Raw genomic sequence first — 144,179 nt, 5'->3', positions numbered from 1 at the left:
AAATTTCAGATTTCGGTCTAGACCGAAACTGAAATTTGGAATTTTGCGAAATACCAAATTTCGAAATTTAATGTATTTAAAAAAAATAAAAAAAAAACTGTTACAAAATTTCAGCCTAAATTTTGGAATTTCGGAAATTAATTAAATAATATTTTTTAATTATTACCGAATTTCGGCACTAAATTTCGGATTTCGGTGGGGTCCGAAATGGGTACCGAAACCGAAATTTAAAACCTTAATTCGGTGCTATCCTTGTCAAAATGAAAAGAAAAAGGAAAAAAGTTACCTAAATTTCTATAACAGGCATACCCTGCAAATAACAACAAATACAATGAACTCGTGGCACAAGACTTCTGAATATTTGAGCCGTTTTACAAAGTATGCAGGTGCTTCATAAATATAATCTTCACAGATACCAAAAAAAATAGTCTCTACCACACATTTCTCATGCATTCTTACAGCTGCATGCAGAGCAATTGTAACGTAATACAAAACCATGCCATATTCATGACCATTGGTGAAAAAACCGAGGCAAAAGATACAGCAGAACCCAATTCCTTCTCTCGATCCTCTCCCTATATATAGCCAATTCACTGTACAAAGGAGCCAAAAGTAGGAAGAAGAAGAAGAGAAAAGTATGGCAATTATGAGCATTCGTAGCTTGGTTGTGGCCTTTTTTGTGGGTTCCATTGTTGTTTCACATGGAAATGGAGTTTGGGGGCAAGGATGCGATATAAAGGGAATGATAGCACAGTGCTACCAGTTCGTTCAAATGCCTGGCCCATTCACCGCTCCTTCTCCACAGTGTTGTGCCCTAGTTCAGAAGGCCAACTTGCCATGCGCTTGCACGTACATTACTAAAGACATTGAGAAGGTCATTAGCATGCCCAAACTTGTCAATGTCGCCAAATCTTGTGGCCGCCCACTTGGCTCCGGTACCAAATGCGGAAGTAAGAAACTAAACCCTAACCAACTCTAAGGGCACGTTTGGCTGCCAAGAATTTGTACGTTTTCATGATAGATCGGGCATCTTCGAGTGGAGATGAGGGTGAAGTCCCTGAAAATCACAAAACAAGATCCCGAAAATGGCTGTCCTTGTGATAAGAAGTTGCTAAAAATCTAGAAAATGTTGATCCAGTTTTGAGCAGAGTTTTTTGTTTCCGATTTTTATCAACTTCTCATCACCATTTTCGGGACTTTGTTTCCTTTTCAGGGACTTCATCGTCATCTCCACTTGAAGATGCCTTATTTATCGTGACAACAAATTCCTGGCAGCCAAACGTGCCCTAATTAACACCAACTCTAACAACTTAAGTTGAAGTAGGTGGTGCTATTTCTTGGTGTCCCATAGAAATTAATGAACTTTATCATTTAAAACGTTATTACATTTAGGTGATGAGTTCCAATTTCTTGGTCACGAATATAAAATGTTTTTTAGCAATTTTGTTGCCATCAAATTTATATTTAATACTTAATTGAAAAATAATTTTTTATAATGATGATATCTCATATCTCCTTGAGTGTTTAGATTTTTTTTATATTTTTTATTTCTTGATGTGTATTTTCAGGTTATATTGTTCCTCGAATGGTATGATTTTGGGCGAGAGAGGGGAATAAAGGCAGCGGGTACGAATAAAGATGGATGATTTACAAATAAGAACTTGTTTTTTTTGTATTTGAGCTATTTGAATAGCATAATATGGTGTATGGCTCCAACTGGTGCCTATTATATATCTATCTATAATATATCCTTGACTTGTTTCTTTCCTTTGTCATTCGTTTTTTTTCCCAAAGAAAATTTTATTGAAAAACATTTTCTATAGAAAATTTCTACCATGGAATTTTCCTATGGTGGAATTTTTCTACACCTCAGCTTGATTAGTCCTTCCGTGATGAATTGTTGGCACCAGTCTCACATTTGTCTTTGTGGACCCAGGAGAAAGGGGACTTCGTGGGAAGAGTATTGTCCCATGAGTGAAGCAAGGAGGTCAATCGATCTAGGTCTAGTTAAATAAATGTTTGCTAATTGGCAATTTAAAATACTCTTCAAGTAATTAAATGTTATTTAATGGATGAAAATGGGAGAATTTATAATCCGTAGCTGGCACACATTCCTTTCCACAAAAGATCAATACACCGAGCACTACAGTTAGACCGATTTGATTTGTTGATGCATCTGGAGCCCACCATTAAAATCTCACGTTTTGAAGTGGTAAGGCCTACTACATACGGTGAGGCCCATCATTTGCACCCATGAGTACGCCCACCATCCCTATCCAAATCCTTGCATAAGGTGGGTCCCAGCCAACTCCACTGAAACCCATGCAACGGATGGGACTTTACCATTTTGCCACATATTTTGATTGGGTGGGTCCTACAATCTCCACCCAAGCGCATGAAGAGTTTGGGGCCACCATTTTACACCTTGAACAATGCAGCCCTCACATATACTTACAAATTCTTAGCGGGGCCCAACAATTAATGGTTTGAAGAAGGTGGACACCATAAAAAGTATCAAATAAGTGTTTTTTGGGGACCGTAAAAATCCTTTTACAGCTCTTTAAATATAAAAGACAAGAAACATGAGCGTCATGTATCAAATATGTTTGTGGTGAAATCATTTCTCATCTTTTAAAGGGGATGATATCTTTGCCCGCTTTTCTTCCCCTGGGCACCCCTTGTAGTGTTAAAAATAGAAGTCATAAATGCACAATAGAAGGGTGTACCGGGCTAATATTTCACTTCCCAAGGGTATGAAAGTGGAGTAGTCATCCGGTGTAAACCTGTATAGTCCAATATTTTTTAAAAAGTAAGATACAGCCCACGCCACAGCATGATTCAAACTATCTATCTGATGGGCCACAACGTAAATAACTTGTGCCCGAAAAATCATTTCCATAGGATGATCCTAGCCCTCCAATTTATAAAGGAACAGCATATCATGGATGATCCAAACCGTCCATTTGATAGGCACAACCTATTTACATTGTGGCCCATCAAATGGACGGTTTGGATCATTGAGATTTTATATGGTTTGGGCCATATAGTCTAGTGTTTTCCACAAAGTACTGTATGGCCCACTCCATAGGATGATCCCCGCAAAGTAAGTAGGTAATTGTGCCCTAGAAATCATTTCCATAGGATGATCCTAAACCTACAATCTAAAAAGGTTTCGACAATGTGCAGTCCCTCTCTATAGATCAGGCGATTATTTTCATCAAAGGGTTATAATAATCCCATGGAAACGATTTCTTGGGGAAAAACTGTTTACATTTTGGATCAACAAATGGACGGTTTGGATTATCCCATGTAGTGGGCCGTACAGTGCTTTCTGAAAAATATTGGACTATACGCCCAGGCCCTACAAGATCTCCAAATCATCCTATCGTGTGGCCGTACATTACTTCTTAAAACACTAGTCAATAGAGAATTTATATGATGGGTGGCCGTGAAAACACGTGAAGTCTAAAAGAGTAGGTATGGCCCGCTTTTTTTTATGATCCAAACCATTCAGCTGTTTGGGCACAATGTAAATAGGTTGTGCCCCAAAAATCATTTCCATAGGATGATTCTAACCCTCTGATCTGAATATGTAGTGCCCCAAAAATCATTTATGGAATCTTCTACAAATCGGAGGGTTAGGATCATCCTATGGAAATGATTTTTGGGGTACAACCTATTTACGTTGTGCCCAAACAGATGAACGGTTTGGATCATAAAAAAAAAGTGGGTCGTACCTACTTTTTTTAGACTTCACGTGTTTTCACGGCCACCCATCATATAAATTCTCAATAACTCAATATATCCAGAGTATATGGCCCATCATATGGACGGTTTGGCCTTATTTTTAAAAAAGCAGGACAACACCATAGGATGATCCAAACTGTGATGGCCATAACGTAAATACCTTCATTTCCATATGATGATTCTAGCCCTCTCTATAAAGGTTTCTGTAATATGCAGTTCATCTATAAATCTGAGGGTTGGGATCATCCTACATAAATGATTTTTTTGGGCACAACCTATTTACGTTATGGCCCATCATATGGGCGGTTTGGATCATCCTATGGTGTGGTCCGTACGTACTTTTTTAAAAGTGAAGGACTATAAGGGCTTACACCCTGTAAAATCTCATATATCCATACACCATATAATTTCTCCCATATAAATATTCGTGAAAGTGATAACGAGATAAGGGATCTCTCTCTCTCTCTCTCTGTTCTAATGGCTGCTTCTCCAACAGCTCCCAGCTCAAATTCTCTTACTCGTATCCAATCTTGCATTTTCCCTTCCTTCAAACGACACTCTCTTCTCTCTTCTTCGCGGCCCAAGCGCTCTTACAGTCGCTTGGAAATTCAAGCGCGTGTCCTTCGTCCCATGGCTACTTCCACTCTCGAATCAACCAACGGTTCCGTAATCGCTCCCGAGAAACCCGATAGTTCTAGCTACGGCCGGCGGTATTTTCCCCTAGCTGCTGTAGTTGGGCAGGTGACATGTTTTCCCCCTTGTCCCCCTTTTTAAAAATGTTATATTTTGTTTCTATTTTGGTGCTAGGTGAGTTTGAATTTTGAGTTTTTGATTCAATGTTCTGATGCCCTTGTTTTCTATTGAAATGTGTAGTTCGAATTTTCATGTTTTTTTTTTTTTTTTTTGCGTTTCTTTTCCCCCCCCTTTATTTGGGTATCTTTCAGGAAGGCTAGTCTCTGCATTTTCTTAGAAGTGTTACTTTATGGTCAATTTGGGTGTGCAGACCAACTGCATTATGGGTGCAAATTTTTTTTCTTAAGAGTGTTGCATTATGGTCAATTTGGGTGTACAAACCAACTGCATTTTGGGTGCAATTTTTTGTAAACTGCAACCCAAAAAGTGATATGTGCATATAATTATGGTGTTTATGGGGTAGTTGTTTTTTTTAACCCGGAATTTATCTAGGAACCTGGGCTAGCACCTTACATTTTATTGATGAATGAAAAAAAAATACATGAGTGGGACATAGCACCTTACCTCAAACCCAACAAAAAGAAACAAAAACTACATAATTCGAATGCTAGGAATACCTAGAAAATCTTACCTCATAGCGCCCCTAGCCAATCTAGGGAGGTCTCCATTGATAGAACGTGCTATTTCCTTTATTGTCACAAGCGAAATTCGCAAGGAAGTAGGCTACCTGGTCAGCCTCTCTATATTGATGAGATATCCTTGGCTTAATATCTAGAAGAAGATCTTGAAGTTCTAGACCATGGTGGATCCTTCTTGGTATTAATCACATCTATTAGCACTTTACTATCTGATTCAAAGCAAACTTCAGAAACCCTAAGAGCCTTGCAATACCTAAGTCTGTCAACCATACTTCTCGCTTCCGCTTGTAGGCTACTGCCGACATCATAATATGTGAAAAGGCAAAGATCATCTTACCCATATAATTTCTAATAACTCCTCCACCATCATAATTTCCGGGATTCCCTTTATATGCTCCATCAATATTTAGCTTTACCTCTCCTTGCGCCTCGCTTTAACCCACACCACTTTCATCATCTTATGGAAATTTACCATTTTAGGAATAATCCCTATAGCACTTAACGCCGAACATTCCCAATGAGAACACTCTTGGGACGGCGTGAAGGATTTAGATAACATCTTACACCATATCAATATTTCGCCGATGATTACATTAATAGGCTTGGCAATTCCCTCCATACGTCGTTTACATCGCTCCCTCCAAATCTCCCAAGTTATTAGAGATGGGATGACTTTTAAGGTAAAACCATAATATGAATTTCTTTTCCTCTTTGATATTTCAAACCCTTACAGAATCATGGCGCATATAGGCTGGTTGAGTATAATTGGAACCTGTAGAATGTTGGCAAAATGAACCCATAGAAAATTTTCCAAATCACTCTCAACAAAAACATGATCCAGCTCTTCTTCCTCAGGCACATCGCAAAATGTGCACATAGATGGGGTGGGAATGAATATGTCCTTGAGCCTGCCATCCACGGGGACAGCTTTCACAAAAACTTTCCATATAAAACAGCTGATTTTAAGAGGAAGATCTTTCCAAATATAATTTGGCCATCTTTTCTTTGGAATACAATTGTGTCTGACTTTTCTTAACTGAGGCATGAAATAATTTTGTGTTTCTATCCCCTTTTGCCAATCATTTTTCCTTCGATTTTTTTCTCATGAATATCTCCTCCTTAAGAAGAGCTTGGTGAAGATTTTGTCTAGCAATGGCTAACTGCTCACCATTTGAGACGGATGGATTCTCATCATGAGCATTCTCAGCCACAACCACCAAATCTTCAGCCTCTCTAATGTTTTGAAAAACATCCCCAAAGACGTCCTTATTCCAGCGTCTAAGTTTACCTTTCAACATTTTCAATTTGGCTGTCTGAGCATAAAAATTATTCCCAAAGATCGGAACCTGCCAATCCTCTCTTACTACTGCCATAAATCTTTCACCAATAGTCCACATTTGTTGAAACCGAAAGGGTCTTCTAATAACCATACTCAAATTAATGAAAGAAACTAGAAGAGGTGCATGATCAGAGCAAGTTCTAGCCAAGTGGATGGACTAACTTTAATCTGGATATTCTACTCATTCCAGACACTATTAGAGAGGACTCTATCCAGTCTTTCTTTCACCCTGCTTCCTGCCTCCTGGTTATTACATCTAGTGAACTTGTTACCCTCATAGCCAGTATCAACTGGGCCAGCACCATCTATTGCATCTTAGAAATCATGAATTGATCTCAATGAAGGAATTCTACCACCAACTTTCTCATCAGCTCTCAGGATTGCATTAAAATCCCGTCCAACCATCCACTTTTCATTTATATTACTGCTACGTTCAACTAGATATTCCCAAAGTTGCCTTCTCTCCATGATAGAACAACTATCATAAACAAAAGTTAGGACAACAGACAACATAGCTCCATTATAAATTGCTTCAACAGTGACAGCTTGGCTCATAGAGCTTTTGATCGATAATGAAATGCCATTCCTCCACTTCTCGGGCAAGCATCGTTGACCATTGAATGGTCCATGCTAATTTCCCTAGCAATGTCAATTATATCTGACTTATCTGTCATTGGTTCAGAAATAACAACAAAGAGAGCACTATGTTCTCTCCTACCTATGTTCATGAATGAACTGATCTCTCTTTTTAATGGCGCGAGGATTTCCATTTAATATGCGGAGGTTCCGCAATCCATGGGATGGAGATGGCGTGGCTGCTATGCCATTGTTGGCATTGGTGCCCGTGGCGGTGTTGCAGGGGGTCCAAGCATCGCATGTAGAAGCAGGTCATGATTGCTTTGATGTTAGGGGTGCTGCATGGAGATTGTATGATTGTTTCTGATGTTTCACTATCCCAAGAGCTTTAGGGCGATGGCAGATTGGGTGGTGGAGTGGCGTGTGGCTACTGGATGCAGTGTGGGCTGGTGGTTCCATGCTGGTCAAGGATTTGGGTAGTTGTCAAGGATCCGCTTTCTTTGTGCTACGTGACGGTTTCTTGCCAAGGGCGTCCGGGTTCTTAAGCCGTGTGTCAGTACGCGGCCGGTGCTCGATTTTACCCCCAACACAATGCCCCTAGTTCCTTGGGCCAGAACAGGTTGAGGAACTGATCTGGGTTTCACGTGCCGGACTGTGGTGGTTGAGAGAAAGCTTGCCTCTAAAGAGGTCGAAATCAAGGTGATAGACAAGATCGATCGTCTAAAATTCGACGTTGGTAACTTTTAGAAGAAGATTTTTTTTTTTTTAGAAGAAGGTTGACGAAGAGAGGGTGTCTCAAGAGGTGATTGAGAGAGTGCTTGTAATGACCCGGTCCTACCAAGGGCCTATAAAGATACAAATCCTAATTAAATCTAGATCGTAGATCTTTCGATCGAAGATTAATGGCTAGATCTTCGATTTGAGTTTTCAGACCGTAGGATATGTAAATTAAATGTTGGATCGATCCCCAATCTGTAGGATTCTTGTGTCTTTCCTATCTTGCATTATATTAAACGATCTTAAAAATCAACGGTCATAAAGTATTTTCATTACTTTTAGTATACCCTATTTTGGGGGCATCAAATCTTGTCTGTTCGACATGATTTTGGTCCCGGTAGATGGGTATTTCGAAACGGGTCTAAGTTTTAGTGATTCGGACATGGTTTGAGCATGACCCTTTTTTGTTATGGTTAGGCATAGTTATGAGTTTTGTCTTATTAGGCAACTTTTAAGTTGTTTTATTTAAAAAAAAGATAAATATAAAAGTAACATAATATAACCTAAATACTAATAGTATATTAGAATAAGTTAGGAAACCAAATATTGATCTTTCCACCCTCTTAAGTTAGTATTAGATTATAATTAGAAATTTAATAATTAGAATCCTTCTTAAAATAAAGCTCTAGGCTAAGTTTATAAACAAACCCATCTAGGGTTATTTTTAATCACCTAAAAATTGAAGGAAAATGAAAGAGAAGAGAAGAAAGGATAAAGGAAGAAGAAAAGCTATGGTTTTGCATCGATTGGTTTTTCGTCTTCGAGTAAGTGCCCGGAAACTATGTTTTTTCGTAATTCCTTGTTTAAATTCAAAGTTTTTATTTTTGTTGGTCTTATTTCAACCTAATTAGAATTTCTAACAATGTTGTATTGATTTCTTTACTTTCTTTTGAATCGAGAAACTTATTTTAAATTTTCTTTTTAAAAATTTTATGCCTTAAAAATATATGTATTGTATTTTATTTAGGAAAAATTCCAATTGGAGTAATCTAGAGTGTAGTAGGAATTATTTTTAGATGCCTAAACTTATACGTGTGATTTTCTAGGGGATTTGTTACTGTTTTCCTTAAAAATCAGCACTTAAAAGTTATTGTTTGTCTGAGATTTCTTGAGTACTTCCCATATAAATTACGTAAAATATTTTTCATGAAAAATATGATACCTAGGTGTGTTATATATGATTTTTATGGTAGCTTTGAAAAATATGATACCTAGGTGTGTTATATATGATTTTTATGGTAGCTTTCAAACCAATCAGCACAAAAACAATGGGTTTAAGATCTGTTCTGTGAAGATTTTATCGTATATAAATTATATAACTCATGTAAGTGTTTTATGTAATGTATGTGAGATATAAATAATGTATCTAAGCCTTATGATGCTGATTTTCAAGAAAATTAACATGTATTGGTGTTTAAATGGGTTGTTTTGTATAAACATCTTCGATAAAATTATTATAGAATATACCTATATGGTTTTGCATGAAAGAGATGGTATATGTGTATACATAAGCCTTAAAGGGCTGATTTTGATTAAAATCAGCACCTAAAAAGGGGTTAAATAATTATTTTATTTTGGTTTTCAAAAGAAATCAGATTTATAAATAATGATACAATATGATATAACAATTGGTTTACGAAGAAATCAACAGTTAAGTTTAAGTTGAAGCTTCTTCGAGTTTTAGTAATAAATTTAGTATAAATACGAACAAGTTTAGTAGAAAAGAATTGAACACTTGAACTAATGGTAACGCGCTTGATATGTGAACTAAACAGGGTTGCTTCTCGATTGATACTTAGAGCCTTCCATCTCCTTACACAGTCAAACACTAAGGCAAGTGATAGTGAACCCTCACAATAATGGTTACTTTAATGGTTTTGATATTATAGTTCTGTTCCCTATGTTCATGCATCATATTACTGTACCTTGAAATTTCAAAGAAAAAAAAAGAGTTTTGAAAGGATTTTATTTGAAAAAAAAAAACGTATGATCTTATGCATATACTCCTTGTCGCCGTATGGTAACATTATTAATCTATATACATGCGTGGCATATATATAAAGACCTTGCTTCCACCCGCTTCGGCCAGGTGACGATGACTTGGGATATATAATATGACGATTCAGATTTGACACCGTATACTTTGGTATACGATGTGACTTTTTATAGTACCTATCTATGTTTTTCCTCCAATACGAGGTTTTGATTCTTGCATTATTTATCTCTACTATGATCCATTGATATCCTCTTTCTTTGTTCTCATGTCTTTTGACTATCGTACTCATACTCTTATTTCGATTTCCATATCTCTATTCAAATTGTTGCCTATTCTGTTCATTGACATAAGGATCATTGTTATAACACAATTTCATTACTGTGTGCTTTTATTATGTGAGCCCACTAAGGGATCTTGTTCAGCTCGTTCTGACTCAGTTACTACATTTCTTGTAGGTTGACATGATGACTTGAACACAAAATAGGGGAGCTAAAGGGATCGAGAAAATAGTGTTTGGCCATGTGGCCTTGTCAGGCAAAGTACCTTTACTTTGTGAGTCATATTGGGTTTTTTTTTTAGTCCACTTGTTTCCTTTTTGGGGTAGTGTCACGTCCCAAACCCCACCCTGGGCGTAGGACGTGGCAGCGTCGTACATTTGCAAGACGAATCCCACAAATGTACAAGGCTACAAAGCAATAACAAAATAACCTGGCAATTCATAAGTGAAATATCAAAGTTCAATTAATGCGGACCCATCAGAGTCAAATCAAATCTCATCTCTCTCCAAAGAGTCAAAGCGGAAATAAATAATATGGTCTTTACATCTTATTCAAAGTACTCACGTCCTAATGATCTGAAAACAAATAAGCTAATCTCTGAATCAAAATCAAAATTCCAAAACTAAGCGTCCTGTTCCTCGTTAACCTCATGAGGGTCAAAACCTGAAAATATTTTATAACCACAGTCAGCTGAAAAGCTCAGTACATAATAAAATACTACTCTAAGTACAGTCTAAGCATGCTAAGGTTTAATATGGTTCGGATATTAGAGTGAAAGCAGAAGACTGAGTTCACAGCTGAATAATAGGCACAAGGTAAATATGTGTGCATGTCAAATATGGTTCTGAATTAAAGTGCAATAAGCAATTCAATGTCTAAGTTCTGATCAAAATCAAAGGTTTTCAGAATTCAAATGCTATGGTCAAAGTCATATGGTGTTCAGAGTTCAAATACACTTCAGAATCATCGGCATGACCAGAAGACATGTTATTGTTTATCCACCGACAGTCCACGGTGTTAGAAGACATGTTATTGCTTATCCACCAACAGTCCACGGTGTCAGAAGACATGTTATTGCTTGTCCACCGACAGTCCACGGTGTCAGAACTAGTTCTTCAAATTTAGATACAAGTTGACAGGGCCAGTGTTTTATCCCACTGACGGGCCAGAAGTTCCAGTGTACTACCTCCACGGTGGGTCCAGAGTTGCCAAATGTTTTACCCCCATATGGCAGGGTTCAGAAATCATCCAAGCCTCCACATAAGTGTTCAGAAGGTATCAAAGGTTCATGTTCAGATAATTTTAATTATTCAAATGGTTCCAATGATTCAAAGTTCTAAACAGTAGTTTCGAAGGTTCAAAATTCAGAACATATATTCATAATGGTTATTTCAAAGATTCAGGGTTGAGAACAGTTATTTCAAAGGTTCAGAGTTCAGAACAGTTATTTCAGAAATTCAGAGGTCAGAACAGTTATTTCAAAAGGTTCAGAGTTCAGAACAGTTATTTCAGAGGTTCAGAGGTCAGAACAGTTATTCAAAAGGTTCAGATACTTCTAAATATTCGAATAGTTCTAAAGATTCAAAATTCAAAATGATGGCTCAAAATGTCTAAAGTCCAGACAGATATTCATACAGTTGTTTCAAAGGTTCTAAAGTAGCAGTGGGTGAAACAAAACGGCATGCTAGACTTAAAGCAAATCCTGAGGTTCAAAGGCATCAATATAGGTTTCCAAAGTCAATACTGATTCAAATGAGAAGGGTTTATAATACCCAAAGTAGTACGTTATTACGTACCTCAAAGATGTCCTTTCTTAATTCGGATTACGATTCAATATCCTGAACAAAGCATAAGTAACAAATAAGGGCCCTTAAAAAGTAACCCATTCTATGGCTGTTTTTAGTATTTTGATGATATCATCATTATAAAGTTTTCAAAACTTATTGAAACTATTTTTAACAGAAAGATGACGTTTTCGGCATACTCGTAGAGTGTAAGAACGTCGAAAACGGACAAGAAACGAATAAGTTATGAATTTTTGAAGTTTTGGAAAAATTGTCGCGCCGGCCGTCCGAAAATGACGGACGTCCGGGATTACGGGCGTCCGAGAATTGCGGACGTCCGAGGATCTACTGTCGCCAAACGTGGTAATCACGGACGTCCGCCATATTCCAGATGTCCGCCCCACGCGCGAACCCAGATTTCTCCAGAACGTGATTTTTCACCATTTTTGCACTAAAACGGCCATAACTCCTTCGTTTGACATCCAATTCGCTCGTGGTTGGATCCGTTGGACTCCTATCGACGAGAGGAATCCATCTAATCCAATTTCACGCTCGAAAATTCTCAAATAACAAGGTTTCTATGGATACAAACAAATTGATCTTGAGTTTTTTGGGGGGGTTCAACACGAAACGAATCCCAAGGAATCCAAGATCTACCATGGAGTTTGCCATAGACTAAAACCAAGGCTCTAATCACACATCTTTTCACATCAAACCCCAGTTTAGGGTTCTTTTCATTCGTTCAACCATTAAAGATTAATAATCTTACCTTGGTTTGCAATATCTTTTCTTGAATCATGCTCCTCATCTTTTTCTCCACGAAGATCTCTTCTTAGGGCTGCAAAGATGGTTTAGGGTTTCTTAATCTCTCATAAGATGTATTTATAGGCTTTATTAGGAAGCCCTAATCTGAGTTAACATGAATAGACAAAAACGTCCCTCTTTTAAAGAGGAGGATGAAAATTTAAGTGAGGGGTATTTTTGGGTATTTACGGTAGCGATTCAGATTTTGGGATTTTTGAAGAAAAAAAATTCATGTTTAAAAATTTGCCCCAAATCCGGGTCGTTACAGTGTTGGACGTGGTGCAGAGTAGTTTGGCCCGAGGATTGAGGATGAGAGGTTGACGCGGTGAAGGAGTACGGGGTTTCGGTCGTGTTCAAGGCAGAAGTTTACGATCCCAATATGCTCACCTGGGAGAAGGCGTTCAACCGGTGCCTGAAGCAGGTGCTCGACTAGATGTCGGGCTTTGACGTTGGTAGGGTTGGCCGACGACATGCCGATTCTTATCATAGAACATGGTTTAGAGGTCAAGCAAGCAGAGGCGGACATGGCCGAGACTGAGCGCTCTGCAGTCGAGAGGATCCACGTTGTCGAAGGCAAGGCTGGCGCGACCGAGGCTGATCGGTCTGAGGATGTCCAGTTTGAGGACTCGGCAGTCGAAGTAGCCTTGGTTCTTCCATCTGAGCGGACCGAGAGATCGGAAATGACTGAAGTCGGCACGACTGAGGCTGAGCAAAAGGAGCCTGAGGGGGTCTCGATTTAGGATCCGATTGCTGAGAAGACGCCAACCTCTACCTCCGAGAAAATTGAAAGTGTTGTGGCCTGATGGGCCTGTCTTTGCTTGGTTTTTCTTTTCTTTTTCGGTGTTTTAGCCGAGGGGCCCATGTGTCTGCGAAGATTTCTTCTCTCTCCTCTCATTTTTTTGTTTATGATGGGCCAAGGTCATCCGGTGCTGGAGATTCTTGATGGGGGTGTATGAGACATTGACTTTCCTTTTATACTTGTTTATCTTTTTCTGTTCTGCATGCCTTTTCTGCGAGCTTTGTTAATTAGTACATGCATGCTCCTCCGACCTCCCACATGGAGGCATGGACATTTGAGGATAGAATCATATGCTGGCGGTGATTGGGATGGTTGTAATGATGATATGAGGTCAACATAAGGATATTGCACTCTTGTTTAGGGTCTGTTCAGTTGCGCGCAGGAAACGGAAAGGAAAAGGAAATGACGTGGCAGAAAGAAATGGAAAGGAAAAGAAACTGCTAAGAAAGCAGTAGGAGTGCGCATTCAGTTGTCAGGAAACGGAAAAGAAACAATAAAGAAACAGCAGGAATGTGCATTCAGTTGCCAGGAAACGGAAAAGAAACAGCACATAAACCATCATAATCTAAATAAAACCAAACCAAATAGTCCACTAACACAAGATTATGTCACGCCCTGGCCCTACACCGTGCAGATATTGTCCGGTTCTGGGTCGCAACCCGCCCCGATTTTGTTTTTCCCACAGAAAAACATGCCTTTTAAAACCTCAATGTGCCGACCATAATCTTAGATAACCATATTTAAAATTTCAGGAAAAAATTGATTCTGAATTGGCAATAAAAGCAACTCGAATAGTTCTATATTAGCCTCAAATAGGACGAAACATGGAGTGTTTTTATCAAAAGCTAATGATATGGAGACCTATTTGAGACCAAGAGTGGAACTGAACAAATAGCCACTTCACACGTTGAAATGGCAAAAACTACCCTTCTCATGCCACGTGCCATGTGGGGATTTGTCGGTTCCATTCTCGGTTCCACACTCGGTCCCCCTAGCAGCACGCTTTGCTCAAACATGGGCTTCTATCAAAGCAAATATCAATGTTTTAAAGAACCTGATATAGCATGCATGCATCTTTACACACGTCACTTAAAGCAAAATCAAGTTTCGTTTGCAAAATTAAGTTGCTTTTGCTTGATCACATGTCACTTTAAGGTATTGGGTGGAAATATCATATTAAAAGAATGTTTTGCAAAACACCCAACAAAGAAAGACACGCTTGACGTTTTCGACGGAGGTCTAGGAGAATAACACAAATCCGACTATTTTAGTCGGATATTTTACGCAGAAACGGGCTTCCATGTCGGATTTCTCGGATTCCACGTGAAATTCGCGCTTTCCGTATCCTGTCAACAGAACGACCATTTAAGCTATTTTCCACGGAAAAAAGGCCCATTTTCCATTTCTTTTCCAAATCCACGGCGCAACTGAACAGACCCTTATGGTAACCTAGTAACATGGAAGTTAGAAAAGTACTTAGTTGTTGCTCGATCAAGTGTAAAGCCAGAGTTTAGGGCTATGCTCCTCATTCAGTAGCTAGGGTTTGAACATCATGGTCGAATGAGGCTATATTGTGACAACAAAGCAGCCATCAACATTGCCCATAATCTTGTCCAAATGACAGGACAAAGCATTTGAGGTGATAGGCATTTCATCAAGTAGGGGCTGACTTTTGGCCATATTTGCACTCCTTTTGTGAAGACATGAGGTCAACTTGCAGTCATCTTTACAAAGAGTCTATTGGATTTCTCTTTCTCTCATACATTTCCTTCTTCTCTCTTCTCCTATCTCGTTCTTCTTGTATCAAACCCTAAACTTCCTTACCAACTTTTCCTTGAAATAGGAATCACTTTTGGAAAGTTTTTATTAGCCTTGCTAGCTTAAATAGGAGAGGGAAATACAAGAGCTGCTCATCTTCTATTGTGATTTGATTGTTAGGTTTTCGGTTTTAAGAGAACACCTTGATATAAAAGATTCCATTGTAAAACCGTGAAACAACACGAGGAAAAACCAATGTTCGTGAGAATTGGGGAAAGGAGTTTCATATTTTGGTTTCAGTATGTGTCTCGGTCATGGTGGAAATGGAAACAGATCAGTTTCCAATGGAAATTTCAGTGCAAATCCTGTAAAATTACAGAAACGTATAGAAGCATATGCTAACGATGGACATTTAAGATGTAAGTTCAGGAATTGCTATAATGAGAACAAATACACACTAAAAAACGATCACATAACCAAAAGCACCCATAATGGTTTAACAACATCGAACACCTAGTGACATACTTTCGTGCATGCTTCGTAATTCACTACATACCACATTTCACAAGTAATTCATATAAATATTTATACATAATACATATATCACATTTCACATATAATTCATATAAATATGATAATGCGACAGATACTGCTATAGGATACCACTAATACACTTATTGCTTTGGTTTCTCTTTGCGTTTCGGTTTCGGTATGCATTTCAGTGAGGATGGAAATGAAAATTTCCAGTTTTGTTTCGGTATTGGTGGAAATTTAGAACTATGGACTTACTTTCTTGTACACCATGACGAAAGAGAGCAGTTGGAGAAAGGGGCTTCTAGGGTGAGAATAAGGAGGGGGTTACGTGCTTGCACGATTGGGTGAATCTTTGTAACTTATATTTTTCTCTATTGTGGAAATCAATTATCGCCTCTTGCAAAGTCATCTTTGCCGAACCACGTAAATCTTGTGCGTGATTGTGTGTTTGTATCTTCCCATTGCTTTGTGCGAGATCAGATCTGTTTTGGCTCGTCAATTTCCTACAGGAGGGTAGTAAAAAAAATTTAACCCAATGGGGTGCCCATAATCCCTCCACTACCACAACGAGCCACAAGCCTACTATGCATACTCCCAAACAAGAAGTTATTGATGGGCTCTTTCAATTTACGACTGGCGCTGTCACAATTGGCAATGATGAGGCTAAAAGTTGAAGATACATCAATCTATAGGATCTGACATGTAGGCTGGGCGTAAATTTTAGGAACAATCATTTAGTGTTATCAGTTTGATTATCCAGATTACGTATGAGACTATGTAGCTATACATTTACGCCGTCTTTATTATCATACACTATATTGAGAACTCATGGGAAAGGGATTTTCCTAGCTCCAAGGATTTTAAAACATGGGAACCCCGAACCTGTGCTACCTAAAGATCTATATGGGAATTTCTAATTTGTTAGTGCAGGTAAGGAAAAATAATATGATATATATGGGTATGATTGGGTGCCATCATTTGTAACGACCCGGATTTTTACTGCATGGATCGCTACGGGCAACAAAACATATTTATTCCTGTAATTACGTAGCGGAAGGTTAAAGTACATCCTGAATTTACAAAAATCCCAAGTATGACATATTTAAAACCTTTTTACATCTGAGGAGATTGACTAGGTTCATCATTTCCGTATTTCCTCTAGTGGCATTCACACTTCTCATAACTAAGGTTCCTCATCGACAAATACTCCCGCATCCAAATTTTCAAATCCTGGTGGAAAAAAGTGGGTTAGGAGAATAGGTATATAAAAGCTTCAACAAGTAGCTAAAATCAATAATAAGAGACAGTTCTATAAAAATATGCAGTATTTTGTATACAATATATTGTGAATTTAAAACTAATACTAATAGGTTTTTTTTTATAGAAAACAATTTAACCAGATAGTAAAACAAACCATTTAAAGCCCAATAGTTTCCAACTGTTTCTACTTCTGAAGTTTCCTGTAACGATCCGTCTTACCTCGTATTGTCCGCTTTGGACTTGGCCCGCTTCCGCTTTTGGGTAAGTCGACGGCTCAGAGGTGCAAACACGTCACACGAGAGAGACTATCACACATTTACCTCTTCCATTTCTCATTTTTGTTGAAACTTTTCGTGGATATGAAATCCAACATTTCATTTCATTTTCCAGAATGAAATACATTTCATCATTTTGAAACAAATATGATTTGATATTTTCCAAATGTAAACAATGGATATTTGAAGTAAAACGGATAAGAAATATCTGAATAAAACAACATATAATCATATCCCTATCACTTTCATTGAGAAAAGATACCAGTCGAGTCTAGCTACCATCTGCCTTATCAAACCTGAGAAGTGGGAATTTGAAGATGCTTGACCTTGAAGATTACAACGATCAGGGAGAAGTGATTCTCCTAGCCTTTTCCTTTTTCTCCCTCTCTTCCTCCCTTTTCTTTCTGTTTCTTCCTTTTCTCTTCCTGGCTGCTCTATTTATAGGAAAAATTGATGGGAATAGTAACATGTGAATAGTTTTTATCCATAATAACTGTTATTTTTACCGGGTATTACATCATTATTCACAAAAAGCTAAGGGTTAAGGGTTAGCATTAGCTCCTGTGGGTATGTCTCAAAAATTTGTATCAAAGGTCATTCGATAAAACAACAATCCCTTCCCCCCATTGGTAGATAAAATGATATGATGGTGGTGAGATGATTTGGTCTTTCTCTTGCCCCATTGGAGTAGCCGACGCTAGCGAGACGGAAGTGAGGACGGCTCATCAAGGTTTAAAGCTTTTATATAAGGAAAGCATAGAAAAGGTGGTGGTGGAAGGAGGCTCTCTAAACGTCATTAAATGGCTTCAAGGCTCAAAACCATGTCCTTGGAGATTCTCTCATCTTTTGGACGAGGTTCAATATATATCGGGATCTTCTTTGATATCGTTCCATCATGTGAGGAGGTCCGCTAATGGGATAGCCGACCTTCTTGCTAGGGAGGGAGCCCTCAAGGAAAGCTTGGGAGTTTTTTATTTTCTTCCTCCTTGAGTCTGGTGTTCCATTTTGTTTTGCTCTCTGTTTGTGTTGTTCTGTTTTTGGTTTTTGTATTTTCTTTGTATCTTCTTGTTTTGGTCCGATCATCTTGGTCGAGCTCTCTAATAAAATCTTCACCATTTTAAAAATAAAATAAAATAAAATGATATGATATTGTTAAAACTTTACATAACGGAACTCAATTTTGTGTAGTGTTTAGTGAAATTTCAGATTAGTTACCATCGGCCATGAGCGGGATTTGTTTTCTTAAATCACAATTGTTGAATTTCATTGTTGGCTTAGCTCCTTGTGACATGTTAATAAGGGGAAACCTCTAGATCTTGAATTTTTTCGACACCATTCATGGGCCTGAGTTGACTATGTGCAAAAGAAAAAGCTCCAAGTCTTGGAAAGATCGGTGGAGGCTCTAGGCTGCATATTGAGTTTTGTATGTTCATTTTGTTACTTCGCAATCTATCAACGAAAGTATTTTCTGTAGTGACAATTTAGTTAGCGCATCCTGCGTGTTCAAATATTCTGCTGATCTTGGTGTATTAGATTCTCATTGTGGAGATTATTAGAGTTCCATTTCCATGTTAAATAGAAATTATCTCTAAAGTGAAACTCTTGTAAGTTAACAGATTTTATTCTGAAATCAGATGTATTAAAGAATTTCTATTGCCATTACAATTTTTATGTCTGTTTTATTGGCTTTTCCAAAGTTTGATCAAAAGTGTTGGTTTGTAATTCAGGATGCTATTAAAACTGCTTTGTTACTTGGGGCTGTTGATCGTGAGATTGGAGGGATTGCCATCTCTGGTAAGCGGGGAACAGCCAAGACAGTGATGGCACGTGGATTACATGCTATGCTCCCTCCAATCGAAGTAGTTGTAGGTTCAACATCAAATGCTGATCCAACATGCCCTGAAGAGTAAGGGTTTCCATGCTTTCAAGTTCCAACATGAAAATGAAATTAGCGTTTCTTATTTCTAACTTCTTGTTTCCATGAAATTTTGATACCGTGAAACACTTTCCAAAAAAGCTGAAATCATTTTCATCTATGATTGCAAGCAAATCGATTAGTAGATAGTAGGAATTGTATGCTACAGTTTGCCAAAACTGCAAAGCTACTTTGCAGAACCTTATAACTGAATGATTTGATTTTTTTTCTTCTCTTTATTCTTGCAATGAAGGTCATAATGTACAAATGTCCTTTTTATGTCAAACCCTTAGTTATAGAATGACTACTACATTATAAGCTCATAGACATCAAATAATAGAAGTCTTAAGTCCAACTGGACCCTTTGGTGTGCCATGGCCTCAGACATGCATCATTCTCCCGGTTGGAGAAGAACTTGGCCTTAATTTAACACTTTGGCTCACTCATCTTTCTTTCAACTTGTATAAATCTGAACATTGAAGGTATTATATGTCTCCATATCCTCTGGCAATTCAATAACATAAGCATGAAGCTCAGTCTTCTTTAACACGGTGGATAGTCCAGCCTTTGTATATTCTCTATCTTTCTTTAGTAAAATTTAATTGTTTGGGGAGCAACAAGTGAAAACTGAAAAGGTTATGAGTTACTTTACAGGTCCATATTAAAAAAGGAATCTTTGGGACCGCTTTTAATTTTATCCTTCAAATACTGATGCTACTAGGGAAGAAATAATTGTTCAGAAAATGCCTTTTTATTATTCCTTGATATTTGGTAATTAAATTTATTGGGAGATATAATAAGCTTTCCACAGACTTTCAGTTTGGGTATCTGGAGTGGTAATAAAATCATAGCATTGATTGCTGATTTTCCAAAATGATCTCAAATGTTTATGGTTTGGGTTTTTGTTGCTTTAAGGTGGGAAGATGGACTTGCTGATGGAGTGGAGTATGATGCTGCTGGTAATTGTAAGACTGAGATTGTCAAGTCTCCATTTGTCCAGGTATTGGTCATGATAGTGACGTACATTGAACAGATAAGTAGACAAGGTTTAAAATTTCAGTTTTGGTATTTCGGCCAAAATTTGAAATTCCGAAAAAAAAAAATCCAAAGTACATTTGGCCGATATTTTGGCTGAAATTACTGAAATTTTGGAGGCCAAAATCTTGAACCGGCACTGATTCAAGTAACTTTCTCTGTCAGTCCCGGCCGAAATCTGAAATTTGAGCCGAAATTTTGGTATTTCGGCCGGAATTTCAAACCATGTAAGTAGATAACTTTCCCTATTTTTACTTGGTTCTATTATATTGTCCCAATTCCATCTATGTTACAGATTCCACTCGGAGTCACGGAAGATAGACTTCTTGGATCTGTTGATGTAGAGGAATCCGTTAAGTCAGGAACGACGGTGTTCCAGCCCGGACTTCTTGCTGAAGCTCACAGAGGTGTCTTATATGTTGATGAGATAAACCTTTTGGATGACAGCATAAGCAATTTGCTTTTGAATGTTCTGACTGAGGGAGTTAATACCGTGGAAAGAGAGGGTATCAGCTTTCGTCATCCATGCAAGCCACTTCTCATTGCTACCTACAACCCAGAAGAAGGTTCTGTACGTGAGCACTTACTGGATCGTATTGCAATCAATTTAAGGTACTTAAGCCTTCTCGTAAGCATTTATTGCGCTTTCTGAACTTTTGAATGCAAGTTTGCGGAACTAATCTTTAGTATAATACAATCCTATGTCACAAATATTGGCGAGAAATTGAATTTCTTGTGAGAAAATTATGAGATTTTGATTAAACGATTAAAATACAATTTTATCGTGAGAAAATTCAATTTCTCGTGGCTTTATCGTGAATTTGTCGTGAATTGCCGTGATAAATTGGGGATTTGACTTTAAAAATATCTTGATCTTCTCATTCACTCTAGAAATCTCCTAAAATCTTAAAACCTTCAACCTAACCCTAATTCTAAGTTAAAAAAGTGTATATATTTGATATTTGATATTTTAAATTATTTTATTTCTACTGTTTTTTCCCTATATAAACCTGAAAAAAGAATTAAATATCCCGAGATTTTCCCTTGCCAAGAAATTCCCGAGAGCGATATTTGCGACATAGATACAATCAAATTAAAGTTTGAAACCTTCTATTAAGCCTTAATAGCCACCTTCTTGTGGTAGTAATAGGCAGAGGTGATTTAGAATATTTTTAATCCTCTGAATGGAATACAAGCTTAGAGGCCGGAGAGAGGACTCGATTTCACATAGAAGTGTCTTGGATATTTGCCTTTTCTTACTCTTACTTCTAAGGACACTCCTGCAGTGCAGATGTTGCAATGAGTTTTGATGATCGTGTTGCAGCTGTTGGCATTGCCACACAATTTCAGGAATGTAGCAAGGAAGTCTATAAAATGGTCGAGGAAGAAACAGATTTTGCAAAGACTCAGGTGGTAATATTGCTTTAAGTTTTTATATTAGAATTCTTGCAATTTAATGTTTGATGTCAGTATGATCATTTGTGCGATGCTTATCCCATATAGTCCTCCCTGTCATTGATTATGGATAATCTGAATTTAGGCCACATATTATGACCCATATCAAACTGTTTGAGGCTCAAAACCATTCTGTACGAGGCTCGAAATGCATTGTCTGCTCTCCCAGATGGATGTTTAAAAATAAACTTTGATGGGTTCAACATGGTGGTCTCTGTTCAAGATGAAGATGCTTTGATGTGCTGAGCATGTCCCCGCTGCAATATGATGTGAGGCTATTCCTCCTGGAACAAAAGGATCAAAACCTTCTACGCCCCAGGCTGGATTTGCAGATTGTACTTTTCCAGTTAGAGTATAATGGGGGCGCCTTTCTTTCCCCCTTCTATTTGGCCCTTCCTTATTCATGGGGTTAGGTGGGCGCTGGTATTAGTGATCTCGAGTCGCTTCTAGTTGCAAGCTTCTAATAATTTATGTCTCCCTTCCCTTCAAGGTTGCTAGTTTCGGGTATTAATATTTCTAATGCCTTAGGTGTCTCAGCCTCCGTCAACATCTTTCAAATTTTCGATGAGCATCAGGAGTCGCTGCATTTTTTCATTCGGCTATGGGGTAGAGTCGATTTTGCGTTTGTTCAATTGGAGATAGGACAATGTTTCAACTGTGGCGTCTTCAGAATCGCCTTCAAAACAAGTAGACCTTTCGAGGGCTTCGACATTTTGTGATTTTCTGTCTAGGTCAGACGAGGGAGAATCTGCACACCTCTCAATCTCCTCTGCCTTCTCATATTTCTCTTGATCTTCTTCTTCGTTGTATTCTTCCTCAGAATCTGTGGGATGGGGATCAGGAGAAAGCTTGTCGTTTTCTTACATCCCTTTTTCTATCTATTTCCACCTTCTACAAAAGAAATGGAAAAGCATGTATTTTTTCACTATATAAATGATGCTAAGGAATTTCACGTAGGCATTTCACGGCTGATTTTTGTATGAGAGAGCAGTCACAGTCACATAGGCTCTCTCTTTAGTTTGTCTTTTTTTTTTTTGAATGGTAATTTCTTTTTTCTCTTTAGTTTGTCTTATTCGTTTAATTCATATGAGGTGGTTGCTCTCTCATGCAAAAGTCAACTGCAAAATAAAATAAAATGATATTGACTATGGGAAGTAATCACCATGGTTTAAAATTTCGGTTTCGGTAACTGTTTCGGACATTCAGAAAACCGAAATTTCGAAATTTGGTACTCCCGTTCGAAATTTCGGACCGAAATTCTGAAATTTTGGCCGAAATTTTGTAACGTTTTTTTTTTAAAAAATAAAAATTGCATTTTCTCGAAAGTTCGGACCGAAATTACCGAAATTTCTGACTGAAATTCCGAAATTTGGTAATTGGCGAAATATTTAATTTCGCCAAATGCCGGTTTCGGTCCCCACCGAAATCCGAAATTTGGGTCCGAAATTTCGGATTTAGGTCGAAATTTAAAACCATGGTAATCACAATGACCACCCAAATCTGATAATCATCACAGTTAGACTCAAGGAAGCACGGGTACTCTCCGGATGCCCACGCATCAGTATCGGGTGTGTATTGGGTGCAGGTACGCCCTGGGTGCATACCCGGTTCGTATTTGGGAGGGTGTTGAAAAATACATAAAAAGGGGTTGTCCCGAGTAAAATAAGGGGGGTGTTGAAAAAACAAATAAAGGTACTTTTTACAGTTTTCTCATTCTCTCTCTCTCTACGACTCTCTCTACTTTCTCACGGCGATGACGGGTATGCACCTAAACATAAACCAAAAAAAAAAACTTGTGTGGGCTCGGGTGCACTTGGGGTGCGCACCCGGTTCGTATTTGGGAGGGTGTTGAAAAAATACAGAAAAAGGGGTTGTCCCGAGTAAAAAAGGGGGGTGTTGAAGAAACAAATAAAAGTAGTCGACTTTTTACAGTTTTCTCATTCCCTCTCTCTCTCTCTACGACTCTCTCTCCCTTCTTTCTCACGGCGACAACGACTCTCACTCTCTCTCTGACCATCTCTGTCTCTCTCCGACCCTCTCTCTCTCTCTCTCTCTACGACTCTCTCTCACATTTGAGATTGTGACAACTGATTGAGAGCCCAAAACTGATTATTGGAGTTAAAATTATGTTTAATTATGAGTTTGGGCCTTTGGGGTTCACATTTGGGCTCAAAATTACATTTAGGCTCTATTCATGAGATTGTGACAACCGATTGAGAGCCCAAAACTGATTATTGGGGTCAAAATTATGTTTAATTTTGAGTCCAATAATCTCTTTGGGGCTTCCATTTGGGCTCAAAATTACATCTAGAGGCCCTGTTCATTTGAGATTGTGACAACCGATTGGGAGCCCAAAACTAATTATTGGAGTCAAAATTATGTTTAATTTTGAGTCCAATAATTTGTTTGGGGCTCACATTTGGGCTCAAAATTACATTTAGGCCCTATTCATTTGAGACTGATTATTGGAGTCGAAATTATGTTTAATTTTGAGTCCAATAATCTGTTTGGGGCTCAAATTCGGTTGGGAGTTGGGACTTCGGACAATCCCAAACGAACAGGGCCTTAAATTGAAGTCCAATAATAGGTTTAGGGTCAACTAATTGCATTGCCTTACCTTTTGACTTGTAATTGTCATTGTTGGGTTTGCTTACTAAAATTGTTGTGGATCTTTTAATAGATTTCATTTAAGAATATCTTTAACCAGTGCTAGTGCCATTGTCGCACATACACCTTCTAGTGATGAAGATGTATCGAAGCCTTTATGGAAGCATGTGACTAGATATGATAGAAATCCTAAGGGTGGTGGAAATGTCAGGTGGCAATGCAATTATCGTCACAAGACTTTTAGCAGCTCATACACAAGGGTTAGAGCTCACTTGTCAAAGATACCTGGACAAGGAATCGGAGCATGTCCTATAGTCAAAATGAGTGAGCTCGTTGCAATGCAAAAGTTGGAGGAAGAAGCCAAGGAGATTATGAAGCAAAATGCTCCCAAGAAAGTGCCATTTCCGCCATCATCTGGTAGTGGCTCATTGGGTTGTACAAATTTGTTTATCCCTCCAAGTTATGATTTGAGGAAGGGAAATACAAATGCTAGTGGAAGTTTGAGTGCAATTGAAAAGGCATTCAACATTGCGGCCCATGAATTACATGCCGAGATTGCTAGGATGTTTTATTCGTGGCTTGCCATTTCACCTAGCAAGAAACCCATACTATGCAAGCTCATACACTTTTGTTGCCCATAATGCAATTTCGGGTTATTTGCCTCCGGAATACAACCTGTTAAGGACAACTCTTTTACAAAGAGAGAGGGCTAATATTGATCAGTTGTTGCAACCTATTAGAGATACATGGAAGGAGAAAGGCATGGGCATTGTTAGTGATGGATGGAGCGACTGTTTGGAACAATTTTAAAAGTAAAGTTATAAGGGATGATGATTGCCTCAGCTCTGGTCCTTCTCTCGGACATGGCAAAAATCAAGCCTTTCGTCCATATTTGAATTCAGGATATCAATTTTTGAATCGATATTGAATCTCGGGTTCCGAAGAACACTCATTTGGTATTACCGACGAGAGTTCCCCCACCTCCTTCGGTTCCTCTGGACTTACCACTCTTGGTTAAACCTCAAGAGCCATTGACCTCGGGTGAGCGAAATTGTCCCGGGGCAGATGAACCAAAGACAGATGATCGTAGTGAGGGTGGTGGTGGGAAGAATCGGGGACCGGTTCTAACTCAGTTGAGCCAACTCGAAGTCTCTCAATCGGGTGATTCTAGCGATCTCCCTTCGAAATTCAAATTTCAAAATGATTTGTCGAACCGTAGTGGATACGCCATGTTCAAGGGTCATAACACGAAAGGTACTTCCAATTGCCAGCAAAAAGATCGTCAAGTCACAAAAGGAGCTCGTAAGTCAAACCGCAAAATCTATAAATTGTTGGGGGATCATTTGCGTAATCTCTTGGGCCACGTTCCCCTTCAATCCCCTAGGTCTGGCCTGCCTCGCTTGCATCATGTTTTGGAGCATTTAATGGGTAGTCAGGCCGGGAGAAAATTCCAGGTGTAGATTTCGGGTCAAGGAATAAATCCTAGGAAATGAAATGTTTTTTAAGATCGACAGATAGGCAAAAGTTGGTTTCTCAAAAAGAAGGTTCGAGGCAAGGAATAAGTATTACCTCGACTCGTGTTCCAAAAATCTTTTCTCTGCCGTAAATGCCTTTAAGTCTGAAGTTAAGGTTTTTGATGTGTCTCTTGGATGGTTCGTCTTCTTCTCTTTATAAGCAGTTCTTGCTATGGCATATTTGAATCTATTCGGTTCTAGGTTATTTGTGTGGTAAAATGGACTCTGTCGTCTCGGAAGCCTGAACAATATGCCAAAGAAGATCGGAGACAGTTGATTGCTCGGAGTGGATTCATACTTTAGGGAAGGTTAGAGATCTAAGGTATGACAGATCCAGAGCTTCTGTTGAAATACCTACCCCTAGTGAGCTTGCTAAGTGGGAAGTGAAGAGTGAATGGAAACAGTTGAAGGAGGATGCTCAGCGGAATGTTGAGGAATTGTTTTCCTTAACAGGCTCACGAAATATTGAGAATATTTGTGTGCCGTTTATAAGCTTCAGATCTTTAAGAATAAGATGCATTACCAAGACCTCGTGCGCCGTTTGGAATGGGAGGCAGATCTGTCTCTCTGCCTCAGTAAGTTAGAAGAATTAATAGCTACCCTTGAGGATCCCATGGTGGAGATCCCTCCTCCAGGTTTTGAGATTGTGTTCTTCTCTAAGGAAAAAAGGCTGAAGCAAAGCGTGGAATTTCTTCTGGGAAGGGTAGGAAGTGCGCTTTAGTGACTGGCCGATTCTGGGAGGCAAGTATTGGTATATCTTAGTTTTGGTTTTTGAAGAATACAGTTTTTTTGGGATTTTGTGGACAGTGGTGGAATCGTGGTATATATAAGTAGTGTTCTAGGTTTGAATATAGATTCTAAAGAGGTATTGTAGATATTCGGGAGTTAAGAATGAAGATCGGGGCCATATTACTTTAATTTCAGATGTGCTGGTAGAAAGATATAGCTCCTCCTAAGCTTGAGAGACCACGGTCTTTCGCTTTTAGAGGCATGGTTGTCTGAAAATTTCAGGGGAGTTGGTTGATTATCTGGGTGTTTTTGGGATGTAGTTATGTTGGTAAACTCAAAGAATATGTATTGGTAATGGAATGTCTAGGTCTTTAAGGCCTATTTGGCTCTTTTTGGTATTTTTGGGTATGCAGCGAAATGCCTGGTCCGATACTATGTAATGACAATTAGGACTCCTGGTCCCTAATGTATTCTTCATGGTATTAATGAATATAAGTCAATTTTAAAAAAAAATGGATGGAGCAACTCATAAAGGAGGCATCTCATTAATTTCATGGAGGTAACGGAAGGTGGGCCTATGTTTCTTAGATTGTTTGGGAGAAATAAAGGACAAATATTTCATTGCTAACTTGTTGAAGGAGGTAATTAATGAGGTTGGGCATGATAATGTCGTCCAAGTAATTACCGGTAATGTTCCAAATTGGAAGGTGGCCGTACAACTTGTTGAAGCTCAATTTCCTTCCATTTTTTAGACTCCGTGTGTGGTGCACACACTCAACCTTGCTTTGAAGAATATTTGTACGGCGAATAATGTGAAAAATAATCTACTTGTCTATGAAGAATGTGGTTGGATCTCGGATATTGCGGGAGATGCCATGGTAATCAAGAATTTCATCATGAATCATTCAATGAGATTGGCCATGTACAATGAGTTTAATAGTTCGAAGTTGCTTTTCATTGCGGAGACATGCTTTGCAAGTGTGATTGTGATGCTTAAGAGATTTAAACTCTTAAAGCAAGGTCTTCAATCCACGGTGATTAGTGACAAATGGTCTTATTATTGGAGGATAATGTGTGAAAAGCAAGGTTTGTGAAAGAGGTGTTAGATGATATTTGGTGGGATTCTATCGAGTTCATACTTTCATTTACATCTCCTATGTATGACATGCTTAAAGCGTGTGACACAGATAAGCCTTGTCTTCACTTGGTTTTTGATATGTGGGACATAATGATTGAGAAAATGAAGACGGCTATATATAGGCTTGAAGGAAAGAGGAAAGAAGAGTCGTCTAACTTTTATGAAGTGGTGTCTCAAATTCTTGTTGATCGTTGGAACAAGAGCAACTCTCCACTTCATTGCTTGGCACATTCATTGAATCCAATGTGAGTTTAATATTTATTTGGATTAGTAGCCTAATATATTATGAACCTAAAACGTATCCAAGATAGACCAGAATCATGAAAATTGGAGTGTTGATGTGTTCCAGGGCGAAGGCTTGATGAAATAGGAGAAGAGAATGAGGGCTCATTTAAATAACAAGTTATATCTTTTCTTTTGTTGGTGGAGTTATTACTGACAATTTAGAGTTAAAACTAAGAAATAAGGTTCATAATATGTTAGGCTACTAATCTAAATAAATATTAAAGTCACCTTGGATTCAATTAATGTGCCAAGTAATGAAGTGGGGTGTTGCTCTTGTTCCAACGATCAACAAGAATTTGATGCACCACTTTATAAAAGTTAGACGACTGTTCTTTCCTCTTTCCTTCATGCCTATATATTGCCTTCTTCACCTTTTTAATCATTGTGCCCTACATATCATAAACCAAGAGACAAGGCTTATCTGTGTCACACTCTTTAAGCATGTCATACATAAGAGATGTAAATGAAAGTATGAACTCGATAGAATCCCACCAAATATCATCTAACACCTTCTCTTCACAAACCTTGTTGTTCCCACATCATCTTCCCAATAGCAAGACCATTTGTCACTAATCACCATAAATTGAAGACCTTGCTTTGAGAGTTTAAATCTCTTAAGAATTATAATCACACTTGCAAAGCGTGTCTACGCAACGGAAAGCAACTTCAAACTATTAAACTCATTGTATATGGATAATCTCATTGAATGATTCATGATGAAATTCTTGATTACCATGACATCTCCCGCAATATCCGAGTACTAACCACATTCTTCATAGTCAAGTTGATTATTTTCTACATTCTTTGTTGCACAAATAATTTTCAAAGCAAGGTTGAGCTTGTGCACCACACACGGGGTCCAAAAAATGGAAGGAAATTGAGCTTCAACAGTTGTCCGGTCGCCTTGCAATTCGGAGCATTATCGGTAATTACTTGAATAACATTATCATGCCCAACCTCATTAATTACCTCCTCCAACAAATTAGCAATGAAATATTTGTCATTTTTTTTTCGAACAATATATCGCCTTTAACAAATTAGCAATTAAGAAAAATAGGCACACCTTCCGTTACCTCCATGAAATTAATGAGAGGCCTCTTTGTGAGTCGTTTCATCCATCACTAACAATGCTCACTCCTTTGTCCGTCCATGTATCTCTAATAGGTTGCAACAACCTATCAATATTAGCCAACTCTCTTTGTAAAAGAATTGTCCTTAACAAGTTGTATCCCGGAGGCAAATAACCCGAAATTGCATTATTGGCGGCAAAAGTGTATGAACTTGCATAGTATGAGTTCCTTGCTAGGTGAAATGGCAAGCCACCGGAATAAAACATCCCAGCAATTTCGGCATGTAATTAATCATGGGCTGCAATGTTGAATACCTTTTAAATTGCACTCAAACTTCCACTTGCATTTGTCTTTCTCTTCTTCAAATCATAACTTGGAGGGACAAACAAACTTGTACAACCCAATGTGCTACCACTAGATGATGCAATGGCACATTTTTTGGAGCATTTTGCTTCATAATCTCTTTGGCTTCTTCCTCCAACTTTTACATTGCAACGAGCTCACTCGTTTAGACTTCAGGACATGCTCTGATTCCTATTCCAATCATCTTTAACAAGTGAGACCTAACCCTTGTGTATGAGCTACTAAAAGCCTTGTGATAATAATTGCATTGCCACCTTACATTTCCACCACTCTTAGGATTTCTATCATATCTAGTCACTTTCTTCCATAAAGGCTTAGATATATTTTCGTCACTAGAAGGTGTATGTGCGGCATTGGCACTAGCGTCAGTTGAAGACATTCTTAAATGAAATCTATTAAAAGAACCAAAATAATTTTAGTAAGCAAACCCAACAATTGCAATTACAAGTCAAAATGCAAGGCAATGCAATTAGTTAACCCTAAACCTATTATTGAGCTTCAATTTAAGGTCCTGTTCATTTGGGATTGTCCAAAATCCCAATTCCCAACCGAATGTGAGCCTCAAACATATTATTGGACTCAAAATTAAACATAATTTCGACTCCAATAATCAGTTTTTGGCTCTCAATCAGTTGTCACAATCTCAAATGAACAGGGCCTAAATGTAATTTTGAGCCCTAAACAGATTATTGGACTCAAAATTAAACATAGTTTTGACTCCAATAATCAGTTTTTGGCTCTCAATCAGATGTCACAATCTCAAATGAACAGTGCCTAACTATAATTTTGAGCCCAAATGTAAGCCCCAAACAGATTATTAAAATCAAAGTTAACCATAGTTTTGACTCCAATAATCAGTTTTGGGCTCTCAATCGGTTCTCACAATCTCAAATGAGAGAGAGAGAGAGAGTAGAGAGAGACAGAGGGAGAGTCATAGAAAGAGAGAGAGTCGAAGAGAGGGAGAGAGACGGTCGGAGAGAGACAGAGTCATAGAGAGAGAGGGGGTCAGAGAGAGACAGAGAGAGGGAGTTAGTTGCTGTGAGAAAGGAGAGAGAGGGCGAACGAGAAAATCCTAAAAAGTCGACTAGTCGACTTATTAGTGTTTTATTTTCTGTTTTTTCAACACCCCCCCCTTTTACTCGGGACAATCCCCTTTTTCTGTAATTTTCCAACCCCCTCCTCCCAATACAAATCGGGTGCACACCCCAAGCGCGCCCGCAAATTTTTTTATTATTTATGTTTGGGTGCATACCCGCCCGATACACGTATCCGGGCGTACCCGCCCGATACTGGTGCGTGGGCTTCCTGAGAGTACCCGTGGAATTGGGGGTAGGGCGATTGATCCATGGCGGGTGGTCGATCCGTGAAAGGGAGGACAACGCCTCTAACGAATCCGACTATGGTAGCCTAGATTCCCTTCCCTCATCTTCATTTCAATAGCCCTCTGCCAGCCTAGGCTAATTATCTTTCAACAAGGGATGGGTATCGCCCCGATACCACCTCAAACACAAAAAGAAGTGTAAGCCCAATGGTTCCCACCTTGGCGATATGTTTTGATGATTCCAAACACAAGTTGATTTGTGTTGTATTTTTAATATGTTTGATGTTGAAGTGTGTGTATTGGAGATTCAAGTAATCAAACACAAAAGTCAAGGACATTACATGGATCGTAACATGAACCAAATGGAGAAGATCATTTGAAGCCAAAGGTCAATGAAGACTTGAAGAGATGAATACATTGAAGAAATCAAGTGTTTGTCAAATCTTAGAATGTAAAAGCCCAATCCTTAGCAAGTACCTATGAGAGGACCAAGGAGCACTTAGCAAAGGTTTATAATGAACTTGAAAATGTATTTGAAATTGTAGGACTAAAGCCCATAGACCATGGCCCAAGACCCTTGAATTTTATATGTTAAAAAGGATTTTTAAACAGGGTTGGTCGACTGGGGTGTCCCGGGCAACTGCGGAAGGAGTACTAGAAATCTAGCACTTGGCTTTCAATAGCGGGTCGGTCGACCGGAGTGATCCGGGCGACCGCGGAATGGCTTCTGTTGAAACAGAAACATTCCCTCATGGTTTGGGGCGGGCGACCACCAAGGGCCTGTTGACCTCGGATAGGTTTTTGAGCTTAAATTTTGAGCGGACAGGTAGCCCTCGCCGGGCGACCCCCATGGGTCCGGTCGACCGTGACGGTAAGAAATTTGAAAATAAAAAAGGGCGTCCAATAGGGGCGGACGACCGCGGTGGCTCGGTCGACCACGCCGGTTTGGCAAACTAGCCGTAGGGGCTTGCGCAGGTTGACTTTTTCAACCCAGTTTTTTACAGTTTTACCCTCAAACGGTCATATTTTCAAATAGGCTATATATATGAGTTTCCTAACCCTCCAAACCAGATTTTCACACACCAAAACTTCATTGGGACATATCTAAAGTGTGAGGAAACCTCCTTGAGCCTCTTGTGAGCTATTTGTTAAGGATTGAGCATAGGACTTAACTTTGTACATCTTTGAAGAGAGAAAATTTGTGTGAGCTTAAGAGCTTCATCCACCCTTGAAGAGGGTTTTATATTTCCATTTTCTTTGATCATAAATTGTATTCGGCGAATGCGAAGGGACGCATAGCCTTCTGAAGAGCAAGTGTTGGAGACGCGGAGCTTTCTCCGGTTCGTGGCGAGTCTTGCAAGGCGGAGCCGAACCAAGTTGTAATTGGGTTGATTCCCGCCATTAAGGGAATCCATAGTGAAGCCATCAACGGATTGTGTTGGTGGAGTGGAGTAGGTTCGGGGTTGGGACCGAACCACTTAAAAATCTCGGTGCAATCTCTCTTTACCCTTGCTCTTTATTTTGTGTGCATTTTGATTTTATTTCTTGTGTGCTTAAGTGCTTTTGCCATTTAATTTAGCTTCTGCATTTGTGTGTTTGGCAAAAAATTTATTTACCCAATTCACCCCCCCCCCCCACCCCACCTCTTGGGCTGCCACCCTGGGATTTCAAGAAGGAAACCCCCCAATATTCTTTTCTGGTTCTTCCTTGATGTAGATCGATAGTGCAGATTATCATAAGATTTTTGCTCTTGTAGAACAATGCTTTTCTTCATGGCGATCTTTCATAAGACATATGTTGGCTCTTCCACTAGGCTTCTGTCCTCAAAGGGAAAAAGGAAAGGAGTGTCGACTTAGAAATGGGATTTTGGCTTGGAAACAATCACCACAAGCATGATATGATATTTTAAGTGGTTCTCCTCTCAAGATTGGCTTCAGGCGGAGTGTGTAGGGTCATTATGTGTTTGTGTCGATGTCAGAGGCTCACATTATTACTTTGTTCATATACGTGGATGATATTGTTCTCACGGGAGATTGTCCTGAAGAAAGTCACAAGGTAAAGAAGTATCTTGGCACTATTTTTAATATTAATGATCTTAGTCTTCTCATATATTTTTTGGGTATTGATATGGCTAAATCAAGGAAAGGCATAATCATTTCTCAGTGGAAATATATATTTGATCTTCTTACATACATTGACCTTCTTGGAACAAAACCTGAATCTGCCTCAATCTTCTCAAATATCTTTTTCCATTCTAAATCAAGGAATAAACTGAATATCTGTTGATGGTTCATGCCTTAGAAGCACAAAGCAGGTGCGGGGGCGGGGAAGCGTGGGGTCTAGAAGATTCTAAGTTTGGGAGCGCGATGGGAGCGTGTAATGTAATATTTTCTTTATATATCTTTCAAAATTCAGTAATAAAAAAATAATAGTTTCTAACCATTTTATATGTATCTTTCAAAAGTTAAGTACATAAAAAACTAGTAATTTCTAACCATCTTTGAAGAGTAATTTCTAACCATCTAAGTTTGGGAGCGCAATGGGAGCGCCTCGTTCCTTGTGCCTTCTGAAGATGCACAAGCCTTTCTGCTTACTCCAATGAAGTAATTTGAAGAGTTGGAGGAGTTTGATGCAAGGAAGTTGGTGATGGTGGGACTTATGGAGTAATAGAAGTAGGCTGGGAGCGTCATGGGAGTATTTCCCGCTCTTTGGGGTCGCGCTCCCTAGAAGCTCCTTAAGGAGCGCTGAATCGAGGTTCTGAGGTGGGAGCGGCACCATGAGAGAAGATTTCTGCTTCTAAGGTTCATGCTACTTTTGAGCTCATGTGGCTCCGATCTTTCTCATAGATATGGATGTTGAAATTTCTACTCCTGTGAAGCACATTGTGATAATTAGGCCACCATACATATTGCCTCTGATCCAGTCTTTCATGACAGCAATAAGCACAGAGAGGTGGACTGTCACTTTGTCCCATCTCTACTCAATTTGTTCCATCTGTGCCTCAGTTAATTGATATATTTATTGAGGCAAAGGTTTTAAATTTCAGTTTCGGTGTCGGTTTCGACCACCACTGAAACCGAAATATTTTGGTTTCGGCCGAAATCATGTAAAAATTATGATAATGATTTTGTGTTTTTAAATTTAGACCAAAATGTCTAAAATTTCTGTGTGATTTCAACTATTTTGGTGGATATTTTTAAAATTTTGGTGGACATAAAAATGGCTAAAAACGAAATTTCAGCCGGAATTTCTGCTTTATTTCGGCAGAATTTCGCAATTTCAATGAGATTTTGCCGAAATCTTGTAATGAAATGACTTCATGTAAATTTCGTTCCGGTTTTCGTTTTGTTTCGGCTGAAATTTAAAACCGTGATTGAGACTACAGTTCGGGATTGTCTTCATTATATTATTGACAAGCTAGGCAAATATGATATCTATGTTCCAGTCTTCATGATATTATTGGCAAGCTGGGCGTGTATGATATCTATGTTCCAGTTTGAGGTAGTGAAGAAGAATAAAGAATAGATGCTATGGGGCCCATCATTTGGATTGTCGCCAGGTAGCAAGGGGGCTTTATTATTGTCGTGAGTTTTGTTTTAGAGGGTTTTTTTTGTTTAATAAAGGGTTAGTTTATTATTGTTGTCTTTTCCCTGTAAACATAAGACATTTAAGTGTACGACTTGTTTGTGTGGGCCCTATTTGGGTTTTCTCAAATTGCACAGCTAATAAAAGATCATGGGCTGTGTTTTCCAATCACACATACACCTTATCTTTCTGTTTCTCATCTTCTCTTTCTTCCTGCTTCCTTGTCTTGTTCATCTCTCTATCTTATCGCGTCTTCTCTATGTATGATTCATTCTTTCTTCACCTCTTCTTTTAACCTTAATTTATAACAGTGCCCTCCATGGAGATTAAAGCCTTATTTCAACGAAATGAAACATATTTTATCAAGTTTTGAGTATTCATTCACCCATATTCACCATGGAGGAAAGACTGGAAATGCAATAAATCCTTGTACATATTCTGTGATTTGGTCATAGATGTCAGATGTAATTTTGTTATTTTATTTTTCTGCGTTTTGCTGGATTTTAGCTTGCTCCTTGTGTACTCATTTTCTGCTTTTAATGAATTACCTGTTAAACAAATATGCATCTGGACCAGATAGTTACAAGAAAATGTGAATCCATGTATTTATGCTGGTTATTTGATGAGTATGTGATGAGCCTATGATCTTGTTTTTTTTCTCTACCTTATGGTCTAAGTGAACATAGAGCAAACTTCATCTAGTGCATATCTGTATACGAGAGTTGACGGAGAATTATTTCATTTCTTGAATAACTTGGAATGAAAGCTTCTGATCTCATGCAAATCCAGAAAAGGAAAAGGTATTCCCAATTTTTGATGATTTAGTAATTTGCATTCACCGTTTTATGGAGTGACAAACTAGATCAGTATGTTTAATTGCATGAATACTCTTGGAGCTTCAGAATATGCCATGACATTGATTTTTTTTTTCATTTATAATGTTTAAGAAAATGATGTCTATTTCCTTGCTAACAAGGTTCATAAAAAGACAAGATTAGTTGGGATTTTTGGATTTTCGAAGTTGCTATTCACTTAGTTTATTGTGGGTCAGATCATTCTGGCAAGGGAGTATTTGAAGGATGTCAGTATCAGCAGGGAGCAATTGAAATACCTGGTCATGGAAGCATTACGAGGTGGTTGCCAGGTTCATATTATGAAACTCTTAATTAAATTCTTTTTGCATTTTGGTCAGTATTCAACTATTTCATTTTATAGACATTGTTTTACTCAAAAATTTTATTTGTGAAGCTATTTGAATAATTTTCTTTGATGTATTTCTCAGGAAAAGTTTTTGTTCGTTACCTGCTTAATATGAAGTTGCACAATCAAACTTATTTGTTGTTAGAAATGTGTCTCATTTTATAGATTGTCTTTTTGATTGCATGTATGCTGTCCCCTCCGTGTTGACAGTTGCAGGGAAATGATTGTGTAGTGGAAATATGTAGTTGAAAGGAATGAAAGGTAATAGGAAGTGGATTGTTTTAGCTGAGAAAACAGAAGACTGGGAGGAAAACTTATGCGAAAAGAAGAAAATTAAAATCATACAGGAAAAATAGTTCCGTGCATTTCAATTTTTTTTTCTTTTTCAACTTGATCCCTTGTCTCCTTCTGATATTTGGTAGTTTAGCATCAATACTTGCACTTATCTTCACCGTGATAATGGTTTCTATTGATGTCCTATGCTTGTATTGTGTTTTCCTTTTGTAAGAAATTAAAATTTTAGCTTTTTGATAGTTATTTACATGTGCAAAGGTACCTTTGACATAAATGTCAGAGTTACTATTTGACATTTATGGATCTCATTGCCAGCACCAACAAAAGGGTTGTAGATGCCCCTCCCCTTAGGCGAGTCATATTAGCTTTTTTTGAACGAAATTAATCATATTAGCTTTTCTTATCTTTATATGCTTAAACATGATTAACGAATTCAGCATTGTCATCTTTCGATCGATGTTTTTTACATAATTTTAAGTTATTTTAGTTGCAACCTAAGACCAATGATGTATAGTTTGTTTTAATTATTCATTATTTTGGTAATTAGAAAAGGAGAATAATAGAGAAGAGTTTCTACAATCGGTGAAAGAGAGGGAGAGGGAGTTGGAAGGATGAGAATCTAACTACTATATATAAAGGCAAAATGGTGGGTTATTTTCTTAGGATGAGAATCTAACTACTATATATAAAGGCAAAATGGTGGGTTATTTTCTTCCACCCTTTGCCTCTATTTCCAGTTGCGTCCCACAGCCTTAATTCCCCTTGTGTCCCACAGCCCAGAGAATTTTTGTCATTTGTATTTGCAAGAGAGAAAACGTAAGAAAATTTCCTTTTTCACTGCTATGCTTTTTCTACCACCAATAAGATCTCTCCACTTGCCCACAAGTCAACATCAACAATCGACGCTTACAAAGTCTTCTTCCAGGCGCTGATATCCCCCCCCCCCCTTGAGGCTATTTCCCCACCCCCCTGACGGCCCACTAACTATAAAGCACGTTTCCTATCTACTTTTTACCGGCTAAGCATTAACTCCCTTTTTCTCTCCCCTTCTACGATAAAACCACCCTCCTCTACTCTACAGCCGTACAACACTACATCAAGCAAGATAGGCCCCATCATAGGATGATCCAAACCATCCATTCGATGGCCCACAACGTAAATAGGTTGCACCCCAAAATAATATGGAAACCTTATAGATCGGAGGGTTGTGATCATCCTGTGGAAATGATTTTGGGGGCACAACCTATTTACGTTGTAGCCCATCAAATGGACGGCTTGGTCCATCATATTGTGTGGACCATACACTTCATTTTGAAAAATATAAGTGGGGCCTACAATTGGGCCTTAACGCGACTGTACGACATGAACCATAGGATGATCCAAGCCGTCCATTTGATGGAACACAATGTAAATAGGTTTTGCCCCAAAAATCATTTCCATGGGATGATCGCAACCCTCCAATCTATAGAGGTTTCTATAACTTGCAGTTTGTCTTTAGATCAGAGGGCTAGGATCATCCTTTGGAAATGATATTTTGGGGTGCAATCTATTTACGTTGTGGGCCATCGAATGGATGGTTTGGATCATCCTATGGTGGGGCCTACCTTGCTCACAGATTAAAACAAATTAATTGTTGGGCCCACCAACAGTTCATGCATGTTAGAGAGAGACTGGATTGGAGTAGCGTTGTTCCGGTAAAAAGTAGATAGGAAACGGGCTTTATGGGTTACGTGACTTACGTCTCACTTTTCCCGTTAGTGGGCCGTAGCGGGGGGGGGGGGGGGGGGGGGGGGGAGGGAATAGCCTCCAACGGGGGGAGGTTAAAAACCCTCTTCACATGCTTAAAAAAACTCTCTTGTACCGATCTCGTGGGAGCTCAAACGCCATATCAATGGACATTGCATCACTGTTCATCTACCAGAGGAATTCCACCTCAGGGTGGGAGAGAAGGAGCTTTCGGATCAATGGAAGCTTGGCCCAAAATCCCGCCATTTCAGCATCATCCCACCATTTCAGCATCAACAAGGGCCATGTTATAGAAGATCTCAATCCCGTGAAGCCGACAGTAATCGATCTTGTTCTTGATAGATTTCAAAAGATAGTGATCGCTTACAGGGTTTTCGCATGCCTTGGGAGAGGATTCAGTGACGAGGAGTATGCGGGCTTACCGGGGCCAATGAAATTGGCGAAATTAGGGTTTTGATTGAGCCATTTGGAACGTCGTTCGTCTCAATCGGTGATTTTCAGGCCCAAGCTGTAGGGTTTGTTGGGATCTTGAGGGGTTTCATCATCTTCTTATTCTTCATTTGGTTTTAGTGGTTGGTTGTTATGTTGGTCTCGGTTTCTTCGAGGACTATGTGGGGTTTGGATCATTTGCGAAAGGCGAGATGGTGTCGGATCTCGTTTAAGTAGTGACTTCTTAACATTAGTAATGTTAAGAAAATGGAATTTACTAATGTTAAGAAGTTTGCCAGCTCAATATCAACACAGCTTTGTCAAGAGTGTCAAGAAACAGTACCAATCTAATTCAGACCTTGAGATCAAGGCCAATTCATCTTGGAAGCAGTTCTTAAATCGATTATCCTCAAAGAATGATACTCTCACACCATCCAATTTGATTCGTGTGTGATTTATGCAGTAGAGCTCTCTAGTATTCAATTAAGGAATTTCGCATATTTACAGAAAAACCAATGTGCTTTTTGGTATTGGTTTGGGGACAAAGGCATTGAAAGTACTGAAATCTGCATAAGCTCCAATCATCCTATGGTTCATGTCGTACAGTAACGTTAAGGCCCAATTGTAGGCCCCACTTATATTTTTTCAAAATGAAGTGTACGGTCCACACAATATGATGGTCCAAGCCGTCCATTTGATGGGCCGCAACGTAAATAGGTTGTGCCCCCAAAATCATTTCCACAGGATGATCACAACCCTCCGATCTATAAGGTTTTCCATATTATTTTGGCGTGCAACCTATTTACGTTGTGGGCCATCGAATGGATGGTTTGGATCATCCTATGGTGGGGCCTACCTTGCTTGATGTAGTGTTGTACGGCTGTGTAGAGTAGAGGGGGTGGTTTTATCGTAGAAGGGGAGAGAAAAAGGGAGTTAATGCTTAGCCGGTAAAAAGTAGATAGGAAACGTGCTTTATAGTTGGTGGGCCGTCGAGGGGGAGAAATATCAGGGCCCGAAAGAAGACTTTGTAAGCGTTGATTGTTTATGTTGACTTGTGGGCAAGTGGAGAGATCTTATTGGTGGTAGGAAAGCATAGCAGTGAAAAAGAAAATTTTCTTACGTTTTCTCTCTTGCAAATGCAAATGACAAAAATGCCTTGGGCTGTGGGACACAAGGGGAATTAAGGCTGTGGGATACAACTGGAAATAAAGGAATAGGGTGGAAGAAAATAACCCACCATTTTGCCTTTATATATATATATAGTAGTTAGATTAGTGAGGTACGTCTCAAGAATGGTAGTTTGGGAAAAAGTATAGAGACATCGATGAGGTGCGTTTCAAATTTTTACAAGGATAAATTCTTAGATGTCGCAATGAAGTTCGTTTCTGGTTGGACATGTGGCTGTGTGGGGAACTTTTATGCAATGCTTTTCCACAATTATTCCGGATTGCTGTTAACCGAGGGGCATCAATTGTGGAATATTTAGATCGCTCAAATGGAAATGGGAGGCATTTTGGGATATCAAATTTCGCAAGCTTTTAAAGTTTGATGAGATTATACTTTTGACTAATTTGCTACATCTACTGAATCAATCTTATTGCTCCCTGTTCGAACACGATAAATGGATTTGGGTACCCGACTCAAAAGGCGGATTCTCTGTGCGATCTTTCTTCCGGCGTATGTGCAACGGAGAAGGTTCATCATCTAGACGAGCTCGAGTATTGCGCTCTTTCATTCCTCCTCGCATTGCGGCTTTCTCGTGGACGGTTACGTATCGTTGCATAAACACATGTGACCGTCTCAAAAGAAGGTGCTTGCAGATGGCTAGTTGGTGTGTTTTATGCCGAAACGTGGAAGAGACTCTCTACCATCTTCTTTTATTATGTCCGTTCTCTTATGCGGTATGGATGTCTGTCATATGCCTATTTGGAGTATCTTCTGTTTTGCCGAATTGTATATCAAAGCTTCTCATGAATTGGGAGGGGGCTTACCATGGGCGCAATGGTTATTCATTATGGTCATCCATTCCCTACGCTGTTATATGGCTGCTGTACAATGAGAGGAATAATAGAATTTTTCATAATAAACAAAAGACATGGCAGCATATCGATTTGGATTCTAAACTCGCGATGATCTCTTGGTACAAGGCTAAAAGCGAAGAGCCCGTATTCAGCTGGGGATATGCTTAGGAATTGGAATATGATCATCTCGGAACGCCCACTGAGGAAGATCATTTCACCAAGATGGACGGCTCCTCCCGCTGGATGGTTTAAATTGAATTTTGATGGGAGTTCATTTGGAAATCCTCGACCGGCGGGTATTGGCGGAGTCCTTCGTAATGAGTTGAGGGACAAGATTATGTCCTTTTCAGGTCCAATCGGAGTTAGCGATGCAAATTCTGCGGAGGCCAGAGCACTATTGTTTGGACTTAAATGGTATGCGGCTAACAATATGGGACCTCCCATTGTGGAGGGTGACTCGTCTAATGCTTTGGCCTGGGCTGCAAATAAGGCTTCTGGACCATGGCGTATTTCTTGTGTCCTTGATGAGATTCGTGATCTTGTTCGCATCATCCGACCAAAACTACGCCATCAACACCGTTCGGCCAATTCAAGAGCCGATGAACTGGCAAAGGTAGGGACTAGCTTGTCAGATACCATTATCTCATATGTTGACATGGATGGAAATTTGGGAGATTAAATGATCATATCTTGCTTTGGCTTATTATTGATCAGCATCTCTTGTAATCCTTGTAATTTGTTACAGGGACCTCTTGTCCCCGTCTTTGTAATTACTGGATTATTGGAATAAATCTTTGTTATCTTGCAAAAAAGAAAAAAAAATTCTTAGATGTGAAAATTCAATTATTTTTCTCATGTAAATGGACTGCACGTGCATTTTTACTAGTTAGATTGTAAAAGCAAATGTAGAGCTCCTAGCAATGTAATACATAAAGAATAAAGAAACTACTAGTTTTGGTCACTTGGTCAAATGAACCTAGTGACTTGATGGTTCAACTAGTTGTCTTGTGTATATGATATAACATGATATAATATGTGTGTGTGTGTATAGAAAGAGAAGGGGTATTTTATCCCTGTTTTTCGTTAATTAGAACTAAAGGCAGTTGATGCAAAAATTAATTTTGCCTTTAAAAAAAAACAGCCAGTTGATGTAAGCAATCAGAAAAAACATGAGGGAAAATTGATAAATATTGAGTCGTAGAAATTTGATACATCAAGGTAGAAGATGATTAGAATCCTTTTAATCTATATTACAGATTTGAAGCTCCAAAACCATGGAGGTCTGAACAGAAGCTAATAAAGTCCTACCAATATGTGTGTGCGTGTGCGCACACTCGCCTGTCTTTCTGTCTGTCATCTGTCGTCCATTATTCTATAAAAATCCTAATTAATCTCAGACGTCACTCTAATACCTAACCTGATTTCGAAACACATCTTCCAAAGCCTCAAACACAAGTAAAACCCAACTTGCACACCCAACGTTTGTGAAATTTATGGGCTCTGGAAATCCACTAAAATGGCTTTATATAATGACAAATACTTTAAAACTTAAAAAATATTATACCCCTAAAAATTAAAGAGTGCCACCAAAACTCACATAAAAGATGACTTTGTGACTCCTAACAAGAAAATAAGGTTCCTAACATCAATTGGAGAAGATTACAACTGTAAACCCCTAAATCCTGGTCATACAAACACCATTTGTACCGATGCCAACCATTTCCCTTTGATTGTACAACAATGGAGAAGTACACTAGTCGACATTATCCACACAGCCCGTGACATCAGCACAGGACCTTTTCTCCCTTTATGCTACCCTCTGCTTGAAACCCCTGATGAGGAAATTGTAGAACTGGGGTTTAAACTCCATAGTCAGTGAGAAATAAGAGTAGATCTATGTTTTTAGGCAACTAATACCATCTACAACATATGAGAAGAGAAAGGAGAAGGATTTTTCATGGAATAAAACATATTGGCTTGTACATTCAATATTCCGTTTTTATTATTAATCCATTTACATAAAAATTATATGTATGTTATACTCCGTAAAAGGACTATGATACCCTTGGATATACTAAACAGTGTGGTCGTTAAAAAAAATTAGAGATTCTTCACAAGTATATCAATTTGTGCTTTTCAAGTTAATTTCTACATTCAGTGATGTGAATTTCAAAAGCATATCTAGAATCATGTTTATTGCAAATAATACCTCAAAATACATATGGTGATTCTAGAGAATAAGTGCATATAGAGTATTACTAATGTAAATCGTTTATGGTCAATTACAGGGACATAGAGCTGAGTTGTATGCTGCACGAGTTGCAAAATGCTTGGCTGCTCTGGACGGTCGAGAAAAAGTCAATGTGGACGACCTCAAGAGAGCTGTAAGTATTTTTCTTCTGCATGATGCTCACTAAAGTAAGACCTTTGTATCGTCACAGAATTTATTGGGGAAACATACCCATTCCATGTTCCTATCAACCATATATATTGAATGCTCACTAAATTAAAACCTTTTTTTTTTCTTTTCGATAAACCTTTGCACCGTCACAGGATTTCCGTGGAAACATACTCATATGCCATTTTCCAATCAACCATGAATGTTGAATAGATTAAATTCATGGCAAGGTAAAAATTTGTTATGAGTAATGTCTTTACATATACAACTACACCCCCATCCCCTACACACGCTGACGACAGGGATTCACAGCTATGATACCAAGATACTTGTTGCGGCCCCATGCAATGGGTCCGGCACAACATGATACTGATACCCGTATTGGATACTTAATGGATATTTTTGTTGGTTAAAATCATAACCACATCGTAAACATGTCACTCTCTTTGACTTAACTATTGTGCTTTATACTTCTTAGCGTTAAATATTTTTCATTATAATTTTGAGGTCTTATAGATCATATTTCAGATTTATTATTAAGTCCATCGTCTAAATTAAATCTATTTTCTTTTTATGCTGTTTTATTAATAGATGCCTTGTGTTTTATCACATGGCATGGGATACCTGCATCTTTATCCGTGTCCTACATTTTTAAAACTGCCAAGTTGTATCTTCGTTCCTGTGACCGTGTTTATATCTGTATCTGCTTTTGAGTATCATACATTAGCAGGTGAAATGCTCATGCCAAAAGTTAGAGGTATTTTTGCATTAAAAAATTAGGTATTTCCCAATTTGGCTAGAGGAAGGACAACATGGCTTTCATTGTAACTTATCTGTCTAAGCACACGTCAAAACCCTGCAATCTTCTTTCTATAAACATTGTTAAAGTATAAAAGATAAATAACACCTTTCTCTAACAGCTTAAGCTTTTGGAGAAGTTGATAAGTTAACATGGTATCAGAGCCAAGGTCTCGAGTTCAAACCTCCCGGATAGCAAAAATCCACATGCGATGGTCAGCCCAAAGTTGGGACCACATGTGCCATGTGTTTGCCAAGTGGGCCACACGTGCGGGGGAGTGTTAAAGTATAAAACCACATGTGCCATGTGTTTGCCAAGTGGGCCACACGTGCGGGGGAGTGTTAAAGTATAAAAGATAAATAATGCCTTTCTCCAACAGCTTAAGCTTTTGGAGAAGTTGGTAAGTTAAAATAGCTTTATTTTTAAAGTCAAAAATGTAATTGTTGTGTTTTCCTCCCACTTTTGTTGTTTTTTCCATTTTGAACACACGCATTGTCTTCTAGTAGAATCTGTTGTTGTTGCATGCAAGGTGCTTATGTGAGCATATATATTGTTATCTTTTGTATATGCGCTTTACCTCTACCAAAATTATCAATTCAGAACAAATTTATTTGTGCTCATAAATGGGTTGGTTTGTAACATAAGCAACATGTCATGTCTGACTTTGCAGGCAGAGTTGGTCATTCTTCCTCGCTCGATCATCAACGAGAACCCACAAGAACAACAAAACCAGCCGCCACCACCTCCTCCACCTCCACCGCCACAAAATCAAGATTCAGCTGAGGACCAAAGTGAAGAGGACGATCAAGAGGTATGTTTCCTTTTTTGGAACTCCAATTTCTTTAGTTCATTACTTCTGTCTGTTTCTCGTGTTCATTTTAGAAATAGCTGATTATTGTTTACTTCTTACACTTCTTATCTGCGAGTGGTGAAAATTTGCCTGGTTTAAAATGTGAAGGATATCTCTGTGACCAGGAGGATAATGACCAAGAGAACGAACAACAAGAGGAACAAGTACCTGAAGAGTTTATCTTTGATGCTGAGGGGGGTATAGTAGATGAAAAGCTTCTCTTCTTTGCACAACAAGCACAAAGAAGGCGAGGCAAAGCTGGGCGAGCCAAGAATGTTATTTTTTCAGAGGATAGAGGGAGATATATAAAGCCTATGCTCCCAAAGGTTTGTCTCACAATGCTTTGCTAATCAAATTGTGACAGGTTTATGACTTAGGAACTTGCACTAAGAAACCTTAATGAAATTTGCATAACCAAAGCATCATAGTGTAATTAAATTTGAGCTCGATTCTTATGTGGTGTACTAAATGATGGTGGAAGCTTTTTGTAGTCTGAATGCTTCAAAAAAAAAGTTCTGTAGTCTGAATGTGCATAAAAAACACATTGCCTGAAGAATTTCTGAAACGTCTGCAATTTCTAGTTAGTTAAAATCACAGCTTTGTGAAAAACCAGTTATTTTAAACATAATTTTTATTTTTTATTTTTTTTCATGTTATGTTGACTTCTTTTTATTGGTTTCCACATCATCAATAAACCTAAGCAGGGCCCTGTAAAGAGACTAGCTGTTGACGCAACCCTCAGAGCAGCTGCACCGTATCAAAAGTTGCGGAGGGAGAAGGACATTCAAAAGATTAAGAAAGTGTTTGTAGAGAAGACTGATATGAGAGCAAAAAGAATGGCGCGAAAAGCAGGAGCCTTGGTAATTTTGATATTCTCTGATTAAAATCACATGCGAAATATATCAATTTATAGTGTCTTATTATTGTAAGCTCATCACCTGACACTTGCATTGATTAAGTAGTGAAATCAGTTAGTCAAATTCAATGTTGCCCTTTAAATTGTGATGAAAACTTCGAATATGGATGCACAACCTTCCGCCAGTTTTTTCACTTTTTTTTTTGGATAGTACATCTATGATGCAGTTTTACTTCCTAAAAGTCTAAGGCTACAAATATTCGAACTCAAAATGGGACAAAAGGAAAGAAATGTGGAATCTTCAATCTTTTTCAACTGTAGTTCTGCAAATTGCAACTATAAATTCCTCGGGTGTGGCATTTCCAAATCTAATGTGTAGTTCATGGCAGGTAATATTTGTCGTTGATGCTAGTGGGAGCATGGCATTGAACCGCATGCAGAATGCGAAAGGTGCAGCATTGCAGTTACTTGCTGAGAGTTATACAAGCAGAGACCAGGTTAGATTAAAGTCTTAGCAACTTGCCCCATGAAAAAGGAAATTTTGTTACTTGACTGAATGATAATTCATATCAATCTAGTTTTATTTTTTCTTTCCAATAGTAGTAATCATAGAAGCAGGAATCTTCCTCTTGGGTGCCGCTCCCAAGTTAGAACTGTGATTCAGCTCTCCAAAGGAAGGAAATCGCTCCTATAATGCTCCCGAAGAGACGGAAACCACTCTCATGACGCTCCCAACCTGCTCCAGCAGTCCCACCATCACTAACTTCCTTACATCAAACTCCTCCAACTCTTCAAATTACTTCATTGGAGCAAGCACAAATGCGTCTTCATAAGGCAGGAGGAAAGAGTGCACGAAAATGAAGATGATTAGAAATTATTCAATTACTAATTTTTTAATGTACTTAAATTTTGAAAGTTATATAAGAGAAGATGGTTAGAAATTACTATTTCTTGATGTACTTGAATTTTGAATAACATATAAAGAAAAAATTAGATAAATGCTCCCATGGTGCTCGCAACCATACTCTTCTAGACCCCCACGCTTCCCCAACCCTTCGCTTGCCTCCGCCCCGCACCCGCTTCGTGCTTCTAAGGTCTTAATCTTTAACACGTGGTTTCTTCTACAATTTTGATTCATTTGGCCTTCAATTCTACTCAGACTGCATTCCTTCTTCCTGCAATAACTCATTTTGTCTCGAGGAAAAATGGGTGTGTACTGTAATGCTTCTTGGTATCATTCCCCAACATACCCGTGAAAACATGTCCATAACTTTGTTATACAGAGCAAACCAGAAATGAAAGAAGTAACTATCTTACCATGCCAAAAAAAAAAAAAAAACTATTTCTGGTAGAAGTACCCTTTTCATTCCTTCTCAAGCCCTTTTATATGAAAGGACTCATGTATCTTGTTTCGTGCATATTTCAAGAAAATATAAATGTAACCTTTCTTGAAACTTTTTCATGGATCCGTGCATTTGTATCATACAGGTAGGGGTGTTCGTTTGGTTATAACCGAACCGAATAAACTGAAATTTGATTACCGAAATAATTTCAGTTATCAAATTTTGATAACCGAAACCGAACCGAAATTTCTAAAAATCGAACCAAAACCGAACCGATTAAAAATTCGGTTATTCGGTTAGTGGGAGAAAAAGAGGGAAAAAGCAAAATCTCTGTTTGGATCGGAGGGCTAGGATCATCCTATCAAAATAATTTTTTGAGCAGAACCTAATTAACTTGTGATCAATCAAATGGACGGTTTTGATCATCCAACGGAGTGCCCATATAGCACTTTTTTTTGAAAAAATAATGGTTTTTATCATAATTTCGGTTATTCGGTTAACCGAATTTTTTTTTGAGATAACCGAATTTCCAAAAAAGAAGAACCGAAAAGGGAAAAAACCGAACCGAACCGACGGGTCGGTTCGGTTATTTGGTTATAACCGAATAATGAACACCCCTACATACAAGTAAAGTTTCTCTGACTGATAATAATTTTGTGCAGGTTTCTATCATTCCTTTCCGTGGAGATTCTGCAGAAGTTCTTCTACCTCCTTCAAGGTCAATTGCAATGGCAAGAAAGCGCCTTGAGAGACTCCCGTGTGGTGGAGGTTCACCCTTAGCTCACGGTCTTAGTACGGTATCAGATCAAAAACCCCAAACTGTATTGTGTATTCTGTTCTAGAACCACATTTTTTTTGTTCGTTCGTTCTCATAACAGTTTCTTTTTAAACTTTCTAGGCTGTTAGAGTTGGATTAAATGCAGAGAAGAGCGGTGACGTTGGACGTATTATGATTGTGGCAATAACCGATGGAAGGGCCAACATATCATTAAAAAGATCTACTGACCCTGAAGCCAGTGCTTCCGCCGATACTCCTAGACCTTCTTCAAAAGAATTAAAGGTAATCACTGCATGTAAGACCAAATTTTATAAGTTAAAATTTATGAGTTTTTCAGGAAATGTATAATGTAGCAAGATTTTATGAGCAGGCTAAAGTCTCCTTTTCGTGTAACATTCACAAAATAAATAATGAATTCTGTGCAACAAAATCTAGTTTTTCCAAATGGTTTAATTGATCTCGTGAATATTTTTCCTACTATATGTTTATTTTCCCCAAATAAAATGAAGAAGCTAAGAAGCACTTGCACTAAGAGTTCACTTAATCCTGGATTTTACAAGCTAAAACCTGGATTTTATAAGCTAAAACCTGTTTTTTATAAGCTAAAATCAGGGATTGTAAAATCCAAGTTTTAGCTTATAAAATCCAGGTTTTAGCTTGTAAAATCCAGGATTTTTCAATCTTGGATTATAAAATCCATGTATCCAAACTGCCCCCAACGCTAACAGGGTGCTTAGATAATTTTCAGTAAATCAACTATTTCTAGGTTTTCCTTCTTGAATTTCATGGATATATGTTTATACTGATATCCTTTCAAATTTCACCAGTCCTACATTAAATTATAAACTTTAGTTAATCTAAAGAAGATGCCTATTTGAAATGTTCTGCTCGTTTAAATTCTCATATTTCATTTCTTCATGCAGTAATAAACTTTAATTTACTTATTTGGAATTCTTTTTCTTCCTCTCCAAGGATGAGATTCTAGATGTAGCTGGAAAAATCTACAAAGCAGGGATGTCTCTTCTAGTTATCGATACAGAAAACAAGTTTGTATCAACTGGATTCGCAAAGGAAATTGCTAGAGTTGCCCAAGGTACGTAATTTAAGTAATTAAATTCCAACCACTAAGAAAATTCTCATATAATTCAAATCTCCTTGATTTTGTATGGCAGGGAAATATTACTACTTGCCAAATGCTTCTGATGCTGTTATCTCTGCTACAACAAGGGAGGCTTTGTCAGCCTTAAAAAGCTCCTGATTTGAGTAAGCAAGAGGATCACCAGTTTTGTAATGGTATCTTGTACTCATATGAAGTGTAAAATGTATTTCACTATCTACTTGGATGTTCTATATAGATATTTATGCAATATTTGTTCTTTTACTTCTTTAGAGTGAACTTTTGATCCAGGAGGGTCCATGACAGACCAGAAAATCTGAGTGAAATATTTGGTGATGGATGATAAGAATGCTGTATGGATAAAGATATGGGTATCCCTTAAACACTGCTTAAGAACTCTCTGAGTCGCTCGTCGAATCACCCAAGTCGACCCAGTTTCGGCCGAGTTTCTGTCTGAGTACAAGTTTTGCCCTGCCAAGCCAATTAAAAACTCCTTGACTCGTCGTAGTTAATAAAAATTGACCATGTCAATCATTGGCTCACCCTAGTGTAATTCCTTTTATCTGAGTTTGACATCTCTTTCAGGATTTTAAGTTATGATATCATTTGAAATGGATGGTATATGTTCTTATTATAATACTGCTATGTTTGATGGATTTGAGCGTCGGATTCCGATACTTTACAATTTATTGGGACAATTCTAAATCTCTTTTATATATTTGGTTCAAGGACTACTACAGGCTACAACCCATTTATAATTATCACATGTTTTCAGTTTTACCTATTCTAATAGTAAGTTTTTTTACATGAAAGTAAAAGATTATATTACTTGTTATAATTTTCAAAATATTACTTGTTATAATCAAGGTTTTAAATTTCACTGAAATTTCGGGTTTCGGTTGAGACCGGGTAATATACTCGAAATGTTAATTTATTTCGGAAATTTTGAAATTTTGTTTTTGCTGAAATTTAGGCCAGAATTCACCTAAAAAACTCGATTTTTTATAATTATTTAATATTATCCTGAAATTATCGAAATTTCAGTAATTTCTGCCAGAATTTAGGTAATTTCAGTCGAAATTATTTAGGAGAAAAAATAGCCGTTCATTTTATTTCGGTCGAAATTTCGGTTTCGGTGAGGACGGGAACGCATTCCGAATCAAAATTTAAAACCTTGGTTATATAATTATATTATCATGTAAAGGAATCAAATTAAGAACTAATTGAAATGTATTGGCGAGTCCACGAATCCTTTTTCTACGGTTAGTTGAAACCGACACTAGGACCCATACTCATGCAACCTGGCATCACGTGATTTTGGCCATTCTGTACGGCAGAATATGCAGAATGAGCAAGGACTAAAATAACTGTGGGAGAAGATATTCGAAATCCGTTGTTTTGATAAAAGCAGCCCATCAACAGCCCACAACAAAAATCTTTAAAATATTGATTGGTACCTACCTTTGCAGAGGAGCCTGGAGCCCACCCATGTGAGGGCAGCTGTTTGGGCAGGACGTGGAGGTTCAAAGCTGCAAGGCACTTCACATGCCCGGGTTTTTGAATCATATCTCTCCATATCATTCCTCTGTGTAGATAAAGAGGCCCTCTTCATTCTGGGCAGGGAGGACAATCAGGATTCCAGTCATTTCCATTAGTGGGGTCAGTGGGACCTATGATCATACAATTTTATTTTTAATTTTTTGAAATGGGAGGATTCATTAAAAAGCACACAACCGAGAGAGTGAGGCAGCCACCAGTACAGAGGAAGGAAAGAAAGAGGATAACCAATAGTACAAAACTCAAGGTGGAAGGACCCTGCGTGCAAAGCCGATCTGCCTCTCCATTTGCTAATCTCCTAACATGGAGGAATTGGACTGGATGACCTTCCACACGATCGAGGATCTCATCAATAAACTTCGAAAATCTCCATGGATGAGGGATCTTCCGTCTAACCATGTGACAACATTAAGGGAGTCACCCTCCACTATGAGGTTGTCCAAATCTATGTCCGCCACCAATCTAATACCCTGAAGAGCCGCCTTGACTTATCATAATTGGTTGTCACAATCTCAAACGAACAGGACCTTAGCATATTTATGATTTAGATTATGTTATGGGATTACACAATTTGTCAAGGAAATGAACCTAATAGTTTTCATTGATTAACAAAAGAAAATTAGTTTATTTCACATGTAATGGACAGCTTTGCATTAGGAGTTATGTCCTTTTTCTCTTTTCCAATTTAAGCCTCTTCCTAAAAATATAAGAGCAAGGACGTGTAGAGTTTAACCTTGAGATATTTTGAATAGAAAACATTCGAAGCTTACAATGTTGATTTGAAGCAGAAGACTTTGCGGGTTCCTCTTCTAACTCCTCATATTTTGGATAGGCTACTCCTACCGATATTGTCATTACCTGGTTTTGATAATTGCACTAATGTTAGAATATGTGAGATCCCACCATTGGATTTGGTGCAGATCTCACCGTTAGATCTTCTTGGTGGAAATTAAGCAAGAAGATTAAATGAGGTAACCTCGACATATTAGGTAATTAGATAAATTAGGCAACTAAACTATATGTGGTAATTGAGTCAAATTAGGGCATTGCAACCGCGAGAGCACAGCGGATTAGAGACTTGATGGTAAGAGAAGGAAAAGAAGAGTCTGAATTGAGACTTGAGACAGATGAATGACAAAATATTGAAAATAGAAATCGCTTGAAAAATATATATGGCTTATTCTTACTAAATTAATCTTGAAATAATACTTAATGTTAATATGATAATATCGGATTTCGGACTGTACCGCAGGCTTTTATTAGTTGTCCGGATCCGATCAGCAATTTTTTTGGATCCTATGATCAGGATTCAAAATATGTCCATGGATCCTAGTATTGTGTCTAGGTTCAGTCCATTAAACTTTGGATTCAGATAGTCCGTCGCACTGTCTTGAACCATGGACACCCCTGTGTAAGTGCTCTTTATAAGCTTGTAATCATTCAAGTTTAGTGAAATCTTCTCTAATTTTGGCAACTACCTTATCTTGTCTTCTATTATTTAAATAGCTGTCAAAGGTATTACGGTTCCCAAAAAGCCCATAGTAGCTAATTAGAAAAGAAAAGACAAGATGGGTTTGTGCAATTATCAAAACATATATTAGTAGCCTTTGTATAATATTATGAGAAACGACACATTCACTCTTTTTAGGGCCAATCCCTTTTAGTGTAAAAAGGTAGTCATAATTCATAAATACCCTTGAGGTGGCCTACTGATATTGGATTTTTATAATTGCACTAACCCACCTTTTCTTTTGCCAATATCAGTAGCCTGTGTATAGTATCAAAGGAAATGATACATTCACCCCTTTCATAAATACACTAGAAGGAAGGGGCTGGGCCCGTGAAAGAATAGGGGGCCAATATATTACTTAATAGAGGAAACTGTTGGTGAGCTTAAGCGCACCAAAAGTTTGGTGCGCTTAAGCTCCCCAATCACATGGGGCCCACTTTTCTGTGGTGATCCAAACCATTCATTTGCAAGGCCTTATGATAGATAGGGGGTGTACCAAAAATCAGCTCTATAGGATCATCCTAACCCCTCCATTTGTGGAGGACAAAAAATGGGCAGATTTGTGTCTGTCCATTTTTGTCCTTCACATTTGGAGGGGTTAGGATGATCCTATGGAGCTGATTTTTGGTACACCTCCCATCTATGTAAGGGACTTTCAAATGAATGCTTTGGATCATCCTAACAAAGTGGGCCCCATGTGATTGGGTGCGTTTGGTGAGCTCGCACCAACAGTTTCCTCTACTTAATATTAATTATTAATCCGCCACTAATATTGGGTTTGCCATGTTTTGATGATTGCACCAACTCACTTATCCTTTTTTTTCTTTCTTTTATAGAGATTTTTGGGAATCGTGAACGAGGGAGGGTTCGAAGAAGAATAATAATAGGGACGCGTTCAAGACCGTAGGGTCCTCGTTACTGTATCTTCCGAGCCTGAGGCTCGGACGCAGGGAAGCCTCAGGTTAGGTGGGCCCAACCCGAAAATGACATCTAAGTGGCCAAATGCTTTTTCGCTTGTCAACAAAGGAGACTAGGCTCTTTCTCCCTCCTATGGAGTCTTGACCCTCTTAACACGTTAAGATGTTTTGTGGGCCCTACTACCATGAATTACGAAATCAATTGGCAGTGATATTTTCGCCCCATTTTTTGGGGCAGCCCCTTCCCAGTGTATTTATGACTATTTTACAAGGGGTGCAACTCGGTCTGGGTTGGATCGAGTTGAGGGCAACCTTAGTCCCACCCGAGATAGGGTTCCCTCAAACCCAACTCCAGCATCGGGTCAAGGATGGTCAACCTAACCCAACCCTCCTCTAAACCTCTCAACCCTAACCCGACCCATCTAACCTGCTTTTTCCAAATGGGATCAGGTTGCACAAGGCCTCAACCCTAAGCCAATCTGAAATTAAATTTGGTTACCTTTTTCTAACCCTAACCCAACCCAACCCAACCTAAGGAAATGCGAACTCAACCCAAGGTTGGGATCATCTTATGTAAATGATCCACGGTGTACCACTTATTTATGTTGTGGGGCAACAAATGAATGATTTGGACAATCCTTTGAAGTGGGCCCCACTATACCCTTTGAAGAATAATGGACTTCTTCACGACACACAGCATATGATTTCTCATTAAATGGAGACTACGTTGATTATATATGTGTACCCGAATGGGTTTAATGCGGTCTAATGCTTGTTCATATCTTGGGTTTGATGCCCAGCGTATTTCTAAGAACCTGTTTGTTTTGGATTTTGAGAATGGATTGGGAGACCAAAATAGATTGTCGGACTCAAATTTATGTTTAATTTTGACTCCAATAATCAGTTTTGGACTCGATCTCGGGTCTCAAACTCCAAAACAAGCTAGGCCTAAATTCAACTTGGAATGAGTTTGGGTCTTGGGCGTGCAAAATGTTGGGTATACCTATATTCAATTAAGCCCTGCCTAATTTTCATCCCTACAACCATTGAGAGAAGTAAATAAAGAAGAAAGTACCACACACTTCTCATGTGTGCCTTCGCTCGCTAAAGAAAGGAAAGCATCTACAAGAATTTAATAAGGTGAATTGCTTCTTGTTAGGGGCTCGATTGTGCAACCTTTTGATACTAAACTTGAAAACTCTCATGAAAACACTCTCTTATGAAGATTAAGTATAATGCCTTACTTTATTGATTTTGTGTATCAACCAACATATAAGAATGTTGTAACTGCCAATCCCTCAAAGGAAGGAATAGAAAGAGAAAGTAATCAATCTACATCCGTGAAATAGATTACATGTTCTGTACAAAGCAATTTATTAAATTTGAAATTTGAATGTAGCCCATTATGGCATGTAGATGAATGTGCCATGTAGAATATTGCATGCAGCTGTAGGGTTGAATATGGCAAGTGAAACATATGAGAAACGTAACAAAACTTACCACAGATAAATGATTAAATCTTTTTTTGAAAAAAAAAAAAAATTTATATCAAGTCATTCTTGTATCAAGTGTTAGGATAATACTTAACCTATATTGGTGGCCTTGGCAAGATCAAAGCCATAGATCCGAGGTCGGTCAGGTCCAATTGATCGCTCCTTGATGAGATAAACACAAGGTGTTTAACCTTTTAGGAAACGCAGAGATAGGGGATTCGTGAGAAGCGAGAGAGAAGTAATGTGAGCCTCTTCTGATCTCTCATGGCTCTTTAGATAGGTACCATTTTGGTTGCACAAAAGCCGGGCTAGCTAGCGTGGGGGTTTTATTTGTTTTTTGGTTGCCAATGCATCAGTACCTTTTGTTTGGTTGTCAAGATAGAATTGAAATGCAAGAAGACTACCAGAGATGTCTCTTACACGCCTCATGCTTCTCTGAGAAGATTAACATGTCATCAAAACCATTTGTTCGGTTGCCATTATAGCATTAAAAGGTTGTTTTTTGCTTGAATTTTCTTGGAAATGAACGTTGTTTGATGGTTCCTCTCACTGGCATGGCGGCCAAGCACAGGAGAAGAACATGGGAATCCAGTGATGATGATGTATTTTTTACCGTTGTTGTGTAACACTGATAATTAAACAACAATTTTTTTTTAAAAGTTACTCCCGCAAAATTGGGTTTCTAGTGACCAAGAAGGCAAGAACATTAACCTCAAGGTCATTTTAAATAGGGCGATGATAAATTTGCACCTCCTTTCGGATGATTCACACCCTTTAACGTGCGTCAAAAAACAATAAAGTCTGACACTTTTTAACGCTTTTTATGCTTTTTTTACATCGAATCATGCTAAAGGGGTGCGAATCATCCTACATGGGGTGCTAATTTATCATCTCCCTTTAAATATTTCTTCTATTTCTAATGTTGTCACATGCACAACAAGATAGAGATACAGTTGGCATTTTGTCAAAAATGATATTTTCCAAAAAAAAGAACAAAAAAAAAAGGTTAATAATGTGAAAAGAAGATTCATGACGCGGGCATGTCTTCCTAACAGTTGACAATAATTGTTTACTTTTGAAATTGTAGTATGAGAATTGATATCCACACTCGTTTTAATTTCTCCATTACAATCATTAAAAGCTATAAAGTGAGGAATACCCTTATCAAAATAGGGGAGTATAAATATAATTATTTTTACTTTACGAATAGTTTAAATTTTGTCATGGGACAACGCTAATGGGCTTGATTAATTATTGTTAGTCTATCACTAGGAAGGGTGGTGTGAGGTGGGCCAGTCCTTTTCATTAAAAAATGACAACATAATTGTGTATGTCTTACAAACCTCTTGAAAAACAAAAATAAACCGGAAGGGTGTTGCTCTTTGGCGTAAAGTCATGGGTTTCCTCCCCCAGTGACGAGCGTTCGAATCCCCCTTGCTTACCCGATGCGCGCGGTTTCCGGGTGATTGCGTGGATCCGTAGGGAAATAGTCCTACCCCCGATTCCCCGAAGGAGGTGGGGACACTCTTCGTTACCAAAAAAAAAAAAAAAAAACCTCTTAAAAAAAGAAAAAAGAAATAGAACAAATTTTTCAGTCAAGAAAACTATGGAAAACATATTTTCACTGAAAAATGTTCCAAAAAATTGGCCATTTGGATACATGGATTTTATAATCCAGGATTGTAAAATCATGACTTTATAAGCTAAAACTTGTATCTTCTAAGCCAAAACCTGGATTTTACAATAGTGAAAATGTACAATCCAGGATTTAGCTAATAAAATCCAAATCTTAGCTTATAAAATCTAGGTTTTAAATTGTAAAGATTATAAATTGTAAAGTGGCTGAAAAATAAGAAAAAAAAAAACGTTTTTCCCTTTATCACGGCCAATTCCCATCCTCTCCTCACTCAAGCACTCCCGATTCTCTCCCTCTCTCACCCCCCTACCAATGGAGATAAACTAATATTTCCATAGAAAATAAATTCATGCCTGCCATTTCTTTCGATGTAAAATGGGCGTAAAACAAAATTTATGCTCATTTGCCCCTTAAAAATGAGTATAAAATATATGTTATGCCTGTTTTTCGTAAGAAACAGAGCGTAATGGAAAAAACAAAAAAAAAGAGTTTACAAAACACAAGAAAATTCATTAATCATGGAAAATTCTGAAAAAAAATTCCCTATATACAAACCGATGTTATTGAATTTTCATTGAAATTTTATTTTCTAAAGAAAAATGAACTTCTGAGACCAATTTTGTTTCAACAAAATAGAAATATATCATCAATTTTTGGTTACCAAAATTTAAAGGTATTTTGCTAAGGAATTTCGTAGAAAGGCATTCGCGGTTGGCTGTTGCATGAGAGAGCAGCCACCTGAATTAAATGAATAAGAGAAAATCTGCTCAAAAGTGTGCGAAATGCTTTTATGTGAAAGTCCCTAGCAAATCCCAATTTTGAATGTTTGATACGGAGACCTAGAGGTGAACCGAACAAATGGCCTCCTCACACGTTAGTAATCTTGGGTCCTGATTTTTTGGCTTTTTTCCTTTAAACGAAGAAGACCAACTCTCATGCCATGTGGCATGTACGTATTTGTACGGTTGTTCCACTCTCCGTCTGCTTAGCAGAATCCTGCAGAAAAAGAGGGAGTGATCTCCCCCCCACCCCACTGTAAGATAATGCGCCCCCTTGTAACGTGAATTGAGGGCAGACTTCTAAGATTTTTTGACGATAAAAATCAAAATCACTTTAAAATGGGGCGCATCATCTTAAAGGGGGCGAAAAAATCATCTCCCAAAAATAAAATGGCAGCAAGCACTGAAAATAACGTGAATTGTGGGCAGACTTTTTAAGGCCATTTGACGTCAAAATCATGTGAAAGAGGGGGGTGAATCATCTTAAAGAGGGCGAAAAAATCATCGCCCAAAAATAAAATAGCATAGCAAACACGCAAGAAAATGAAATCCATTTCAAGGTTAACTTACTAGGATTTTTAATAATTTGATCGATCCACCATAAGGCCCACTAAATCAACGGTTCAGATCCGATCCCAAACAGTGGGGTCGCATCGGATAACCCATAGCAATACTTACCGCCTTTGGAAGAAGATAAATTCGCACCCCCTGTAGGATAATTCGCACCCTTATAACGTGAATCGGCAGACTTTAACGCTTTTTTAAGCCAAATCACGTTATCAGGGGTGCGAATTAAGAATTATCTTACAGGGGGAGCGAATTTATCAGCATATACTCGGTTTGACGACCGGCTTACTCTCTCAACCTGACTCCGAGCCAACAGCTTCGGTACTCCGAACCTGTAGGCTCGGTATCCGAACCAGTAGGTTCCGCGAACCCGGCATCTCAGCCTATAAATAAAGGCATATCCCCGCGTCTTAAGCAAACGCGCATTTGACGGGGAGGATTTTTTCTTCGTATAGATTTGAGGAGATTTTTCGATCTCGTAAAGGTAAAACGAAACAGAAAACTTTATTTGCTTGCAGATCTGTTGGAAATTTCTGATTCTGGACGTGTTTAATCTGTTCGGATGATTTTTTGTTCTTTTTCTATTGAATTCTGATTTGGAGAGATTGGATTTCATAGATCTATATTCGGTTTTTCGGATTTGAAGGTCAGATCTATGTTATTGTTTTCATTTGAAGCTCTGATCTTGAAGATTTGAAGCTCTTCCGAATTATAAAAGGTAAAAAAAAAAGGATTAAATTTGTAATCTCTAGGTTTTTGTTCCGATTCGGATGATTTTTTTCCTTTTTCTATTAGGAAAGATTAGATCTCGTAGATCTATATTTGATCTTTCGGATTTGAAGGCCATATCTATGTTAATGTGTTCATTCGAAGCTCTGATCTTGAAGATTTGAAGCTCTTCTGAATAATCAAAAGGAAGATCGTTAAGCTTCTAAAGATTAGAAAAAACGAGTTTTGCTTTTTAGATCCTTGTATTTTATAACTCTTTTGTCTTTATTTGATGGAAAACCCTCCGATCCGTATCTTTTTGGTTTCAATTGGTTATATAGAATTTTTTTTTTTCCGGATCTAGGGTTTGGACGGTGGTATTATCTATGTAAGCATAGAGTACTTTGGGATCTTCATTTCTTAGTAAAGAGAAAGGTCAGAGCCCTAGATCGCAGAAGTATGTTTAGATCTATCGGGGATTAGGGCTACTTTTTGAAAGTTTAGGTAAGTGGATGGATGGATAGTCTGGAATTGTGGATTGATTAGCACGAGCGCCGAACCCGATTCCTGAGACTGGGGTTTCAATGTTAACGCACAAGATTGTTCCCATAAAATTAACCTTGGGTTTATTTCGTTATTAAAAGACTTAATGAATGAAAAAATATGGAGATTGATATGAAAATTACATGAGCTCTAAATATCTTTAAAAAAAGTGTTCACCTAAAATATTAGGAGCTAAGTTTTAAAACCCCCTGTGTCATTGTGGACTCCTTTTTTTTTATCTTGGCTGCATTCTTGTCCGCTTTCATGTTTTACTCTATAAAATCATTCGATACTCCTTTGACTTTCCTGCATTATGACCGCGTCAACCGAGCACTCAGTCACATCAACTGAGTACTTGACTGTGTCGTGCCGAGTAGACTAGGGTTTGATTTGGCCGCATTTTTACACGCATCCGCATTTTAAATCACTTTTTAGGAGTCTACCCTTCAGGTTGTGATGATGTATTGAACATTTTAAATCACTTGTTAGGAGTCTACCCACAGGTTGTGACGATGTATTGAACATGCAGCTGAGTATTTTTATAACAATAATTATTTCTTCTCGGCATCTTGAACTTTCTAAATGGGTTTGTTGATTGAAAGTACTACGTATATTATCTATTGTAAGTGATAAGCTAGGCTATCGCACAGATTCTATCATCTTTTATTCCGTAAGTTGTATTTTTGTTGAGAATTGTTGGCACCTGCGATAACGCATCAGATTATTTCTTATAATGATTGTCATATATTGGCTTATATCTTTTTATTTTGGTTGATTAACTACCCGCCTCCATATAGCTGGAAACCAAGAGTAGAATTCAATATAACAAGAAATATAACTATGTCAACCAAACTGTGGAATTAGAATTCAATATAGCAAGAAATATAACTATGTCAACCAAACTGTGGAAGTAGAATTTTATGAAAATGGTGTGGAAGTTAAATTTGACTATTTGCAAATAATGCTTATAATGTTTAAAAAAAAACTGATATAGTTTCGGGCTTCTAAAGAGGCCTTAATGTACCATTTGCAAGTGACATTAAATTAAATAATCTTATTTGCAAAGGGCCAATTTTGGTGGTATCCAAAAAATGCTTTAAAGAACATTATATAAAGCCATAATGTGGCATATAATTCTACATAACATTTATACTTTGTTTAAAGAACAATCGAGAACTTACTATACTAACTAGGGCACCTATTTTTATTTTCTATTTTTTGAATGGTACTAATAATTTATGAAGCATAGGTGCGGGTACGACACGACACGGGTACGTGGGTACGTGATTTGCTAAAAAAACCGGGTGCGGGTACGTTTGGGTACTCCGAATATAATAATATATTTATTATATATTTATAAAAATTTTAAAAAAAAATTGGAAAGCAATCAAATAACAATAACATCACCAAAATGAAAAATTCTAATATTAATCTTTATTTCATAAGTGATTAAGTTCCATATTTCACAACATGAGGTATCAATACATCATGTTTTGACAAAATGAATAGTTTTAGAGACCAAATTATGAGATTTTTTATACCGGACTTTTGGGATTTAATAATGTTTTGATATGATAGATTTTATGAATTTTTAAAATTTGAAAAATACCCCACCGCTTGGAAGTTAAGAAAGTTAAAATTTTGACCCGACCTTTTTCTTCGAATTTTGTACTAGAACATGAGAGTTGACTTTTTTTTCCTTTTAGATTTGGGTCTTGAAACTATTTTTAATAAATCCAAATGGGGGATATTTGGTTATTTACATGTAAATCTTAAGTAAATAGACAATAAATGGTTTACATGTAAATACTGAGTACAAGAGAGGAAAGAGAAGCATCAGGAAGAAGCAGGACATGTCGGGTACGCGTGAGTGCACACCCTAAACGCACCTAACAACCAAAATTGGTTTTTTTTTTCTTTTTAAGATGGGGTACGTACGCAAGACGTACCTGGAGTGTACCAGGACGTACTCGCACCCCATACGTGTCGGGTATGGGTGCGGGAGCCCCGGGAGAGTACCCGTGCTTCCTAACTAATAATGGCATTTATGGGGGACCATATTTTCTAGATTCTCTTAATTAAGACTACCCACAAAAGTCAGGAGCATAAGAGTAACTCAACGAGGCAAAATTTGGAGAGTTTGGAAAAAAATTGGAAAAACATGTTTTTTGTACCAAGAACACAAACTAGAAATAAAACCCATAGGATGACGACATTATCATTCCCAAAATTTGATCGCTCATTCCCATCCTATGGTGGTTTTATGATTGCTCGTTTATAAACGCTCCATTGTTATCAACACCTGTGGATAGTATCAGAGTCGGTATAAACTGAGTAAATTCATTTAGCTGACTCAATAATATGAATGCATTAATGAATTTATATTATAAAAGAGATACATAATCAATACCAAGAATGTACGCAAAAATAAGCTGGTACACAAATGTATCAAAAGAATGATAGGAATAACGGCTAAATATGTGAGCATGGTAAGAGAAAGGTTCATGTTGTGAGTCAATAATGGAGGTCATCTAAAAACGAATCTAAAGCATAGAAAAAATATTAATATCACTATTATTAAAGAGTCAACTATCATTTGCCTTGCTAGTGAAAAATCTTTTAATTTTGGAGATCCGAAGGTGGGTGGAACAACCATTCTCTTCTCTCTCTCTCCTTCTACTTCTTTTTTCTCTCTCATCCTATCACTTTCTCTCTTCCCTTCTTTTTTCTCTTTATTCTTCATTTTCTCTTCATGGCAGCTCTATTTATAGGTGTGCATAGTAACTTATGTATAATACCCGCATAGTAATGCATACTGTTTGAATATATATTTTTAGTAAGAGTCGTAATAAATTCATTGGTGATTTCTTAAAGTAGTTGTCAGTGATTTATTTAAGTAGTTGAGAGTGGTTGATGATGGTGAATAAATGAATAGTAAAGGCACTAAAATAAATGAATAGTAAAGACTTATAAATAGTACAAGAACGATTAATATTATCTTATATTATTTTTATTATTATTTTATTTGAACGAATTTTGTCGATTGTTATTTTAATATTAAAAAGTTAGGTGATTTATTACGATCAAACGTTTTCGTCGGTGATTTATTACAGCAATATTTAAATCCAATGGTTTTAGTCGGTGACAAATGAAAATTTTATGGTGGTGGTTGTAGGGTGGGACCCGTTGGCGGTGGGACCCGCTTGTGGGCCCTGCCTGTGAATAATACGTGGTGGGTACCACTGTGTAGTAAATATAAATAATAAATTTGAATAGTATTTGATAATAGTAAATGTAAATAGTAAATAGCATATGTGAATAGTAGATTTGAATATTTTTATTATTATTTTATTTGAACGAATTTTGTCGGTTGTCATTTTAATATTAAAAAGTTTTCGTCGGTGATTTATTACAACCATATTTAAATCCAATGGTTTTAGTCAGTGACAGATGAAAATTTTATTGTGGTGGTTGTAGGGTGAGACACGTTGTCGGTGAGACCCGCTTGTGGGCCCTGCCTGTGAATAATACATGATGGGTCCTATTGTGTAGTAAATATGAATAATAAATTTGAATAGTATATGATAATAGTAAATGTAAATAGTAAATAACATATGTGAATAGTAGATTTGAATAATATTTTTGCATAGTAATTGTGAATAGTGTTATTGCATAGTAATCTTGAACCCTTGCTGGTACATCGCACTGCGGGATGAAGGTGGTGATACCAACTTTAACGACCCCAAGGGGAGTGGATGGTAAGATCCCACATTGGAATGGGAGTTAATGCTTTTTAAGAAAACTAGTTCATTGTATGGATATGTCATAAGATAGGGTAGATAGGTTGTACTTAACTCAATATATACCACATATAAAATCCTTCATAAAACATTTAAAGGAATTTAGGGAGTCGAATTTCGAGGACAAAATTCCTTTTAAGGGAGATAGAATGTAATATCCGGTCCCACCAAAGGTAAAAATTGCAACAAATAGAGTAGAGTAGGGTAAAAAGATGACAGTTATTCAAAAACACTATTCAAGATTACTACACAATAACACTATTCACGATTAGTATGTAAAAATACTATTCAAATGTACTATTCACACATATTATTTACTATTTACATTTACCATTGTCAGATACTATTCAAATTTTACTATTCATATTCACTATTTACAGTGGGACACACCAAGTATTATTCATAGGTAGGGCCCACAAGCGGGTCTCACCGCAACGGGTCTCACTAGAAGCAGGTTCCATTGCCAGCGGGACTTACCCCACAACCTCAATCATAAATTTTCATCTGTCACCGACTAAAATCATTGAATTTAAATATGATTGTTATAAATTACCGACGAAACCGTTTGATAGTAATAAATCACCCACTTCGGTTTTTAATATTACAATAACAATAGACAAAATTCGTTCGAATAAAATAATAATAAAAATAATATAAAATAATATTAATCGTTGTTGTATTATTCATAAGCCTTTACTATTTGATTTATTTTAGTGTTTTTACTATTCATTTATTAACCACCATCAACCACTCTCAACTACTTTAATAAATCACCAACAAATTTGTTATGACTTTTAATAAAAAAATATATTATAATTTTATGCAATACTATGCATTACTATGCTCGTACTAGTCATGGGTTACTACTATGCACACTTATAAATAGAGCTGTTATGAAGAGAAAATGAAGAAGAAAGGAAAACAGAAGGCAGAGAGAAAGAGGGAGAGAAAAAGAAAGAGAAGAGAGGGAGAAGAAGGGAAAGGAGAACGGTCGTGCCACCCACCTTCGGATACTAAAAAAATAAAACGTTTTTCACTAGCAAGGCAAGTGATAGTACTCTTTAATAGTGATATTAATAATAATACTCTTTAATAATAGAGATATTAATGTTCTTAGTATTATGAATCGTTCTACTTCTACGTATCAACTTCTTGATGAATTTTTGAAATCATGTTGCTCGTCTTTATTAAATCCGCAAAATATATTTCTAAAAGTTGAATAAGATGTTATGTTCTGAAGTACGAAAAAGCTTGAAAGATAGCCAATGTACAGAAAGAAGGACGATATGTGATCAAAGAGTCAATACACGAAAAAGCTTGAAAGATAGCTAAAGTGTAAAAGGTGGGAAAGATAATTTGAAAATCCAAGAAACTGAACCGACTCTGCCCATTCTGTCGTTTTCTATGTTTTAGATTCATTTTTAGATGACCTTCATTATTGATTCCACACCATGAACCTTTTTCTTACTATGCTCACAAATTTAGCCTTTATTCCTATCATTTTTTGATACATTAATTTACCGGTTTGTTTTTGCGTGCCTTCTTGGTATTCTTATGTAATTTTTTTATAATATAAATTCATTAATGCATTCTTATTATTGAGTCAGCTAAATGAATTTTGCTCAGTTTATACTGACCCCGATACTATCCACGAGTGTTGATAATGAAAATTAGAACAATGGAGCGTTCATAAACGAGCTAACATAAAACCACCATAGGATGTGAATGAGCGATTGGATTTTGATAATGACAATGTCGTCATCCTATGAGTTTTATTTCTAGTTTGTGTTTGTCGGAAATGGTCCCTAGCAAGGTTATTTTGAGGAGATATCATAAACTTTAATACTATGTAATAGGATTTGCTTTAGTTTTTTTTTTAGTTTTTTCATAGCGACCCTATGTGTAATTGGAAATCTCTATAGGATTTAAACGCGGGAATTGAGGTCATTAAAGTGTGTGTGTGTGTGTGTGTGTGTGTGTGTAATGGGAATTCGAGTTAAAAAATTGATTTTTTTGTGAGATTTACAAATAATTAAAGAGAAATTGATGAATTATTTGCCAAATTTGTGTTTTTATAATAATTGGGATTTTTAAAATTTAAAACAAGGATAACAAATTCGTGATTTTTTTGAAGAATTTTCAATTATGCAGAGGATTGAGTGTTTATTGATGATGTCTGAAACACCAACAGCCAATGATGATATTGCGAGAGATTCACACACCCTACTAATCAAAATGCATACAATTGAGTTTGTGGAAAATGAGAGTTTTGGATTGAATCATATCAAATAAATCCATTGATCATGTGATTCAGAATTGAGATACAGACGATGTAAGGGATACCTACCTAAATTCTGACCATTTAAGGGAAGGGATTCAGACATAAAAGGCGTGTTTGGTAGGGTGATAGCTAAATTTTAGGGAAGGGATCCATACATAAAAGACGTGTTTGGTAGGGAGATACCTACATTTTAAGGAGGAATTGAGACCTAAAAGGCGTGTTCGGTAGGGAGATACCTATTCCTGGAGGGATGGAGGATCACTGTATCATCCACCCCTCGCTCTCACTCCTTCAAACAAAATTAGAAGGTTGTAATGGGAACCTCCCTCCAAATATGGCAACCACCGGTTTTCCTTTTTCTCTTGCCATATTGATGTCTCACCTTAACGACTGAGATTTCACAATCCTTTCTTATTTCCTCTCCGCCCTCCTCCTTCCCTTCCCTTGTCCTGCCAACAAACCAGAGAATAGGGGATCGCTACATCTGAAAGAAATACTCTAGCTGAACACGCCCAAAAAGACCAATTAAGTTGAAGCCACAAACATTGAGGAGAAATTTAATTACATTGAATGTGCATCCAAATAATTCTACTACGATATGCATTTCTTATGACTTAGAACTTCTACCCATACTCGCTGTCTTCTGGCAGATCATAAAGAGGCCAATAAAGTCAATTGGAATCACTAACATCAAGAAGAAATTTGTATATATTGAACACCCAGCATGTGATTTTACGACAATGCCCAGTTTCCCGGCCATTTTTGTGGTAGCATTCGGATAAGGAAGTCTTTGTTAAAGAATACTTCAAATGGATGGATGATAGAATCTGGTGGAAGATAAATTGTAGACAACTTTTTTTTATAGAGAAGTGGCTAATCGGTAAAATCACTAGAGAGATGGGATTCCTACCACATAAAAAAGACTAGCAAGGACAAAAGGGTTTGGATCCGGTGCTCTTTCGGGATTTTTTTTCCCAGTCAAATCAATTTACTATCGGATCACACCTTGTCTTGTGATCTCGCAACCGGCCAGAGTATGGGACATTCCTGCTCCTCCGTGGGTTTTATGCATTCTGTTGGACAACATTTCTAGATAAGATCCTGACTATGGGCGACTTATGCAACCGTCATATGCTTATCACCGACCAGTGTTCTCTATATGTTGAGGCCGACGAGTATGTGGATCAGATGTTTCTTCATTGGAAGTCAGCCAGAGAAGTATAGACCCAGAGTCTTAAGAGATTCGGCCTTGCATGTGTCTTTCCTGCTCGAATGGGCGAACTATGGGAGTTTTGGTTTCATGTTCCTTGGCAGAAAAAGGGAAGATCCTTTGTAACATCGTTTTGTTGGCCACTATTTGGACTCTATGGAAAGAAAGGAATGCTCGGGTTTTTAACGGTTCGGTAAAGAGCTCACAGTTTAATTTTACAAAGGCGTTCGCTCCTAACCATTTCATGCATCACGATCCTCCCTTCTTTTAGGTTGGTCTCATCTTACAATCTGTGGCACGGTTGGAGAGAGATATGTATGAGCATCGACCCTGACGATTCTCCCTCCCTCGGGTGGATCCCTCCTAGGACAGGATACTTGAAGCTTACCTTTGATGAGTCTAGCTTGGGCAACTCAAGGCCATCAAGAGTTGGTGGCATCCTTAGAGACGAGAGTGGCTCAACCAGGTGGGTCTTCTTGGGTTTGATTGGATTTGCAGATTCAAATGAAGGGGAAATGACTCCGGGTATAAAGATTACTGATAACAGAGACCTGAGCAAGGTAATTATGTAGGGAGACTCCATCAATGCCGTTCGTTCTCTTGATGAGAGCTGCCCCCATCCGTGGAGATCTGATCACATGCTTGACGAGTTTCAAGATCAAATAGAGGGCTCTTCTGTTATCTTTCAACATGTTAGGAGATTGGCAAATAGTGATGTTGATAGATTAGCTAGGTCGGAAGCCATTAGAGATACATCTTTGACTTCCTCCCCTCTTGAGGTTTTTGTTGATTCGTAGTAATACATGTGTATTGACCATCTCGGTAGTAATACATGTGTATTGACCATCTTCGTCATGGTGGTTTCCCCCTTCTGTTCTCTATTAGTAAAAATTTTCATCATTTGAAATAAGTACCTGTATATTATCTGAGAAATTATATGGTGCTCGACCTTGAAGTCCCTTGTGAGCAGTACTTCAAAAGTACTGCCATTGATATTTGATCCAACAGCAGACTCTGAAAAAGTGGTCTGCTGTTGGATCAACTATCAAGGGTGGTACTGCTAGCAAGGTACTTGACTGTCGGGCACCATATAAGAACTCATATTTTCTAGCTTTTAGTGATTGAGAGTTTTTTATTTTTTTGGAATGGTAAAAAGTAACTGAGAGTATTATACATTATATCGAGTGAGTGGTAATCTACAATCCCTCTAGTTGTATTCTTTTTCTTCCCATAAGTTGTGTTGTTGTTAACTTGTTAGGAATTGTTGGCACCTGTTATGAGTTTAAATTTTTTAATATAATGGTATTTCTCATATTGCGTTAACTTATTTTATGTTGGTTGAGTAGAAAGCACCATTCCCCCTTCTTTCCCAATGGTGTGATTGTATTATTATCATGGTCTCTGCAGCAACTCCTGATCTTAAATTTTTATCATATTCTGCTCAAAAAAAAATTTAAAACCTTCATTCTCCTGATTTAGCTTAGCGCCCGATATCAAAAATTTACACACTCTTTTCTTCTTTACAGTTACATTGTCTCTTTATTGCTCGCTAACTGCCCTCTAATTGTGTCTGATGTAAAAGTAGAAGACCTACCTACCCAATTTTCTTGTTGTTCTCTGTTTTTCACACTTGGCATTTAATTTGTAATATCAGGTTAAGTACTAATAATAGATCGGGAGATTGAAAAAGTGCCATGGCAGTAGTTTCGGGAAGAAGATCTACGCTGAATCCAGATGCCCCTCTCTTTATTCCACAAGCTTTCCGGCAAGTAGAGGATTTCTCACCAGAATGGTGGGAGCTTGTGAAGACTTCAACATGGTTCCGTGACTACTGGGTCCATGAGAACCAGGAACAAGAAAATTTCGAAGGCAACGAGGATGTTGAAGATGACATTGCAAATTTGCTGCCTGAGTCGTTCGATCTTGGCATTGATGAAGAATTCCAAAATCAGTTTGAGTTTACCACTGAACCTGCAAAAAATGAAGAATCGAAAGAGAAACCACGATCAGGTATGCAAGTGGGATATAACTCCCCTATTTTCAGTTCTGAAAAATTAGCTTTGAAATTAGCCGTGAACAGCTCTGAAAAATTATCTGTTACTGACGTTAGCAATGACAAATCGGCATATATTTTACAGATTAGGGATATGTAGGTACAACTCCCTATTTTCGGTTAAGGGTGGTTGAATTTTATAGTTCTCTAGATTTAGATGAAAAATTATCAAATGCCAGCAACTCTGGCATGCGTGCGCTGGTCCTAAATTATCTGATCATTCCATATTTTAGGTTCCTCTTGAGATATTTTGTATAAGGAACTCTGGTATGCCTGCGCTGGGCCTTTGGTTACCATGCCGCGTGAAGTAGAGCGAGTTTATTATCACATGGAACTTTTTATCATAGATCATTAAAAACAATTTCATAATCAAAGGTCATTAATTAAGTGTGAAATTCATGATTATTTATTTTGTTTGATAGCAGGATTGGAAATAGAGGCAGAGACACTCATTAAGAACCTGAGCTTAAAATCCCCTAAGGGTGGCGTGAAATCTCCGGTGGAAGGTGCAAAGTACAGGGAGAAGGCTGTTCAATGCGTGAGCCCCAAGTTCAGCCCCCGCCGCATCATCCAACAGCCCCGCTAGAAAACTATAGTTGCTTCTACTCAATCCAGATGTAGTGCTCTCTACTCTCTATCTACCCGTTGAAGAAAGTTGTAGAAAAACAATGTAAAAATATGCTGCAAGGAAAAACCAAATTCATGTGCTTTAGTAAAACATATTCCAACTTCCTTTTGTCCACCCTCACTTACCTCCAGTTCTCACTACACTCTCTGTTTTAGGCCTTTGCCATGCATCAAAATCCGTTCCTATCCAATGATTCTAGCCCGGCGTTCTGTATTCTCAACTGCAAATTGAAGGGTTAGGATCATCCAATAACCCTAGATTCTGATATACGGCTCATTAATACCAAAGCCTAATAAAGTAAAATGGCTTGATCCTCAAATAAGTGGCCCAGTAGGCAGGAGGTAATGTTTTCTTGGAGAATATGCAAATCCATGATACAAGAGCCCTTCTTATTATAATGCATGTTCTTGTGGATTCTCTCTTCGTTTTACGCTAAGAAACAATAGAGGGGCCCTAACATGAATGAGCTTATGACCGCATCGGATAGAGATTTCCTTGTCAAGGCTTAGGAAATCTCTCAACAGTGAGTTGTGGATGAAGAAAAAATAAAAGGGGAAAAAAAAGGTTCACCTCTTTATTTATTTCTTTCAAAGATACTGGAGAAGATAGCCCATAAATTTTCAGGCAGGTCTGTGTTTAATATCAAATTTTAGGCACGGTAGAGCTTGTTTATAGACCTTCAATGCTCCCTCATCTAGTTTGATCGTCGAGGCCTTCTTTCTATTCTATTCTTATTGTGTGCACCTAACTCAATTTTGCTGCCAAACCATTCTCTAACTAGAATCTTAGTTGAATTAGGAGAGAAAAATGAAAAACAAGGCAACTCCCAATAATCTTCACATTAGCTTGTTTCTTAGTTATCTTAAGATTTTGCACGGCTATCTACCTAGGGCTGCAACTCGGGTTGGGCGGGTCGGGTTTTGGAGAACCCAACCCTACCCGAGAAATATCTCGGGTCGCGTCGGGTTTTTTTTCGGAAAACCCACGATTCCCAAACCCAGCCCTACCCATGATAAATCTCGGGTCTGGTCGGGTCGGGTTTTTTCACGTTGATGCAAATTTTTAAAGAAAATTCTTGTTTGGCAAGGCAACTCAACTCATAGAAGTAGAAATTACACTCACAGTACACTTGAATCAAACAATGATGTAATTACACTCACATTACACTTGAATCAAACAATGCTGTAATCAAACAATGTTGTAATTACAATCAAACAATGCTGAATCAAACACTTGAATCAACTCAACTCATAGAAGCGGAAATTACACTCAAATACAATAACAGTGGGTGCGTGGGTTTTTACTTTTAACTTTTAACTAACAATAGAAAAAAATGTACATACTATAACTTATATAACTCGGGTCAGGCCCCTTCAAACCCGGCTCGACCCGAGATTCATGCGGGCTTTTGAATGCTCAACCCGGCTCGACCCGAAACCCATGAAACCTGAACCCAACCTAGGCTATTTTCGGGTCGGGTCGGGTAAAACCCGGCTCGAGTTGCAGCCCTATATCTACCGGTCCGGTGTCGACAATGTAGACACCCATGTTGACATCTTAATGAATTTATCAAAGACGATGACTAAAATATCTCATATTCAGGTCAAGTAGGAAAACGTCATTAGGCCATGTAGAATGTAGAATTTGATGAACAGTGGTGACATCCTAGCTGAGAAAACCTCTCAAAAGGGAGGCTAAAGAGAAGGCAAGGGAGAGAAAAAACTTGAGTTGAAGCATTATATTGGGGGAGATTGAATCGAACCATCAAATTTACAGAGCATGTGTTTAATATCAAATTTTACCAGCAGCGGGGAGCTTGTTTGATCGTTGAGGCCTGCCTGGGTTTGATCGCTATCAAAGGTTGTGCTATAGACGTTTTAGTCATTATCTTTTGATGATCATGCCCCATCACAGAGGGAGGGGTAGTTTTGCCATATTGAGAAAGAAGAAAAAAAGGAGGAAAGAGGGGTAGTTTTTTCATTTTGAGAAAAAAAAAAAACAAAAAAAACTGGAGGAAGTTGTTGTTAACATGCGAAGAAGCTATTTGTTCGGTTCCATTCTCGATTACCATATTATTTTATATATATATATATATATATATATATATATATATATATATATATATATATATATATATAGGAAAATGATTGTGAGCTTGAAGCTCATATAGCTTATATGAGTTTGAGGGCCCAAACACATGTGAGCCCACATTGTTAGGATGATCCAAAACATTCATTTGAAAGGCCCTTATATAGATAGGGTGTGTACAAAAAATCAGCTCCATAGGATCATCCTAACCCATCCAAAAGTGGAGGGCAAAATGGACAGACACCGTTTGCCACAAATCTGCCCATTTTTGCCCTTCGCTTTTGGAGTTGTTAGGATGATCCAATGGAGCTGATTTTTGGTACACACCCTATCTATGATGGGGCCTTGTAAATGAATGGTTTGGATCACCACAAAAAATGTGGGACCCATGTGTTTGGGCCCTCAAGCTCATATAAGTTATATGAGCTTCAAGCTCACAATCATTTTCCTCATATATATATATATATATAGTATGTTTTGTTAGGGATTTTCAAAATGTTATTGGAAATTAAAAATGATTTTCACAAGTTATATTTTAAATATAAAAACAAATTTCAGCCAGGGCCAGTCGACCGGGGGTTCTCGGGCGACCGCAGATTGGTTTCTGGAAACATAGACAATTTCCAGATAGGTATGGGCGGGTGACCGTGGGTAGCCCGGTTGACCGCGGTTCTTTGGATCGAGAAAAAAAAGAAAAGAACAGAAGCATTTCAGCGGGCGCCGGGCGACCGCGAATGTTCGAAAAACTATCCGTTGGGATAAAATAGACATGACTTTTCACTTCCGTTTTTCAACATTTCTTCATGTCTTTTGCTTCCCAACAGTCATGGATGTTTTTGAAACACAAGGGACACTTTGTGGATGATCCAAAACAATTAAATCACAAAAAGATGTGATCAAATGGTCATTATTCAAACAAATCCAAGAAATGTCTTGAAGGGTTGTGTTCCTTAATGAATAGACATCTAATGCTCTATAAAAATAACAAAAATCTGTCTTTTCAATATGAGTTTTTCAAGATAGAAGACAATTATTGCTGCACTTTCTCTTTCTCTATAGCAATCTCTCACTCTCTTGTTTTCAAGTTAATTTGTTCATAAAACAGTGCACTAAAGACTGTTTTATGCAGAAACATTTTTAGTGATTTTCTCTAAGGCTTGAAGTTCTTGAAAGGTGTTTTGGGTTTGATTCCGCTTGTGCAAAGCGTCATCAAACATTTGTAGGATATTCCTAGAAGGCTTCATTGTATCTTGGAGGCAATTCGCGGATCCCCTTTGCACACAACTGGTGGGGGCAAAAATTGTCTTAAGGAAAGAGACATCACGCCTTGAAGCATCTATTTTCTTCTCAAATTTTCCCATCTCCACAACAGTATTTCCAACATGTTTCCACTGTAAAAAAAAAAAGAAAAAGAAAGAGAGCTATATATTAATCACCTTAATTTTCATTGGTGATCGGGACCATCGCCACTTGTATTCAGTAGGATAAATGGTCTTGATTGTATATATGTCTGTATGGGGTCTTATAATTGATTGTTAGAATAATAGAATTGATAGTGAAAATTACTTTTTGCCCAGTCACTCAATAGCAAAGGAAAATTTTCCAATGGGGGACATCAAAATACGAGAATTGCCAATCGGGGACATACTTTTGAAAAATTGCTAGAGAGGGACGAAATGGGGGTTATCAAGTCTATAAAAGGGGGTTCAACCCTCTAAATGGGGTTATCAAATTCTCAAAAGGGGGTTATCAACCCTCTTTAACAATTTTTCAAAAGTGTGTCCCCGTTGGCAATTCTCGTATTTTGATGTCCCCCATTGGCAATTTTTCCAATAACAAATACCTGACATCTTCCTAAAAGAAATTTAATTAAATTAAAGACAACTGCTAGCAAAATGAGAATCTGCTTTGTTAAAAGGGTCAATTACCAATGGGGGACAAAGTTCGGTGGAATTATCAATAGGACCCACGCTTTTCAGAAATTATCAACGAGGGACAAAAGAAGTCTTGTCATTAAAAGCTGGACGAAAATGCCCTTTTCTTAAACAACATGTTTTGCTTTTCCACTTTTCCCTCTTCTCTCTTCTTTCCCTCTTTTTTTTTTACTTTTTCATTTTCAACTTTGTTTTTTTACCTTACCAATCATCTTCTTCATCATTTAGCCACCATTGGAGGAGGGAAAACTCGAAAATTTGAAACGTGAGGTCATTCTCATCTATCTCTCAATATCTAGGTTTTGTTTTTCACTTGTTTTAGTGTTTTGCATTTCTCCTTCTCCCTTTCAATGGAGGATGAGGAAGATGAATCGTAGGCTAGAAAGAAAAAAATGTGAAAATGAACGAGTGAAAAAAAACAGGAAGTAAAAACGTGTTCGTAAGGGACTTGTTAAGCCCATTCGGAATTTGGTAACCCCATTTTGATACTGGATAACCCCAACCCCAGAGACTTGAAAACCCCTTCCAAAACTCCAGTACCCTTGGGCAATTTTAAGGGACTTAATAAGCCCATTTGTAAATTGGTAACCCCCTTCCAAAATTCTAGTACCGTCCACCAATTTTTAGGGACTTGATAAGCCCATTCGGAAATTGGTAACCCAATTTTGATACTTGATAACCCCAATCCCAGAGACTTGAAAACCCCCTTCCAAAACTCCAGTACCCTCGGACTTGATAAGCCCATTCAGAAATTGGTAACCTCATTTTTGATACTAGATAACCCCAATCCCAGAGACTTGAAAACCCCCTTCCAAAACTCTAGTATCCTTGGCCAATTTTCAGGGACTTGATCACCCCATTCGAAAATTGGCAACCCCATTTTTTATACTAGATAACCCCAATCATAGAGACTTGAAAACCCCCTTCCAAAACTCCAGTACCCTCGGCCAATTTTCAAGCACTTGATCAGCCCATTCTAAAATTGATAACCCTACTTTTGAGAGTTACTAACCCCCTTCCAGAGAGTTGATAGACCACTTCTGCTACAAAACCCCCTGCCTATAGCAACTCTTCTAATGGCATTACAATTCTGCTCATGATAGAAATAACAAAAGAAATTGAATTTGTTTTCATTAAATGTGCTTCATGTATTACATCCCAATTTGTGTATTACAAAAAAAAATTTAAGTAAATAAAAAAATGTGTAGCCATCCATTCATGTGTTACATCAACTTTTTCTTATACAACCACTTGTCTTCCAAAAAAGTGAGTGAAGCCATCCATGCATTATCTCCAGAACTCACCCTAAAACACAAATCGCTTAAACCCTAAACAAGATAAATCAGAAATAGAGGAATGAAAAATAGTGCAAAATCCTAAAAAAAAGAAATACAAAACCTAAATACAAAGAGATAGATGGTAAGAACTCAACATTCAAGTTTTCAAGATTTGCCAACAACAATGGTGGTTGAACAGGGAGGAAGATGACTAGTAGGGTAAAAAATAAAAAAGGTGATAATGGAAAAGTAAAAGAAGAGGGAAAAAGAAAAAAAACAAGGTCAAAACGTGTTCTAAATGCCAAAGGGCATTTTCTTCTAGCTTTTACTACTGACAAGACCTCTATTGTCCCTCGTTGATAATTTTTGAAAAGCATGGGTCTGTTGATAATTTTGCCTAATGTTTGTCCCCCATTGGTAATTGTTCCTTGTTAAAAAAAGGATTCTTATTTCTTGACATGTGTACAGACAGGATGCACCAAACGCCAAGCAAAATTTGGGCTCAATCGAAAATTTGAAATGACTAAAACACTCTTATTTCAGGCTAAATTTTTGAAGTGCAACCAAGTGACCACGAGCCAGCCGGTGATTGGTTTAGGTGAAGTGCGATTTTTTTTAAATTTAACAACCCCTACCTGAGAAAAAAAAAGTAGGGTCCACATTGTTTGGGTGATCCAAACCATTCATTTGATGGGCCTTGACATAGATAGGGTATGCCCAAAAAATCTTTTCCATAGATCATCCTAACCCTCTGATTTGCCACGGCATAAAATGGACCGCACAATATATAAACCTTGATTAATCGGAGGGTTAGGATGATCTTATGGAGAAATTTTTTTAAGCACACCATCTATGTCAAGAGGTCCATCAAATAAATGGTTTGGATCACTCAAACGAAGTGGACCCCCCTGTATTTTGGGCCTTCGCATGCATGCACGCCCGGCCACTAATAACTCTTCTTTTGTGGAACAAAAAGACAAAAATCTAACAATTCAAAAGGCATCTCATTATTATAAGCCTCAACTAGCCGTTATGGAATTCAAAATCAAGCTACACCGTGCAATCCAACGTTCAAATATTTCAAACCGTTGATAAATCGATCCGTTGCTTTATCTTATTTCTAAAAGTCATTTAAAACAAACCCTCACACCCCCACAATTTTCCATTCTCTTTCTCTCCTCCTCTCTTTCCGTCCTTCTTGCGCCCCATTCTCTTTTTCTCTCTCTCTCTCTCTCTCTCTCTCTCTGGTTCTATCCTTCTTATAAGATCTTCTTCTAAGAGATCTTTTGTGTTCTAAATTCTCAGAGATCCTTTATTTTCAGATATCTCTCTATCTGAATCATAAGAAAAATATGGAAACCAACACCCAAAACAACACAACTGTGATGGCTGCTACTCCAGCCTCAACCACCAAACAGCCTCTCCCTGTGGCAAAGAGCGTCGAAAGTCAAGCTGTTCTCAAAAGGTATGTATTCTTTTCTTATGTTTTTGCCTTTGTTCTCTGATTTTATGATCTGGGTATTCTTCTTTTCTGGGTTTTTCTTCTTAGGTTGTTTCTTTGAAATGGGTTTTTTTGTTTTCTTCTTTAGATAGGTTCTTTGTATAGCCTTTTTGGTGATTGAAGCCTAGAAGGGGTATCTAGAGAGGGTTTCTTTTCTTCTTTTATTTTGGATCCCTGAATGGAGCTCTTTGTTTTGGATGTTGATCTTGTTAATTGCTTTTCTATTTCTTTTCTTTTAGGTTCTTTTGCATATTTGAATCTGTGAATTGAGAGCTCTTTGTTTTTTTGGATGTTGATCTTGTTAATTGCTTTTCTTTCATTTCTTTTGGGTTCTTTAGCGTTAGATTTCTGTCCTTTTCTTTTTTTTGTTCAATCCGTGCATTCATGCTCTCTTTCAATGGGTTCGTTATATGGGTTTCTCTTTCTTTTTAGTTAAGAATATGGTTCTTTAGGGATTTTGGTCCTTCTCGTTATTTGGGCTTTTCTCCATCGGATTCTGTTTCTTTTTAATTAGAATATGTTAGGGATTTTGGTTCTTCTCATTATTTGGGCTTTTTCCATCTGATTTTCTTTAGGGTTTTTTTCAACAAAGATCCCTCTATTTCATTTTATTGTGCTTCTACGAATTGAAATATCAAATTAGGGTTTCAAGTGAGGTTGGTATTTCCATTTTTCCAATGGGGTGGATGTTTTAGGGTTTTCTACTTTCCAAATTCGCACATTGATTTGACTTTTTCATATTTCAGTTTATTTTGTTCAATTATTCTTATTTCTGATGGACTTTTCTTTTCTGTTCATCTAATCTATGATGGAAACAGGCTACAATCAGAACTAATGGGCTTAATGGTAAGAATCATGCCTAAATTTCTTGTCAAAACCCTTTATAATCCTCTATTCTGAGATAAATCTTTATTTAGTTATAAAATTTTCTTTCATGTTATTTTTTCAGATGTCAGGGGATCCTGGAGTGTCTGCTTTTCCTGAAGGAGATAACATCTTTTGTTGGAAAGGGACAATCAATGGAAGCAATGATACAGCTTATGAAGGAATGGTCTACAAGCTCTCCCTTTCATTTCCCATTGATTATCCATTCAAGCCTCCAAAGGTGAAATTCGAGACCATGTGCTTCCATCCCAATGTTGATCTCTATGGCAACATTTGCTTGGATATTCTTCAGGTAAAAATACCCATCTCTTTCTCACTTCTTATTTACTTGTTTTCTTTTCCTCTACAAACATGGTTTTTGCTTTGGTCATCTACAAAACAACACATATGTTTATCTTTTCTTTCTTTTTATAGATCAAGTTTGAAAAGAGAAACACCATCTTTTGTTTTTGAAATTTCAGGATAAATGGTCATCTGCTTATGATGTGAGAAGTGTGCTGCTTTCCATTCAGAGTCTCTTGGGAGGTAATACAATAAAAAAGAAAAAAAAAATTCCTTTTTTTTATGTATATAGAAACTAACAAACTTTTGCTAATATGTTCAATTTCTTTGTTCATTTTTGGTGTTCATTTCAGAACCAAACAATGCCTCTCCTTTAAACCCTCAAGCAGCAGCTCTTTGGAGCAATCAAGAAGGTATGTTATAGTGATAGAATGTAAAATATCAAAACAGCAGTCAATTTACATTACCATTACCTATCTCCATTGTCTGTGATTGAAAATGTATTTCCCTTTTGTGCAGAATACCGGAAGATGGTTCAAAAGCTTTACAAGCCTGTTGCCTAGTCTTGGAAAATTGTAGTGGGGGTTGGGTGGGGAGGGATTGTTATGTTGTGGGGTTCTTTTGTTCTTGCCAAATTAGTGGATTTTTTCTTTTTAGTTTTTGGGCACAAGTTAGTTGATTAAACAAACAAAAACAAATTCATGAATATGATTACAGTGCAGTTTATCAGTTTAACTCTCAGTGTGCTTTTGTTGGTTAGAGACTGCTGCGGGGTGGTCTCCGTAGAAGCACTCTAAAAAAATCAATCAAGACAAATTGGACATGGTGACAAAGGGACCTGATATTTCCACTCCTTAAATTGGGCAATTCCACCATCAAGTTTCTGTCCTTGAATTAAAAAAAGAGTGATGCTAGGGAAACTGAGAGTGAGTAGGACCTAAAAGGGGACCAGACAAATTGTTTCACGCCACAACATCACTTGTGACGTGAGCAATCCCTTAAATTTTGGGAAATCATCAAAAAGTAAATTTTTTTTAACACATGGCATATTCTCATTGCAGGTCCCGTTTTAGGTCCTACTCTAGGTCTCCATATCATTTTCCTTAAAAAAAAAAACATTTTAGAAAGAGATATGACGCGCAGGGGGGTGGGCAATTCACGCAAAATGGTGAAGTGCATTTAAAATGGTAAATGGAGGTGTCTCCTTTCAGCCCATTTTTGCAAGGGTTAAGAAAATTCCCATAAAGGGGTGCTGCCCTAGCCCATATTAGGCCTTTTTCGGAGAGAAGAATAACTTGTAGCAAATTTTGTGTTATTCATTTAATTCATATGATGGCTGCTCTCACATGATGCAAAGAAGTACCATCTCTCTCTCTCTTAATTCATCTCAGGTGGCGTTCTCTCTTGCAAAATTGTATACCAAATCCCAATAAAAATAGTACAATAAAAGATCTCTCTCTCCATCATTTTTTTTATATATGGTGCCGGAGCATGAAGTTACCACCCAGACTCTTGAAAACTGGGCTGGGCCGGATCAAATATCAAGGGCAGTACTGCCAACAACACTGGACTTCATGCTCGGGCCATATCAACAGAAGTACTATCCCCAGCCTCTTGGAAACTGGGCTGGGCCAACAAAAAAAACTGGGCTGGGCCAACAACACTGGACTTTTCATGCTCGGGCACCATATAATTTCTTTCTTTTGTCTGCACCCTGTTCTTCGTGTTTTTCTCCTCCTCTCAAATTTTCATCCCTTTTTATCTGTTTTTATCTCATTGCCCCGACTTCCCCTTCCCTTCTTCTCTTTCACTCAGCTTCTTTCTCTTCCCCCCTTTTGTTCTTCCAGCATAGTGTGCTTCTGGCATAGCAAAGGGTGAAAAAAATGACCCTCGGTCCCTTTGAAAAACCAAATTAAAAAGACAAAAACAAAACAAACATAAAGGGATGGAATGTCAAACAAGGTGCTGATATCAATCACCCTCCTTCCCTAAATTATGTCCAAAAAACTCGATGCGAGGCCGAAATTATAGTCCTTGACAATCAACTCATCAGACAATGCATGATCATTTGAAAACGCTTTAAATAGACTTTTGCCAAACTCGGGCTTAAGAGCCTCCTTTGGATACCTCTAAACATTAATCAGATAAAAATCTTTGTTTGGAATAATACTTTTATTTTTCCTGTTTTCCATCTCGTCATATTCTCTCTTCCCACGGCTCACATCTATCTCTCTCACACTACTAGGTAAGTCAGGATTGGGATTGAGCATCTACCTCCAATTGGTCAGTTCTTCAACCATGTGGTCAGAAGTTCAATCCCAGCTTACCTACTAAAAAAAATGTAAATTAGGATTCCATGTTTTTTTTTTCAATGCTTGCCACTCAATGTTTCATCTACAAATAAAGCTAAACTAAACTAAGGGCACATTTGGATAGCCTATATATTTGGATTTGGATGTGGATTTGTTATTAAAAAATCCATGGATTTGAAATCCAAAATTTTAAAATTCACAGATTTATAATTAGCATTGTGATGATTCGAAAAAAAAAAGAGAAGGAATTGGGAGTGGTTGAAGAAGGAAGAGTAAAAAGCAGAAAATAATCTATTTTAGAATCCAAAATGCCAAGGAATCAGAATCACAAGCTTTGATGCGAGAGGAGTGCCCTGAGTAGAATTTAGTTTTTAGTAGTCACAAAAGAGAGCCATAATTTTGTCGAGAAGATTTCTAAGAAAAATCAATCCAAAAATGCTCTTCTCTGGTGTCTGGCTAAGCACTTACTTTTCTCAACATCCAAATATTTAATTAGAGATGCCAATTACCCCAGCCACCCTCCTCGGAACAAAAAAAAAGGCCCGGGTTGACATACCTGTTTTCAGAACACGAAGCATGAAGGTTAGCTCGAAGCTAGATGACCATTACGGATGTTTTCAGAAGCTGCCGAATTCTCTCTGGTTTCCCGCCGGATTCCCTCACTTGCACTTGCAGTCTTAGTCTTGACCGTTTAGCGGGGCATTTCTTAAATTTTATTGAATCCGGTTAACATGCGTTGGAAGTGTTTGAATCCCTGGGGATTTTCAATATTTGTTGCCGGTGGTCTTTAAGCTTGTTTGGGCAAGAAGACAATCTTGTCAGACCCCAATGGGTTCCCCCCAGATCCCACTTTGGATCTTTGGGGAGCATTGATGATAGGTATACTAGAGTGAGAAGATTGGAATTTGGGGCCAGAAAAGTCCTGGCCGTAGAGCTTTTGAGTTTAATCGACGTGTGCCATCGAATGACAGCAATTGGATGTGCTCGAAGTGCCATTATAAAATTTTTGGCTCACGCAATGTCTTTAGGAAATCCTCAGGACCTAAGAGTAAGCTAGCTCCATCTCTGGTTTGAAGACCAAAAGATGGTCCCCCTCAAATTTCTGTTCATGACGATCTCCCGGCTCTTGAGAGCACAGTTAGCCTGGTGGAGGAAAGGAAAAAGAATCTCAAGAGTTGCCTCGTTGGGAGCTTGAAGTCTGGATCCTGGCTATTGAAAGATGTTTGGGAGTGGGCTAGAGGATGTTGGGGTCTCCCTGACCTGCAAAAACCTTTTTCCATCAACTTAGTGGACATCTTATTTTGCTTTGAATCGGAATCCCAGGCCACTTCTATTCTCAGATGTGGAGGTGATGCCCTAGGGGGCTACCTCTCTTCTCCTCAGCCTTGGTTCCCAGCATATAACACGGGTGCTAGAACAATAAAGATCAGATTCTATGATATCTCCCTTCATGCATGGTCCACGTCAACTATGGAGATCCTTGGCGTTGGACTAGGTGATCCAGACCCACCTTTATGGCAACCATAACCACTGCATGGCTTTTGCCTCGGCTCTGGTCATGACACCCCCTTTGGAAAACTATCCCCCCCTTTATCAACTTAAGACTAGATTCCATCATTTATTCAGTAGGAGTTAAGGTGATCTCTAAGGATAGTATTAACAACCTGTCGTTGGTAGTGGGGGAATTAAGTAGTAAAGATAACTCGGCTTTTGAATCAGTTTGGTTTAACCAAACCGAAACCGAATTTTTAGTTCGGTTTCAGTTTGGTTTCGGCCAATTTCGCCACCCCTTACTCATATTCATTGGAAATCGGGGGCACCAGTTTGGTTTGGTTCGGTTTGAGCCCCAAACCGAACTGAACCAAAATTTGAATCGGTTTGGTTTTACCAAATCGAAACCGAATTTTCGGTTCAGTTCAGCCAATTTTGCCACCCCTATATGCAGGCTTCCGACAAGGCGTCGTCGGTGATAGTCGTCCCACCGGAAAAGGTGGCAGATGTTAATCCCGAGGGTAATGATAGTGACAAGGAGCCGTTTGTGCGTCCCTCTTTGAATTTTGAATTGTCCAGCTCCTCGCCTGTTTCAATAGACAACAATCCGCCTAGATTGTCAAAGAGCAGAATTGTTGCTGTAAGTGGGAAGTGGAGTCAGCCTGGAAAAGGGGCGATGCTAAAATCATTAAATGTAGCAGCAAGTGGCGAGAAGGGTGAGACTCTTCGAAAAGACCTTGCTGACAGTTGTACACTGAAGTCGGCAAAAAAGAAGAAAGCTATAAAAATAAAAAGCAGATTTTATAAGGAGAGTAAAAATATCAAGGAGAAGCGTGTCTACATATTGGTCAAGGTAATATACCGTGTAGAGGTACTAATCCGGAGGCACGGTTGCAAGCTACTAGAGGCGGCCTTTCTGTTTTTAATAGAAGACTCAGAGGCATCTTTAGGAAAGAGGATTATAGGAAGAAAAAACTCGTATTCGATTCACAACAGTTTCTTCGAGACTTCGATAACTTTCTAGATCCAGCTATGTTAGGGGAGGAAGTGAACCAGATTAGTAACACAAGGAATGTTCAGGATTTTACATTCGAAGCTAAAGATTTAGACCTCCTGAAAGACCTGAGTTATAATGAAAAACTGGCGAGGAAGGAATTACCCACTCCATGTGAGGTTTCTTTGATCCCGCTAAAAACGTGATGGGCTCAGTTAAGGAATGACTCCAGAGGCAGTGCGGGTAACTGCCATAGTCCATCTGAGAAGACAAATGATAAGGAATTGCATGTGCCCCTCCTCGAACTCCCCATCTGTAGTTAAATTTTAGATAAGGAAAGGTGATCCCGTAGACGTCGCTGGGAGGAGGAAAAGAGGTGTAATCAGGGGCCAGGAGCAGGCCGACCCGGTTGATGAGCCCATTGTTTTTCAGGACTCGTTAGGGTTCAGGGGCGGAGGCACATATAGCATGAGAGGGGCCATGGCCCCCCAATGACTTGGAAAATCCCTTTTATAATGTATGGATGTACATGCATGCTAAAATAGTTTAGTGGCCATGCCCAACTCCCCCCCCCCCCCCCGCGAAAAAAAAAAAAAAAAAATTGACCATTGCAAGTAAGTGTAAATTAGTCCAGCCCCCCCAAGTGTAAATTCCTAGCTCCGCCCCTGCTAGGGTTGGAAGTAAGTTAGCTAGTTGGGGAGCGTTTGGGGCCTATCGTGGACACTAAAGGTAAGGGTAAAATGGTGGTAGATACTTTAGGGAAATCCGAGGATCGAGGGTCGTTCTCGGAAGAGTTTGATGATTTGTTATCAATGGGGGGCGTCTTTGGGATTGGATATAAGGAGGATTTGGGGGTGACTAAAGAAATGTTCTTGGCTATGAAGGCAAGAGATTTGGAAGAAAAAAAGGAAAGAGAGAAAGAGGCTGAAAAGAAGACTGGGGAAGGGGTTCTTGACAAGTAATGAGTTCCCTTTCCAAATTAGGTCTTTCACAATAGCTTGGTATGAGTTCAGGAATTTAGAATTTTTGTCATTTAGGGGAGACTGCCTCAGTGTCATGGCATAGTTGGTTGAGAAGAGTTTTTTCAAAGTTACCCAGTAGATTTGTTAGATGTGTAAGTACGGGGGAGATTTGGGGAGAATGGTTATAGTTTTTTTTATTATAGAGGGATGAGGGTCATGGTTTACATAGCAAAGAGAATGTATTCGATCTATATCCAGAGGAACTGCAGATCCAAAGGTTTTGGCTTGAGAGACTATGTCTTTCGCTTCAACTAGACTTAATCTAGATACTCCTAATTTGCTACTTTATTTCCTGGGGTGTGGTGATAACTTTAGAGCTTCAAAATCTGGGTTGTTATGTTATCTGACTTAATAGGGACTGCGTTAAAGAGAGGTTTCAGGAAGCAGAAGGTCGTATTTGGAGTTTTAAAAGATAGGTTGTCACTGGCAGGAAGAAGGGAAGGAAAATACATGTAACTATATGTAACTGCTTATTTCGATGTTTTGTTACAGGTTTTGGGTATGCCCGGTCTGGTTCTTAATCATATCTTGTAATTCAGGAAGCGACTCCTTGTCCCAACTGCTATTTTAATATCAATAAAATGTGTCATCTTTCAAAAAAAAAAAAAAAAATTTGCGTTGTGATGACAGTAAAGATTTGGGTTTCGAATCTAAATTTCAAAATATCTTGTTTGGATGCTCTTTGGATTTGGTTTTGAAACCTTAAAAATTCAAAATGCCCTGTCTTATGAAAAATTACTAAAATATGCAGTGTTTCTTTATGCAAAACTTACTTTTTCTGTGCATCCTTGGCAGTTTTTAGCCTGTGGTCAACATTACAGAGTATGCAATGACACAGGCATGGGACATGTTTTAGAAACTCAAATGCTGATTGGAAAGGAATATCTGCACTCCATGTTTTGAAAATGGCAATCCTCTTTTCCCTTTTAATTAGTTGTCTTACACTCCCATAACATAAGAAACTAACAACAAGCAATTAGAAGTGTTTAATAGAAAAGAGGGTCCCATTCTCAAAATAAAGAAATCATTTCTCTCCAAATAACTTACTGGTTATTCACCATTCATATATCATTTTACAAACATATAACAAGAAGGTGTTAGCTTTTAATACACAAGGTCTTCCTTTAAAATACACAAGCAGCTCTCAAAATAACACAACGAGTAGAATGACAATCCAGACTCTTGATTCCAGGAAGCAAAACAGGGCCATGTGACAAACTATGGCAAGCCTCCTTTCAGTTCAACACCACAAATTGAAACAAGAAATTAACACGGACAAAAGGAAACATAGCAACAGAATTATCACAATTTCAAGGACAACTGGTCTTCCAGAATGCTCTAAGAGTCTTCTAATTTCTTCAGTCAACCATACTTAAGAGTCTACAAAACAAACCACAGAACTAGAAACATCAGCAGCCACAAAGACAAATCACAACTCTCACCAAGAAAAGCAGAGCAAAAGAAAAGATGAAAATAAGGGATGAAGAGGCAAATCATAAGAGCATGAAGAAATAAACAATTCAAAACTCAGAAACACCCATTTAGAGGAGGATATAATGGCATTGCTTCTTGTAGTTCACCTTTCCTTCCTTTACAAATCAACACGAATATAAAGAACTATATACGCTAGCAAGCAATTCAAAGAGGAGAACTATATTATACTAGGCAACTATCAGCTTGCTAACAAATCCACAAACTACTGATTCGGCAAATATTTTCTAAATAACTAAGGGGCCGTTTGGATATGCGGATTTTAGAATCTTGGATTTTGAGGAATCTTGGATGGGAGACAAGAGAAGGAGACCGTCCGTTTCACTTCTCTTTAGAATCTTGGATTTTAAGTAAGAAATCTAAGTTTTAGAAATCTCCCCCCAATCCTGAGATTTCTAGAACCTGGAAACATGGAATGATCTCCTACTCTCTTGCTAAGGGAAAGAAGGGCGAGAAATAAGAAAACGCAGGCTTGTATCATTCTCTCGTCTCCCATCTACAATTTTGAGTAAATCCACGATTCTAAAATCCGCATATCCAAACGGCCCCTAAATGTCTACGCAAGGAGGTGAGAAAAACAGCTCGAACACATGCATAACCACTAAGCCAAGATAATCACCAAACTATTATCAACATTTACTAGTCATTAAAATAACCAAATATTACAAGACGTCAAATTATATTGGGGCAAAATGGATGCAATCACAAAATGGAGGACATTTCAAGGACGGATTCACATTCATAAAATTAAACCAAGAGGCACAACAACGAAGGAATGTAAGTTGACATTGTATCTATCATAAACAAGTCAATGTTCAAAACTCAAACTAACATTCCTAAGAAATAACGATAGAAACACATTTGTTAATAGAAACACATTTTTCTAAACAATATTTTTTCTCCTTTTTAGACAAAAACATTGCCAGTTTTTATATCATAGTGTTCAAGTTGGGAGATCCTCAACAGAGCCCCTGTTGTCGTTATACGGATTCGAGGTGGAGAATGGCCAATCACCATTTAATCAAATTTAAGCATGAGGCAAACAAGAAAAAGTTTTATCCGCCAAAAGGCAAATGGTTAAAATGGAAGAAGTAGCATGACGAGGAACAGATCAAACACTGGAATAATTTTTTAAAGAGAAATCAATGATTAAAGGAAAATTGGTGTAAGAAAAGATAAAAAAGAGCAAGAACCTATGGAATAAAATAAGAACATACATCTTGAAAGATTTAGGGGCCGTTTGGATACGTGGCATTTAGAATCCGGGATTTCTTCGAAGTTGTAGAAGGGAGACAAGAGAAGAAGAACAGCCATCGTTTTCTGATTTCTCGCCCTTCTTTCCATCAGCAAGAGAGTAGGAGATCATCCCATGTTTCCAGGTTTTAAAAATCTCAGGATAGGGGAGAGATTTCTAAAACCTGGATTGCTTGCTTAAAATCTAAGATTCAAACGAGAAGCGTAATGGCTGCTCTCCTTCTTCTCGTCTTCCAACTACAATTTTGAAGAAATCCCGGATTCTAAAATCCGCGTATCCAAACAGCCCCTTAGTGATCTACCAAGAAAGACACTTAAAGAAGAAACCATTAAAAAAAGACACATAAATAAAAAGAGCAAAAAGGCCATTTCAAAATCAGCTCCATAGGATCATCCTAACCCTTCGAACCGTGGAGGCAAAAAATGGACAGATTTGTGAAGGTTTATACACGTCCATTTTACCTCCACAAATCGTAGGGTTGGGATGATCCTATGGAGCTGATTTTTTATGGACACCCTATCTATGTGAGGGCCAATCAAATGAATGGTTTGGATCACCCGAACAATATGCCCTCCATTGTATTTTAAGCTAGTGTGTAGATAACTTATCTACACATGTGTGTAGATACCGTTTTCTCTTTCAACAAGTCTCTACATAAAGAAATCAAGGATTGGAAAGAAAGATGAGCTAATACAACATTAGAGCAAGAACATATAAATTAAGCAATCACAAATCTTATCCATTGAGTAGAGATATTTAGGAAAAAAGAAGCATTACTAATGCTCTGTTTCTTTCGACGTAAAACAAATTTTATTCTCATTAAAAATTGTTTTTACACCCATTTTATGTCGAAAGAAACGGAGCCTAAAGGAAATGGAAGGGAAATCATGTTGCAACTAATCTTATCTGAAAAGGAAAATAGAAAACTATAATTAACACGACTAACAACGAAAATAAAAGCACACAAAAACAACATAGAATTTCACTCAGACAAAAGAGGAGTTGGACATTTTACATACTACATAAGAAATGCAGTCTATATAAATAAAAGATGAAACAGGATTGTGACAATTGTTAGTGATTCTAATCCCAAAAAAGGAAAAGGCCAAAGATCAAATAGCATGTCCAAAGGTCAACTGATAAATGCATGCGTTTGGGTATTGAATTGCAAGAGGTGCCATATCACAAATAGAGCCCAATGTTTTGGTCATTATTCAAATAGAATACCTTTTTTTTAACAGTATTCAAATAGAAAACCTTCTATGAATTATTAAAGAATATGGGACTGAACTTTCCAGAGATCAACTAGGTTGTGATAATCTCAAGGAAAAAAATAGTCTGCACATGACATTGCACTTTGCATCTGGTCATTTATTGGGTCCCACAATGGATATGGAACCTCTACGATCCAAAAATTCAACAAAACCACCCAATCCTAACTGTCCAATCAGTGTCCTCAAAATGGAATAGTAAAATAAAAATGACCTATTTGTCACTTAACAAGCAAAGAACATTGTCCAATGGCTATGATTTTTTAGCATTGTCCCCATCAATATGGGCCCCATAGATGATATATTGGAATAAGAATTCTATATGTATGGCAGAGATTGAAGTGTTCTGAAGAGAGGGAAGAGATGAAGACCCACCCAAATCCTCAAATCTATGCATCATCAACCACATGAACTATATTGCTCATTGATATGCACCAGTAAGAGATCCCATGACATTTAAAAGAAATTACCCTCCTAGAGATCCCGTCATGGCTACTTTGATTCACCAGGATCCAAAGGGCATGGTAAGTTTGTTGAGTAAAAAATCCATTGAGTGAAGCTTTGGATGCTCTTACGTCCGCTCTGTACTTCTTTCAAACTCTAGAAATGATGACCATGTGAAATCTAGGTACTTAGACCATGTGAACTCTAGCCCACAAGATTTTTCTTTTACAAAAGCAGTTCCAAAGGTAACAAGTGAATCAACAAAGTGTGGAATGACATTTTTAAGACACCTTGAAGAGCACATATAACATAAGAGTCTATAAAAGTGACTTCAAACTCCTAACAAGCATCCAGCCACTCGAGCAAAGATGTTGACAAAGAAAAGTAATAAAATGGCGAAGAATGTTTCTAGTATAGTAACACCAATCAAGACTTCAAAGACTAATATGTTGCAATATAAGCCTCCAATTGAAATATTATGTCATTATTCCTAGTCAAGATTGTCCAGAGAATACTGAAAAAAAAAATTATAGAGAAAGCATACACTAATAGACTGACACATGCATTGCTTGATAAGCTCTAAGGAACAGCATATGCAACTCCCAACATGAGATACACTGAAGATACTACTCAGATAGTGAGATAGTAAACAGTTCCGCAATTGAGTACGTCAGATAAAGAATATATTTCATGGGAGTTGAGCAACATTCCACCTATGACAATGGAATGGATAAAAAAGGCTGGAGAGACTACTACTGTATCTGTATATGCATCTATAGAAACATGCAGACATAATTATATATAGATATATGTACATTATATGATAACTTAAGATAAGAATAGAAAGAGAATCTAATTAAAACAAAAATCAAGATAAGGATTTCTTGCTACCAAGTAGCAGAGGATCAGAGCCATAGTAGCAGGCCTAGGAATAGGTGCAGAATTAGGATCGATCTATGTAACAGTAGATGTGTATGAATAATTAATTTATTTCAAATAAGGATTGATTCATCTAGCTAGTTACTCAGTAAAATTTCCTGAGTTTCGGAAGTAGGAAATGATGGATAAAAAGAACAGATAGGTGCCCAAAGATTCACGTTTACTCACATAGTTCAAAAAGAACTATTCTCCACATATACTGCATTGTTGAAAGCCTTTTACACAGCAGTTTCCGCTCAAATTGCTACCCAGTGTCTCTCATACGCTATATCACTGAATCCTTAAGGCCATGTTCGGTTGCTGCACTTCATAATGGATTCCACTGGAAAGTAACGCTTTTAGGCAACCAATCTCCTTCAAGACTGGTACACAGGGATTGAATAAAGCTCTTCCAAAAGTAACGCTTTTAGGCTAAAAGACAGAAATACGGACGTTTGGTTGCTGGACTTTAGTGGAGTGAGAAAATGACGTGGAGGGAAAGTTGGCAGAAACCTGCTGTGAGGAGAGTATTTGGGGCTTGGGAAAAGGAAAACAACTTTTTGGGCTTGGGGGAAAACAACTTCTTGGGCTTAGACTTGGATTCCTTCCTTTTCTTGACAACCGAATGACCGGATTTTGTTCATTTTCCATTGGCAACAAATTTTTGGGGCTTGGATTCGTTTCTCTTTCTTCACAACCGCACGACCAGATTTTTCTCATTTTCCATTTCCATTTTCTTTTCTTTTCTTTTTTGCCACTTCATTTTCCTTTCATTTCCCATTCCCAACAAGCAACTGAGTGGAGCCTAAGATGACTGTGCAAATTGGCAAGAGGAATGTGTTCAATGTTAGAGCTGATCTTCAGAGGGAATTGGCATCGGCATTTCGTCGAATACCAGTTTAACCATGAAATTTACAATTCCTATGAAAATATTCTGCCACTTCTTTAAATCGGTAGCTATTTGAGATGCATTATCTTTGCTCGAAAGTCCCATAATTTTTCTTACACTTCAAAGTTGAGATTTGAAATTGAGTTTCTTCTGAACATTTTGTCAGAGTACCTTGTATCCGTCAATTGGTGCCACACTCCATTGAATACCAGGTGATCTCCACTGAACCAGATTTCTCTATTTAAAATCTCCATACAACCACGTAACATCGAAGCCTTATAAAGCAGATTTCATCTCTATTCGAAGATGTTGGGGACAATCGATTCCCTTCACCTATTTTTTACCCTTGATGCCATGAGCAAAACTTCCCTGCCAAATTGGCCCACATACTAACTTCATACAAAACCTAAAGTATATGCGAAAAAGCATGTTACATAGTGTAGTTTACTTGCTACGATTTGAGAGCCAGTCATCAGCTGAACAATCCTCTTTCCTTCACGGAACATCATCCAGTACCCTGAATCATAAACATTGGAACGAGATTGGAAGCGAAGGAAAAACACACGAAAATTTCATCAGAAACATCAGATCTGAAAATTGAAATCAGAAAAGGTGAATGTAGATTGGAAGCTAATGAAAAACAACATTGAAATTTCATCGGAAACATTAGTTTTGAAACAAAATCAGAAAAGGCAGAACAAGATCGGAAGCAAATGAAACATGGCACCGAAATTTCATCAGAAACTTTTGAGACGCATTATCAAGGGAACTGCATGATTGTTTTATACGCTTTGTAGATTCAGAGGATTTAAAAGGGAAAAGAAGGGGGGAGAGAGAGAGAGAGAGAGAGAGAGAGAGAGAGAGAGAGAGAGGTATATCACCTTCTGATACATGGAACAGGGGATGATGAAAGGGGACTCACAGTTGAGGGAGACGTTAGCAGGGTTGGGTTGGAGAAAATAGAGAAGAAAGAGACGTTAGAAGGAGACTCGCAGTTGGAACCAAACACCGGATTTGGATTTAGAAACCCAAATCCAAGCCAGAACCCAAAATCAAGGCCTATCAAAACGAGCTCTAATCTTATTTACAACAGATTTGCTTGGGAATTTCACATAGAGCCATTTCGCGGCTCACTTTTAAAGGAGAGAACAGCCACACATGCTCACTTTTTAGTGGATTTTGGGTTATCAATTTAATTCGTCTGAGGTGGCTGTTCTCTACTGCAAAAGTGAGCCGCGAAAAGGTTTTCCGTTAAACTGCCTAGCAAATCCCTATTTACAAATATGGGTGAATTTTAGTGGCATCCATTAGTCATAGTTACACGGAAAAAGGGAAAAATCAAATAAAGAGATACCATAGTCTTTGGTTGAATGTAAATATCCACAAACTGGCATAAGTATATACACACTAGCTGCTATTGATGCACAGTGCTGCCCAGGCAAGGCACAAGTCAGTGCAGATGAGCCAAAAGAATTTTTAAAGGAAATTTAACTAGTAAAACATACAAAATATGTGCAGTTTTTTTGTAGTATGTACTCTTTCAACCAAGAAAAGATATATACGGAGCATCTATATACAGACTATGTTCTCTTTCTATATGTACAGAGCATCTATACATAATATTTGGTTACATACCATGCCTGAGTAGAAACATCTTCCTCCTCGCAAAATGGAAGTAATGTACTGAACGATCGCTGCAACATTTCTGATATAATTCCCTACTACAGTTAGAGACAGCATTGAATGGTGCGGCACTGCTGCTAGAGGACCGAAAGCAAAGAACTTTAAGCATCCCAAGAACCATCAGATGGCTTGAGATTTGATCTGTGCCTTATTTTCTTCGGACAATCGGAAAATATGCACACACATTTTGAGCTTACCCACAAGCTCAAATATGCAGAAATCTCCTTCTTCAAGATTGTTACCGCGTGAAAAGCCACTCCACCCACTAGATATAGTGTATGCACTCCTGTAAATATTAATTTTCACTTCCCATGTCTTCCCCTTCGGAACTTGGAGAATAATCTTGACTCTTTTATTAGGAAGATGTGCCCTCGCAAAACAAGCTGGTATGTGCTGCATTGGTAATAGCTAATCAGTAGAAAACAGTTACAATAGCTTGCAAGTCTGTCATGATCTAAATGTACTAACTACTGCATTGATTATTACACGAGGAATGCTAATTTTATCTTCTTCCTTTTTTCACAATTTCTAAAACGACCAGTCCAAGCAAGGGGAAGGGGGATGTTGGATCAGTAAAGGAATGGGAAGAAGAAGGCGGACTGGGTAGCCAGGATAAGGTCCAACAGGGAAGACTGAACCATGGGTCACACACGATAGAAACAGAGGTAAAGAGGTAGAATACAAAGAAGGTTTAAGAGATTAGCAACACGGAAGAATTACAAAGGCATTAGCCCAAAATTCTTAGGGGATTTTTTTTTTTGAAAAAGGTAGTCAACAATATTAAGAAACAAGGAGGACTGAGGTGGTCAGTACAGCGATGACGATGAGAAAATACAATACGAAAACCAAAAAACCAAAAAATACAATAAATCTAATCAAGGGGGTAGAGAATCAAAGAGTGCTAAGGCTTCCTCAGTGACTCCCATTTTAGCAAGATGATCCGCTAACTCATCTTAGTGGATTTTTTTTATATAAATTAATTTTGGTTTGGTACCTTTGCACATATGGTGTGTTTTCATTGTAAGGATAAAATAGAGATTATGAAACAATCATTATTAGTCACATTCTTGTATGATGAAGTCTTATAAATGAATGAACGCCATATTGGAGTAAAGAGTATTAAATTCAACCAGCCTCAAGAGTTCTCCTCTCCTCTTCCTACCCTTTTCTTTTATTTCAACACACAACCTTGGCTTCTCTTGAAAGCTTGATGCACAATGTAGTCCCTATGAGTGCTCTCCACAATAGGTTGCAAATGCTTGTAAAGGTGGCTAGGGCATCCTACTTTAATACCCTAAGGAGTAGCGCTTAGAACTCGGCGGAGAAGGAGAGTTATTGTAAAGGTGTCAAGGGCATCCTTATTTAATACCCCTTGGGAGTGTAATCGTCTCGGAGCCGAGCATCGTGGAGGTCTCACATAGTGGAAATCCTTAAGCCCAAGCTCCCTTATAAAACTTGAAATCAATCCCCTGAAATACCTCGATCATCAAAGTTACCTATACAATGAATAAAGAAAAGAGGAGACGCACATGCACAGGCAATCATGCAGAGAGAGAGAGAGAGAGAGAGAGAGAGAGAGAGAGAGAGAGAGAGCAATCATATGGTAGTTCTTACAAAGTACAATGAAAGAGACTCATTTTTACAATGTGATATTGTGGTGCCCGTCCCCCGGACGCCACGTTGCTCCGCCGCTGCGCGGTTCTAGTGTGTGAGAGTGTTAGTGTGTGTCTGCGTTTTCTGTGAACTTGGGATCGGGATCCGAATTTCTCATAAAAGAAAATCTCAGAGTTGTCATCTATGTTAGGGCCTAGAACCCGTAATTTTTAGGTATGGTCTTGACAAAGATCTGAGTAGGGGATATGGTTACATTCGGGAAAGGTGTTAGGCACCCCTCATGCCCGGGTAAACCCGGTCTCTTGACTTGACTTGGCGTTTTAAAGAACTTTAGCAAAATCTTAACTTTCTTACAATTAGACTTGTCCCTATATTTTTTTCAAAGGAAAAAAATGTAGTAATGTGGGAAATCGGTTAATATTATCCGAATAAGGGTGTTTACTGCATGGTTTGGGTCCTCAAGGGATTACTCCCGAATCATATTTTTTTCAAAGGAAAAAAATGTAGTAATGTGGGAAATCAGTTAATATTATCCGAAATAAGGGTGTTTACTGCATGGTTTGGGTCCTCAAGGGATTACTCCCGAATCATGTAGCGACCGCCTCAATCTGGATAGTACGATACTTATACCAAAAAGTGGATTTTAGTTCCCTCCATTTGTCCAACACCGTCAGAGTACTAGGCTCTCACCTCTATCTCTTTTGTCTATGGGAGGGCCGGAGACAGACTGGTGGGATAAGGAGAGGGAACTTAACCCTATTTATAAAAAAGAAGTAAGGATTTATGCTATAGAGTTCAGGGCAAAATGATCCCCAAACCTTACAGCTACCTACTACTAAGTTTTATAATTCAAATACAGAAAGCTGGAAAATTAATGTAAATATACCTAGCAGGTGGGTATTGTAGCTTCCAAAAATTCGGCGGAACAATGGCACCAGTAGGATTTTGTCGCTCTTAGTCCTCAGAAATTCGGTAGAATGCCGATGCCTAGAGATGGCAAGCTCCTTGAGTATTTCTTCCTGTACTCCCTCTCTTTGGTTGTAAAAGAAACTAAAGTATATTGGAAAATATTTTCTTGGAAAGTCGAAAACTAGGAAAATCCAAAGGTTTTTTGTTGGTTTTAGATTCTGGTTGATTTCTGATGTATTTCTGATTTTCCAATCTGATTATGAACTTCTGATCTGGTTTTTACTTCTCCCTATTTATAGGAAATTTGCGATTTTGGAATTGCAATTTGCGACCAAAATCACAAATTTGCCACTGACAGAAAAGTCAGGTTGACAATTTGCAATTTGGAGTCTCAAATTGTGATTTTGCTACTAACAAAAATGTCAATTTAGCAACCAAATCTCGATTTGCGATTTTTACTCCAAGTAAAAATCACAAACTGCGATTTTGGGGAATCGCAGGAGGGTATTTTTGTCTAAAACCTGGTTTTCGGGGGTTTTTGAAACTTTGACAAACCATAATTCCTTCGTTTGGACTCCAAATAGTGCACGGTTGCTGAAAGGAACAAACCTAGTTTCGTGCTTTGAATTGGTGTGGGTAATTTTTGTACATTTTTTACTCAAAGTTAACTTTTGGTTAAATGCCGTGTAAAAATGCGCTTTTTGGTTGTGCCTTAGAAGGTGGGTGCCGTGTAAAAATGGGCTTTTGGTTTTAACTTTGGGACAAATTCGGTTTTGTGAAATCTTTTCTATTTTGTAAACCAGAGAGAGGTCGAGAGAATGATCAGAGGTGCCTTGGGCTCGTCATAGGAGTCATCCTCGCGACAACCTATCATTAGTACCACCTTGACAAAATTAAGTGTCTCCAGATATTAACAATCATTTTCCCAAATGTAGCAATTTGGACCCATACCCATGCCTCCTTGAGATCTTCACCATAAGAAAATTCCTCACCAAGCACCAATATGTAGCACCTTAAGCCCCAAACCATAAGAACACTTTCTTAATGATATTTATTCATAAAAAAGATAAGCCCTTATAGACCTCACCACCAGCAGCCTAGATCAGCTTTATAGAAAAACATACTGACTGATGAGAACCAAGAAACTCCCAACTATGTTCCTCTTATTGTCATATTTATTACTCTTGTACTTCCTCAAACCCCCCATCACCAAGTTGAGGGGCAAGAGGGTGGATTTTTTGCTCAAAAGATGCTTAGCTCCAAGTTAAGGGAATCCACAAAATTTAGCCTATAACACATTTGTATGAGGTATTATGTGGTAAATATATTTACATGGTGAAAGATAATACAATATATTCACTATCACAACACTTATGTCACATATCAGTTTGAGGGAGATTAAAGGGCAAAATTAATGAACTGAATGGCATAGAAATTGGCAAAATAGACTCACCAAAATGAATCCCCTTTTCACCTGAGATGCAGTCAAAATTGTCTTAAAAAATGGAAAATCAGAAGTAAAGGAGTTAACTCTTTCCTGGGCTTTTCCTTTTCCTTCTGGCAGCACATGCTGCCTTCTTCGCAAATAATGAACTCTTCCAGCAACGCTGGAGCGTGAATCAAGATCCTCTGTTTCAATCCTTACAACCCCCTCAGGTTTAGGCGATGGCTTATATTTGCCTACATCATACAAACAATGGTTAGCTGAATCTTACGGTAGAATTAGTCATTTAGAAATTAGAAATGGAAGCAGCTAACAGAAGCATTAAATGTATGCCATTTATAAAAAAAATAGAAGGCCATGTGATTGCCTTACAATAATGAATAAAGAATGTATGCGGTGGCATGTCGAGATTTTCAGCCACTTTTGGCCTTGTCCTTACTCCCTCTCGAGAGAATTGAGAGAGCTGAAAAGTAGGAAAAAAACATTTTGAGTAGAGTTCTAAAAAAAAAAAAAAAATTTGAGTAGAGTTTGTTTTTTTTTGTTTTTCAGCCACTTATCGCCTCTTCTTGCTCTCTCTCCTTATGCCATCTCAATTCTCTCCCTCTCACACCCACCCCCTGCCTCTTTCCTACCACCAGATAAACTAAATTCCAGGGAAAAAAATTTCATGGCTGCGGAAATCGGCTAAAGTGGTCTGCTGGATTTTATTGGTCTGATCTGTGACTTAATTGAACCCAAAAGGTACAACTTGAAGCGAAAAACTGTTACTTGAAATAAGAACCTTTTTATGTTGGAAATCAGAAATCTAAATAAACTAGTACTTATCTCTTTTGTAGAAAACGTTTCTGGAAAAACAGATTAAGAAGAAGAAGGCTGAGTCATGCCACTGGTCACTCTCCTTAAGAATCGTATCCACCCCTACCAGTGCAACCGGGATCCATGAACCGATGCTCCAAGATAAAACAACCAAAGTTGGCTCCAGTCCATGTGCACTCGCTGACTAGTCCACCCAGAACCACCTTGGAATAATGCTCAGACACAGAAAGATCGGAGGAAGAAGATGATAAAAACAGAACAAAAGTTTCCTTTGAAAATTAGAATTCGTGTACATAGATCTGTATCCCAAACGGTGTTGTTCTCTCCTTTTTATAGATGATGATGAAATGATCGTTGGAAGAGATTAATCACCACCTAGTGTCTTAAACGTTTCTCTCCCAACAGTCACAAATATGACTGTTGGATATGAAACGATTTGCACACTTATTAGGGGTGTCAATACCAAAAGGTGAGGAGATTAAAAAACCAATTTAAATTTAATGGGAAAAATTAAATACTATTTGGGCACTAAAAAGATACTTTAATTGTACTCAAACCCAAACCCGAACCTCGGACCACGGCCAGGCCCGGTGAGGCGACGCACGCGCGCATGTGTTATCTACACATTGGCTTGTGCTCTTCTAAAAGCTCAAGACCCAGCAAATTCTAAAGCCCCTTGAAGGTCCAAGCCTTTCTCCAACTCTCCATCTTATATGGATGAGAATAAATTTCTTCCAAAGCAATGTGGGACTATTAATTTGCCTTTGGTTTAGAGAGCACAATATGCATACACACACTCCAAGGTTTTGGGTACAAGTCCCCATTCGATCAAAAGACATTTGCTTTCAAAATAAGAGGGGAAACTTTAATTTGAATCTTCCCTCCAAATTTTAAACCCAAAGGTAAAGGCATTTTGACTTTTCAACTTAATTTTTCTTTTAAAATTTCTAACAAGGTCATTATACCAAGGGATTTGCTAGGCAATTTCGTAGAAAACCATTTCGCGGCTGGCTTTTGTAAGTGAGAACAGCCACAGGTTGACTTTTTGATAGATTTTGTCTTATTCATTTAATTCACACAGGTTGACTTTTTGACAGGTTTTGACTTATTCATTTATTCATATGAGGTAGTTGTTCACACATGCAAAAGCCAGCCGCGAAATAGCTTTATGTGAAATTGCATAACAAATCCCTTATACCAAAGAATCATGAAGTTCAATGTGAAATTCTAGTCACTTTTTTTCTATTTTTGAAGTATAAAATCTAATTAATGATAATCACATGTCCAGGGTTTCACATGCATCTACAATCTATTTTCGGGGTCTTTCATGAAGCAATTAAGTATTATTATATATAAATGAATACTTATTTGGATGAGCAAAGGAAGAACATCAAGAGAACATAAAAGATACATAATACCTGTAGCCTATGTGAAGAAATTTGGAAAAGCTCATCAAAAGAAAAGGCAGGATTTGTGGGCTCTACAATTGATATCTCAGCTTGACAACAATTCTTCATATGGATTAGAAATTCAAGATGCATGGAATAGAAGTTTACGAGCGTGAAATTTTTCATAAACAGAATTGAATCAGAAGTAGTTTCTTCTCAATACCTCGAAATGAATGTTTTGTTGTGGATAAGTTGTTGCTAACATGGTTTTCCATGTTTTCGCAAGCAGATATACTGTTGCTATAATGGTTTTCCGAGTCAATTTCGCAAGCTTTCTGCCGAGAGACGACAGGACAAAAATCCAAAGATTTCTTCGGCGACCTACTTCGTTTTTTTGGTCCATGGAAGAAAGTGGGCTCTTGAAAACCATCACTGGTAAAAATGTCTTCTCTCCCACACGCAGTTTTATCGAAAATTCGTACACTGAAACGCATATTTCCTTCATATCTAAAAACTAGAAATTCAGAAACCCTTAAGGAGTGGGCTTTGGCAAATTCCTGCCAACCATCCTGAAGATATGTACCATTGGTTTTTTCGCTCAATTCCACATTCCAAACCCTACTGCTAGGACCCTCTAGAATGGCTGTTCTTTTAGATGATGCTTCCTTTGAAATATGCTTCATAAACGCTGGTGGAATCCGCTACAAATTTAAAAACAGTTACAGTTTCAGCACACCGTTTGGGAGTCAGAATAATGGGTTACTGTCCATTCCTGGATAAAGGGAAAATAACAAAAATAAAGAAGTAAAAAATAGTACTAACCAGGAATAAACAACAAAGAACAGAACAGACCCATAAAGTAACTAGATGCTAACACCAATTTCATAGTAAAAATTGGTTTATTCTTAATCAAATACGTTGCAATAACCAAGGAAAGATCCCATCCAAAGAAAGCAAAACCTAAGATTTTCATCTGGAAATCGAGAGAAACAAAAATGAAAAAGAAAAGAAAAATACCAGACTGTGGGAGAAGTCTCCCAAGAGAACTTTGAAGAAATGAGGCTTCCTTTCCATGCTGTTTCTACGTGGTATCGCCATAACGGTAATAATGCACTACTCAGAAATCCCTCCTTATAGGAACAGAGAGAGAGAAAGAGAGAGAGAGAGAGTACTATTCAGCTCAAAGCACAAGAAAAACATTTTGAGACAGAGAGTACGATTCAGCTCAAAGCACAAGAAAAACATTTTTGATGAAAATTGTTCTCAGAAAATGGAGAGAGTACTATTCAGCTCAAAGCACAAGAAAAACATTTTTGATGGAAATTGTTTTCTCAGAAAAGGAAGAGTACTATTCAGCTCAAAGCACAAGAAAAACATTTTGAGACAGAGAGTACGATTCAGCTCAAAGCACAAGAAAAACATTTTTGATGAAAATTATTCTCAGAAAATTGAGAGATTACTATTCAGCTCAAAGCACAAGAAAAACATTTTTGATGGAAATTGTTTTCTCAGAAAATTCCTTTTCTTTCCGGAATTGAAAGGGAAATAATATTAATATGATTGTGTTTAGAAGAATGACAGTAATTTTATGTGCCATCCTAAATGCCTATTGACCAATAGAGGAGCCCTTTCACCCCTTTTTTGGGTGGGCGCCTTTGATTCTAGCATTCCTCTAGTGTTTAATAAATAGGGGAATGATAAAATGAAGGACCCCCTTGAAAAAAACCATCTACAAGAGCGCCCGAACTGGTCCTTCTTAACAAAGTGTATCTGCGTTATAGATTCACTTTGTTGGGACGGTCCAATGGGTAGGGGTGCAACTTCGGTTGAGTCGGATCGAGCTTTTGCTAAAAAAATGAATTGGAATCAACCCGAACCGGAATTTTAGGGTAAAAGCTCAACCCGAATTCCAAAAAATTGACCCGAGTTGCACCCCTACGAGGCACCAAAGTGTTTTTTTATGTGTAAAGAAGGTGGGAAATTTTAGAAATAATTTTCCTTTCCAGACATTTCGACAGAATTCCTTTAAAACCAAACATGGCCGTTATGAAAAGTTTGGAAATAAAAGCTTTTTCAATTGCTTGATTACACATGAAAAAATAGTAATTTAAATCAGTGTAGTTCAATTTTTATCAAAAGAGACCTTCAATTTATAGAGTTTTTATACAGTGTCCCACCGTTTTTATACCTTCAAAGAGCCATGTGAGCAGTACCGCCCTTGATATTTGATCCCAGCCCAATTTTTAGGAGGCTGCTGTTGGATCAAATATTAAGGATGGTACTTCCATCTACTAGGGACTTGACGGTCGGACACCATATAATTTCCACAATTTATAGTAGGATAACTGATGAAGAAAACGCATTATGTTTCTAAAATGAGATGTGAATGGCATTTTATTTGATTTTACACGAGGTATGATGAAAATGACCAAAATGCCTTTTTCTTTTTTCTCTATTTTTGTTTTGTATGTTTTCATCTCCACCAAACCATCAAAGACCATCGCTGCAACTCAGAAGAGGGGGAAGAGGAGAGGGAAATGGAAGAGGAAGATGGAAAATTGAGCCATGTATGCAAAAATCTCTCTCTCACTCATCTCTCCCTTGATTTCTTTTAATTCTCTTGAAAAATTGAGCCATTTATGCAAAATAAAAGGGGTGGAATTTCAAATAAAAGTGCTGATATCATCCTCCCCTAAATTATGTAAACATAATTCAATGCGAGGCTGAAATTATAGTCCTTGACAATAAACAAGGTCAATCAGCTCATTGGAAAAATACGTGTTCAACAGGAAAATGCTCTAAATAGACTTTGCCAAACTCAGGATAAAGAGCCTCTTTGGATACCTCTAAACATTATTTGCATATAATCATATATGCAAATGGTTTTGAAGTTTTGATTATTTGCAAATAATGGTTATAAGAGTCTTTGAAATGATATATTTGGTGGCTTCCAAAGATAGGCCTTAGGGCATATTTGGCAACCATTAAAAACTCTCCATGGAATATTTGTTTAACCGTGTAAGAAAGGGGCATGAGTAAGGAGAGCGTTGAGATGAGACAGAGCTAAAAAACTGTAACGACCCGATTTCCGTCGTGTCGCTACGAGCAAAAGAAAGTAAAAATCATGGAAATATTTTTTTTTTTTTTATACAAGCATCAACGACGATCCCGATAGAATCTTATTACAACTTAAAAATGATACATGACGTAAGACGTCAAAATGCAAGGACTCTAGGAACGAACTCTCTGATCACACAGTCCCTTATCCCATGGTTCCTTCATTTGCAAATGCTCCGCCATCTAATGCCTCAACCCCTGTGGTGGAGGAATCAACGTCAAAGCAGGGTCATCCAAAGACCGAGCAAAGTAAAAGAGACAATAATAACAGTGCATACAATATAATCCACATCCTCAATAATGTCTAGAAACAATATAATAAAGATTACAATGCCCATGGCAATATAAATAAAAGGAATGACAATAATTTCAATGTATGCTATGCATGCAATAATTATGAGACAGCACATTCCCCAGGTACATCCGGCTTTTCCCCCAATTATTTTTCTGTCAGTTCTTTTCTGACTTTTTCATTTTATTTTATTTTTTTCTGCCGGTGTCCTTGCCGCACGGCTAACCACTACCCCTGTCTGAAGGTAGTGACGTTATGGACTTGGATTACGGTCTCGCATTTTGCCGAGCCGGGGATACTATCCCTCGGGGATACTTTCCCTTTTTGGTTGGTTTGCCAACGAAAGGCAGTACACGCTTCTCGCGTTGGCCTTTGGACCTTAGGTCCCAGGATGATTCCACCACACCCTTAAGTTCCCCTTCACTTTCCCCCATGTATGCAACATGTATGCAATTACTTACCTTTGCCTTTCTTCCTGCATTCATTTCAATTCATTTGATTCCAGCATTCATTTCAATTCATTTGATTCCAGGCAAGCGAGTATAAATTCACTAAGCAGGTATTTATCAGGCAATTTATAAGCAGAGCTACATTGCATAGACAATTATATTGAACACCATTACAAGACAAGGTCTAGCTGTCACCTGCCTTTTCTTATAGTCGCAGTAGGACGAGATGGCTCCTGTAGGCAAATAAGTGAAATAGGTCAACTTATTTTAGTCTAGGTCCTTTTAATATCACACAGACAACACTTGTCCTTTCTGTGTCCATTTATGTCCTAAAATAAGGTTCCCTGTGTTCACTATTCATGTGGGCCCCATCATGTCACTATTTATGTGGGCCCTGCATGTCACTATTTATGTGGGCCCCATCATGTCACTATTTATGTGGGCCCCATCATGTCACTATTTATGTGGGCCCCATCATGTCACTATTTATGTGGGCCCCATCATGTCACTATTCATTTCACCATAAGTTGATAAAGTTTACTTTACGGTTACTATGCTAGTATTTCACCGTTAAGTATATAGGTGGTAGAACCAACCATTACTTTATCCATATAGGTGGTAAAACCAACCATTACTTCAAATAAAATATAGGTAGGTGGTAGAACCAACCATGAAAGAGATCATTAAATAATTTAGGTGGTAGAACCAACCATTGAAAGAGATCATTGCTTTCAAATAAATTTAGGTGGTAGAACCAACCATGAAAGAGAGACTATTATAAAAGACTTACTTGGTAGTGGATTTTCTTTTTCCTTCTTCTCTCTCTCTTCCTCTTTCTCTTTCTTCTCTTCTCTTCCTCTCTCTCTCTCTCTCTCTCTTCTCTTCTCTTCTCTTCTCTTCTCTTCTCTTCTCTTCTCCTTTTCTTCTCCTCCTCCTCAATTTATAGACATTTTTTTTGCATAGTACTTTTTGCATAGTAAAGACTATTTACTATTTTAAATTATTATTTCTGTCGGTCAATAGTATTTTTGCATAGTACTTTTGCATAGTAAAAACTATTTACTATTTTAAATTATTATTTTCGTCGGTTAACAGTATTTTGCATAGTTAATAATATTTTTTTATTATTAATTTTGTCGGTCAATAGTATTTTTGCATTTTTTTATTATTATTTTCGTCGGTGCGATGATATTTTCGTTTCCACTAGGGATGGGTCCCGCTGGTGGTAGGACCCGCTGGTCGTGGGGCCCGCTTGTGTGGGACCTACTTGTGTGAGACCTACTTGTGTGGGGCCCGCTGATGTGGGACCTACTGATGGTGGGACTCGTTTGTAAATAGTACTCGGTGGGTCCTACTGTGAATAATACTTTTAAATAGTGTATCTCAATAGTGAACTTGCATAGTATTTCTGCATAGTAATCTCGCATAGTGACTATTGTGAATAGTGACTATTGGAAATTTTTAACATATATATATATCTATTCCGTTTTTGTTGACATCTGGGGCGGTGGCTTAGTGGTAGGAAGCCGTTCAATCTTAGCTTAGACTTGGGTTCGAATCGTGTACGCCCCATTATGCCAGATGTCCTCATGCCCGATTAACTTGGGGAAAATGAGTAATGGCCGATGATTACCCACCTATGAGGCCATTTTTATATTTATATATATATATATATATATATCTATTTTACCGGTTCTTACATTCTACCCCCCTTAAAAAAATTTCGTCCCCGAAATTCCTCTCTATCACTAAGTAACTAAAGGCGTACCTCCAAATAATTCTGGAAAATTTTTCTGTATATCGGATTCTCGCTCCCAAGTAGTCTCATCGACGCCATGGTGACGCCAAAGTACTCTGACAAGGGGAATCGACTTGTTCCGCAAAACTCTGTCCTTGCGCTCCAGAATGCGCACAGGTCCTTCCGAAAAGGACCAATCACCCTGAAGCTCCACCTCGTCCTCTTCTAGCACGTGAGAAGGGTCGGGATGATATAGACGAAGCATGGATACATGAAATACATTATGCATCTGATCAAGGTTTGGAGGTAATTCCAACTCATAAGCTCGAGATCCAATTTGCTTAGAGATGCGATAAGGCCCGATGTAACGAGGGCTCAACTTACCTTTCCTGCCGAACCGCATAACTGCTTTGAAAGGCGAGATTTTAACAAAAACCATATCTCCTTCAGCGAACTCGAGCTCTCTACGCCGCTGATCGGCATAGCTCTTCTGCCTACTCTGAGCTGCCTTTAACCTTTCCCTGATCAAGGTTACTTTCTCAGAAGTTTCTTCCACCAATTTCGGCCCAAGCAACTGCCTTTCACCAACTTCAACCCAACACAATGGTGATCTACAAGCACGACCATAAAGAGCCTCGAAGGGAGCCATCTGAATACTTTGCTGATAACTGTTATTATAAGCAAATTCGACTAGGGGCAAATGACGCTCCCAGTCTCCCCCAAAATCGAGAATACAGGCTCTCAATAGGTCCTCCACAATCTGGTTAACCCTCTCGGTCTGACCATCCGTCTGAGGATGATAGGCAGTACTAAAATTTAGCTTCGACCCCAAAGCTTCTTGCAACCCACACCAAAACCTAGAAGTGAATCTGGTGTCCCTGTCAGATATTATAGAAGCAGGTACCCCATGCAATCTGATAATTTGCGCCACATACACCTCCGCCAACTTGTTCATAGTCCAAGTCTTTTTCATGGCGATAAAATGTGCAGATTTGGTGAGACGATCAACAATCACCCAGATGCTATCACAACCGCTCTTGGTTTTGGGCAAACCCATGATGAAGTCCATAGAAATACTATCCCACTTCCACATGGGTATCTCCAAAGGCTTTAGAGTGCCTCCAGGTTTCTGATGCTCAATCTTTATTTTCTGACAAGTCAAGCATTTCGAAACATAGCTAGCCACTTCTCTTTTCATTCCGCTCCACCAGAAGTTTCTTTTCAAATCATGATACATCTTGGTGCTACCCGGGTGAATGGTGTAGCGAGACTTATGAGCCTCATCCAAGATACTTCTTCTGAGATCTTCTTTAGCTGGCACACATATCCTGCTTTTAAAGTACAAGAAACCGTCTGCCCCAATTGAAAAGTCTGGTCTGGAATCTACTTCTTTCTTCAACTTGATCAACTCTGCATCATCTGCTTGAGCCGCCTTTATCGACTCCAAAAAGTCTGACTGAACTCGAAAATTTGCTAAGACTGATTTTTCACCCACTTTGCAAATATCCAGAGTCAAATCTCTAAACTGCTCATTGAAGCGAGACTTGAACTGTCCCCAAGTCCCTGACAAGACTGCGGGATAGTTCTGAATCATAGTCCGCCACCAGACACCCGCTTCTCCCTTCAGTAAGAAGGAAGCAAAACGCATCTTCTGAATACTTGAGCACTCCATTACTGCAAAGATCCCCTCTATCTCTGTAATCCAATGATCTGCCGCTAAGGGATCACCTGAACCAGTAAACTCAGATGGATGGTAGTCTCGGAACTGACGATGCATCTGAGAGGCATCCTCACGAGGTCTCGACTCCTGACGATTCCCGAGATTGGCTGCGATGGCCTGAAGGGCGGTCTGATTAGCTATCTGATTCTGTTTAAGAATTTCTGCAAGCATTTGCAGACTATCCTGATTTTGAGGTTGAACTGGGCCATGCGTAACGAGCTGAGATGGTTCATGTCCATCATTAGTAGGGACATTCGCCTGGTTAGCAGCTCCCCTCCTCTGATACATCTGCTAATAGAAGACTTTGTTGTCATTAATTGAGTAGGTATTAAAATTTACTATTGTGTCTTCCCTTTAAGGGTATAAAATCAGAGTGCATATATTTTGGTCGACAAGTCTTAATTGTCTACCCCAATCCTATAATCTACCCACTCTCACGAAGTCCAGGTATTTCACAAAAACCCAGAGCTCTGATACCAAAACTGTAACGACCCGATTTCCGTCGTGTCGCTACGAGCAAAAGAAAGTAAAAATCATGGAAATATTTTTTTTTTTTTTTATACAAGCATCAACGACGATCCCGATAGAATCTTATTACAACTTAAAAATGATACATGACGTAAGACGTCAAAATGCAAGGACTCTAGGAACGAACTCTCTGATCACACAGTCCCTTATCCCATGGTTCCTTCATTTGCAAATGCTCCGCCATCTAATGCCTCAACCCCTGTGGTGGAGGAATCAACGTCAAAGCAGGGTCATCCAAAGACCGAGCAAAGTAAAAGAGACAATAATAACAGTGCATACAATATAATCCACATCCTCAATAATGTCTAGAAACAATATAATAAAGATTACAATGCCCATGGCAATATAAATAAAAGGAATGACAATAATTTCAATGTATGCTATGCATGCAATAATTATGAGACAGCACATTCCCCAGGTACATCCGGCTTTTCCCCCAATTATTTTTCTGTCAGTTCTTTTCTGACTTTTTCATTTTATTTTATTTTTTTCTGCCGGTGTCCTTGCCGCACGGCTAACCACTACCCCTGTCTGAAGGTAGTGACGTTATGGACTTGGATTACGGTCTCGCATTTTGCCGAGCCGGGGATACTATCCCTCGGGGATACTTTCCCTTTTTGGTTGGTTTGCCAACGAAAGGCAGTACACGCTTCTCGCGTTGGCCTTTGGACCTTAGGTCCCAGGATGATTCCACCACACCCTTAAGTTCCCCTTCACTTTCCCCCATGTATGCAACATGTATGCAATTACTTACCTTTGCCTTTCTTCCTGCATTCATTTCAATTCATTTGATTCCAGCATTCATTTCAATTCATTTGATTCCAGGCAAGCGAGTATAAATTCACTAAGCAGGTATTTATCAGGCAATTTATAAGCAGAGCTACATTGCATAGACAATTATATTGAACACCATTACAAGACAAGGTCTAGCTGTCACCTGCCTTTTCTTATAGTCGCAGTAGGACGAGATGGCTCCTGTAGGCAAATAAGTGAAATAGGTCAACTTATTTTAGTCTAGGTCCTTTTAATATCACACAGACAACACTTGTCCTTTCTGTGTCCATTTATGTCCTAAAATAAGGTTCCCTGTGTTCACTATTCATGTGGGCCCCATCATGTCACTATTTATGTGGGCCCTGCATGTCACTATTTATGTGGGCCCCATCATGTCACTATTTATATGGGCCCCATCATGTCACTATTTATGTGGGCCCCATCATGTCACTATTTATGTGGGCCCCATCATGTCACTATTCATTTCACCATAAGTTGATAAAGTTTACTTTACGGTTACTATGCTAGTATTTCACCGTTAAGTATATAGGTGGTAGAACCAACCATTACTTTATCCATATAGGTGGTAAAACCAACCATTACTTCAAATAAAATATAGGTAGGTGGTAGAACCAACCATGAAAGAGATCATTAAATAATTTAGGTGGTAGAACCAACCATTGAAAGAGATCATTGCTTTCAAATAAATTTAGGTGGTAGAACCAACCATGAAAGAGAGACTATTATAAAAGACTTACTTGGTAGTGGATTTTCTTTTTCCTTCTTCTCTCTCTCTTCCTCTTTCTCTTTCTTCTCTTCTCTTCCTCTCTCTCTCTCTCTCTCTCTTCTCTTCTCTTCTCTTCTCTTCTCTTCTCTTCTCCTTTTCTTCTCCTCCTCCTCAATTTATAGACATTTTTTTTGCATAGTACTTTTTGCATAGTAAAGACTATTTACTATTTTAAATTATTATTTCTGTCGGTCAATAGTATTTTTGCATAGTACTTTTGCATAGTAAAAACTATTTACTATTTTAAATTATTATTTTCGTCGGTTAACAGTATTTTGCATAGTTAATAATATTTTTTTATTATTAATTTTGTCGGTCAATAGTATTTTTGCATTTTTTTATTATTATTTTCGTCGGTGCGATGATATTTTCGTTTCCACTAGGGATGGGTCCCGCTGGTGGTAGGACCCGCTGGTCGTGGGGCCCGCTTGTGTGGGACCTACTTGTGTGAGACCTACTTGTGTGGGGCCCGCTGATGTGGGACCTGCGGGTGTGGGGCCCGCTGATGTGGGACCTACTGATGGTGGGACTCGTTTGTAAATAGTACTCGGTGGGTCCTACTGTGAATAATACTTTTAAATAGTGTATCTCAATAGTGAACTTGCATAGTATTTCTGCATAGTAATCTCGCATAGTGACTATTGTGAATAGTGACTATTGGAAATTTTTAACATATATATATATCTATTCCGTTTTTGTTGACATCTGGGGCGGTGGCTTAGTGGTAGGAAGCCGTTCAATCTTAGCTTAGACTTGGGTTCGAATCGTGTACGCCCCATTATGCCAGATGTCCTCATGCCCGATTAACTTGGGGAAAATGAGTAATGGCCGATGATTACCCACCTATGAGGCCATTTTTATATTTATATATATATATATATATATATATATATATATATATATCTATTTTACCGGTTCTTACAAAATCAGATAAAAACCTTTGTTTGGAATAGTATTTTTATTTTCCCTGTTTTCCAGCCCATCACATGCTCTCGTCACTCGCCTCCCCTCACATCTAGGGGTGTAAACGGATCGAATTCGAATCAGATATGACTGTATCCGAATTCGATTACAGTATACACTATCCGAATTCGGATTCGGATTTGACGGATATTTAATAGCTATTACCGAATTTGTATACACCGGATATTGTTCGAATTCGGATATTATCCATATCCGTTTATTCAGTAAATTTGAACATTTTATTGCAACACATTATTTTTCTTCTCCTTCTTACTCCTCGAATGAATTTTCCAAACCCTAAAACCAGGCCTCTACATTCTCTTCACAAAATTAACTCTCAAACCCTAAAATACTTGAGATCCTCTTCGTCCTTCTAAAACGAAGGCAGAGAGAGAGAGAGAGAGAGAGAGAGAGAGGCGGTGGGGATGGATGATGGTGTTGGTAGTGGTCTTTGGGTTTTTTTTTTTTTTGTATATGATGGAATGAGTTTGGGCTATTATGAACAGGGGAAGTGGGAGTGTTGATTGTGGAAGATGAAGAGAAATGGGGATGGAGATGGGGATTGACTTAGAGATGGAGGTGACTGGTAGTGGTGGAGGTGGCTGTGAGAAGGTGGAGAGGGGCGGCGGCGGATTTTTGTGGGGTTGGTTGGAGGCACCAAGCAATGCTAAAGATTATGTCTCAGCTCCTCCTTTCTGCTCTCTTGCTTCTCCTTGCAAACATTAGAAGTCCCATCTTTTAATTGTATTTTGGGTTTTTATCTAACCCTAAGTTGGAAAATTGATCTGAGCCATCCATTTACCATCAATGACCTAGATGACCTTTTTGCTTTAGAATTCTCTAGAAGCTATGACATCTTCTTTCAATCACCATCATCCATATGTCTCTTTCATCCTACAACCCACATTTGTTGCTTCATAAAGAAGCCATGTTAAACTCCAAGAATGCCCTTGAATGAGAGATTACTTCATTTCCTACCTAAAACACTTTTTGTTTTTGTCTTTTTCTAAAAAGAAAATTTACTTTTCTTTTAGAAACAAAAGATAGTGTATCATTACTAAGAATAAATATTAATGATATTATTAATAATAAATAAATAAAATTTACTTCTCAGATTCGGATGTTAAACAGATCGGATATACCATTTACCATATTCGCATCCACTAAGAGCCGGATATCTCATAAACAGATTCAGATAATACGCTTGAAAGAGATCCAGATAATATTCGCTTTAAACTGATTCGGATGCAGACGGTAATCGAATACCCATTTACACCCCTACTCACGTCTATCTTTCTCTCAGACCTCTTTGCCATTCTCTCACACTTGGTAAATCAGGATTGGGATTGAGCCTCTATCTTAATTGGTCAGTTCTTCAACCATGAGGTCAGAGGTTCAATCCCAGCTCTCAGGATTCCATGAAACTTTTTTATGCTTGCCAAACATGCCCTCAATGCTTCATCTGCAAATAAAGCTAAACTATAAGGCACGTTTGGATAGCCCATATATTTGGGTTTGGACTTGTAATTCAAAAAATTTGAAGATTTGAAATCAAGAAATTTAAAATTCACATATTTATAATTATTGTTGTTTGGATGACCGTGTAAAAGATTTTGATTTCAAAATCTCTTGTTTGGATGCTCTTAGGATTTGGTTTTGAAATCTTACAGATCCAAAAACACAAATGCTGATTGGAAAGTAATATCTGCACTCTTTACTCTTCTAATTAGTTGTCTTAGACTCCCACAGAACATAAGACACTAACAACAAGCAATTAGAGGTGTTTAATAGAAAAGAGGGTCTCATTCTCATAACAAGGGAGTGCTGATATCATCTCTGTCCCAGTGAATTCCTTGTCACTCAAAGGTCTTGCTTTTAATACGCAAGCAGCTCTAAAAATGGCATAAAACGAGTAGAATGATAATCCACTCTTGATTCTAGAGAGCAAAACAAGGCCATGTGACAAACTATGGCAAGCCTCTTTTCAGTTCAACACCACAAATTGAACCAACAAAAGACAACCTTCAATATATAACTGCAACAAGAAATTAACAAGGACAAAAGGAAACAAAGCAACAGTCTTACAACAATTTCAAGGGCAACTGCTCTTCCGGGATGCACTAAGGGGCCGTTTGAATAACCGGATTTTAGAATCTTGGATTTCCTCCAAATCGTAGTTGGGAGACGAGAGAAGAAGGAGACCACCCATTGTTTTCTGTTTTCTCGCCCTTCTTTCGATCAGCAAGAGAGTAGGAGATCATCCCATATTTCCAGGTTTTAGAAATCTCGGGATGTGGGATAGATTTCTAAAACCTGGATTTCTTACTTAAAATCCAAGATTCTAAAGAGAAGTGAAGCAGTCGGTCTCTTTCTTCTCTCGCCTCCCAACTACGATTTTGAAGAAATCCAAGATTCTAAAATCCGCATATCCGAACAGCCAGAGTCATCTAATTTCTTCAACCATAGAGACTACAAAACAAACCACAGAACTAGAAACATCAGCACAAAGATAAATCACAACTGTCACCAACAAAAGCGGAGAGCAAAAGAAAAGATGAAAATGAGGGACAGACAGGGAAATCATAAGAGCATGAAAAAATAAACTCCTCAAAACTCAGAAACAACCATTTAGGATATAATGGCATTGCTTCTTGTAGTTCACCTTTCCTTTCTCTACAAATCAACACGAATATAAAGAACTATATACTCTAGCAAGCAATTCAAAGAGGAGAACTATATTATACTAGGCAACTATCAGCTTGCTAACAAAATCCACAAACTACTGATTTGGCTAATATTTTCTATATAACTAATGGATATGTGGATTTTATAATCTTGGATTTTGTGGAAATCTTGGATGGGAGACGAGAAGGAGACCGTCCATTTCGCTTCTCTTTAAAATCTTGGTTTTTAAGTAAGAAATCCAGGTTTTAGAAATCTCTCCCCAATCTTGAGATTTCTAAAACCTAGAAACATGGAATGATCTCCTACAAGAATGATCTCCTACTCTCTTGCTGATGGAAAGAAGAGCGAGAAATAAGAAAACACCGGCTGGTCTCCTTCTCGTCTCCCATCTACAATTTTGAGGAAATACAAGATTCTAAAATTTGCACATCCAAACGGCCCCTGAATGTCTACGCAAAGGGATGAGAAAAACAGCTCGACACGTGCATAACAAAAAAGCCAAGATAATCACCAAACTATTCTCAACATTTACTAGTCATTTTTTTTAAAATTGACATATTTCATTAATATTAAGATAGCAGTCGGGACCAGTACTCCCATCCTGCGTTACAAAATATTAAGGTGGACTGGACCTACATGGCGGCACTAGTCCAAGAGGTAAACTAAGCAGCACCCTGATATCTATACAGTATTCAGCCACCGTCTAGGTCTTCCCAACTTTCACTTCTACCCAACTAAAATTCAACTAAATGGTAACATATAAGACGAGGATAAATTCAGGATCCGCATTGTATTGATCAGTATCTTGCCAATCCATCTTCCCTTGTCAGTAATCTATGCATTTGTCAGCTTCTATCATCCGTCAAAACAATTCTTTGATTAGGTTACTAAGGCTCCCGCACCAACAAGGAGCCAACAATCTTCAGCAAAAACAATCGTGAGGCCTACCAACCAATCCAAAGACCGAATTTTCTCTGTTCCGTCAGTCTTTTCCAAAAAAACTAAACCACCATTCTGCATCAAAGAACAGGGAGCGAAGTTATATAGAAGATTTCTGTAACTCCAGGATAAGGTTCACAACCTCAGAGGCATACACCTCCCCATCAAGAACCAACGCCGAAATCTCCTCATGAGATGGGGTTTTATCTTCTAATGCTTCTTTCTGGAGATCATGCCTCCAATTTTTGAATCTCGATCATCTTTTGCTCCTCCCATCGAAGACGCCTTGATGTGTGTTCTTCCTCCAATAGTTTGATGAAAAGAGGATGTTCATGCATAGGAGAGTGAGATTCCTTAATACTCCAAAAACCGGATAGCCTAAATACCATTTCTGGTGACCAGTTCGCTTCCTCCTTAAAGGACTTCCAGAGCCTCTTTAAAGAATCCCTTGTGACTTCTTTTTGGGTGGGCGAATATCTAGATGCATGTTCCTCCAGATAGGCCAATTTTCTCATAGACTTCAAGGCTGTCTCCATCTCAAAGAGGTCCACCGGCAATTTCCTTTTTCTGCCAAGAAGCGACCTCGAGGGTCCAGCAACAGGGGAGGCCAATTCACTTTGGGCTTCCATGAAAAGACCAAGAACCAAACCCAGCAAGAAGATAATAAAGGAAGAAGAATGAACCGCCTCGAATGATCTTTCAAGAGAAACCGTGAACTAGGTATAAAGGAATGGCCAGATAACCACACTAAGAAGAGTTCCCGCTATCATGAGGCAGCAATAAAAGCACCGGAGTGGCAGTTTCCAAAAAAATTAATTATTTCAAAAATAAGATTATTCCCACTACTCATGAGAATACCCTCCAATCCTAAAATAGTAGTTACCCTCCACGCTTATAGATCTGCAATCATCATTACCTTTAAAGGGTTGCTCATTAACATAGTCGCCAAAAACAAAAAGCCACTAAGACCTTTTAACTTCCCTCACACGAAAGGCAATTTTTGTACATTACCTAAGTCAAGCAGATCTTTTCAAACCCAAAACCAGGCCATCCAAGTGATCAGAGGGGAAGACTTCTAGGAAACCAGGCCAAAATTCCCAATTCATGAATAAACCTGACTTTAGATAATTCTATACTCAAACCTTTGATCAAAGGTATACCTGCACTAAGTGCATCGTGCAGATCCCTGCAAAGGCCAACCTAGACTGCAAGGTGCCTAATCCACAGGACATCCTAGCCCTGCGAAGTAGGGTAGCCCCACCCAAAGTGTTGGAAACATGAATTTGAATAGAGGATGGCGGAGGCTTCCACCAGGGGACAAGGATTTTAGTAGACACAAATGTCATACACTGATTATTGTTCCCTTCCATTTTAACTTCTAATACTCGACCAAAAAGATTACCTGAAGCTTCGACTATAGATATGGCCAAAACATGGAGAGGGATGCCAAAAAATTTAACCCAAATTTCCTTTAAGCCCATAATAAAGTATCTATTCCAAGGAAAAAGAGAATGTGCATGATCCCCCCACACCTCCTGACCTTTGTCCAATATCACTGCAACTTCCTCTTTTGATTCAAAGAAAAATAATAATTCATTTTCTGATAAGATACATGGGCATGCCAACAGAGGAAGGTTCCAAACTCTCTTAGCCCATAACTATAGGTCTTGAAGGGTCCCAGAGTTATCCTTTTTTTTCCCAACTAAGCAACTTTTGAGGGATTGTAGCCTTGAAGCTACCTCCTTTCCTGAGATAAATAGGGCCGGGTTACCTTCTTCCGGGAATACAGAAATTGTCCCAGAATCGGGCCATCAGTCACCTTCCATATTGATCGATCCGGATTCCAGTTGATTTCTTTTCTCATCTAGAGGCGTGGATCCGACCTTTGTATCCAAAGGACATCCCCAGCATCTGACTCGCCAGCTGAAATTGAGATATTTACAAGAAGGACAACTCCAATCTCCCAGTCGCAGGCCTCGATCACCTAGTCTCAAACTTCGATCCGTAACACTTCTTTTTTTTCTTTCTACTGAAAGTCGAGCCTTAACCCTTGTGTCGATTCTTTTGGTCGAATCCTTGCTAAATAAGGATTAGATGCTAGCAATGAGGAGAGCTTGAAATTCAAGGTAAGAAACACCAACACACACACACACACACACACACCCCACACCCCCCCCCCCCCCCCTCCTCCTTCTTTCTGTACATGATTTCAGCAAGTGAATTTTCTTCTAAGAAAGAAGAAAAGAAACTCTTACAAAGCCCTTCTCCAAATTATAATTGAAAAGCTGCAAAAAGTTCCAAACATTTACTAGTCATTAAAATAACCAAATATTACAAGATGTCAAATTATATTGGGGCACAATGGATGGAATCACAAAATGGAGGATATTTCAAGCACGGATTCACATTCATCAAATTAAACCAAGAGGCACAACAACAAAGGAATGTAAGTTGACATTGTTTCTATCATAAACAAGTCAATGTTCAAAACTCAAACTAACATTCCTAAGAAACAAAGATAACAGAACAGAAATCAGTCTTTGTTAATAAAAACACATTTTTCTAAACAATATTTTTTCTCCTTTTTAGACAAAAACATTGCCAGTTTTTCTATCAGAACGTTCGAGTTGGGAGATCCTCAACAGAGCCCCTGTTGTCGTTATATGGATTCAAGGTGGAGAATGGCCAATCACCATTTAATCAAATTTAAGCATGAGGCAGACAAGAACAGGTTTTATCTGCCAAAAGGCAAATGGTTAAAATGGCAAAAGAAGCATGACGAGGAACAGATCAAACACTGGAATAATTCTTAAAAGAGAAATCAATGATTAAAGGAAAATTGGTGTAAGAAAATATAAAAAAAGAGCAAGAACCTATGGAATAAAATAACAACATACATCTTAAAAGATTTAGGGGCCATTTGAATACGTGGATTTAGAATCCTAGATTTCTTCAAAATTGTAGATGGGAGACGAGAGACGAAGGAGAGCAGCCGTCGTTTTCTGATTTCTCGCCCTTCTTTCTGTCAGCAAGAGAGTAGGAGATCATTCCATGTTTCTAGGTTTTAGAAATCTCGGGATGGGGGATAGATTTCTAAAACCTGGATTTCTTGCTTAAAATCCAAGATTTTAACAAGAAGCAAAATGGCTACTCTCCTCCTCCTTTTGTCCCCAACTACAATTTTGAAGAAATCGAGGATTCTAAAATCTGCATATCCAAACGGCCCCTTAGTGATCTACCAAGAAAGACACATAAAGAAGAAACCATTAAAAACAAAAAAGAGCGAAGACCTAGGCCTAAGCGCTTAGTTGGCCTCGCAAGGATCTGCGGATCTTGGCCCAGTGGGGAACTGGCAACTTCTTATAGAAAAGGTGAGAAAGAGTCTCTATTGCTGGATCAATGGAAAGAGCTGGATCTCGATCTCGTCATGGAACATCTGGAGCATATGGATCTGGTTTTGCAAGCTCTTGATCCGGAACTAATGGATACCGCTTAGATGCCGTGCTCCCACCCGCCACCCCTCCCTGCTACTCATGCCATCGATCCGCTCCTTTTAATGGACATTCTTAGCCGTCCTCCGAGGGTTAACACCCCATAGATCAGATCGAGAACTCTTTCAGACCTACCTTTCAATCCAGAGATTCAAGCCTTAGGCTTATTTTGGAAGGCGACGGACTGAAGAGGAGTTCTATTCACTATTGCTTATAGGGCCCGGATCCTGCATTACCACTGGTCCAATTGATGAATGCCACCACTAGGGTTGCTCCTTGAATTTCCCTTCATTATATCACCAAAGGTTGATCTCTGGCGGCCAATAGGGAGTCCTCTGGCTATTGATATTATTACATTGCGCGCATTAGGACCTGTGAGTCCTGCGAACGAGTGTTCGACTTGGGGTACGCTACTTGCCAATAAGGTTGGAAATTAGCTACAGAGAAGACTGTTAAGCATTTGATTTCTAATTGGAAAAACTGCAAAACTAAGTGGTTGGAAATATATATTCTTTGTCATTGATTTCAAAGTGAAAAACTACATAACCGAGTGGTTGGAACCGTTTTTTTTTTTTTTTAAAACTTAGCTTGGCTAGAAGCACCCATGTCGGGATAGAAGCGACAGCCCCAGCGTCAAACTTTTTTCTCCGCTTTTTCATAGAGGAGCAATCCATAATGGTATGATGCTTCCCCTCATATCGGAAAGGGCAGTTCGTCCCTTTGGGAGCAAAAAGGCCATTTCAACAAGTCTCTACATAAAGAAATCAATGATTGGAAAGAAAGATGGGCTAATACAACATTAGAGCAAGAGCACATAAATTAAGCAATCGCAAATCTTATCCATTGAGTAGATATATTTAGGAAAAAAGAAGCATTACTAAGGCTCTGTTTCTTCCGACGTAAAACAAAGTTTATTCTCATTAAAAATTGTTTTTACGCCCATTTTATGTCGAAAGAAACGGAGCCTAAAGGAAATGGAAGGGAAATCATGTTGCAACTAATCTTATCTGAAAAGGAAAATAGAAAACTATAATTAACATGACTAACAACGAAAATAAAAGCACAAAAAAACAACAAAGAAGATTTCACTTAGTAAGGAGCGTCTGCCCTTCTTAGTAATCCATTAGCCAAACCATGGAAGCCGTCCAAAGTTCCCAGACAAAAGAAGAGTTGGACATGTTACATAGTACATAAGAAAATGCGTAGTCTATAAATAAAAGATGAAACAGTATTGTGACAATTGTTAGTGATTCTAATCCCAAAAACGGAAAAGGCCAAAGATCAAATAGCATGTCCAAAGGTCAAGTGATAAATGTATGTGTTTGGGTATTGAATTGCAAGAGGTGCCATATCACAAATAGAGCCCAATGTTTTGGTCATTATTCAAATAGAAAACCTTTTTTTTAACAGTATTCAAAAAGAAAACCTTCTATGAATTATTAAAGAAGATGGGACTGAACTTCCCAGAGATCAACTAGGTTGTGATGATCTCAAGGGCAAAAGATAGTCTGCACATGACATTGCACTTTGCATCTGGTAATTTATTGGGTCCCACAATGGATATGGCACCTCTGCCGTCCAAAAATTCAACAAAACCATCCAATCCTAACTGTCCATCAATGTCCTCAAAACCAAATAGTAAAATAAAAATGACCTATGTGTCACTTAACAAGCAAAGAACACTGTTCAATGGCTATGATTTTTTAGCATTGTCCCCATCAGTAAGGGCCCCATAGATGATATATTGGAATAAGAATTCTATATGTATGGCAGAGATTAAAGTGTTCTGAACAGAGGGAAGAGATGAAGACCCACACAAATCCTCAAATTGATGCATCATCAACCACATGAACTATATTACTCATTGATATGCACCAGTAAGAGATCCCATGACAGTTAAAAGAAATTAGTCTCCTAGAAAGATATGAGATCCCGTGATGGCTACTTTGATTGGCAAGGTTCCAAAGGGCATGGTTAGTTTGTTGAGTATAAAAGCCATTGAGTGAAGCTTTGGATGCTCTTATGTCCGCTCTGTACTTCTTTCGAATTCTAGAAATGATGACCATGTGAAATCTAGGTACTTAGACCATGTGAACTCTAGCCCACGAGATTTTTCTTTTAAAAAAGCAGTTCCAAAGATAAAAAGTGAATCAACAAAGTGTGGAATGACATTTTTAAGACACCTTGAAGAGCACATATAACATAAGAGTCTATATAGGTTACTTCAAACTCCTAACAAGCATTCATCCACTCAAGGAAAGATGTTGACAAAGAAAAGTAGTCAAATGGCAAAGAATGTTTCTAATATAGTAACATCAAAATTATCGGACCTTTTTGCTCAGGGATATAATCCTGCTGTCAATCTGTTGACTCTATGTAATGTTTGTAGGGACTTCTGGTTCCCACTGTCATTTTCATAGATTCAATAAAACTGTCATCTTTCAAAAAAAAAATACAGTAACATCAATCAACACTTGAAAGACTAATATGTTGCAATATAAGCCTCCAATTGAAATATTATGTCATTATTCCTAGTCAAGATTGTCCAGAGAATACTGAAAAAAATTATAAAGAATATGTACACAAAGATGATTTCCTGAATTTTTTTTTTATAGAGAATGCATACACTGATAGACTGATACATGCATTGTTTGATAAGATCTAAGGAACAGAAAATGCAACTCCCATCATCAGATACACTGAAGATACTACTCAGATAGTGAGATACTAAACAGTTCCGCAATTGAGTACGTCAGATAAAGAATATATTCCATGGGAGTTGAGCAACAGTCCACCTATGACAATTTAATGCATAAAAAAGGTTGGAGAGACAACTACTGTATCTGTATATGCATCTATAGAAACATGCAGACATAATTATATATAGATATATGTACAGCATATGATAACTTAAGATAGGAGCATTTGTCCAACATTGTTGAGCTTAGGATTTAACATAAGGAATATTAAGAGAATCTAATTAAAACAAAAACAAAGATACGGGTTTCTTGCTACCAAGTAGCAGAGGATCAGAGCCACAGTAGCAGGCCTAGGAATGGGTGCAGAATCAGGATCAATCTATGTAACAGTTGATGTGTATGAATAATTGATTTATTTAAAATGAGGATTGATTCATCTAGCTAGTTACTCAGTAAAATTTCCTTAGTTTTGGTAGTAGGAAATGAAGGATAAAAGAACAGATAGGTGCCCAATGATTCACGTTTACTCACATAGTTCAAAAAGAACTATTTTCCACATATACTGCATTGTTGAAAGCCTTTTATACAGCAGTTTCCGTGCAAATTGCCACCCAGTGTCTTTCATACACTATATCACCAAATCCATATGGCCAAGTTGGGTTGTTGCACTTCATAATGGATTCCACTGGAAAGTAACTCTTTTAGGCAACCAATCTCCTTCAAGACTGGTACAAAGGGATTGAATAAAGCTCTTCCAAAAGTAACGCTTTTACGCTAAAAGACAGAAATACGGACGTTCGGCTGCTGCACTTTAGTGGAGTGAGAAAATGACGTGGAGGGAAACTTGGCAGAATCCTACTGTGAGGAGAGTATTTGAGGCTTGGGAAAAGGAAAACAACTTTTTTGCACCAGGATTTTGGGCTTGGGAAAAGGAAAACTGATGCAGGACAATACTCAGAATAGGGAAAATCCTACACTCCTAATGGGATTAAGACTTTAGGACAATTTAGGGCTTACGCGGAAAACTAAAAGAACACTTAAACAACTAACCTAGGACTGAGTTAACACCTAATTAATCTATGGGCAACAGCAATAATGAGACTTAAATAGCATAAATAATTGTAAAGAACATAATTAAGCATGAACTAAACCTTATACAAATCTATCAAAGCGATAAGGATTCGTTAGATGAATTAATAATTAGTCTGAAACTAGGCTCACGCACGCAACCAATTAAAAGAACTAAAAGATAATGTAAAACTTATCAATTAAATGTAATAAAAGCATGAGAAATTAATAATAATCAATGAAGAAAAACAAAAAAATGTCCAAACAGTTCAGATTTAGGCCGTAGGGGTAATTTGGTAATTTCTAAAAATCTGGAAATTGAAGGAAACTATTGTCCAGATCTTAGGTAAGGGTTTAGGTAGGTAAAAGAACGGTAATTCTAGGGTTTAGGTTTTGATTTGATGGTAGGCTTAGGCTATGAATCTTTAAAAAGGGTTTCCGGGCTTGAAAAGGGTAAGAACTTGCAATAGGGTTCAAAGAGGTTTGAAAGTTGAGATTCTTGTGAGTAGAACAACGACTTTTAGGAGAAAAGGAGAACCGTGGCTCGTATTGCTTCGGATATCAAGATTGAAATAATTTCCTGGACAAGGGCGAAGAAACAAACTCCTTATGGGATGGGCGACCTCATAAGGAACTAGTGGTCAGTAATTTGGGACAGAACTATCCGCTCCAAGCCTAAACCAAGATGGGTGAGTCCGCCAATGGGGTGGTTGAAACTGAACTTTGATGGCAGCTCTTTGGGCAACTCTAGAAGGGCAGGGGTAGGAGGAGTAATTAGAAACTCTTCCGGATCAATTGTTATGACGTATTCAGGACCCTGTGGAATATGTGACTCTAACGAGACTGAAGTTAGAGCGTTACTTTTTTGTCTAAAGTGGGCGTCTGAACACGATCAATGTCCTCTTATAATGGAAGGCGACTCCTCAAATGTAGTTGCCTGGGCTTTTGAATCATCAAAGGGTCCTTGGAGATTGCAGGAGATAGTAGCGGAAATACTGGATATAATGCGGGTACTCAACCCGAGTCTTGAACATCGCAGGCGATCGGCAAATGAGATGGCTGACACTCTAGCCAAAGCGGGAGCCGACCGGGAGAATTTTGAAATAGTATCATATTTGTAATGAGCTCATTCCACGAAGAAAGGATACTATTGTCCTAACTTCTGGAAGGATGCTTTCTCCCTTTCGAAAAACATCGGATATGTCCGGTGCTCTGCTAATATTTGTAATTGCGGGCTGGGACCACTGGTCTCGAATGCTTTTTAAATATTAATGAAAATTGTCATCTTTCAAAAAACAAAGTTGAGATTCTTGTGAGTTTTAGGTTAGGTTTAATCACTTAAACAATCTCTCAAAATATCAGAAAACGATCTTGAAGAACAAGGGAGATCTATGGATTTTGGGTTTTTTCTAGTTTTAGGGTTTAAGAACAAAGAAAATAGAAAATCTAATTTACTAACCTTGTTTGTGCTGATTTGATTGAAGAAATAGAAGAGAACAGATGAGAGGAGATGAGAGAAGATGTTTACAAACCACAAGAAGAAGAGAGAAGATGTTTACAAACCACAAGAAGAAGAGAGAAGAAAACCCAAATTTCTATCTTCAAGCAAAACGTCAATTCTATTCAATATTCAAAAAGTCCTTTACATTGTTTTCATAAGATATACTTATAAGAAAGAAACCCTAGAAGATAACTTAAAACCTAATCAACTAATCACAACCATTCATCTAATCCAAAGTAAACTAAATAAAGTTAAAAACTTACCTAAAATAGTAATCCCGTAATAGACCTATACCACTTCCTAAAAACACTCATAACTTGCTCAAATCACATCCAAACCATGTGATCTTGGGCTCATTAGATAGGTAATTGAAAAACTTTTCTAATAATACCAAAAACACACCAAACAGATGAAATTTGATGCCTAAACAGTAGGCTACAAATAAAATGATGAAAATAGAAGATAAATAATAAAAAAAGACGCCCATGTCTGTGGCCCATGATAGAATCTCCACCATTAGTCTCGTCCACATCTGTGCTTGTAAACCTTGAATTCACGCCCATTGTTGATGTCCCCATCAAAAACAAGTTCTTGGGCTTGGATTCCTTCCTTTTCTTGACAACTGAACAACCAGATTTTGTTCATTTTCCATTTGCAAAAAAATTTTGGGGCTTGGATTCTTTTCTCTTTCTTCACAACCGAACGGCCAGATTTTTTCTCTTTTTCCACTTTCATTTTCTTTTCTTTTCTTTCTTACCACGTCATTTTCCATGCCCAACAAGCAACTGAATGGAGCCTAAGATGACTGTGCAAATTGGCAAGAGGAATTTGATCAATGTTAGGCCTAATCTTCGGAGGGAATTGGCATCAACATTTCGTCGAATACCAGTTTAGCTATAAAATTTACACTTCCGACGACAATACTCTGCCACTTCTTTAAATCGCTAGCTATATGGGATGCATTTTCTTTGCTCGAAAGTCCCATAATTTTTCTTACACTTCAAAGTTGAGATTTGATATTGAGTTTCTTCTGGACATTGTGTCAAAGTACCTTGTACCCGTCAATTGGTGCCAGGCTCCATTGAATACCAAGTGATCTCCACTGAACCAGATTTATCTATTTAAAATCTCCATCCAACCACGTAACTTCCAAGCCTTATAAAGCAGATTTCATCTCCATTGGAAGATGTTGGGGACGATCGATTCCCTTGACCTATTTTTTCCCCTTGATGCCATGAGCAAAAATTCCCTGCCAAACTGGCCCACGACTAACTTCATGCAAAACCTGAAGTAGATACGAAAAAGCATGTTACATACTGTAGTTCACTTGCTACGATTTGAGAGCCAGTCATCAGATGAACAATCCTCTTTCCTTCACGGAACATCATCTAGTACCCTGAATCATAAACATTGGAACGAGATTGGAAGTGAAGGAAAAACCAAGGTTGCCAGAGCGGAAATCGAAAGCGGGAATCGAAGGCTCAAGGAAGAATCCTACTCCAAGTTGCCAGAGCGGGAATCGAAACGGGAATCGAAGCGGGAATTGAAGGCTCCCAGGGAAGAATCCTGCTTCCTTGGGAAAAACACACTAAAATTTCATCAGGAACATTGGATCTAAATATTTAATCACAAAAGACGAAAGTAGAATCGGAAGCTAATTAAAAAAACATTGAAATTTCATCGGAAACATCAGTTTTGAAACAAAATCATAAAAGGCAGAACGAGATCGGAAGCAAATGTGTAACGACCCGGATTTGGGGCAAATATTTTAAACATGATTTTTTTTTTAAAATCCCAAAATCTGAATCGCTACCCCAAAAGGGAAACAACAACTAAACAATTCTATTCCATTAACAGAATGTCTATTACATGATTTATCTCAACCCCAAAAGAAATCCTATGAGTGCTCTCTCCCATCCTAAGTGCCACCTAGACCTATTCATCGGCAAAGGCTCATTCACTTTCCTCACCTACAAAGTCTGGAAAATAATCTAAGTCAAACAGCAAGCTCATGTGACTGGCTTGGGTAATAAAAATGACAAGAATGAAAATCTGCATTATAAAGATGTTTCTCATGGCATTCACATGTGATAAGGAAAAGCAATAAGAATTATAAGATTTATTGCTAAGGATAAAGAATATCAATACGCATGTGAGAATGCCAAGGGAATATAATAAAGATGGCAAATCATAGAATCATATAAGAGAGCGTCAATCATACAAAGTACATATATAGATAGGTAAACTACGAGAAGTATCATGTCATCTCAACGAGGTATATGGGTCATTTTTATTTCCTTATGAGTATATACACGATGAAAATCATCACAAACCCGTTGGTAAGTGGCCACACGTCGCTCTATGGCCTTCTCGTACTATAGCACGAGGCGTAATATTAATAATAAAAAAAAACACCGTGTATATAGATAATGGCCTAAAAATAAAAAGTCCTACCACAGTAAATTCTAAGGGGATAATAAGTTAATTCAATGACATAGGTGCAAAAAGAATGCGAATAATCATAGGAAACAGAAATATAATCACAAAAATCATAATGCAACTAATATTATAAAAGTCAGTCATCACTTGCCTTCGGTTTCTCGAGTGAAAGGAGTCAAACTACCACATTCTAGGAGTCACTCGGAAGAAAGCCAGTAATCATGACAAGTCACATGGGTGTCAATCCAAATATATTTGATGTTTCAAATACTTATTTATTTTCTTTGCTCCCCATAAACCTATTTGTTTTCCCTAGTATTTTCACTTCCCTAATTTTATTTTTTTGAATGGTAGTATGATATATTAAAGAAGACTGAGGGAGTCCCCCTTACAGAACTAGAAGAGAAACAAAACCAAATACAACAACTAAGAGATGAAATTAAGGAGGGAGGAAATCATAAAGAGTGAGAACTTGATTTGACACTCCATCTTTTGCTAACTTATCAGCCACCTCATTAGCCGATCTTCTCACCTGCTGAAAAGATACCGACATATCTTTGACGAGGTCCTTAATCTCATCAAAATATTGAAGAAAACGCCAAGGGGGATCCCGCGAGCCTCTGAGCCATCTTATTACATTCAACGAGTCCCCCTCCACCACACATCTAACTGAGCGCCCCTTTAACAAACTTAAAAAGCCTTGATGCACTGCCCTGACCTCTGCCTCGTTCGAATCAGCCCTACCGATGGGCCCCGAAAAAGCCTGGAGGACTACACCGTTACTATCTCTTAAAACACCCCCAATCCCAGCTGGTCCAGGGTTCCCCATACTGGAACCATCGAAGTTGAATTTAACGATTCCGGCAGTAGGGGGGCTCCATTTAGGGGTTAAAACAGGCCTGGTTTCCTGACTCTCGCAGACCAATCGCCACCCTTCCCACAGGTCATAGGCCGACACAAATCTGAATAAAGGGAGTGCCCTTGCCCAAGATATAATCAGAGTAATGACCTGAATAAATAGTAAAAGAGGAGATTTAGCTTTCCCTACAAAAACTCGGGAATTCCTTTCTTTCCAGATGACCCATAAGAATGCCATGAGTGTCAGCCACCACAAACTCTTGCCTTTTCTGCCCCGTGGCATACATTTCCATCCGTCAATCAAATCTTGCAAGCCGGAGGGGAACACCCAATTGATGCCAAATCTTACTAGAATCTTCCCCCAGACCTCCCTAGCTACTCGACAATGAATGAAAAGGTGATCCACCGTCTCCCCAGATTCAAGGCACATAGAACAGTGATCAATAATCAGCATATGCCTCTTTCGCAAGAAATCCACTGTTTGGATCCTATTTCTTATGGCTGACCATCCGAAGAAGCAAACTCTAGGGGGCGCCGCGGATTTCCACACCTTTGCTGCCAAAGCATTGCCCTCAACAGACACCATACTGTTGTAAAATGACTTTACCGAGAATCTGCCTGAAGAAGTGTTTACCCACAACCTTTTGTCATCCCCCGTGCCACTGACGTAAGTCTCAGCAAGAAGTTGAAATAATTTGTTCACCGATGGCAGCTCGCGGTCAAAAAAGTTCCGACGAAAGAGAGGCTGCCATATAACTTTACCATCATAGCACTCGAAGCAGTCTTGGACAAAAGCAAACTTATCTGCTGCTACTAAAAACAGATCTGGGAAAAGAAATTGAAGCGGAGCAGACGAACACCACCACATTGACCAAAAAGAAATCCGTGCACCGGAGTACACCCGAAATCTAACTCCACAATGAAAGGGCGCAGTTAGGCAAAGGATGTCCCGCCAAATCGTCACCCCAGGATTAAGAAAATTATTTAGGGAAGTCCACTCACCTGATGCAACACCATATTTATCGGAGATTACTCTGGTCCATAATCTTGCGTTGTCTTCGCCAAACCTCCATAACCATTTACCCATCAAAGCTTGGTTTAACAGCCTGATCCTTCGAATGCCTAGACCACCTCCTTGAATTGGCAAGCAAACCTCTTTCCAGCTGACTAGTGCCATGACCCGATGTTGGTCTGAACCACCCCACAGAAATCTTCGCTGAAGCTGTTCTATACGTTTCACAACAGACTCCGGGCATTTGAATAAAGATAGTTGATATATTGGAACATTAGCCAAGGCCGCTTTAATCAAGGTTAACCTACCACCTTTAGATAACAAATTCCGCTTCCATGTATCAAGCCTTTTCTCTATTCTTTCCACAATGGGATCCCATGCACATTTACGTGGGCGCCCTACTCCCAGGGGCAATCCTAGGTAGGACGCCGGCAAGGACTCTAGAGAGCAACCCATAATATTGGCTAAGGTAGAAGCATCTTCCTCGCTTAGATTCAGAGCATAAATTCGGGATTTAGAGAAATTGGAGCGAAGACCTGTGATTATTTCATAGCACCTTAAAATTGCCTTCAGATTAAGAATCTCTGAGACCAAGGAAGAGCTAAATAGGAGGGTATCGTCCGCAAATTGCAAATGAGAAACCTGCAACCCAGAAGCACGGCAGGAAACCCCTGAAATCAGCCCCTCCGCTTGACCTTTCTTCAACAGCACACTAAGAGCTTCCGCTATAATAACAAAGAGGAAAGGCGAGAGAGGGTCCCCTTGACGCAATCCTCGAGATGATTTAAAGAAACCCTGTGCAGAGCCATTAATCAAAATGGAGAAGTATGCTGAAGATAAGCATCTCTTGATCCACCCTCGCCATTTCTCACCAAAACCCATTCTGTTGAGGAAAAAGTCCAAACATTGCCAATCGACTCTATCGTATGCTTTTTCCATATCCAGCTTACCTATGTCATTCTTTCCATCCTAAAAATCCCTTTTTTTTCAATTCTTATGTAACATTTATTATTTAAATTTGGTAGGATGTTAGTTCTTTAACCCACTAACCATGGCATACACTAGTCGTTCCCAAAAGCCTTAATTTAAGCCATAAGATTTCTACTTAAATGATTGTTTTTACTAAGTAGTTACCCCAACACATCCATTTAAGTTTAAAAAAAAAACACTTTTCCCCATCGCCCAAATCCAACAATTATTATATAACACCTATAGGGGCTGTTCTTACAAAAAAACAATCCCCAAAACATGATTAAAACACATATTTGATTGCCGTTTTATTTAAACTAATTCATATATGTTGTTATTCCATACTTGTACATCCAACACATTCGAAAACAACATTTTTAATAAATTTTCAGCTACTTTTAGGTGCTGATTTTGATCGAAAACCGTGCTTAAATACCTATATATTGTATATACATATCACCCATTTCATATAGAATCTTATACATACACTATATGTTATTTCTACAAAAAGGTACACACAAAACAACCCCTATTTACTACTGTTTTGTGCTGATTTTGTTGGAAAAAACCTCCTAAAATATTGCAAAACCCATTATCATGATGTATTCACCATTAAAACCCATTTATTATCACTCTAGGTTGAAAACATAAACTATTTTCTTGAAAAACAGTCCCTTTAAGTGCTGATTTTTTTTTAATTAAAATCATTGAACCTCTTAAAGATTATATGAATAGCCTTAAATCTCGAAAACAAGTCCCTAACACAATCAATTAGGGTCCCGACAACAAAACCCTATAGAAAATCCATGAAACCCTCTCTTCTTGATTAGAAAAGTTTCTTTTTCATCTTAGATTATAGAAAACTCTAATAATTAAAACAAAATTTCAAGTTTAGGCATTTACTTGATTGGAGAAAAAGAAACAATTCGAGGAAACCCCTATTTTTCTTTTTTTTCCTCCTATTTTCTTCTTCTTTTCTCGTCTTTTCTTTCTTTTTTTCTTGATTCTACTCTCTCTCTCTTTCCTTTAATTTTTAGGTGATTAAAAATAATCCTGGATAGGTTTATTTATAAACTTACCCTAAAGTTTTATTTCAAAAAGGATTTTAATTATTAGAATTCTAATTATAATCTAATACTAACTTAAGAGGGTGAAAATATCAATATTGGATTTCCTATCTTATTCTAATATATTATTAGCATTTAGGTTATATTATGTTACTTTTACATTTATCTCTTTTAAAATAAAACAACTTAAAAGTTGCCTAATAAGACAAAACTCGTAATTATGCCTAACCCTAACAGAAAAAGAGTCATAACTTGCTCAAATCATATCTGAATCACTAAAACTTGGGTCCGTTGGATAGGTATTCGAAATACTAATCTATCGGGACCAAAATCATGTCGAACAGACAAGATTTGATACCCCAAAAATAGGTTATACTAAAAGTGACGAAAATACATTATGACCATTGATTTTTAAGATTGTTTAATCCAATGCGGGATAGGAAATACAAAAGAATCTTAATGATTGGGGATGGATCCAATATCTAATTTACATATCCTACTGTCCGAAAACTCAAAATCGAAGATCTAGCCGTTAATCTTTGATCGAAAAATCTACGGTCTATATTTAATTAGGATTTGTGTCTTTATAGGCCCTTGGTGGGACTGGGTCATTACAAAATGAAAAACAACACTGAAATTTCATCAGAAACTATTGAGACACATTATCGAAGGAACTACATGATTATTCTCTACCCTTTGTAGATTCAAAGGATTTAAAAGGGAAAAAGGAGAGAGAGAGAGAGAGAGAGAGAGGGTGATGGAGGGTCAGAGTTGCGGTAGGGTGAACTGAAAAATGGCTATTAAGGGTTATTTCAGGCGCCGCCGGAATATCCCTCTAGTGGTTCTTGACCCTGACTTCTCGTCGGATAAGTTCATTTGTAATTGCGGTTTCAATCTCGAGCGATTGCGGGGCATTTTCTTAACTTTATAGACTCCGGATACTCTGCACTGGAAGTGTTCAATTCCCTTGGGGTTTTTAATATCTGTTGCTGAAGATCCTTAATCTTGCTTGGACAAGGAGACAGTCTGGTCAGATCCCAATGGGCACCCACCAGATCCCACTCTGGATCTCTGGGAAGCATTGAGGATAGGGATACTAGAGTGAGAAGATTGGAGTTTGGGGCCAGAAAGTTTCCTAGTCGAAGAGCCACTGAGTTTAACCGGCGTATGCCTCTGAATGGCAGTGACTGGATGTGCCCGAGCTGCCACGACAAAAATTTTGGTTCACACACTGCCTGCAGGAAATGCTCCGGACCAAAGAGTAAGACGGCTCCAGCCATGGTTTGGAGACCTAAGACTGGTCCCCTTCAGGATTCTGTACCTTTAGATGGCATCCGGTGATTGATATCCCATTTTGCCTGGTGGAGGAGAGAAAAAGGACTCTTAAAAGTTGCCTCATTGGGAACCTGAAGGCTGGTCCATGGCCTTTGGAAGAAGTTTGGGGATGGGCTAAACGATGCTGGGGTCTCCCTGAGTTGAAAAAACCTCTTTCCATCAACTCAATGGTCATCCTGTTTTGTTTTGAATAGGATTCCTAGGCCTCTTCCATTCTCAGGCGTGGAGAAGATGCTCTGGGAACCTTCAGACGCGGTTTCCTGCGTTTAACACAGGCGCTAGAACTATAAGGATCAGATTTTATGGCATCCTTCTTCATGCGTGGTCTACGTCAACCGTGGAGGCCCTAGGTCAGCATTTGGGTCAAGTGCTCCAGACCCAATTATTTGGTAACCATGACCATTGCATGGCTTATGCTTCCGCCTTGGTCATTACATCTCTTTGGAAATCTCTCCCTTTTATGAATCTCAGGGTAGATTCCAGCATTTATTCAGTGGGAGTTAAGGCAATATCTGAGGATAGTATTAATAGCTTGGCCCTGTCGGTGGTAGGGGAATCGAGCGGTAAAGACAATTCTGTCTCTTTTGAGGGTCCCGGAATACAGGCCTCCGACAAGGCGTCGTTGGTGATGGCTGCCCCACCAGAAAAGGTTGGAATTGCTAATCTCGAGGGTAATGCTGCTAGTGGCAGGGAGCCATTGGTGGGTCCCTCTTTGAATTTTGAATAGCCTATTGTCACGCCTTTTGAATCACCAAGCAATAAATCGTCTGGATTGTCAGATAGCAGAAATGCTTCTGTGCGTGGGAAGTTGGGTTGGCGTGGAAAAGGAGCGACGCAGAAATCCTTAAATGCGGAAGCACGTGGCAAGAGGGGGAAAGCCTAACGAAAAGACCTTGCTGACAGCTTTACGCTGAAGTCGGCAAAAGAAAAAAAAAGTACTAAAAATAAAAAAAAACAGATTCTACAATGAGAACAAAAGCAATAAAGACAAGTTGAGAAAATCAAGACTCAATGAGAACCAAGGAAAGGTGGTTGGTACCAATCAACCTAGGGCACATAAACGTTTACGTATTGGGAAAGGAAATGAATTGTGTAGAGATACTAAGCCGGAGACACAGTTGTTAGCCATTAGAGGCGGGCTCTCCGTTTTTAAAAGAAGACTCCGAGGTCTTTTTAGGAAAGAGGATTTTAGGAAGAGGAAGCTTATATCGGATTCGCAACATAGTCTTCAAGAATTTGATAATATTTCTGACCCACCCATGTCGAGAGAGGAAGGGAACCAGACTAGGAAAAAAAAGAAATGCTCAGGATTTTACTTTTGAAGCTAAAGACGTAGAACTCCTGAAGGACCTAGATTACAACGAAAAGCTGGCCAAGAAGGAACTACCCACTCCAAGTAAAATTTATGTGGGTCCTTTGAAAAAGCAATGGGCTCAATTAAGAATGGAATCCAGAAGCAACGAGGGGAGTCACCTTAGTTCATCTGGAAAGACGGATGACAAGGAAATGCACGTTCACCTTCTTAAACTCCCTCTTTTTAGTAAAATTTTGGAAAAGGAAAGTCACTCCCGTAGACGTCAATGGAAGGAGGAAAAGAGAGCGGGAATCAGGAAACTGGAGCAGCTGCAGGCTGGCCCGATTGATGAGCCAAATGTCTCCCGCGATTCGCTAGGGTTGGAAGTAAGTCAGCTAGTTCGGGAACGCTTGGGTCCAGGCGTGGATACTAAAGGTAAAAGAGAAATGGTGGAAGATAATTCAGGAAAATCCGAGGATCGAGGGTACTTCTCGGAAGAATCTAATGATTTGTTATCATTGGGGATGTGTTCGGGATAGGATATGAGGAGGATTTGGGGACCACAAAAGAGATCTTCCTGGCTATGGTTGCAAAGGATCTAGAAGAAAAAAAAAGAACAAGAGAAAGAAGCTGAAAAGAAGTCTGGGGAGGGGTCTTTGGTAAGTAATGGGTTACCATCTTTTGATTCGTCCAGGCATTTTCAATTTAGGCTTCACTTTCTATATCCTTGTACAGTAAACCTTTTTCCAATCCTGGGGTGTTTGAATTTCTGGGGTTCTAGAAGTATTGCTGTTGTAGGGGAGACTACCTTAGGTGCTGAGGCATAGGTAGATTTCAATCCCTTGAGAAAGGTTGTGTCTTGGAATCAATTGCGTGTCCGAGGAATCACGGGGAAGGCAAGTGAATTTTAGGATGGAGAAGAGGCTCCTTTAGGAGTCCTCAGTTCCCGATATTTAACTTCAAAATTTGCGAGGAATTTTTAGCATGAATTTAGCAGTAACAAGAGTAGTTGTATTATTGGGTTTGTATCCAAATGAATTACACTAGAACTAATTAAGGCTGGAGAGGCAATGGCCTTTCGCCTTGAGTGGCCCTTCATCTGGATCTACCCACTCTGCTATATTAAGCCTTGGGAGGAATATTTCAATAGGATTGATGAAACTTTGATAGGTTGTGGTGGGGAGATCATTGGGTAAAGGTAGATATGGTGAAAGAGGATGGTATCATGGAAATTCTATGGGTCGCACTTGGTATTCTTCTCGTTTTTGGTAGAATGGAGATCAACAGGTTTTGGGTATTGTATTTAACTTCTGTTTTTTGGTTTCCTGGTCCAGGGTATGCCCTAACCAGTCTTTCTGATACTCTGTAATACGGGATGGGACTCCTGGTCCCCAATATAACCTTAGTATCGATGAAAATCAATGAAAATTTGTCATCTTTCAAGAGAGAGAGAGAGAGAGAGAGAGAGAGAGAGAGAGAAGTATATTACCTTCTTATACTTGGAGCAAAGGATGACGAAGTGAAACTCGCAGTTAAGAGAGATGGCTGCTAACGAGGGAGAATGAGAGATGAAAGAGATGTTAGAAGGGTTGGGTTGGGGAAATATGAGAGAGAGAGAGAGAGAGAGGAACTTACCCGGTATGTGGAGCGAGGATGAGGAGGAGAGACTCACAGTGCCGAGGAGGGGAGACGTGCTCGGGGGCCGATGGAGTAAAAAACAAATGAGATTAGGGCTGTTGATTTGGATTTATAGATAACGTGATCCAAAATGAATTTTGAAATCAAAAGTTCTCTTCTAAATTGATTAATTAGAAATTGTTCCGATTTGGCTCAAATTCAAATCCGGACGAAAAATATTGGAGCTAAATACCAGATTTGGATTTAGAAACCCCAATCCAAGGTCTATCCAAACGGTCCCTAATCTTATTAGCAACGGATTTGCTTGAGAATTTTGCGAAATTGACTAGCAAATTCCTATTTACAAAGAAGGAAGAATTTCGGTGGCAATCAGAAAGGCCCCAAATCGCTCTTAATCTTAATTTACAAGAAAAAGGGAAAAATCAAATAAAGAGATACCATAGTCTTTGGTTGAATGTAAACATCCACAAACTTGCATGAGTGCATACATACACACTACTTGCTACTGATGCACAGTGCTGCCCAGGCAAGGTACAAGTCAAGTCCAGATGAGCCAAAAGAATTTTTAAAGGAAATTTATAACTAGTAAAACATACAAAATATGTGCATTTTTTTGTAGCATGTCCTCTTTCAACCATAAAAAGATATATAGAGCAAGTATATATAAAACATGTTCTCTTTCAACCAAAAGGATACACAGAGCATCTATCCATCAGTATTTGGTTACATACCATGCCTGAGTAGAAACATCTTCCTCCTTGCAAAATGGAAGTAATGTACTGAATGAGAATTTTAAGCATCCCAAGAACCATCAGATGGATTGAGATTTGATCCGTGCCTTATTTTCTTTGGTCAACCGGAATATATGCACAGACATTTTGAGCACACCCACAGGCTCAAATATGCAGGAATCTCCTTCTTCAAGATTGTTACTGCGTGCAAAGCCAATCCACCCACTATGTATACGGTGTCTACGCCCGTAAATACCAATTTTCACTTCCCATGTCTTCCCCCTCGGATCTAGGAGGATAATCTTGACTCCTTTTTTAGGAAGATGTGCCCTTCCAAAACAAGCTGGTATGTGCTGCATAGGTAATAGGTAATAGGTAATCAGTAGAAAACAGTTACAATAGCTTGCAAGTCTGTCATGATCTAAATGTACCAACTAAAATACGGAAGAGGGTTCAATAGAGATTAGTGACACGGAAGAATTACAAATGAATGAACGCCATGTTGACTGTTGAGGGAGAGATTATTATTAGAGGTATCCTATCTAGGGCTGCAAACGAGCCAAGCCGAGCCGAACATTGGGGTGTTCGTGCTCGGCTCATTTAGTTTGAGGCTCGGCTCGTGTTCTGCTAGTGTTCGTGATGAGTTTTTTTTTTGGGCTCGTGTTCGGCTCGCCAAAATTCAACAAAGCACGAGCTCGGCTCGTTTAGTAAACAAACGAGCCCGAGCCAAGCTTTTAATGAGCCAAGCCAAGCTAGGCTCGAGCTTGGTTGGGTTCGGGTTCAGCTCGTTTAGTAAACACATCAAATAAATACCATTAAGTAATATATATATATATATATATATATGAGAAAATTGTTGGTGAGCTTAAGCGCACCAAACTTATGGTGCGCTTAAGCTCCCCAATCACATGGGTCCCACATTTTGGGGAGTGATCCAAACCATTCATTTGCAAGGCCTTATCATAGATAGGGGGTGTACCAAAAATCAGCTCCATAGGATCATCCTGACCCCTCCAGCAACAGGGGAGGCCAATTCACTTTGGGCTTCCATGAAAAGACCAAGAACCAAACCCAGCAAGAAGATAATAAAGGAAGAAGAATGAACCGCCTCGAATGATCTTTCAAGAGAAACCGTGAACTAGGTATAAAGGAATGGCCAGATAACCACACTAAGAAGAGTTCCCGCTATCATGAGGCAGCAATAAAAGCACCGGAGTGGCAGTTTCCAAAAAAATTAATTATTTCAAAAATAAGATTATTCCCACTACTCATGAGAATACCCTCCAATCCTAAAATAGTAGTTACCCTCCACGCTTATAGATCTGCAATCATCATTACCTTTAAAGGGTTGCTCATTAACATAGTCGCCAAAAACAAAAAGCCACTAAGACCTTTTAACTTCCCTCACACGAAAGGCAATTTTTGTACATTACCTAAGTCAAGCAGATCTTTTCAAACCCAAAACCAGGCCATCCAAGTGATCAGAGGGGAAGACTTCTAGGAAACCAGGCCAAAATTCCCAATTCATGAATAAACCTGACTTTAGATAATTCTATACTCAAACCTTTGATCAAAGGTATACCTGCACCAAGTGCATCGTGCAGATCCCTGCAAAGGCCAACCTAGACTGCAAGGTGCCTAATCCACAGGACATCCTAGCCCTGCGAAGTAGGGTAGCCCCACCCAAAGTGTCGACTTTTGTCAAACATATTTCTGGTCTTTCTAAAATAGGTTCCAGGGTAGGACTTACTCCTTCACTTGGCCTGGAAATTTATAACTAGTAAAACATACAAAATATGTGCATTTTTTTGTAGCATGTCCTCTTTCAACCATAAAAAGATATATAGAGCAAGTATATATAAAACATGTTCTCTTTCAACCAAAAGGATACACAGAGCATCTATCCATCAGTATTTGGTTACATACCATGCCTGAGTAGAAACATCTTCCTCCTTGCAAAATGGAAGTAATGTACTGAATGAGAATTTTAAGCATCCCAAGAACCATCAGATGGATTGAGATTTGATCCGTGCCTTATTTTCTTTGGTCAACCGGAATATATGCACAGACATTTTGAGCACACCCACAGGCTCAAATATGCAGGAATCTCCTTCTTCAAGATTGTTACTGCGTGCAAAGCCAATCCACCCACTATGTATACGGTGTCTACGCCCGTAAATACCAATTTTCACTTCCCATGTCTTCCCCCTCGGATCTAGGAGGATAATCTTGACTCCTTTTTTAGGAAGATGTGCCCTTCCAAAACAAGCTGGTATGTGCTGCATAGGTAATAGGTAATAGGTAATCAGTAGAAAACAGTTACAATAGCTTGCAAGTCTGTCATGATCTAAATGTACCAACTAAAATACGGAAGAGGGTTCAATAGAGATTAGTGACACGGAAGAATTACAAATGAATGAACGCCATGTTGACTGTTGAGGGAGAGATTATTATTAGAGGTATCCTATCTAGGGCTGCAAACGAGCCAAGCCGAGCCGAACATTGGGGTGTTCGTGCTCGGCTCATTTAGTTTGAGGCTCGGCTCGTGTTCTGCTAGTGTTCGTGATGAGTTTTTTTTTTGGGCTCGTGTTCGGCTCGCCAAAATTCAACAAAGCACGAGCTCGGCTCGTTTAGTAAACAAACGAGCCCGAGCCAAGCTTTTAATGAGCCAAGCCAAGCTAGGCTCGAGCTTGGTTGGGTTCGGGTTCAGCTCGTTTAGTAAACACATCAAATAAATACCATTAAGTAATATATATATATATATATATATATATATATATATATATATATATATATGAGAAAATTGTTGGTGAGCTTAAGCGCACCAAACTTATGGTGCGCTTAAGCTCCCCAATCACATGGGTCCCACATTTTGGGGAGTGATCCAAACCATTCATTTGCAAGGCCTTATCATAGATAGGGGGTGTACCAAAAATCAGCTCCATAGGATCATCCTGACCCCTCCAGCAACAGGGGAGGCCAATTCACTTTGGGCTTCCATGAAAAGACCAAGAACCAAACCCAGCAAGAAGATAATAAAGGAAGAAGAATGAACCGCCTCGAATGATCTTTCAAGAGAAACCGTGAACTAGGTATAAAGGAATGGCCAGATAACCACACTAAGAAGAGTTCCCGCTATCATGAGGCAGCAATAAAAGCACCGGAGTGGCAGTTTCCAAAAAAATTAATTATTTCAAAAATAAGATTATTCCCACTACTCATGAGAATACCCTCCAATCCTAAAATAGTAGTTACCCTCCACGCTTATAGATCTGCAATCATCATTACCTTTAAAGGGTTGCTCATTAACATAGTCGCCAAAAACAAAAAGCCACTAAGACCTTTTAACTTCCCTCACACGAAAGGCAATTTTTGTACATTACCTAAGTCAAGCAGATCTTTTCAAACCCAAAACCAGGCCATCCAAGTGATCAGAGGGGAAGACTTCTAGGAAACCAGGCCAAAATTCCCAATTCATGAATAAACCTGACTTTAGATAATTCTATACTCAAACCTTTGATCAAAGGTATACCTGCACCAAGTGCATCGTGCAGATCCCTGCAAAGGCCAACCTAGACTGCAAGGTGCCTAATCCACAGGACATCCTAGCCCTGCGAAGTAGGGTAGCCCCACCCAAAGTGTCGACTTTTGTCAAACATATTTCTGGTCTTTCTAAAATAGGTTCCAGGGTAGGACTTACTCCTTCACTTGGCCTGGAAATTTATAACTAGTAAAACATACAAAATATGTGCATTTTTTTGTAGCATGTCCTCTTTCAACCATAAAAAGATATATAGAGCAAGTATATATAAAACATGTTCTCTTTCAACCAAAAGGATACACAGAGCATCTATCCATCAGTATTTGGTTACATACCATGCCTGAGTAGAAACATCTTCCTCCTTGCAAAATGGAAGTAATGTACTGAATGAGAATTTTAAGCATCCCAAGAACCATCAGATGGATTGAGATTTGATCCGTGCCTTATTTTCTTTGGTCAACCGGAATATATGCACAGACATTTTGAGCACACCCACAGGCTCAAATATGCAGGAATCTCCTTCTTCAAGATTGTTACTGCGTGCAAAGCCAATCCACCCACTATGTATACGGTGTCTACGCCCGTAAATACCAATTTTCACTTCCCATGTCTTCCCCCTCGGATCTAGGAGGATAATCTTGACTCCTTTTTTAGGAAGATGTGCCCTTCCAAAACAAGCTGGTATGTGCTGCATAGGTAATAGGTAATAGGTAATCAGTAGAAAACAGTTACAATAGCTTGCAAGTCTGTCATGATCTAAATGTACCAACTAAAATACGGAAGAGGGTTCAATAGAGATTAGTGACACGGAAGAATTACAAAGGCATTAGCCCAAAATTCTTAGCAAGTTAGGGACAGGTTTTGTAAGGGGGGATTTTTTTTTATATAAACTAATTTTGGTTTGGTACCTTTGCACATATGGTGTGTTTTCATAGCAAGGCAAAATAGAGATTATCAAAGAATTATTATTAGTCACATTCTTGCATGATGAAGTCTTACAAATGAATGAACGCCATGTTGACTGTTGAGGGAGAGATTATTATTAGAGGTATCCTATCTAGGGCTGCAAACGAGCCAAGCCGAGCCGAACATTGGGGTGTTCGTGCTCGGCTCGTTAAGTTTGAGGCTCGGCTCGTGTTCTGCTAGTGTTCGTGATGAGTTTTTTTTTGGGCTCGTGTTCGGCTCGCCAAAATTCAACAAAGCTCGAGCTCGGCTCGTTTAGTAAACAAACGAGCCCGAGCCAAGCTTTTAATGAGCCAAGCCGAGCTAGGCTCGAGCTTGGTTGGGTCGGGTTCAGCTCGTTTAGTAAACATATCAAATAAATACCATTAAGTAATATATATATATATATATATATATATATATATATGAGAAAACTGTTGGTGAGCTTAAGCGCACCAAACTTATGGTGCGCTTAAATGGTGCACTTAAGCTCCCCAATCACATGGATCCCACATTTTGGGGAGTGATCCAAACCATTCATTTGCAAGGCCTTATCATAGATAAGGGATGTACCAAAAATCAGCTCCATAGGATCATCCTAACCCCTCCATTTGAGGAGGACAAAAATGGGGCAGATTTGTGTCTCTCCATTTTTATCCTCCACAAATGGAGGGGTTAGGATGATCCTATGGAGCTGATTTTTGGTACACCCCCTATCTATGTAAGGGCCTTTCAAATGAATGCTTTGGATCATCCTAACAAAGTGGGCCCCCATGTGATTGGGCGCTTAAGCTCACCATAAGTTTGGTGAGCTTAAGCGCACCAACAGTTTTCTCTCTCTCTCTCTCTCTCTCTCTCTCTCTCTATATATATATATATATATATATATATATATATATATATATATATATATATATATGAGGAATGATAGATACAAGGGAGCCCTTGCATGAAGAGCCAAAAAGGGCTCTTGGTTGGATCCACGTCATCAAATGTAACTGATTTTACTTTTTCAACCAATTTTAAATTGTAACTGAAAATGACTTGGATACAATGAAGAGCCCTTTTGCGGCTCTTTATGCAAGGGCTCCCTTGTATCTATCATTGCTCAATATATATATATATATATATATATATATAGAGAGAACGGTTCCTACACATATGTGTAGAGAAGTTATCTACACACTAGCTTAAAATACAGTGGGGGCCACATTATTTGGGTGATCCAAACCATTCATTTTTAAGGCCCTCACATAGATAGGGTGTCCACAAAAAATCAGATCCATAGGATCATCCTAACCATTCGAACTGTGGAGGCAAAAAATGGACTAATTTGTAAAGGTTTAAAGACATCCATTTTACCTCCACAAATCGTAGGGTTTGGATGATCCTATGGATCTGATTTTTTGTAGACACCCTATCTATGTGAGGGCCTTTAAAATGGATGGCTTGGATCACCCAAACAATATGGGCCCCCACTGTATTTTAAGCTAGTGTGTAGAGAACTCTCTACACATATGTGTAGGAACCGTTTTCTTATATATATATATATATAACGAACATAATCCGAGCTTTAAAGCTCGGCTCGGCTTTATGAACCAATAGGCGTGTTTATTCGGTTATAACCGAACCGAAATAACCGAAATTTTGAAAAACCGAACCGAAACCGAACCGATTAAAAATTCAGTTATTCGGTTATAACCGAATAGTGGGAGAAAGAGAGGGAAAAAAGCAAAATCTTGGTTTCAATCAGAGGGCTAGGATCATTCAATCGAAATGATTTTTTGAGCACAACCTAATTAAGTTGTGATCAATCAAAAGGACGGTTTTGATCATCCTACGGAGTGCACATATAACACCTTTTTTTTTTTTTTTAAATAATGGTTTTTATCATAATTTCGGTTAACAGATTTTATTTTTTTTGAGATAACCGAAACCGAATAACCGAATTTCCAAAAAAAAAAAACGAAACCGAACCGAAAAGGAAAAAAACTGAACCGAACCGACCGAAAAAATCATAATTTCGGTTCGGTTCGGTTATTCGGTTTTAACCGAATAATGAACACCCCTATGAACCGAGCCTAAAAAGTTCACGAGCTTGTCCGAGACAAACTATACAAAGCTCAAGTTCGGCTCGTTTATTTGACGAGCCTAATTTTTGGGCTCGGGTTCGGCTCGTTTAGTAAACGAGCGAGCCCGAGCCGAGAGACACATGTGTAGGCAATCAGGTAAGAGAGAGGGAGAGAGAGAAATCATATGGCAGTTCCTACAAATTTTAGTGAAACTAACTCATTATTACAATGTGATACTAATAATCCTTTTCCCAATGTAGCAATTTGGACCCACACCCATGCTTCCTTGAGATCCTCACCACAAGAACATTCTTCACCAAGCACCAATTTGTAGCACCTTAAGCCCAAAATCATAAAAACACTTTCTTATTGTAACGACCCAAATCCACATCGGATCGCTACGGGAAAAAGGGACAAATAAAATCACAAGAATTTTTTTTCTTTTTAAAACAGCACATGAGAGAGATCCAATTATATGAGAATAAACTGAGCAATCTTATTACATTGAATTAAGAGTCATTACATCATTTAAAATCAACCTACTAATATCCATGTCCATGAACTAAAATAAAGCTATAAACCAAATTTCAAACTAAATATTCATAGTCTGATAAAACTCAACAACTGATGGATATGACAATATTGTCATTCCAAAAATCCTACGATTGCTCTTTCCCATCCTGAGGTGTTTCTCATGTTTGTTCGTTTGCAAAGCTCCTTCATCATCTCCTACAAAAGTTGTGAGTAGTGACTGAATCAGAACGAGCTGAACAAGATCATATAGTGGGCTCGCATAACATAATAAGAGTGCACAATAATGAAATTGCATTATAACAATGGTCATTATTTCATTTATCATATAGGCAACAGAACGAGAATAAGAATATGAGAATCGCAATAAGAGCATGAAGACGATAGACAAAAGACATGAGAACATACATAGGGGTATTCACTAGATCATGGTAGAGAAAAATGACAAAAAAACCAAAACAACGTATAAGTGGAAAGATATAGATAGATATAGTCAAAATTCACATCATGTATAGAAATATACGATCTCAAATCCAAATCATCATATGTATATACACGGCAGCAATATCCATCACATACCGAAGCATGTGGATCAAAGTCATCATATATATATATATATATATATATATATATATATATATATAGGTCAATATCCTTCGCATACCAAAGTAATGCGGCACAAAGTCATCATGTATATGCATAAAAAGGGTGGCCCAATGCACGAGGCTCCCGCCATTGCGGGGTCTGGGGAGGGCTAGATGTACGCAGCCTTACCCCTACTTTGCAAAGAGGTTGTTTCCGTGACTTGAACCCATGACTACCAGGTTACAATGGAGCAACCTTACCGTTGCACCAAGGCTCGCCCTCTATCGTGTATATGCATATAGTCAAAAATAAAAAGATCATAAAACAGTTATTTCAAATGGTTATTTTTGCAGTTCTAAAATATAGGAAACGAAAGACATGAGCATGATCATATGGAAAATAACTATAATATCAAACCCATTAAAGAAACCATTATTATATGAGTCTACTATTACTTGCCTTAAATTTTTTGAGTGTAAAGAGATGAAGTATGAAGTGTTATGTGTCACTCGGAAGGTCACCTGTAAATATGATGTGTCAGAGGGCGTCAATCCAATTATCTTTAGTGTTTCAAATACTTCTTTAATTCTATTTATTCCTCTTAACCAATTTGTTTTCACTGACTAAATCTATTTCCAAACTATTCTCACATACAAACCTAAACATAACCTTCCGCCTTAAAGAAGCTTTTTGTAACTACATCGTATTTACTATTCTTATCAAAACTTAATGTGTGTGTGTGTGTGTGTGTGTGTGTGTGTGTGTATTGTTAGAAACTTATCGACTTCTCCAAAAGCTTAAGCTATTGGAGAAGGGCAGTATTTAATCTTGTATACTTTAACACTCCTCACGTGTGGCCCACTTGGCAAACATGTGGCACATGTGGTCCCACCTTGGATATCATACATGTGAGGTATGTGTCATATATAGAATATCATACCCTCTTTGAAAAACAATGTTTATACCCCATATAACAATTTTATATAATGCAATACACAAAAACAGTCCTTAAACTCTTTATAGAAATCAGCCCCTTGCAGGTTTTGAATATCCTATATACGACACATACCTCACATAAGACAATACCTATAACTTGTAAAGTATATAAATAAAGAAATCATTGCAAAACAGCCCATACTTACACTGTTTATATGCTGATTTTTTGGGAAATACACTCTTAGAAACTCATATAATATACTAACATACTATATTCTTTATGAATAACAACATATACATACCACATGTTGAATATATAACAAATTCTTCGAAAAACAGCAGCTATTATATGCTAATTTTTATGAAAATAAAATTTTAAGGCATATACGGCATACCCACATATCATCCTTTCCATGAAAAATAACATATAAAAGTAAGGGTTCAAAAACTCAGTAAAGTCTATGCAGCACAGTTACTTTTAAGTGCTGTTTTTCCTGAAAAACAGCGGAAATTCCCAATAAAATCACATGCATGGCTTTTAATCATTCAAAAGAAACCCTTAATCACTTTGGGTTTACTCCTAGTGGAGTTTTACAAAAAGAAAACATAATATATACTAATTTAGGTCAATAATCCTAAAGTGGTAAAAGCATGGTCCCCTCCGCCTCCAGGGACCCTGAAATTGAATTTTGATGGCTCCAGTCTGGGGAATCCGGGACCTGCAGGTATTGGAGGGCTATTATGAAATGAGAAGGGAGAGGTCATTTGGGCTTTCAGTGGGCCAATATGGGTGACAGACTCAAACGAGGCGGAAGATTGAGCCATCTACCAAGGAATTTATTTTCTGCCAAGTGTAGACAAGAATAAGATGGTGGTAGAAGGACTCTGTCAATGTCATAAGGTGGCTAAGAGACTCTCATTCGGTCCCTTGGAGATTTGCAGCTCTATTTGATGAGATTCAGGACATGATTGGAACCTTTTTTATATCTTTCAATCATGTCAGGCGCACAACAAATGGAAAGGCGGGCAAGCTTGCTAGAGGGGGGTACATAGGGAGAGAGTGGAGCTTTTCGATTTTCTCCCACAATAGCTGCTAGCATTTTTTGCCTTTATTTTTTGTATTTTTTCGGCTCTATTTGCCCTTTCCTTTGTATCCTTTCAGGACCTCCTCGGTCTTCGATTTTTAAATGAATTGATCCTTACCATTAAAAAAAGATTTTGAAAAGAAATTCCAAAATAAGTTTCTTGATCCTTAAAGTAACCAAAGAATTGAAGAAAACATGCTGTAAACCCTAATTAGATAAATCAACTCAACAAAAACAAAAAGATCAAATTTAAACCAAGAAATACGAAAAAGACATGTTTCGGGCACTTACTCGAAAGAGAAAAATCGATTTGACAAAACCTTAGCCCTTCTTTCTTCCTTTCTTCTCTTTTCCTCTTCTTTTCTTCTTCCCTCCTTCCTTCCTTCTCTCCTTCTCTGGCTCTCACTCTTGGTTTGGGCTTGCGCAAGTGGGGAGAAACCCATGTTTTGGGTTTTCTATGAAACCCACTTTTTGTGGTGTTTTGTGATTTGTTTCCAACTAAATTTCTAATTCAATTTTGTTTTCCTATTGTAACCTTTATCTCTAATAGCAAGTTTCCATTTCTATTCAAACTCTTTAAAAAGGGTGTATTTGAAAATATTTGGAAACTAACTTAAGTTATTAAATTAATTTTAACAATTAGTGGGCCGGTTACATCTAGCCCTCCCCAGACCCTGCAATGGCGGGAACCTCATGCATTGGGCTGCCCTTTTTAGTGGGGCCCACTTGGGTGTGCGCACTCTCCCAAAAGTGTGGCACGCGTACGGCCACTTTGGGTTGAGATTTGGGTTTCCAAAATTAGTTCTTATCTCCTAATTTTCCTCTTATATAATATTACTAATATGCCATAGTTAGAATTAAAGTTATTAAGTTAAATTAAGAATCCAAGATCAATTGGTCCCACAATTTCGAATAGGGGTGTCTTTAGTAGTCCTGACTGATGAGAACCAAGAAAGTCCCAACTATGTTCCTCTTATTATCATATTTATTACTGTTATATTTCCTCAAACCCCCCATCACCAACCAAAAAAATATGACCTCACCACCAACTGCCTAGCCCTAGATATCCTGAGGAACACTATCAGCTTTCTAGACAAACATCCTGACTGATGAGAACCAAGAAAGTCCCAACTATGTTCCTCTTATTATCATATTTATTACTCTTATACTTCCTCAAACCCCCCATCACCAACCAAAATAAAAAGTTATCCCAACAATCCATTAATACGATCCATCGTGGAGCACAACCCCATTACATCAAGCCTTTTTTTATCACAAGTGCCATCTAGCACTCTAAATTTGGATTATGCCATCTCAATTCTCTCCCTCTCACACCCACCCCCTGCCTCTTTCCTACCACCAGATAAACTAAATTCCAGGGAAAAAAATTTCATGGCTGCGGAAATCGGCTAAAGAGGTTTGCTGGATTTTATTGGTCTGATCTGTGACTTAATTGAACCCAAAAGGTACAACTTGAAGCAAAAAACTGTTACTTGAAATAAGAACCTTTTTCTGTTGGAAATCAGAAATCTAAATAAACTAGTACTTATCTCTTTTGTAGAAAACGTTTCTGGAAAAACAGATTAAGAAGAAGAAGGCTGAGTCATGCCACTGGTCACTCTCCTTAAGAATCGTATCCGCCCCTACCGGTGCAACCGGGATCCATGAACCGATGCTCCAAGATAAAACAACCAAAGTTGGCTCCAGTCCATGTGCACTCGCTGACTAGTCCACCCAAAACCACCTTGGAATAATGCTCAGACACAGAAAGATCGGAGGAAGAAGATGATAAAAACAGAAAAAAAGTTTCCTTTGAAAATTAGAATTCGTGTACATAGATCTGTATCCCAAACGGTGTTGTTCTCTCCTTTTTATAGATGATGATGAAATGATCGTTGGAAGAGATTAATCACCACCTAGTGTCTTAAACGTTTCTCTCCCAACAGTCACAAATATGACTGTTGGATATGAAACGATTTGCACACTTATTAGGGGTGTCAATACCAAAAGGTGAGGAGATTAAAAAACCAATTTAAATTTAATGGGAAAAATTAAATACTATTTGGGCACTAAAAAGATACTTTAATTGTACTCAAACCCAAACCCGAACCTCGGACCACGGCCAGGCCCGGTGAGGCGACGCACGCGCGCATGTGTTATCTACACATTGGCTTGTGCTCTTTTAAAAGCTCAAGACCCAGCAAATTCTAAAGCCCCTTGAAGGTCCAAGCCTTTCTCCAACTCTCCATCTTATATGGATGAGAATAAATTTCTTCCAAAACAATGTGGGACTATTAATTTGCCTTTGGTTTAGAGAGCACAATATGCATACACACACTCCAAGGTTTTGGGTACAAGTCCCCATTCGATCAAAAGACATTTGCTTTCAAAATAAGAGGGGAAACTTTAATTTGAATCTTCCCTCCAAATTTTAAACCCAAAGGTAAAGGCATTTTGACTTTTCAACTTAATTTTTCTTTTAAAATTTCTAACAAGGTCATTATACCAAGGGATTTGCTAGGCAATTTCGCAGAAAACCATTTCGCGGCTGGCTTTTGTAAGTGAGAACAGCCACAGGTTGACTTTTTGATAGATTTTGTCTTATTCATTTAATTCACACAGGTTGACTTTTTGACAGGTTTTGACTTATTCATTTATTCATATGAGGTGGTTGTTCACACATGCAAAAGCCAGCCGCGAAATAGCTTTATGTGAAATTGCATAACAAATCCCTTATACCAAAGAATCATGAAGTTCAATGTGAAATTCTAGTCACTTTTTTTCTATTTTTGAAGTATAAAATCTAATTAATGATAATCACATGTCCAGGGTTTCACATGCATCTACAATCTATTTTCGGGGTCTTTCATGAAGCAATTAAGTATTATTATATATAAATGAATACTTATTTGGATGAGCAAAGGAAGAACATCAAGAGAACATAAAAGATACATAATACCTGTAGCCTATGTGAAGAAATTTGGAAAAGCTCATCAAAAGAAAAGGCAGGATTTGTGGGCTCTACAATTGATATCTCAGCTTGACAACAATTCTTCATATGGATTAGAAATTCAAGATGCATGGAATAGAAGTTTACGAGCGTGAAATTTTTCATAAACAGAATTGAATCAGAAGTAGTTTCTTCTCAATACCTCGAAATGAATGTTTTGTTGTGGATAAGTTGTTGCTAACATGGTTTTCCATGTTTTCGCAAGCAGATATACTGTTGCTATAATGGTTTTCCGAGTCAATTTCGCAAGCTTTCTGCCGAGAGACGACAGGACAAAAATCCAAAGATTTCTTCGGCGACCTACTTCGTTTTTTTGGTCCATGGAAGAAAGTGGGCTCTTGAAAACCATCACTGGTAAAAATGTCTTCTCTCCCACACGCAGTTTTATCGAAAATTCGTACACTGAAACGCATATTTCCTTCATATCTAAAAACTAGAAATTCAGAAACCCTTAAGGAGTGGGCTTTGGCAAATTCCTGCCAACCATCCTGAAGATATGTACCATTGGTTTTTTCGCTCAATTCCACATTCCAAACCCTACTGCTAGGACCCTCTAGAATGGCTGTTCTTTTAGATGATGCTTCCTTTGAAATATGCTTCATAAACGCTGGTGGAATCCGCTACAAATTTAAAAACAGTTACAGTTTCAGCACACCGTTTGGGAGTCAGAATAATGGGTTACTGTCCATTCCTGGATAAAGGGAAAATAACAAAAATAAAGAAGTAAAAAATAGTACTAACCAGGAATAAACAACAAAGAACAGAACAGACCCATAAAGTAACTAGATGCTAACACCAATTTCATAGTAAAAATTGGTTTATTCTTAATCAAATACGTTGCAATAACCAAGGAAAGATCCCATCCAAAGAAAGCAAAACCTAAGATTTTCATCTGGAAATCGAGAGAAACAAAAATGAAAAAGAAAAGAAAAATACCAGACTGTGGGAGAAGTCTCCCAAGAGAACTTTGAAGAAATGAGGCTTCCTTTCCATGCTGTTTCTACGTGGTATCGCCATAACGGTAATAATGCACTACTCAGAAATCCCTCCTTATAGGAACAGAGAGAGAGAAAGAGAGAGAGAGAGAGTACTATTCAGCTCAAAGCACAAGAAAAACATTTTGAGACAGAGAGTACGATTCAGCTCAAAGCACAAGAAAAACATTTTTGATGAAAATTGTTCTCAGAAAATGGAGAGAGTACTATTCAGCTCAAAGCACAAGAAAAACATTTTTGATGGAAATTGTTTTCTCAGAAAAGGAAGAGTACTATTCAGCTCAAAGCACAAGAAAAACATTTTGAGACAGAGAGTACGATTCAGCTCAAAGCACAAGAAAAACATTTTTGATGAAAATTATTCTCAGAAAATTGAGAGATTACTATTCAGCTCAAAGCACAAGAAAAACATTTTTGATGGAAATTGTTTTCTCAGAAAATTCCTTTTCTTTCCGGAATTGAAAGGGAAATAATATTAATATGATTGTGTTTAGAAGAATGACAGTAATTTTATGTGCCATCCTAAATGCCTATTGACCAATAGAGGAGCCCTTTCACCCCTTTTTTGGGTGGGCGCCTTTGATTCTAGCATTCCTCTAGTGTTTAATAAATAGGGGAATGATAAAATGAAGGACCCCCTTGAAAAAATCCATCTACAAGAGCGCCCGAACTGGTCCTTCTTAACAAAGTGT

The 144,179-nt window shown here is 38.3% G+C and overlaps 5 protein-coding genes and 2 long non-coding RNA genes across 14 annotated transcripts; 4 read left to right on the top strand and 3 right to left on the bottom strand.

Annotated features, from left to right (window-relative positions):
* The first annotated feature begins 969 nt into the window (after positions 1-969).
* On the top strand, positions 970-1,775 carry LOC143853374 (uncharacterized). The gene is made up of 2 exons (XR_013237093.1): positions 970-1,320; positions 1,569-1,775. It is a non-coding gene; the product is annotated as an uncharacterized LOC143853374 (long non-coding RNA).
* Positions 1,776-4,160: 2,385 nt separating this feature from the next.
* ALB1 (ALBINA 1) lies at positions 4,161-48,378 on the top strand. Of its 2 annotated transcripts, none has more exons than XM_077362395.1 (15): positions 4,161-4,488; positions 18,986-19,164; positions 20,089-20,173; positions 20,504-20,820; positions 21,495-21,618; positions 35,327-35,419; positions 42,254-42,349; positions 43,833-43,973; positions 44,138-44,338; positions 44,717-44,872; positions 45,258-45,365; positions 46,874-47,008; positions 47,110-47,271; positions 47,962-48,082; positions 48,162-48,378. In XM_077362395.1, the coding sequence occupies exons 1-15, from the start codon at positions 4,225-4,227 to the stop codon at positions 48,245-48,247; spliced, it is 2,268 nt and encodes a 755-aa protein (XP_077218510.1). In that variant the 5' UTR covers positions 4,161-4,224; the 3' UTR covers positions 48,248-48,378. The 2 variants fall into 2 exon arrangements, with proteins under 2 accessions (XP_077218510.1, XP_077218511.1); XM_077362396.1 differs by lacking the exon at positions 4,161-4,488 and adding an exon at positions 10,222-10,318.
* An 8,515-nt stretch (positions 48,379-56,893) lies between these two features.
* LOC143852574 (protein EARLY RESPONSIVE TO DEHYDRATION 15-like) lies at positions 56,894-67,902 on the top strand. 3 transcript variants are annotated; one of them, XM_077362013.1, is made up of 4 exons: positions 56,990-57,049; positions 57,184-57,283; positions 66,762-67,117; positions 67,583-67,902. In XM_077362013.1, the coding sequence occupies exons 3-4, from the start codon at positions 66,802-66,804 to the stop codon at positions 67,744-67,746; spliced, it is 480 nt and encodes a 159-aa protein (XP_077218128.1). In that variant the 5' UTR covers positions 56,990-57,049; positions 57,184-57,283; positions 66,762-66,801; the 3' UTR covers positions 67,747-67,902. The 3 variants fall into 3 exon arrangements, with proteins under 3 accessions (XP_077218129.1, XP_077218127.1, XP_077218128.1); XM_077362014.1 differs by lacking the exon at positions 57,184-57,283 and having other exon boundaries at positions 56,894-57,049; positions 67,586-67,902; XM_077362012.1 differs by lacking the exon at positions 57,184-57,283 and having other exon boundaries at positions 56,894-57,049.
* Positions 67,903-74,260: 6,358 nt separating this feature from the next.
* LOC143852915 (ubiquitin-conjugating enzyme E2 19-like) lies at positions 74,261-76,490 on the top strand. The gene is made up of 6 exons (XM_077362568.1): positions 74,261-74,552; positions 75,407-75,434; positions 75,538-75,765; positions 75,935-75,998; positions 76,109-76,168; positions 76,275-76,490. The coding sequence occupies exons 1-6, from the start codon at positions 74,440-74,442 to the stop codon at positions 76,316-76,318; spliced, it is 537 nt and encodes a 178-aa protein (XP_077218683.1). The 5' UTR covers positions 74,261-74,439; the 3' UTR covers positions 76,319-76,490.
* A 6,168-nt stretch (positions 76,491-82,658) lies between these two features.
* LOC143852509 (B3 domain-containing protein Os01g0723500-like) lies at positions 82,659-96,959 on the bottom strand. Of its 4 annotated transcripts, none has more exons than XM_077361901.1 (5): positions 96,714-96,959; positions 95,920-96,397; positions 93,580-93,728; positions 89,478-89,918; positions 82,659-82,954 (listed from the first exon to the last, which is right to left on the bottom strand). In XM_077361901.1, the coding sequence occupies exons 1-4, from the start codon at positions 96,792-96,794 to the stop codon at positions 89,646-89,648; spliced, it is 981 nt and encodes a 326-aa protein (XP_077218016.1). In that variant the 5' UTR covers positions 96,795-96,959; the 3' UTR covers positions 82,659-82,954; positions 89,478-89,645. The 4 variants fall into 4 exon arrangements, with proteins under 4 accessions (XP_077218016.1, XP_077218015.1, XP_077218017.1 ...); XM_077361900.1 differs by having other exon boundaries at positions 93,502-93,728; positions 96,714-96,955; XM_077361902.1 differs by having other exon boundaries at positions 93,502-93,728; positions 95,920-96,468; positions 96,714-96,859.
* A 5,866-nt stretch (positions 96,960-102,825) lies between these two features.
* Positions 102,826-129,294, bottom strand: LOC143852840 (uncharacterized). Of its 2 annotated transcripts, none has more exons than XR_013236870.1 (4): positions 129,057-129,294; positions 128,911-128,966; positions 115,510-115,584; positions 102,826-103,739 (listed from the first exon to the last, which is right to left on the bottom strand). It is a non-coding gene; the product is annotated as an uncharacterized LOC143852840 (long non-coding RNA). The 2 variants fall into 2 exon arrangements; XR_013236869.1 differs by lacking the exon at positions 102,826-103,739 and adding an exon at positions 107,865-108,533 and having other exon boundaries at positions 129,057-129,290.
* A 7,536-nt stretch (positions 129,295-136,830) lies between these two features.
* On the bottom strand, positions 136,831-143,732 carry LOC143852510 (B3 domain-containing protein Os01g0723500-like). Its single transcript, XM_077361905.1, has 3 exons — positions 143,429-143,732; positions 142,635-143,112; positions 136,831-137,074 (listed from the first exon to the last, which is right to left on the bottom strand). The coding sequence occupies exons 1-3, from the start codon at positions 143,507-143,509 to the stop codon at positions 136,938-136,940; spliced, it is 696 nt and encodes a 231-aa protein (XP_077218020.1). The 5' UTR covers positions 143,510-143,732; the 3' UTR covers positions 136,831-136,937.
* Positions 143,733-144,179: the final 447 nt, after the last annotated feature.

This window comes from Tasmannia lanceolata, unplaced genomic scaffold (genome assembly GCF_043159265.1).
Source record: "Tasmannia lanceolata isolate RefF3 unplaced genomic scaffold, GAP_Taslan_0.1 ptg000019l, whole genome shotgun sequence".
Taxonomy (NCBI): Eukaryota; Viridiplantae; Streptophyta; class Magnoliopsida; order Canellales; family Winteraceae; genus Tasmannia; species Tasmannia lanceolata.
The sequence above is the reverse complement of the archived record's forward strand: the minus strand, read 5'-3'. Positions and strand labels throughout refer to the sequence as shown.

What these genes read in the sequence shown, in the direction of transcription:
- LOC143852574 (XM_077362012.1), top strand. Translation starts at nt 66,802, where the DNA reads ATGGCAGTAGTTTCGGGAAGAAGATCTACGCTGAATCCAGATGCCCCT. An exon ending in GAAAGAGAAACCACGATCAG is followed by an intron (nt 67,118 to 67,582) that starts GTATGCAAGTGG and finishes TTTGTTTGATAG; the next exon opens with CAGGATTGGAAATAGAGGCA.
- LOC143852510 (XM_077361905.1), bottom strand. Translation starts at nt 143,509, where the DNA reads ATGGCGATACCACGTAGAAACAGCATGGAAAGGAAGCCTCATTTCTTC. An exon ending in GAGACTTCTCCCACAGTCTG is followed by an intron (nt 143,113 to 143,428) that starts GTATTTTTCTTT and finishes TTAAATTTGTAG; the next exon opens with CGGATTCCACCAGCGTTTAT. An exon ending in AACAAAACATTCATTTCGAG is followed by an intron (nt 137,075 to 142,634) that starts GTATTGAGAAGA and finishes CAACTTTTGTAG; the next exon opens with GAGATGATGAAGGAGCTTTG.
- LOC143852915 (XM_077362568.1), top strand. Translation starts at nt 74,440, where the DNA reads ATGGAAACCAACACCCAAAACAACACAACTGTGATGGCTGCTACTCCA. An exon ending in CAGAACTAATGGGCTTAATG is followed by an intron (nt 75,435 to 75,537) that starts GTAAGAATCATG and finishes TTATTTTTTCAG; the next exon opens with ATGTCAGGGGATCCTGGAGT. An exon ending in TCTTTGGAGCAATCAAGAAG is followed by an intron (nt 76,169 to 76,274) that starts GTATGTTATAGT and finishes CCTTTTGTGCAG; the next exon opens with AATACCGGAAGATGGTTCAA.
- ALB1 (XM_077362395.1), top strand. Translation starts at nt 4,225, where the DNA reads ATGGCTGCTTCTCCAACAGCTCCCAGCTCAAATTCTCTTACTCGTATC. An exon ending in CAGATTTTGCAAAGACTCAG is followed by an intron (nt 21,619 to 35,326) that starts GTGGTAATATTG and finishes ATTGTGGGTCAG; the next exon opens with ATCATTCTGGCAAGGGAGTA. An exon ending in CATTACGAGGTGGTTGCCAG is followed by an intron (nt 35,420 to 42,253) that starts GTTCATATTATG and finishes GGTCAATTACAG; the next exon opens with GGACATAGAGCTGAGTTGTA.
- LOC143852509 (XM_077361900.1), bottom strand. Translation starts at nt 96,794, where the DNA reads ATGGCGATACCACGTAGAAACAGCATGGAAAGGAAGCCTCATTTCTTC. An exon ending in GAGACTTCTCCCACAGTCTG is followed by an intron (nt 96,398 to 96,713) that starts GTATTTTTCTTT and finishes TTAAATTTGTAG; the next exon opens with CGGATTCCACCAGCGTTTAT. An exon ending in TGAAAAGGGGATTCATTTTG is followed by an intron (nt 89,919 to 93,501) that starts GTGAGTCTATTT and finishes TTACCAATGCAG; the next exon opens with CACATACCAGCTTGTTTTGC.